This window comes from Bradysia coprophila, unplaced genomic scaffold, assembly GCF_014529535.1.
Source record: "Bradysia coprophila strain Holo2 unplaced genomic scaffold, BU_Bcop_v1 contig_297, whole genome shotgun sequence".
Lineage (NCBI taxonomy): Eukaryota > Metazoa > Arthropoda > Insecta > Diptera > Sciaridae > Bradysia > Bradysia coprophila.
The window spans coordinates 7,678,068-7,809,273 of record NW_023503555.1 but is presented as its reverse complement, the minus strand read 5'-3'; the positions used below and the strand labels follow the sequence as shown (position 1 = coordinate 7,809,273).

General features: G+C 36.6%; 15 protein-coding genes across 20 annotated transcripts; 8 read left to right on the top strand and 7 right to left on the bottom strand.

The window, feature by feature from the left end:
- Positions 1-1,407: 1,407 nt before the first annotated feature.
- LOC119079124 lies at positions 1,408-2,705 on the top strand. The gene is made up of 5 exons (XM_037186953.1): positions 1,408-1,539; positions 1,893-1,993; positions 2,060-2,200; positions 2,264-2,352; positions 2,412-2,705. Exons 2-5 carry the CDS (start codon positions 1,945-1,947, stop codon positions 2,625-2,627), a joined length of 495 nt encoding a protein of 164 aa, XP_037042848.1. The 5' UTR covers positions 1,408-1,539; positions 1,893-1,944; the 3' UTR covers positions 2,628-2,705.
- Positions 2,706-7,894: 5,189 nt separating this feature from the next.
- On the top strand, positions 7,895-13,739 carry LOC119079040 (sodium-dependent nutrient amino acid transporter 1-like). 2 transcript variants are annotated; one of them, XM_037186828.1, is made up of 11 exons: positions 7,895-8,059; positions 10,092-10,301; positions 10,366-10,513; positions 10,571-10,705; positions 10,767-10,995; positions 11,271-11,422; positions 11,487-11,605; positions 11,670-12,140; positions 12,214-12,502; positions 12,784-12,878; positions 12,947-13,739. In XM_037186828.1, the coding sequence occupies exons 2-11, from the start codon at positions 10,161-10,163 to the stop codon at positions 13,115-13,117; spliced, it is 1,950 nt and encodes a 649-aa protein (XP_037042723.1). In that variant the 5' UTR covers positions 7,895-8,059; positions 10,092-10,160; the 3' UTR covers positions 13,118-13,739. The 2 variants fall into 2 exon arrangements, with proteins under 2 accessions (XP_037042723.1, XP_037042722.1); XM_037186827.1 differs by lacking the exon at positions 7,895-8,059 and having other exon boundaries at positions 9,864-10,301.
- Positions 13,740-20,156: 6,417 nt separating this feature from the next.
- On the top strand, positions 20,157-22,152 carry LOC119079054 (venom carboxylesterase-6-like). Its single transcript, XM_037186859.1, has 4 exons — positions 20,157-20,404; positions 20,472-21,482; positions 21,542-21,816; positions 21,877-22,152. Exons 1-4 carry the CDS (start codon positions 20,201-20,203, stop codon positions 22,031-22,033), a joined length of 1,647 nt encoding a protein of 548 aa, XP_037042754.1. The 5' UTR covers positions 20,157-20,200; the 3' UTR covers positions 22,034-22,152.
- A 692-nt stretch (positions 22,153-22,844) lies between these two features.
- On the top strand, positions 22,845-25,300 carry LOC119079094 (annexin B9-like). The gene is made up of 6 exons (XM_037186911.1): positions 22,845-23,024; positions 23,967-24,288; positions 24,361-24,521; positions 24,584-24,809; positions 24,874-25,055; positions 25,155-25,300. Exons 1-6 carry the CDS (start codon positions 22,965-22,967, stop codon positions 25,206-25,208), a joined length of 1,005 nt encoding a protein of 334 aa, XP_037042806.1. The 5' UTR covers positions 22,845-22,964; the 3' UTR covers positions 25,209-25,300.
- A 2,309-nt stretch (positions 25,301-27,609) lies between these two features.
- LOC119079092 lies at positions 27,610-29,625 on the bottom strand. The gene is made up of 5 exons (XM_037186909.1): positions 29,450-29,625; positions 28,810-28,930; positions 28,555-28,741; positions 27,877-28,489; positions 27,610-27,805 (listed from the first exon to the last, which is right to left on the bottom strand). The coding sequence occupies exons 2-5, from the start codon at positions 28,927-28,929 to the stop codon at positions 27,688-27,690; spliced, it is 1,038 nt and encodes a 345-aa protein (XP_037042804.1). The 5' UTR covers position 28,930; positions 29,450-29,625; the 3' UTR covers positions 27,610-27,687.
- An 8,642-nt stretch (positions 29,626-38,267) lies between these two features.
- LOC119079011 lies at positions 38,268-40,107 on the bottom strand. The gene is made up of 5 exons (XM_037186775.1): positions 40,010-40,107; positions 39,872-39,924; positions 39,625-39,811; positions 39,023-39,116; positions 38,268-38,664 (listed from the first exon to the last, which is right to left on the bottom strand). Exons 1-5 carry the CDS (start codon positions 40,082-40,084, stop codon positions 38,525-38,527), a joined length of 549 nt encoding a protein of 182 aa, XP_037042670.1. The 5' UTR covers positions 40,085-40,107; the 3' UTR covers positions 38,268-38,524.
- Positions 40,108-45,666: 5,559 nt separating this feature from the next.
- On the top strand, positions 45,667-57,733 carry LOC119079010 (glutamate--cysteine ligase catalytic subunit-like). 2 transcript variants are annotated; one of them, XM_037186774.1, is made up of 12 exons: positions 45,667-45,880; positions 51,207-51,350; positions 51,422-51,528; positions 51,590-51,651; positions 52,645-52,888; positions 52,951-53,338; positions 53,405-53,540; positions 53,598-53,713; positions 53,778-53,975; positions 57,035-57,119; positions 57,186-57,277; positions 57,344-57,733. In XM_037186774.1, the coding sequence occupies exons 1-12, from the start codon at positions 45,878-45,880 to the stop codon at positions 57,581-57,583; spliced, it is 1,815 nt and encodes a 604-aa protein (XP_037042669.1). In that variant the 5' UTR covers positions 45,667-45,877; the 3' UTR covers positions 57,584-57,733. The 2 variants fall into 2 exon arrangements, with proteins under 2 accessions (XP_037042669.1, XP_037042668.1); XM_037186773.1 differs by lacking the exon at positions 45,667-45,880 and adding an exon at positions 47,269-47,391.
- Positions 57,734-60,335: 2,602 nt separating this feature from the next.
- On the bottom strand, positions 60,336-61,547 carry LOC119079008. The gene is made up of 2 exons (XM_037186772.1): positions 61,395-61,547; positions 60,336-61,133 (listed from the first exon to the last, which is right to left on the bottom strand). Exons 1-2 carry the CDS (start codon positions 61,429-61,431, stop codon positions 60,553-60,555), a joined length of 618 nt encoding a protein of 205 aa, XP_037042667.1. The 5' UTR covers positions 61,432-61,547; the 3' UTR covers positions 60,336-60,552.
- Positions 61,548-63,305: 1,758 nt separating this feature from the next.
- On the bottom strand, positions 63,306-76,931 carry LOC119078992 (luciferin 4-monooxygenase-like). Of its 2 annotated transcripts, XM_037186755.1 has the most exons (8): positions 76,784-76,931; positions 66,227-66,411; positions 65,946-66,153; positions 64,760-65,029; positions 64,575-64,689; positions 64,236-64,453; positions 63,975-64,171; positions 63,306-63,890 (listed from the first exon to the last, which is right to left on the bottom strand). In XM_037186755.1, the coding sequence occupies exons 2-8, from the start codon at positions 66,359-66,361 to the stop codon at positions 63,369-63,371; spliced, it is 1,665 nt and encodes a 554-aa protein (XP_037042650.1). In that variant the 5' UTR covers positions 66,362-66,411; positions 76,784-76,931; the 3' UTR covers positions 63,306-63,368. The 2 variants fall into 2 exon arrangements, with proteins under 2 accessions (XP_037042650.1, XP_037042651.1); XM_037186756.1 differs by lacking the exon at positions 76,784-76,931 and having other exon boundaries at positions 66,227-66,422.
- Positions 67,651-71,134, top strand: LOC119078988. The gene is made up of 8 exons (XM_037186744.1): positions 67,651-68,191; positions 68,514-68,667; positions 68,728-68,868; positions 69,704-69,939; positions 69,997-70,259; positions 70,325-70,559; positions 70,623-70,840; positions 70,901-71,134. Exons 1-8 carry the CDS (start codon positions 67,769-67,771, stop codon positions 71,112-71,114), a joined length of 1,884 nt encoding a protein of 627 aa, XP_037042639.1. The 5' UTR covers positions 67,651-67,768; the 3' UTR covers positions 71,115-71,134.
- On the bottom strand, positions 73,014-73,869 carry LOC119079003 (general odorant-binding protein 99a-like). The gene is made up of 2 exons (XM_037186770.1): positions 73,560-73,869; positions 73,014-73,475 (listed from the first exon to the last, which is right to left on the bottom strand). The coding sequence occupies exons 1-2, from the start codon at positions 73,596-73,598 to the stop codon at positions 73,065-73,067; spliced, it is 450 nt and encodes a 149-aa protein (XP_037042665.1). The 5' UTR covers positions 73,599-73,869; the 3' UTR covers positions 73,014-73,064.
- LOC119079000 (cytochrome b561 domain-containing protein 2-like) lies at positions 75,678-82,328 on the top strand. 2 transcript variants are annotated; one of them, XM_037186765.1, is made up of 3 exons: positions 75,678-76,095; positions 81,451-81,641; positions 81,710-82,328. In XM_037186765.1, exons 1-3 carry the CDS (start codon positions 76,005-76,007, stop codon positions 82,244-82,246), a joined length of 819 nt encoding a protein of 272 aa, XP_037042660.1. In that variant the 5' UTR covers positions 75,678-76,004; the 3' UTR covers positions 82,247-82,328. The 2 variants fall into 2 exon arrangements, with proteins under 2 accessions (XP_037042660.1, XP_037042661.1); XM_037186766.1 differs by having other exon boundaries at positions 75,740-76,095; positions 81,456-81,641.
- On the top strand, positions 78,317-79,410 carry LOC119079001 (cytochrome b561 domain-containing protein 2-like). The gene is made up of 3 exons (XM_037186768.1): positions 78,317-78,458; positions 78,532-78,728; positions 78,793-79,410. Exons 1-3 carry the CDS (start codon positions 78,425-78,427, stop codon positions 79,315-79,317), a joined length of 756 nt encoding a protein of 251 aa, XP_037042663.1. The 5' UTR covers positions 78,317-78,424; the 3' UTR covers positions 79,318-79,410.
- Positions 82,329-84,729: 2,401 nt separating the features above from the next.
- On the bottom strand, positions 84,730-87,048 carry LOC119078993 (protein aurora borealis). The gene is made up of 4 exons (XM_037186757.1): positions 86,601-87,048; positions 86,169-86,362; positions 85,717-86,057; positions 84,730-85,643 (listed from the first exon to the last, which is right to left on the bottom strand). Exons 1-4 carry the CDS (start codon positions 86,870-86,872, stop codon positions 85,077-85,079), a joined length of 1,374 nt encoding a protein of 457 aa, XP_037042652.1. The 5' UTR covers positions 86,873-87,048; the 3' UTR covers positions 84,730-85,076.
- An 8,770-nt stretch (positions 87,049-95,818) lies between these two features.
- LOC119078989 (protein abrupt) lies at positions 95,819-107,963 on the bottom strand. Of its 2 annotated transcripts, none has more exons than XM_037186745.1 (3): positions 107,063-107,963; positions 97,111-98,040; positions 95,819-97,038 (listed from the first exon to the last, which is right to left on the bottom strand). In XM_037186745.1, exons 2-3 carry the CDS (start codon positions 97,996-97,998, stop codon positions 96,052-96,054), a joined length of 1,875 nt encoding a protein of 624 aa, XP_037042640.1. In that variant the 5' UTR covers positions 97,999-98,040; positions 107,063-107,963; the 3' UTR covers positions 95,819-96,051. The 2 variants fall into 2 exon arrangements, with proteins under 2 accessions (XP_037042640.1, XP_037042641.1); XM_037186746.1 differs by having other exon boundaries at positions 95,819-97,035; positions 107,063-107,932.
- Positions 107,964-131,206: the final 23,243 nt, after the last annotated feature.

Genomic DNA, 131,206 nt, shown 5'->3' with positions numbered 1-131,206 from the left:
ATTTAATGCTAAAAAATTCAGATTTTTTTCTTAAATCTTAGAGTGGTGGAGACAGAATGTTTATTGAAATATCAATTCAATTCTAAAATGAAAAAAAAGCTTTCATATGCCGCCGCCGAACACGTTTTTTTATGTTCCGCACATTATACAATTAATAATTCAGATTCAGATTCACACGTTTTTTAAGATTAAGAGATACATCAATTCAGGCTGGAATAACGTTATTTACATCAACCAGGGCTTATACCGTATCAGTTTGCATATTTCTTAATGATAGTTGACAGAAAGTGAAAGGAAACAACAAGAAGAATCTTTTCACAACGCAGGCGAGAAAATAGTAATAATAGTGTTGTAAAAAATGTTTGTGTGTCGGGAAAGCGAAAAAAGTCGGAAATTGCATTTTCTCGCGGTTGAACAATACACCAGAAATGCAATTTCAAACTTTTCCTTCCTCGTTTAACAAATAACTATTCCATATTTGCTGTGTAATTTATCTTTTTTTCTCCTCTCAATAAAGAAGAAAATAAGAAAATTGACTTTTGTTGACGATTTGTCGAATTGATAGTGAGAAAATTGCAGCAATTTCCCTACCGTGTGGAGAAAATGGAATTTTTCTCACTTGAACTGTCACTATTAATGTTTAGGGGCACATAGCACATTACAAAATTATGCAAAAAAATAATGGCCACTCAGGGCACTCCTAAATATAAAATTCACTTCACCTTCACACTGAAAGTCCGTTGCAAATTCAAACTGATACGCACAACAACCAAATAATCAAAGGCAACGTTGAATTTGGTCAACTCGCTTTTTGGTGAAGGCCTGTGAAGTTAAAATAATTTTTTGTCCCCCCAATACGCCTCCTGAAATGGGGGATAGAACATAGGTCGTGTGAGGTGTCATATCAGAAAGGAAACATGTACTTTCGGGGCAAATAGTCTTCTATGGGGGGGCACCTACGATGAGATATGGGCAGTTGAGGTTAGAGACTGCGGAACGAATGGAGCCAGATGTTGATCGGTGGAAATAGTTTTATTAAATGAACAAAGAATTTTCACAAGAGTTTACTAAGTTGTTTCACGATTCAATTACATCGATCATGTTACTTTGATTCTCCAACAGTTGAAAGTAGGGGTAAACATTTGATAATTTCGGCAAACTTTTAACGGTTTCTGTGCATTTGAAACATATCGAAAACACCAAGAAACGATTTCCTTCAGCTCTACAGTACTACCAATTGTCATCAAAAAGCTTGCCTCAACAAAATTGTTTATCGTCTTCCCACACGAAATTAAATTTCTAAAAATTTCGTACATCAAACGAAATCAATTCTTATCTTTCATTATTCTATATCACATTTAAACTCTAAATTGTAGTTTCATTTGCCAGTCGGTATATTATACTTAACGGAACGTTTCAAAGTCTATTTCTAGTGAATTAGTTTGTAAAAAAAACTTTACGGAGCACAGAAAAACTTCCTTAAATCATCAACAGCTTGTTAAAAGAGTCACCATTCACAATGTGTTAGTGTTAGTTAGGGTTAGTGGAATCCCAGTTAATTTTGATGTGTCAATTGTCTGCAATAAATTCGGAAATTATTTTCTAATTCGATCAAATGGTAATGGTCCAGCCCCAAAATGAAAACCTTACCCAATAATTACTGAACTCTACTTTCGGATAAAAGCAACGCACTCAGAGTGCGTTGATAAAATTAATGGAACACTGAATACCAAAAATTAGCGTAGAAGGCCAATCTATACAGAGAATTTATCAGTTCGTCAGTATTTTTGACCTAAGATTTTGCAACAGATTGATCGGAATCGGAAATCTTTTACTTCATTTGTTTTTCCATACTTCATGCCACGTTTCTATGTCTTGCTCTTTTCTTTCAGAAACAAACTTTGATTAGTCTCTCCCCACGTCATCAAATCCGAAACATCCGAAATGTTTATGTTAAAGAATTTCTTCTGTTTATTGAAGCTAGAAACTGGAGGTTAGTTGGATACAACACTCGTAAAGTGAACCCACAAAGAAATGCAATTTTATCTTTACTCTTCAGGTCTGATAATTGGTACGATCCACTTACTCATCTATACTGCTTTCTTCGTATTTTGTGCTACATATCTAACCATCTACGATTGCAGCGATTTCGAAAGATTTCTGACGCTTCCCGAAAATAGAATCTGTCAATTTAACCGAGGCAAGCTCAGCAAGAATTTATTTAGCTAGTGATTGTTTACCCTAAGTTTTGATTTCCTTGCAGATTTCGTTGTATTAACTTGGCTGGTTTTGCTTACTGCGATTGTACTTGCCTATTTCTGTTACCGTAATTGCATCAAAGGGATCAGAGAGGTAAGGAGCGAACATTTTAGGCGCTGCCATACTTTGACTTAATTTTTTTTTAATTTCAGAAAGATTTCATGCTTCTCGGACCGTTTGTTTCCTACCTAGCAGTTATAACGATTCTTTCATTGTGCCATCTTTACAATTTTACTATTGGAGGTGTTCTGATAGCATTGATTCAATGCAGCATAACCGGATACATGTACATCGTCGTTAATTCGCACTATGTTCAGTTGAGAGATGGACCTGCAAGTAAACTTGTTGGTATGGACGACGATGTGTAAGCAACACATGGTCCAATAGCAATATTTAGGTGTAAGCCATAACTGTTCGTAATGTAAAGATAGAAAATATAGTTTTGATGAAACAATCCGTATAATTTGACCCAGTTCCTTTTGCGTTGAGAACGAAGACAGTAAATCGGTGGTATGTACCAGATGTCCTAAACTTTTCAAATACTTGTTGAAATGGTAAAAAAAAACTGCGACGCTTCATTCTCTTTTATACATTTCATTTTTCTAATGACATAAATATTGAATGACGAACGTAATCGATGATGTCAACAAAAAATTCTAATCTTTAGCTTCAGCCGGTTACACATTATTTTAAATTGTTTGCATTCTATTATCGACGATGGCGAACTATTAAGATGTTAAGTCTTTTTGATAAAACATTTGCAAGATACTAGGGCTGTCAACCACCTTTTTGAGCATCGTATTTGGACATGGGCAATAATTTCGGGAGGAAGCTTTAACCAAAATTTATAAGACCACTGCAGGTCTTCTATGTTATTGGAAATACTGGTTCCGAATGGGATTTTTTTCATTCTCACAATTCTCTTCAACGAGCTATCACACGGTACTTCAGCTTCAAAATTGGCCGAAAAATTGATGTTTGTATGAAAATAAGATAAGATATTACGAATTTTCAGATAATGCAAATCGTCTACGTTTGTTAGTTACTTAGTTAGTTCCTATGGGAAATGGGAAAGTGGATCCAGCAACTCCTAAACGTTTCTATAGATTTTTTTTGAAATTTCGGTTATAGGCTAATAATGGCCCAAAAATAAGAATGGAATTTTCAAAAGTTGGAAAAAATCCATATCTTGGGAGCTAGAACTCTCCAAAGTCTCCACACAAATGCCATATAAAAGCCAATTTGTATGTGTGTGTGTTTTGCATATTTTGGATGTGTTTCTTGTTGGAAATTGTGTGGATTATTAAATATTAACTTCCACCAGGTCGGTTTCCAAATTTTGGGATGACATGAGTGAGATGTTCCAAGGTTGGTTCCTAAATTTTTTGATGACAGATGATTCCTCTGGCACTACCTAACTTCCATCGGATTTTTTTATGGATTTTGGATATATTCGACATGAGTGAGATGTTCCAAGGTTGGTTCCTAAATTTTGGGATGACAGATGATTCCTCTGACTACCTAACTTCCATCGGATTTTTTGATGGATTTGGGTTATATTCAACATGAGTGAGATGTTCCAAGGTTGGTTCCTAAATTTTGGGATGACAGATGATTCCTCTGCCACTTCGTAACTTCCATCGGATTTTTTAATGGATTTGGGTTAGTTTCGACATTAATGAGGTGTTCCAAGGTTGGTTCCTAAATTTTGGGATGACCGATGATTCCTCTGGCACTATCTAACTTCCATCGGATTTTTTGATGGATTTGGGTTATATTCGACATGAGTGAGATGTTCCAAGGTTGGTTCCTAAATTTTGGGATGACAGATTATTTCTCTGACACTACCTAACTTGCACCGGATTTTTCAATGGATTTGGGTTATTTTCGATATAAGTGAGGTGTTCCAGGATTGATTTCTAGATTTTGGGATTCAGACTGATTTCTCTAGAATTTTTTAACTTCCATAAGGTTTTTTGATGTTGTCGAAAAGACTTACTTACAAAAGTGGTGCTATCAGTCCAAAAAAAACCCATGAAGGGTACAAAATAACTGATATCGCTGAAGGTGACGCATTGTGCGTCGTACGCAAAAGTTTTATCTACAAAAAATTGACCCAAAAATTTGTGAAAGAAATTTGCGTCACAAGTGGCAGATGTTGAGGAACCTATTGTTAGGAAAATGGTTAAAAAATGTACTGAAAGAATTCAAACGGAAGAAAACCGAATCATGTGTGTCGTATAACGCGAAACTAAGGTCACCATGGGAATCACAAAATCTAGGAATAACCATGAGAGCACATTCCCCATGTGGAAAATTCCATTTTGAGGTATAAAAAGTTGCTGCATATAATGTTCCTGAGTCCCTAATTTCTTTGTACATTTTTGTAGTATTGGACTTGCGACACGCTCGCTTACTATCGTGCGAGTATGAACAAAGCTCAGAGACAAATCAACTCAAGTATGAGCAGCACGAGGACATGAGACGACGCACTAATTTATCCTTAAAACTACAAAAGAGACATCTTTGTAGCTGAGTCAGGTTCAGGGGCTATTTAGTTGAATTAATTCGCTGAAATTCTCCAAATTCGTAAAAATTCGCCAAATTCGTAAAAATTCGCCAAATTCGTAAAAATTCTCCAAATTCACCGAAATTCGCCGAATTCATCAAAATTCACAAAAATTTGCCAAATTCACCGAAATTCGCCAAAATTCTCCAAAAATTTTCCCGACTTCCTAGCTTACCAAGGAGTACTTTTATATTCAATTCGACTGTATATTTGTCCTCACAAAGAAACTAAAGAAAAAACTAAAGTGAGATATTGTTCTGAGCTTTAATTTGAAGAAAATATTATTCACACACACTAATTTCCATTAATGGAACGACTTCTATTCAGTTAAAATACTAGAAAAGTAGAAAAATAGCTCTACTCGAATATTTTCAGAATAAAATCGAAAAAACTTGTACATGATTGTCTGCCGAATTTCTGATTTCACCATCGATCGAACTTCTAAAATAACAACCAAAATTTAGAAAGTCACAGTAAAGGAGAAAATGGATATATTGAACTAAGCAATAATAGTTGGAAGTGTCGAAACTTTGCAAGGTGTCAATTTTTTTTTGTTGCATTCAATGGCACTACCTAACTTCCATCGGATTTTTTGATGGATTTGGGTTATTTTGGGATGGGAGATGATTCCTCTAGCACTTCCTAACTTCAATCGGATTTTTCAATGGTTTTGGGTGATCTTCGACATGAGTGAGGTGTTCCAAGATTTGTAGATTTTGGGATTTAGACTAATTTCTCTAGAATTTTTTAATTTCATAAGGTCTTTTGATGTTGTCGAAATGACATACTTACAAAAGTAGTGATATCAGTCAAAAAAAAAACCTTTAAAGAGTAAATGTGACGCAAGTCCTTTAGCTTACTTATAAAACCACTGATATCGCTGAGGGTGACGCATTGTGCGCCGTACGCAAAAGTTTTATCAACAAACAATTGACTCAAAAAATTTGTGAAAGAAAATTTTACAATAAGAAGTTTGCGTCACGAGTGGCAGATGTTGAGGAACGTACCTATTGTTAGGAAAATGGTTGAAAAATGTAAATGGAAACTATCTATGGAAACTCATAATCAGCAGTTTTATGTTATATATTGTATTATGCTTCCAAATGGTACTGAAAGAATATAAACGAAAGAAAACCGAATCATCTGCCACTTGTGACGCAAATTTCCTGTTGTAAAATTTTCCTTCACAAATTTTTTGAGTAAATTTTTTGTTGATAAAACTTTTGCGTACGACGCTCAATGCGTCACCCTAAGCGATATCAGTTATTTTGTAAGTAAGATAAAGGACTTGCGTCACATTTACCCATTAAGGGTTTTTAGACTGATTACGACTTTATCATCTCAGGAGTCAATTCGCCAATTTCTAAGACAATTGGAAAGCCAGCTCGCTCTGATATTATTGAGTTATAGCTCATTCGATTCGTTGATCAATTCTAGCTAACACGAATATCCCATTAAAAAAAAAATAAAATTCACTTTGGGTGTAATGTGTCTGTCATGTGATGTCATACATTTTTAGCAATAACCTGAGGAAGGAGCAACCCGAAAAACAAACCCGAGAATTTTGAATTTGATTGATATAGGCCTTTTTTGTCTCAGTAGAGTACGTTTCTGTACTTAAAAGTACTTTTTCCTAACTAGTGTTGAAATATCGCGACTTCGTCTCTCATTTCCCACGTCGTTTAGGAAAAACGTTGTTCCTAACTTATGCTAAGAGGCATTTTTAGCGAATTTGACTCCAGTACACACCTCCGCTTCGAGCTGGAAATGTCTCATTCGCTAAAAAAGCATTTTAGCATGCTTTAGAAAAATAACTGATCTAAAGACCTCTGTCTTGTAGAGTTTCGTGAGGCTTTATCGTTTATCCGACATCATTTTGAGATATCGGAGATGTTTGTGAGGTTTTTATTGGACTTTTTTTTTTAGATTTTGGGGATGCTCGTGAGGTTTTTAAGAGAAATTTTTTGAGAAGAATATTGAAAATAATCGTCAACCTAAGATAGATAACTAATTTGATTTTCCGAAAATATTATTGATAAGATTATGAAAAAATATAATCCAACAATTTTTTAATTACAAAGAAAATTCGTCAAAATTCGTCAAAATTCGTCAAAATTCGCCGAAATTCACCAAATTCGCCAATTTGCCGAAATTCTCCAAATTCGTAAAAATTCGCCAAAAATTCAACTAAATAGCCCCTGGTCAGGTTACTTCTTGAAGTTTTATACTGAATACTACAACAGCACATATTCAACTACAGAGAATGTGCTTTTTACTCACAGGCAGATATGATAACAGGTGGCTCTGCGCCACACAAACTTATAATGAAGGCGAACGATGGTAATCTGTTTACAAAACTATTCTTGGAAAATTTAAGTTGATACGCAACTCCGTTCATTGTTGTTTTCCTTCGGACAATAACATCAACGAGCATGTAATAAATTACAGACCGTAATCAGGTAGGGATTTATATTATCAGCACATGATAGTAACTGAAATGATGAACAATAAATTGGAAGAATTTAAAAGAAATCCGATTGAAGAATTTCGAAATGACGGTTTTTCCGTTCGTGGTCATTTTGCGCTTTTATTTATTATGAAAATTATCGAAAAAATCTGTCTGGGGAATTTGATTTGCATAGAAAATCCTTTACCGAAAGCTTGCAATCTAATAGCTTTATACAGTCTTGTCGATTACGAACTTTCAGCCGTTGAAAGTTCAATTCACTAACGACTTTATAAATGATTGCGAACGGGCGGCAGGTCAACTGAATTAAATTCCAAATCCAGCTAGATTTTCAATCACACATTTTTGGAACATTAATTTTATTGCTCACAACAACATGGTTAGCTTAGTATATATCGTGCGGTGTTGCGATTTTTTTATCGACCAGACTGAGTACTTTGTGTAATGTGCGGACTCTGAAGAAAGTCTGATTTATGCCTAGCGATATGTCGTTATCATTTTATGGCCAATATAAAAAGATATAGAACCTGTAACAGTAAACGTGATATCCCAATCGAACGAATCCACCAAATGTGCCATTTCAATTGATTCACAGCTCTCCGTGGCTGGTGATTGTACAGTGTGTTAACTATCGATTGGCTGCGCTCATATTTTTGCCACATAGTTTGTTATCAGTTGCAGGAAAAAAAATTTTAACGAACCAAACCTAAGGGAAAGTGAGACTCGTGAGCACTTCATCTCTGTCAGATCGATGTACAGAAACGGTAAGTTGAAAAAAGATTGCTGAGAAAATGGCATTTTCGGAAAGGCTGTAAACTTTGGGGCTGAAAGTTTACAACCTTGAAGTGAACGTATCGGAGTTACTATTGACTTACTCGAACTAAAAGGTTAGTGGTACGAAATTACGAATAGATCCTGCAGTTGCAGATGTTCTATATCTGCTTGACGTGTGTCTGTACTTTATTGTTTCACAAACTATGATTCTAAGAAAATTCTATTCAAATCAAAGTACTCTGTACTCGCTGTACTCTTTTTCACACGAAATTTGCGGGTTGCGTTAATGTATATAAACCACTGAAGGTAATGCAAATCCACAAAAACACAAGAAACACTGGTTTCGTGTGAATTCGAGTGCAACGCAATGACTCTATTGACTATAGCACCTGTGATTTCGATAGCATTCTCGCAGTGTTGAAATGCTCTTTGAACAATTGAATGCTATTCACCACATCCCATTGTTAGCGCTACACCAAGCGAAATACGACGCTGAACTCAAATTCACCCGAAACTTGGTTTCCGTATTTTTTGTGATCCGTTGAAGATTCGCATTACCTTCAGTGGTTAATATACTTTGGGGTTTGGTGTAATCTTGCGGACTTGTTTTACCTTCAGCAGTTCAAATACCTCCTTTTTGGTGAAGATTCAGAAAGTGCGTAAGTTACACGTCGTGATTCCCCGTTACATAAAGTTTGGTTGTATCAGTGTATTTACGTACATTCCGACCTGTTCCATCGGATAGAATGGTGTTTGGTGTAGATTCTGGTTCCCAGAAAAGCAGTCGATATGGTTTCCAGTTTTCAAGATAAGTTTATTTTTCGTAGTACTGTGACTGATTCATGAAATGTTCTAATACCACTTGAGTCAATATATTACTATGTCTACAGTAAAATAAGGCCATCCGGTCGACTCGGGCAATATAATGAAAAATAAAAAGATTTGTTACTCTTGGCTCGGATAAATAATAGACGTTTCCATTGTAAGTCTTGATTTCCACTTACAAAAAAAGCATTCAGTTTTCTCTCCGTTTACACTTTAAACAATAGATAACGTTAGATTTTTAAACGCTGAATGCAAAGACGCTAACACTTATCCAACGTTAAATGCGAATGTATGACCGTGGAACTGTCAACTAAAAAATAATTAAATTTTGACTCGATATTAATCAAACAGAATGCCAGAGTGTTGCACAGGATCTCAGAACTACGGTGAAGTAATATAGTTTTATCACATAAGCGTGTTCAAATGTCAAAATTACTTGACTAGAAGAATAATTCAAAAATTACACTTCAGGTCTATGTTATTGTCTCGTTTTCGCTTATGTAATAAAATAGAGTGCACACTTGTCACTATCAGTCTCGGCAAGCCTCGAATCCTTCGTGACAAGTGTGTAATATATATCAAATCAGATTTGCCGAGAAAAAATTTGTTTCTACATAAATATTGATCCAGCCAGACCTGAGATCCCGTGCTACACACTGGCATTCTGTTTCTGTTTGATCAAAATCCATCGAGTCAAAATATAATTATTTTTTAGTTGACAGTTCCACTGTCATTCATTTGCATTTAACGGAGCGTTAGCGTTACCGTCTTTGCATTTGGCGTCGAAAAATCTGACATTACCTAATAGAAAAGAGGTGTGGTTTACGTAAACGGAGGCAAAACGGAGTGGCTTTTTTGTAAGTGGAAATTAAGCTTAACAAGAACAACCGTAGGTAGTTGTAAATACGGATATTGACAATAATATCATAAATGTGATTAATGGTTCAGATAAGCAAGCCCATCTATAATCTACTATAATCACGACTGCGATGTTCTGCGAAACGTTTCAATGAGGTTGTTTATAACTATCGTCGCACGAGCAAATTTACTTTTTGTTCAACAAAGTGGCAAAGACTTTTAACGCTGTGCTCTGTGCTCGTCCTGTAACTGTTGAATAAAGTTACGAAACCGTCGAAGAAATCCAACAAAATACTTCTGGGCAATGGGTGAAAAAAAAAAATCTTTTTGATTTTCAAGTATTAGCACTGTGAATCAAGGGACACCAATTCAGCTCACGGCTTGAGATTTTACACATACAAAAAAACAATGGCTCTGGGACAATCTGAAACGGGGCCTGACAAGGACACTTCATCAGTCACCGAAAATTCGACTATTTCTGTGGAAGAGTCCGGAACGGAACTCGGAGACGATTTCCAAACTACATCCAAAAATACTGAAGATTCAAAGGTTGGCTACCGGTAGCGTAAGAGTTAAATTTGATAATTTTACTTACAATTCCACTGAACAACAGAGTGACGACGTTGAAAATGGAGCCGCGGCTACTACACCGAAACGAGACAGCTGGGGAAATGGGTTAGAATTTCTCATGTCTTGCATTGCACTTTCGGTAGGGCTCGGAAACGTTTGGAGATTTCCTTTCATAGCACTGGAAAATGGCGGTAATTAGTTTACAGTGTGAATGGTGGGACAATATAATGAAATGTTTCATCACGTAGGGGGAGCTTTCGTCATTCCTTACATCATTGTTCTATTTCTGGTCGGAAGACCCATATATTACCTCGAAATGGTAGTCGGTCAGTTTTCGAGTCGCAGCAGCATTAACGTCTTTGACCTGTGTCCGCTCACTAGAGGTATATACGATTTGGTCGACGCTTTGCATTTGATTAATGATTTCAAGGATCACGACAATAGGAATCGGCTACGGTCAGATGCTAGCAACGATGTTCGTGACATCGTATTATGCATCAACCGTTGCCATAATAATACGATTCTTCGTTTCGTCCTTTTATCCAACATTACCGTGGAGCCATTGTCGAGAGGAATGGGGCGAAAGCTGTTACGATTCGGCGGCACGTCTAGATCCAGATTCTGACCATCAGTTGCCAGTTAATGGTACCACATCGGCGGAATTTTTTTTCATGTAAGTTTTAACGGATTTCATGTTCAACGTGAACCTGATATGTTTTGGAGCTGGCTTTCTTACTTTAGGTTCAGGCCTAAAAATTTCAGTTTATACTGAAACTGACCCTAAGCTACCAGACCTGAATTTAATGTGGGGTTAAGGTTACCTCAGGTTTAATCTGACCTGACGGAAATCAAGTTTTCTGATATCAGGTGCAGGTCAAGCCTGTCATGTTCCCGTTCCGAGCATTAGTTTGAAAATAACCGACGACGATGGCTTCGTTTCGATTTCAGTGAAGACGTTTTAAAGGAAAAAGAAACCATTTTTGACGGAGTCGGCACGCCTGATCTACAGCTGGCACTTTACTTGCTATTGACATGGACCATAATAACGTTAATCTTGATCAGAGGCGTCAAGAGTAGTGGCAAGGCAGCCTATTTCTTAGGTATTTGAGACGGCCCATCATTTTGACCGTTTGTTTGTTACATCTGCCTTGCATCCTGTTTCAGCTCTTTTCCCGTACCTCATCATGACAATTTTGTTTTTCCGTTCGGTCACTCTACCAGGAGCTGGCAACGGTATCCTATTTTTATTTAAACCCGAATGGCATCTACTCTACTCACCATCGGTAACATAAAAACGTTCTTTTGAATGCAAACCATTTCGCAAAACCGTTACGATTACATCAACAGGTCTGGTACGCAGCTATAACACAGGTGTTTTTCTCGCTGAGCATTTGCTATGGTGTTATAACCATGTTTGCCTCGTACAACAATTTCTCGCACAATATTTTGAGAGATGCGACGATTATCACTATGCTGGACACGTTTACCTCTCTGTTTTCGGGTATCATCATTTTCGGGATATTGGGCAATTTGGCGCACGAAAGTGGCACAACGGACATCACTGCTGTGGTGCAGGGTGGATCAGGATTGGCCTTTGTTTCGTATCCGAATGCCATATCGAAATTTGATGTTGTGCCGCAACTGTTTGCAGTGCTTTTCTTCTTTATGTTGTTTGTGCTCGGAATCGGAAGTAATGTTGGACTGGCCACTTGCCTGTTTACCGTGCTCAAAGACAGATTTCCACACTTGAAACGGTGGCAAATTGTTATACCGTTGACAATAACCGAATTTTTTATCGGCATAATGTATACGACACCGGTAAGTGTGGCATCGTTTTTTATAAGGCAGGAGAGTTTAGCGATACGAAACGCCATATTCCATAAATTTCCAGGGTGGTCAGCACTTGCTAAATTTCATCGATTTCTTCGGTGTGTCGTTCCCCGTGTTTGTTTTGGGAATTGCTCAATTGATAACATTCTGTTGGGTCTACGGTGTCGATCGATTGTGTTTCGATATTCAGTTTATGTTAGGCATTAAAACTGGTTGGTATTGGCGCATATGCTGGTCGATCGTAACGCCAGCTTTAATGATAGCGATTTTCGTCTATTTTGTGGTTGAATTGGCCCAATCACCGGATCCGATCACTTATAAGGATAGACCGTATCCGAACGCAGTTTACAGTAATTATGTTTGACTTTTTCCATAGCACTGCTCCCAGCATTAACATAGAAAATATGTGGATGTTGATGGTATCAGAATTGGCTTTGCATTTCTTTTGTTAAGACAGGAGCCTTCTTGGTGTGAGTTAAAACACACAAGGCATACAATGGTACACGCACACATACAAGTATCAAAACCTTTGACGTCTACTATAAGAGTGTTAATGCTAGAAGCAGTGCTATGGTTTCTTCTTTCAAATAAATTTATCGAAATTAATGCTCCCGGGGTAATCTTTCGACAGTCATTGGCTGGATTATATTCGTGGTCGGAGTATCACAAATACCTGGATGGGCTATTTACGCTGTTTACAAGCAGAAAGGGTCCACGTTATTAGAGGTTTGTGTAATTGACACAAAAGAGTGTCGCCAGACTGAGTGAATGAGAATTTCAATTCTATTTCGAAGAAAATACGAAATGCTGCTAAGCCTCTGTCCACTTGGGGACCAATTGATCCAGAACTCAATAAAAAGTATCACAAAGAGCTGCCCGTCGAACAGGAAGGACTAAGTATTTGGGAAAAAATTAAGAACAATGTGACCGGTGCGATGAACGTAAAAGTGGAGACCTCAACTTAATGCAATTAGGAGATTAATTTGTTTTTAGAAATTAGTTAAGATTGACCCCTTACAGTGAAAGTTAAGTAAACCACTGAAGGTACACTGGTGAAAATAAAATTCTCAAAGGTTCGAAATACGTAGTCTCACGTCTCAAAAGACAATAGAATTGAGACCATGAGACTACGTATTTCGAACCTTTGAGAATTTTATTTTCACCAGGGTGCAAGCTGCAAAAAAAAAATCAACACAGAACCCAAGTTTCGGGTGAATTCGAGTGCAGCGCAAATTCACTGTAGCTGCGATTTCAATAGAATTTATGACGTCTTGACATCCATGCTGTCATCATCATACATTCCATCAATTCATCGAAATCGTCTGCGCTACACCAGACGAAAGACGACGCTGCACTTAAATTCACCCGAAACTTGGGTTCCGCATTTCTTGTGAATTCTTGTTGTGTAGAAGATTGGCATTACCTTAAGTGATTTATATACACCTCGGTGTTTTTTTACGTTGATCAGGTTTTTGTAGCTATTAATGTACGAACCTTCCACTTCCTTGATGCTACTTCCGTTCAACTGAATCCCGACTGTGCCTTATTGGAAATTGACTGGAAAGATACGTTGGCAAAATTGAAAAATGGTTATTTATGGAACAAGAATCGTATTGAGGTATATTATCGCACTAGATGTCAAATTTCCAATCAGAGGCGAAGCCGAGGTGGTCAAAACGTCGTGTGCGATAATATACGATTCGTGTTGCATTCAAAATTTTATGCAATGAAGAAAATCGTGACTTCTGTAACACGTGGCATTTATCGCACTAGTGCGATAAAACACCTTGCAAATCCTTTATCGATAAAATACGTTCATACGATATTGATCACAGGCGGCGTAGGTTACAAATATCATCACTGAATTACATAAAATCAATTTTGCCAATGCTAAAGTGACAGCCCAATAAAGTAGGAATTTGGCATTGGCGAATATTTTTGCATACGTCATTGTGTGTAGGCGCAGTAATATGGCGAATTTATTTGTAAAAGATTTTGAAGCTGAAACTCAACGATCAACGATGTCATTTGAACAAAGATAAGCATCGTAATTCTAGTGAAAGAATGACTTATTAAATATCTTCAACGTAGAAACAAACGTCACTGTAAGAAAATAACAAAAGCACGCCGGTTTGATTGAACAGGTGTAGCGATAAGCAAAGTGTATATAAATAGATGACAAAGAACCATAATAATTGTAAATTTTTACGATCAGTTTTCAGGTCAGTAATAGCACAGTTATCTACGCAGAGAGAACCATAAAAAAGTATTGAATTTTTGACGTAATGTGATATTACAATGTTCACAAGTCGCTAATTTCTATTTCTACTGGACTTTTTTTGGGTAGCAACTTCACATTGATCCATTCCCATGGAATGTCACAGCAGTGAAGTTTTTTCAAGAAAAAATAATTCAGTGACAGCAGTTTTTTTATGAAGAAAAGTACTAAATTGTATTAGATTTTACACTTACTTTCTAAACTCCATTCTCCTCCTCATCAAAACAAAATTGCACGTACACGTACTGCGCTTTATGTGATTAATCGATTTAAATGCGTATCTGTACATTGTTGTAACACTGTTTAGAAACAAAAGCTCAAGTGTTACAGACTTTAGCATAATTCTAATATCACATTTCTAGTACATTTCGCCTGACATTTCGTTTTTGTGAACCAACTTCACTGCTATGACATTTTACAGATATTTTACCTGAAGGAAGTTGTTTCATCAGAAAATAGAGTAACTAAGAGTAAGAATTATAGTCACTTATATAATCAATCAATTTTTCACTTTTATTCTCCCTGTGTGCATAACTGAGCTGACCTATCACATATAATACCAATGCCCAGTACAAAAATATTTTTTTATGAGTCACAGAGGCAATAAATACTTCCCATTTAAGTGATAAACGACTAATCTTCGAATATATATGGAACACGATTGTGTCTGTTAATATCTTTCTTTCAAGGTTCTCGATTGATTTTTTTTAGATTAACAGAAACCAATAACTGTAAGAATCGATGGAAATTTTATTTTAATTAAATTTTATTTTTATTCATTGAAAGATTTTATAGTTTAAACCTGTCGCCTCTGAGGCATATCTGTTATCGACAACGAAATGTAGCTCAAGATGTAGTATCAAAAGTTGGAGAATTTGTTTATTGTTTTAATTCCTTCGGTGTTGATATACTTCGGTTAAGATACCCTTTAAGTTCGTAAAAATGTGTATATTTTTTAAACAATGACACATGTCTATAACTTTAGATTCGAAGTACACACAGTCAACGATTAACAGACTGTTACAGATAAACGGCAGCTCACGTTCCAACTCTGCGAATCAGACTGCGTTAGAAGCGTTGAAAATGAAGTTGTTATGCGTGAAAACGGCATCTCAATCTTCTTTCAGTCTTTAATGTAACCAAGGTTGTATAAATGACCTTGAATTTAACTAACGAACCTAACTGAATTTTTCGGTTATCATTAATAATGTTAAAAATGACTAGAACGGAAGTAAAGCAACTGGACATTTCTCCACTCAATGGACGTGATGATTTCTCTAAAGGAAATATAAAAGTTGTACTCACGTGTGGTATACTTGAATCGAGTATGGTGTGCCATGCCGATGATCTACACACACTTTCCACAAGTGTCTCGAGATAACACCATACAAATGACGTTTTCCATCCGACATGTTGTAATAATTCTGTAATCTTAATGATGTCATTATGGTTTGTATAACCGTTCAAAGTGCATCAAAAAAGAAGTGTGCAATTTGGGCTACGTGGATAACTGCCACACAACATACCGAGAAAGTTTGAATTTTTCTTTGTTGGTTAAGCAAAACTCTTCTATATCCTAGATTCAACAAATTAGTCGATCTGAAAAAGGGCAAAAGACCCGACAAAAAATGTGTTCCTTTTCCTTTTTATATAAAATTGTGTATTGACTGAATCTAACCTGACCAAGCTGACCTTGAACTAGTTGAGATGCATTGGCTTCACCCAGGGACTATTTTTGAGAAAATTTAGAGAATTTTGAGAAATTTTAATAAATTTTGAGAAATTTGAGAAATTTTCGAGAATTTTGAGAATTTTGAGAATTTTTTGAGAAATTTGAGAATTTTTTGAGAAAATCATTACATCATTACAATCATAAGTTTATAAGTTAATAGGTCGAAAGGTATTGATGGTGTACATGATTCACCAATTAACTAATTAAACTTTTGGAAGCAACCTGCACTGATATTATTAATCTCAAAAAATTGGAAGAACCAACAAAAACAACAAATTTGCATAATACTTCTTAATCCGACCTCAAAAACACAGCTCTTTAAAAGATCCAGGACATACCATAGAAAATGATGGTTCTGACTCTGTCGTATCCTGTAGCATTTCAGAATTAAAAGCTACTGCAGGGACGGAATTTTGAAAATCGTCACATTTTCTGTTTCTGTGTTTTACTTGAGTTTGTAGTTTCCTTATTTAAAAATACACTCAAAAATTCACAAAAGACAAGTAAGACACAAAACAGAAAATGTGACGGTTTTCAAGTTCATCAAGTTTATTCCTAAAGTTAAAAGAATTACAACGAGGAAAATATTATCCCTCGTTGACCCTTCCTAACTCTTGTAAGCCCAACAACTTCAAGATTTTGATGTGCTTTACATGCTGTTGTGGGTTGTCTTTAAAATCTTCGGGATTATTGATGGCCTGTAGGTTGGCTTCTATAGTTTAATTGCTCTACATGATCTACCATATCCAAATCTCTTTAACTTTCGATTTTCATACTTTTATAAGCTTATAAACTAATAACTGTCACTTTGGTTCACTTATCCTTCGTTCGACGTCATCTGAGTGAGACTTAATTCAGGTCACAGCAATCTTCAAAATTACGTAACGATGCAATGAATTTTTTCCTATTTTCACGATGCTTTGAAAATGGCTAAGTGAATTTGATGCGAATCTTTATGATAATACTGGTCTCCAGAATGCTCGTGTTATTGGTAATAATAGTACCCAGGACTGTCATCTTGATGACAATTTTCAAGGTTTCGCAGAGTCTGTGCCAATACAATGAACAGCGCCAGTTTGTCGGATCAACTCTCTTCATCACTAAACCCCTTCCAAAACATTCTCGCTTTGTTCCAAGGAAAAGAAAATGTCCTAATCTTCAAGAAAGCACCTGAATTCATTGAAGGAATTTCCTTCAAATTTGGATTAATGCTGTACATTTTCTTTTCATTTTTAGCCCCGTACGAAGTACTGGGGGCTTATAAGATTAATATGCCGTTTGTAACACGTCGAATTGGAAGCAGACAGTAAGGGCAAAGCATTTGGTTATGTTCATAGATGACGAATCCGCAATAAAAAAAATGTCCGTCCGTCCGTCCGTCCGTCCGTCCGTGACCCCTCTAGCTTGAGTAAATCACAACCTTTTTTCAAAATTCTTTTTTTCCCCGATTGGTATCGACAAAAGTAAGGTCAAGTTCGAAAATGGGCATGGTAGGGTCGGCCCTTCCAGAGCTTGGGCCCTATAGGTGTTTTTCAGTCTTTCGACGATATCTACCGAAATACGCACGCCATAGCTGCTTGTGATATATCAAATGAAAGGTATTGACGAGTAGAACAAAGTTGCTGAACATTGTTTTTGGGTAAGATGCAACGTGGGCATGTTGGGAGGGCTCAAAGGTCGTTACTCGGCCCTAAGTGTTTTTTGCACATAAATCGAGTAAATCTCATCCGATTTTGCTAGATTTAGTTTTTTATGGAAGGTAATTGAATACCGCAAAAAACGTGGCGAAAAAAGTTTCAAATTTTGGCCCTTGGACTAAGGCCGCTACTCGGCCCTAAGTGTTTTTTGCACATAAATCGAGTAAATCTCATCCGATTTTGCTAGATTTAGTTTTTTATGGAAGGTAATTGAATACCGAAAACAACGTGGCGAAAAAAGTTTCAAATTTGCTCCCTTGGACTAAGGCCGCTGCTCGGCCCTAAGTGTTTTTTGCACATAAATCGAGTAAATCTCATCCGATTTTGCCAGTTTTTGTTTCATTTGATAGATAATTGAATGCCGAATAGAATTATGGCAAAATAGTTTCAAATTTGCTCCCTTGGACTAGGGCCGCTACTCGGCCCTAAGTGTTTTTTGCACATAAATCGAGTAAATCTCATCCGATTTTGCCAGTTTTTGTTTCATTTGATAGATAATTGAATGCCGAATAGAATTATGGCAAAAAAAGTTTCAAATTTGGGCCCTTGGACTAAGGCCACTACTCGGCCCTCAGTGTTTTTTGCACATAAATCGAGTAAATCTCATCCGATTTTGCTAGTTTTTGTTTCGTTTGAGAGATAATTGAATACCGAAAACAACGTGGCGAAAAAAGTTTCAAATTTGGTCCCTTGGACTAAGGCCGCTACTCGGCCCTAAGTGTTTTTTGCACATAAATCGAGTAAATATCATCCGATTTTGCTAGTTTTTGTTTCATTTGAGATATAATTGAATACCGAACGGAATAAAGGCAAAAAATTTTGGGTTTCTAAAATAATGTCGTAAATTGTTGGTTTTATTTGAGAGGTACTTCGTACGGGCTTTCGTAATTGCGCTATGCGCAATTTAAAAAATGAATACTTTCAGTAAATTTGACCATGCCCAACTTGACTTGCATTTTGGTAACAGACGCATTAGAGGGTTGTAGACGTATTAGGGTTCCGGGCGTATTACGGCTACGGACGTATTATGGTTACGGACGAAATAGGATTACGGGTCGTACGGGGCTAAGTCGCAGCAAACGCTCCGACTGTTCTGATGCCTTGTTTTACTTTGGGACAAAATAAACTCGAAAATAAAATTCGATAAATAAAATACAACATACGTATCCAATCAGTTGTCTTTTCAGAACTTTTGAAAAATTTGAAAAATCTGAGAAATTTTTGAGAATTTTGAGAAAATTTTGAGAATTTTGAGAAATTTAAGAAATTTGAGAATTTTTTGAGAAATTTGAGAATTTTAAGAATTTTTTGAGAATTCGATTTCTCAAAATAGTCCCTGCTTCACACTATAATACGCACTATAAGTAATACTTCACGTTGACAACAGAGGGCGAAAATCAATACAGTGTTAAAAGAGCGTAAAAACAGGGGAAAAGCCAGTCAATTTAACTGATCTCGATTGGTGAAACGTCAAAATTTCAGAAATTTAATTTCTACGCTCTTTTAACAATAGACTGTTATGATCAGAGCGAGAGAATCGAAGACTAGTTAATTATAACTTGCCTTGGGGTACTTGTCAACATGTTACGTTGAGAGCGAGAGGACCGAAGACCAGTCTATTATAAGTTGTCTTAGGGTACTTGTCAAAATATTTCTTTCTCTTTCATCATAACACTATAAATAGAGCGATTTCTGACCAGTTAATTTTAACTAGCCTAAGTGGCTCACATCAAAACGAGAGGAACTATGGACAAATTTAAACTGGGCTTCAAAAGATTGTTAAAGAATTTTCTATGTTGTATTATACTCCACTCGCTGCGTATGTTCGCTGATCGCGATATGGCCTTCGAGACCAGTTAGGCTTAACTGATCCGAAATATCACTCTGTTAACAGTGTACCGAGCACCGTATTCAAAAAACATGTAACGATACGTTCATAAAATCTGTCCGTACGGGAATCTAACATCGCGGCGTCTGCTACGTTGTCAACTGATAATAAGTCATCCAAGCTCTAAATGATTGAACTTCACTCATCATTCCCTTTGTCATATCTTTTTTTCACGAAATAATTGGATTCGCGTAAATTGTGTGAACTTAACAATTGCCAACAATTTGCAACAAAATAAAATAATTTCGCAGACAAAAAGTGTATGCAACTTGCGTGTGCTCTCTGTATATACGTAATATGCTGGTAATAATAGAAAATTAATTTCTTTTATTCGCCTAACAAGTGAGTTTTACCTTGCATGCTACCGATATCGTTTAGTGCTACAGTATATAAATAAGCTAAACTTCAGATAAATGTGATCAATAGACAAGAGCGGTTTTTGACTATCGGAAAATGAATCGATTTTCCCTGGTTGGCTGTTTCATATTTCACATTTTATTGACGGTCGACGCATCGAGCGACCTAGAAGTGAAAACACCATTTGGAATTTTAAAAGGAGACGACCGTGGCTGGTTCACTGCATTCGAAGGGATACCCTATGCAGAGCCACCGATCAATGAGAGGCGATTCGAGCCTCCTGTGCCATTTCAATCGAACGTAAGATATGGATCTCTGGAAAATTGATCTCCAGAAAGGTGATTACTGTCCCAATTACATGTTACAGTGGCAAGGCGTTCGTGATGCAACCGAACCGGGAAATCCATGCTTACAGTGGAGTCATTTTCTTTTAGACCAAGACGACAAATTCCTTGGAGACGAAGATTGCTTGTTCCTGAACGTTTACAGACTGAACAATATCACAAACAATCAGATGGTTCCAGTGATTTTTCACATCCATGGCGGAGCATTCGTTTTTGGGCATGGCGACGACTGGGGCCCAAAGTTCATTACGACTCGTCAGATGATCTTAGTCAACATCAATTATCGTCTCGGTCCATTAGGATTCCTATCTTCCAGTGATGCCTTAATACCGGGAAACATGGGCATGAAGGACCAAGCAACGGCTATGAAATGGGTTAAAGACAATATTGCAGCGTTCGGTGGCGATCCCAATCGTATCACAATAACCGGTTTCTCGGCAGGTGGGGCGAGCGTTAATCTACACTATATGAGTGACTGGTCGAAAGACTTATTCCAAAACGGAATATCTCACAGTGGCAGTGCGTTGGATTGCTGGGTAATGCAGCACAATACCGAGGAGAAATTTCAGACTGTTGCGGCAATTGTTGGTTGCTCGAATTCGGATCGGGCGAAAATCGTTGATTGTCTGAAGAAAAAGCCTGCCAAAGACATTGTGCATACGGTCAAGGATCTGCAACCATTTTTGTACAATCCATATGATCCGTTTGGTGTTGTCCCCGAACCGATGAAGCAAAATGGGATTCCGTTTATCAGTGACCATCCATCGAACTACATGAAGGCTGGTAAATTACAGAAAAAGCCCTGGCTAATAACGGAAACGAAAGACGAAGGCCTGTATCCGGTGGCTGAATTCTTGCGACGCCCCGAGTATCTACCGTTCATCGATAAAAATTGGAACTTAGTTGGGCCGAACTTGTTACATTACAATCGAACGGTTCCTCTTGACAAGATGAACGATGTGTCCGACATGATTCGGAAGCACTACATTGGCAATGATCCGATTAACGAGAAATCATACAAACGCTTTTGTGACGTAATGCCGACTAATATCTCGAATCTCCACGTCCCATCACCGTCCAACTTTCTTTTCAGATATCTAGCGACAGACTATTCCATATCGGCGCTGACAAAACTGTTCGCATGGTGGGAAAACACATCCCCGTTTACATGTATTACTATACGTTTAAGAACAGCTACGCATTGGCCGAAATATTTTCCGGAAAAGTTTCCGATCTTTTAGGTGTGTCTCACGGTGACGACGTTTTGCTTGTATACTCCGCCGAGCCGGCTCTTCATGATTTACCTGAAGGCGAACGACTGATGCAGACGTACCTTTTAGACATGTATGAGAGCTACACGGCAACAGGGTAAGTTTCGTGATCTTTAAGTTCGTCATCTCTATTGATGCGATCGATTCATTTTTCAAGTGAGCCGACCTTCAAAGGAGTTCCGATGATGCGAGCTACAGACGAAAACGTTCTCGTATACACGCAGATTGACGGGCCGAATGAAGTAACAGTTAAAAAGGACGATAACTTTGGAGATCATAAATTTTGGGATATGATCGACTTTGATGAACCTTGAACTATGACAAAGATTCGGCTTTAATTGAATTGGTTTTCCGTGTAGGTTAATATAGGAGTTACATTGTAAGAACCAGGTAGTAAAATCAGGCATATTATTCAAATAAACCACTCAAAAGGTTTCCATTTTTTATTTTTTTGTTCTTAACTGATGTTGAACGAGTTCGAAAAAGGTTCTTCGACCTACTTACATAGATAGTGAACTCACTTTTAATTGAACCAAAATTGTCGAACAGACCAGATGAAGTTCGACTGAACCAAAATGCATTGAAAAATCCCCAACTGATCGGATGAAGGTCAACTGAGCCAAAATGCATTGAAAAATCACGAAATGACCAGATGCAGTTCAATTGAACCAAAATACATCGAAAAGTGTCGAACTGACCAGATGAAGTTCAACTGAACCAAAATACATTGAAACATCACGAACTGAATAAGTTGCAGTTCGAGTTAACTAACTGTCTTTTACTTCTTTAGCCGACCTGTGCGGTTTTTCTTGTTGATACATAAGAGAACGTCGATCAGAGCTCATCTCAGATTAGTCGTTTCCAAAAGATATTCATCAGTGCCGCGCTGATTCCCGAAGGGCCTTTTGATTTTTGTATGGATAAAATGCGACGAAGGGTCTTTCGAAAAATTTCTTCATATAACGCCCGAAGGGCTTTTTTGAGCCAGTCCGGCACTGATGTTCGTTAAATTTCACTTCATCTTGTTAGGTGCCTTTTTCGTGTATCAATATAAGGTGTGCACATTTTCGTATCGCATCGGTTTACTAAATTTGTTCAGGTGTTCCATTTACTGTATCCATAAGCTTAACACAGAAAATTACCGCATTTTAACATATTTGGTAATTCTTAGACAGTTGTATAAGAAGGTAACATCCAGTGAGTTGGAAGTTTTTTTTTTTCAATTATCGAAATTATTTTTAAAATATGAAGTGCACTTCGTTGGTTTTAATATTCTTTATTGCCAGAAATACAGTAAATGGTCAGGTAAAAACATATTTGTTATAAAGGCCAATGCCAATGTAAACCACCAAAAATTTAGTCCTCTTGACGAAACAGTCAGTACTGGCAATGCCACTCTGGCATGTGTGGCAATTGCGTATGTTGGAGTCAAGTAGCTATCTGCCGCGATCTACACTAATTAAACTGTTCCACTTTGTTGATGTTGATAGATTGCGCGAATATTTTTCTAGTCATCCCAGCAAAAGTTAGTGATGTCACAGAAGACCGACTTCGACTTGCCGACAGCGTCAATCAGTGACAGTACGAAGAAATATTGCTCAAATCCACACTGTATTGATATGGAAGGACCCATGACGTTTTCGCGAATATCGCCTCCGTCTAACCGCGTTTCGTCATTCGTGAACAGTCCCTGATACAAAATAAATATTAGTAAAAACCTCGCATAAGGGAAATGTGACGCAAGTCCCTGTGCTGTGCATACTTTCAAAACAACTGATATAATTTTAAGTGACGGATTCAGCGCCTGAATACAAACATTTCTTAAAGAAAATTGTACAAAAAAAATGTTTCCCAAAGTTCTGCCCGAAGCCGTGGAACACATACCTAGGAAGGTATCGGGTCGTCAAGAATTTGAGACTAAATAGATCATTGTCAATGTCGTTTGAGCTGTCAAATAAGTTGTCATTTTCACAAAGCTAACCTCAAATCGAACAAAAAAAGTATTGGATGGTGAGATGCCACACAAATTTTCATACATTTCAAGGGGCGGCTCTGTGAACGAAACATCTTTTGAGGTTAGCTTTGTGAAATTGACAACTCATTTGACACTTTTTGAGAGAAGAAACCGCTATTCGACACTGATCTATTCCCTGATATATCTAATTTTTTTAAAACACACTTTTTCCGTAAAAGTGCTTCATGAAAGGTCACTATCGATATTCAAAACGGTCAATGCCTTATCTTCAGGGTTCACCAACTGTTCGATCAGCTAATGGATTCAACCCTGTCAAAGATGCTGCAGTTCTACAGAAAGCCATGAAAGGTTTCGGCACAGACGAAACGTCTATTATCGAACTCTTTGGTAGAAGAAGCAACGAGCAACGTTTAGAAATTGAAAAGTCTTTTAAAACTGCGTATGGCAAGGACTTGGTCGACGAATTGAAATCAGAGTTGAGTGGAAAGTTCGAAGATACTATTGTGGCATTAGTGACACCATCCCTTCAGTTTTATGCAAATGAATTACACGATGCCGTTGCTGGTATGGGAACGGACGAAGAAGCAATTATTGGTATGATTAATGGGATGGGATATTGCTGGGTAGTGGGTAGTCATCCAATGAAAATTTATCTCTTTTGGTTAGAAATTCTTGTTGCTCTGTCTAATAGCGACGTCAGAACCGTTTCTCAACTGTATCAACAAACGTATGGCAATTCATTAGAGTCTGACTTGAAGGGAGACACAAGTGGACAGTTTCAAAGGCTATGCGTCTCTTTAGTTCAGGGTAATCGTAACGAAAATCCGGTAAGTTTGGTCACAACATTGGGGCAGCTTTTTTTTGACCAAATTTAGAGTTTTTGTATTAGCAAGTGGATAATAGTACTGCTGTAACCGATGCGATTGCGTTGTTTGAAGCTGGTGCCGGTCAACCGGGTTCTGATCCGGACCTTTTCAATTCCATTTTGGTTACTCGTTCCTTCCCACAACTTACCCAAATATTCAAGGAATACGAAAAAATTTCCGAACATAATATCGAGAGCGCAATCAATGAAAAATTCAGCGGATGGACAAAAGCTGGATATTCGGCTATCAGTTAGTTGAACATTGTAAAATTTCACTCTTTCCCATTTAATGTGACTCGGATTGTTTCATGCAGTTGAATGGTCCAAATCGAAAGTGAATTTCTTTGTGGACCGTCTGCAGAATGCACTGACCGGTTACTTTCCAAATCACAAGACTTTGATTCGAATTATTGTCAGTCGATCTGAAGTTGATTTAGGCGACATTGAAAGAGGGTTCTTCAACAAAACCGGAAAGAGTTTGGAGTCGTCGATCAAGGTATGTGTGATCACGATCAGTCGCTGGTAAAATTAATGAGGCATGAACATCGTCATCATCCCAAACGTGTAACAAAATTTTTCATTCGAATTCCAACAGGATGCTACATCCGGCGATTACAGAGACATATTGCTCTTGGTGGCTTCAAATTGAGCTTTTTACAATCGAATTTCAATCGAATTACGACACAAGTGTGGCGTTTAAATTGAGCTCAGTTTTGTGAGAAAATAAATAAAACTTTTGAAGTAAAATCAATTCTTTTTATTAGGATTTTTCGACTAGACTCAGGGCAAAAAAACACGAACAATTGTGCGTTGATGGGATCGACAATTATCCGGCGTTTTATATCGTTTAGCCTATGGTGAACATCGATATCCGATCGGATTACTATGGAAAACGCAACTCAGAATTTTCAGCTTATTCGTTTTCTCAACAACAAATTCAAAAATTACCATGTTTCGCGAAGTTTGCACATAAAATTGTGGTATGCGATCGCACTGCCAGTGGTCAAAATTTTGATCTTTGATAAAGTTGCAGTGAATCTCCTGGAATAAAAAGTAGCGCAAAAACCGAATGAGCAAGCGACTCAAACGTTAAATCCATTCGACAACTGACTGTGCTCTATTTAGGTTGGTCCTTGTGATGAATTTTCTATTTTTTTAAGCGTCTTCTCATCCAAAGCACCTAGCAGGGTAATAGAAAAAAATAAAGTAGTACTTTAATCGAAGTATGCGAATATTTCCATACCTTTTTTTCATAATGTCATTGCAAAATTACCATTAAGGCTGCTAATGGTATTATTGGTATCAAAAAAATACTCTATTTGACGTGTAAAAACCTCTATTATCCTGTTAGGTGCTTTGTCTCATCACATCCAAATGCTTTTGCATTGTCGCAAATGATCTTTCTCAGCATTAAAGTCTGCCTTAACCGACTCTGTAAAAATATATTTTTTTGTCGACTTCGGCAGTGAAGCAAAACAATGTGCCATCAAGCATGAGTTTCGCGATAAATCACGGCAGAGTAAAATAAGCTTTACTCTGTCATGGATAAATGCGTCATCTATGCAGAGAAACTGGAATTTGTGCTTTACAATAAACCTACATTCATAGCAAGCAATTGAGTTTCTGTTCATTTTGTGAAGTCAAAGAAAGGAGGTTTTCCACCTACTACGAAGTAGGAGGAAAGCAACATTTTCAAGACCAATGTTCGCTCGGTTTAGGACAATTTCGAGCTGAACATGTAAAATTTTAATTTAGTTTATTTCATTTCCATCGTTCCAGCCTGTTTGAAGACCAAAAACAAGTTGAAAACACTGAAAAATATGGGTCTCCTGGAGCGACAGTTTACTTCGACTAACTTTATGGCTTGCAACAGAATTTATCTGAGGTTTATTATATGTGGAACGAAAGAGGGTACGGCCAGCTACAAAACCCTATAGTCAGTTCCGCGGATAAATTCTGTTGCAAGCCAGTGGGGCTGTCCAAACATTGACCATATTTTGAGTCGTAAGTCCAGAACGGGTGGCGGCCCATACCGATGATTATACTCTTTATGAAGGTCTGTCAAAGGCCTATATTCCTACAAATTTTCAACTTTTAGAAACATGTCTATCTTGAGCTATCACAAAAAAAACTGTTTTCACCACCCCTTGACATGCTATCACTTTTCACGTGTTCACCCCGAAAATGGGAAACTAACCGAAAAAGCAAAAGATCCCTGTTTCTTAGAAGTGAAAGACGATTCAAACGAGCTATAGCTTGCCTGGATCGCCGAACCATTGTATTGATTTTCACCAAAATTGGTTCAAGTTTTGGCGATATCACTCTTAACTAAATTTCAGCCTCTGGAAAATGTTACACTTGCAACGGCCAATAATCCACCTGTTTCGAATGAAATCCAAAACACCATTGAAGACTTACGTCGCTTTGATCATAATCACAAAATGGATCAGCCGATACAGGTGTTAGCCGTATAACTATGTCGAAGACCGTCCCTACATTTACAAGTGAACAATACAACAAAATAAACGAATGGATTGTAGCAGAACCACATTGTAGCAGACAATGTCCAACAAGTCGCACTATTGATTTGGTCAAGAATAATTTTGAAATTACGATAACACAAACGCAAATGAGAAGACTGCAATCCGTTCCTGTTGTTGATCAGAACAGAGTTTCTACAAATGACAAATATAGAAGACGATTGAGAGAATTTCCAAAGTCTTCCGAATTTTTTAAGTCAACTGAAAGTTTCTGCGCGATTCAATCGATTTGAAAACAACCTTTTCAAGTAAGAAATGCTACAACAACCAGAAACCCTTATTGCTGCACTTATACGAATACTCATGCTGTTCGCTTTGTTCTACCATGGCCTCACAAATCTATGAGCAGTGGTTTCAGTCTTTTGTTCTTATGAAAGGATGAACAAGGAGTGTCAGAGGATAAAGGCAGATGAGAAAAACGTCTTCGTTGAAAAAACCTCGTCAAACTAATTTAGATTCTAATATACACATACAATCTTGAAGAGATTGGAGAAAGAACAGACATTTCGTTTCATTTGTCGTTTTTATTATAAATCTTCAGACTTTACGTCAAAAATATGCAATATCGATGAACCTTTTCGTTTTCAATCAGTGCCACGACAGTGTTGGGTCGTTGTTCTTTGTTTGCAGCTTCAATATATGGCCGTAAATTTTCAGCGCCGGTCCAATTTTAATGTCAAACCCTTTGACGATGTCACCTCGTTTTCTGCAATTGGAAAAGTAAATTAAAGTTAGAGCCGACACTCTCAACTGCATAAGGCACAAAATGGTTATTACAGTAGATAGAGCGATGGTCCATCGATCTCGTGATCTTTGAAGACGTGCGCGTGTCTCGGAAAAATATTCTTAAAATATTTGAAAACTTGTTCAATTGACCAATCGGACGCATCTATACTGCTCACATCGTCATCAGTGCCGCTCGGATGCCGTTGTGGCATTCGATTTTGCGCCGGTCGTTGAACGCGTGCAGTTTGAACCAAATCATTGGATTCGTCCTCATCCGATGACGATGTTTCGATCACTTCGTCTGCATTGAATCCGAGAAAACCGCCGCCAGACGATTTGTTATCCGCACCGGTTGGTTTCACACGCCGTTGAGCGAATGCTCGCGGCTTTTCCGTCACAGTTCGGCTCGGTGTTGACACTCGTTTCGGGTGTTTGCCGCAAATGCCGCAGCAGAATCGATTCTCTTTGATGATTTTGATTTTGTCCTCGGAGCCGTGACATTTTGCGTGAAAGTGTGCGAAGCAGTTATAGCATTTCAGAATGGGTTTCTGGGGAGAAGAGCCTTTATTGCAAACGGTGCATGATTGACAGCTGTTACATTCCCAGGACTGTTCTTCATTTTTCCCAAAGTTTTCGCAAATCGATTGCAGACAATTGAGATGAACTGGAATATTCGAAGTTTATTAAGTCAAACCGTCGACGTACTCGCGTGACTGCAATTGAACTTACTATGAGTCGAACAGCCGGCCTTACAGTTAACTAAGTTCTCCGGCTTATCATACTTTTTACAATTAAAGCAGCTGTATTGTGCGACGGGACTGTCTTTGCCAACTGCAACTCTTTTCATAGACAAACACGAATCCGTTTGTCGTCGCTTTGTTACAGCATCAGACGGATCGAACGGAACTTTTGCTTTCTGAAATGATTTTCAATGTAAAAATCCCGAACCATTCGAAGGAAATATTCGAAAATTGATCTCGTTACCTTCACTCGTCCACCCACACGCATCGCGACTGGTGGTGAATCTTCTTTTCGGAATGATTTTTTCGGTGTCAGTGGCGATTTGCGTTGATTTCGTTTTCGTTCCGTTGGTAGCGATTGCATTCTGAAACAAACGAAAAGAAATTTCAGCGGAACATCAACAGGAAGTGCATGGACGTGAGGAGAACTCTTTGAATATGCAGAAGCGTCAGTGTCGGTGAAGATTCATTTGTGACATAACACAGACAAGACGAATGCCATAGAATAAACTGCAGAACGGGTCATTCATATGAAAATGTCACGTTAGGTCTGGCGTTTTGTAATATGATTTTAACGTATACAGATCATAGCGAACCTATAGGCGTTCCTTCACTTCCTGGAAATGTCTAGATTAAGCGATTGAAAGATGTTACTCGACGTCCGGTGTCACGATCAAACAGTTGAAAACCGAAAATGTTTGGGTTAGATTTTCGATTAAAAGAGCGTCGGAGGCGTCTCTGCTTTATCCAGTTACTTCTATTTATAAGACAATTGCAAAACAATACGAACCAATCAGAACCAAGGTCCCGTATACAAAAAGAAACGTTAGTTTGGCCGCTGATTCGGTCGATGGAATTTGGCAAATGGAATCGAAGATGCTCACCTATTACTCCTTTTGTTGAATGTTCAGCGAACACTGTCTACGCAATTGATAAAATTAAAATGTTCAGAACACTTTATTACGGCTACAAACAAGCTGGAGGAATCGAATTGAACCACCAGCAAATTGAAAATGAAAATGGTGAATATGCTATTGTTTTTGTGGTGAAAGCAGTGATGACATCGAGTGTCAAAGTGTTCCATGACAAACAACGCCGAAATGACATTTTGAGCCGGTGACGCTAGTGTTCAATTTGCGCCAAAATAAACGATTTTTTTTAAATTTGAATGTTAAAATGAATAACTGTATGGCAGGAGGAAGGTTTGTTTCTCTCGTTAGGGGCTCGTTCAGGAACGAAAAATTCTTCACTCAGTGTGTTTACTTTTGCATAACTTTTTATTTCAGGATTCAAGAAACGTTACAAGGTGCTTCTGCTGAACTGTCTTACGTCCTTGATCAATAGGTGCATCTGTGAATCGCGTTATGACGACGTTTTGAAACACGCGAAGGTAATTGTGTTGTCTAAGGGGGGTGACACGACTGAAATGGGCAATTACAGACCGATTTCACTGCTCTCAGTGTTGTCAAAGCTGGTTGAGAGAATTCGTTATGAGCAATTGTATGCCAAACTTGACTCCGAGGGTTTTTTTAACATGAAGCAGTTTGGGTTCTTGAAGAAATCAAACACTCTAGCGTGCTGTTTGGATTTGTGTACGAGGTTGAGACGAAATTTAAATGAAAGACTACAAGTCGGCTGTCTTTTTGTTGACTTTAAAAAAGCGTTTGATTCGGTAAAACCATTCCATTCTTCTGAATAAACTACAATGCATGGGTCTAAGTGGTAAGTCATATGATCTCATAAAGAATTACTTGACTGGCAGAAGGCAGTTCGTTAGTGTGGCAGGCACTGAAAGCACACCAAAAGAGGTGATTTGTGGAGTCCCCCAAGGCTCTGCATTATCATCTCTTTTGTTCATTGTGTTTCTGTACGACTTGTTTAAGTTGAATTTTAAAGGAACTCTTTACCTGTACGCCGACGATACGACTTTCAAATATGCAACGCGATCACCTAACGACCTTCGGTCGATGATGCAGAGTGATCTTTGTTTACTGAATTATTGGTCATCTCAGAATTGCTTGTTTGTCAATGCATCGAAGTCTAATTACGTCTTGTTCAATCGTAACCTCGTGGAATCTTCAGAGGATTTTGAGCTGATCTGCGATGGTGAACCTCTTTCGCGGAAGAGAGTTGTGAAGTACCTAGGGCTCTACATTAATGAAAGCTTCACGTGGAATGACCACTTGACCAAAGTCATTAGGAAAATCTCACCAATCGTCGGTGTTTTCAGGCGTCTGAGGTTTCTGATACCAAGGCGAGCTCTGTTCAATTTATATTTTTCGTTCGTGCATTCGCACTTAAATTACTTGAATCCGATTTGGAATACGGCACCAGTTGGTGCATTGAATGATATGTTGCTGCTCCAGAAAAGAGCACTGCGTAATATGCACGGTTTGAATTCCAGAGATTCTGTCAAAGACTAGTTCAATGGATCGATTCTACCGATCCATCATTTCAATGCCCTTCAGACAGCGACGCTAGTTTTTTCTCTGAAGAACGACCTGATGAAGCATGATGTTGAGTTGAGAACGAATGGTGACATTCACGACCACTCGACAAGAGGAAGAGATCTCCTTCATCCTTCGTTTTCCCGAACCGGCTTTGGACGGCAGGCAATAGAAGTCCGTGGTTTTTGTTTCTTTAACAGTTTACCATCGGCATTACGTGACTCAAATAGCGTAACAGCGTTCAAGCGCGATCTGAAAAGTCATCTATTCGATATTTTCCGATCATCTCTTGACTATGTCTTCAGTTGGTGAAAGTACAGCTCCGTCGTTTCTTGCGCTTAGACGTTATTCTGCTTTGGCTAGATTTTTTTTCCCTGTTTTCTATTTAAACGAATTTCAATTTAATTTTAATTTTGATTAGATTCATTTGATTTAGATATTTTTTTTTCTTTTTTGTTTAACTAATTTCTTAGTTTTTTCGATTTATTGATTTAATTTTTGTTTGTTTTTAGCCCCGTACGAAGTACGAAGGGGCTTATAGGATTACGATGCCGTGTGTAATTGATGGAATTCGAAGCAGACGGTAAGGGCAAAGTGTTTGCCTATGTTCATAGATGACGAATCTGCAATAAAAATTTTGTCTGTCCGTCTGTCTGTCCGTCACGTCGATATCTTGAGTAAATCAAATCAGATTTCAAAAAAATAAATTTTCCCTGAAAGATAGTCGAAATAGTGAGGCTAAGTTCGAAGATGGGCATATTCGGGTCGGCCCTTCGTGAGTTAGGACCACCTAAGTGATTTAAGGTGTTTTGGTGATATTTATGGCAAAATAAACGATGGAAATGTAGATGACACGGCAAATGATAGGTATTGTCAATACCATTCCAGGAAAAAAAAGTTTTTTAAAATCGGGTGAGTGGACCGTGAGTTAGGGCCTTAGAAGTGAAATGCTACTAGGGCCCTATGTGTATTTCACATATAACTCGAGTAAATTTCATCCGTTTTCGTAATTTTTGTTTCATTTGGAAGGTAATCAAAGGCCGAATAGAATGTTCTTGAAAAAAAATTAAATTTGGGTCCCTGGACTAAGGCCACTACTAGGGCCCTATGTGTATTTTACATATAACTCGAGCAAATTTCATCCGTTTTTCGTAATTTTTGTTTCATTTGGAAGGTAATCAAAGGCCGAATAGAATGTAGTTGAAAAAATTTTTAAATTTGGGTCCTCGGACTGAGGCCGACACTAGGCACTTCAAAAAAATAAAATTTTTAGGGCGATTTGAAATTTTTGTTTCATTTGAAAGGAACGTCGTACGGGGCTTCGTAATTGCGCTATGCGCAATTTATAAGATGTACACATTACATAATAATTTTACTTTAACTACATTAACCGGCGCAATAGGCTTACGGTCAAAGTAGGGTGATAGACGCACTAGGGTCACGTACGCAATAGATATACGGGTTTGTACGGGGCTCAGTCGCAGCAAACGCTCCGACTGTTCTGATGGCTCGTTTTCGTTTTATTTTTCTATGTAATTGATTGATTTATAATGGATTTAATTTTAGTTGATTGAGAGTAGCATTTAAATGATTTAAAAGTAAACATGTACAGGCTCTGAGCCTTCAATGTTTTTTGAATGGAGAATAATAATAATAATAAAAAAAAGACGATTTTTAATTGAGCAGACTTAATACTGCTGAACTTTTAGTTTAATATTTCTACATAAAGAAATTTAACATTTGGATTATTGGAACTTGAATTTTTTTTTATAATGAAAGCAACTTGTGAAGATGTGGAGGTGTACCGAACGATAAAATCCAATTTCGCCGTAACTCTACATGGCATGTACTCCTACTTTACATTTCATTGATTGCTTTATGGGCTGGCCCGAATTGGTAAACCGACGTATTTTTGAATTAAAGAACATAATTAAGTGACGGAGACAATATTTCCCTACGAAAGTGCAAGGGGAGTACACGCAGATACAGATACGCGGGTGACACACCACACTTGATGCATGGTGAATTGCATACAAAAATTTTATCTAATAAAATGGCGGTCTGCGTGACCATCCCGTTTACAGCCTTGCGAAAGTGTCGCTCACTACAAAATAAATCGTCAATTTCACACAATCCGACGATCAAAGGCGAGCTGAAGTTGCAGCTGCAATCCTTTGGTATTTTGTCCCAAATCTAGATTAAATATCATGAAAATATTCACCAATCAGGTCAATAATCGCAGGCCGATTTTGAGTTTCTGTGTTCATGCCACCATGCCAGTTTGATCATCACTTAAAAGTCGGAATGTTTTCTGCCATTTCCAAATCTTCTGCGAAAAGATTAGTCCCAGGAACTAAGTTTAAGTCGCCTCCATATAACTACAAAATTTTCACCTAATGCACACGGGCGGGTGACAAATAACTTGAACCATAGTTTCCGAGAATAAAGATTCGCTCTACACAATGTCCCAGCCACAATATATAAACCATGGGCGAAATGGAAATTTTTGCTTAAGAGGGTAGACTAGGTGTGAAGTAGGCCATATATTGAAAAATTGGTTTTAAAATTAATGTAGACCATTTAATGAAAATCTGTTCCAGCAATTAGATGAGCAATATGTTTATCTATCTCTAAAAAATGAAAAACGATTTACAATAAGCATCAGTTGGAAGAAAACCGATTTCCAAAATATGAACGTCGCTTAAAGTTAGGCTATGCAATATTTTTTTGGAAATCGGTTTTCTTCCAACTGATGCTTATTGTAAATCGTTTTTCATTTTTTAGAGATAGATAAACATATTGCTCATCTAATTGCTGGAACAGATTTTCATTAAATGGTCTACATTAATTTTAAAACCAATTTTTCAATATATAGCCTACTTCACACCTAGTCTGCCCTCTTAATTTAATGTTTGGGAATAACATTTCCGTCCAGTTTACAGTTTGCACTTAAAAATGTACATCATCACAAACCATCGTAAATTCAAATTTTACTTCTTATATGACATTTGCTTCTTTAATGACATTTGGGTAACATTTCACGACCAAAATACATCGTGAGAAATCTAACCTCACAGTTATACCTGTCATCGTTAACTGAACGAAACTCGGTGAAAGAAATTTCGTGCCTGAACGAGCTCCTAGGGTAGATAGAATTATTGCAGCTGGGCGTGCGTGCAGTTATACGATACGACATATTTCAAAATTCAATAATTTTTGATTTTGTTCATATTATTTTATGAATAATTTCGTGCAAGCTTGCACATCAATCAATAAAAGTATAAACCAGGTATGGTCATCCTGCAGACGAACTCATTTTTCATTTAAATTTAACCAAATCTATCGGGTTCAACAAATGGCCTAAAGTAACCTCACTTAGCGTAGCGCTTCCTTAAACATTAAATGAGAATGGGACTATTTACCGCAGGCCCAAATGACGTAATGTGCGGAAATCAAAAATCAAACCAGCAAGGAAATGGAAGGAAGTACATGGAGAGAAAAACCAAATTCGACATGTTTTCGAATTTGGGAGTTGTTGTGGTTTGTACAATGAATGTACAAATCAGGTATGGGCCGATCCTTCAAAATCGATCGGTTTAGCTTGAATGCATTGGCCTACGAATTAATTACACAATAATTTCATTTAACAATTTAGATTTTTATTTCAAGAATGAAAGACTGAAATAAAAATTTTAGATTTTCATTAAACCACAGCACTGCTACTGAATAGGTTTCGTCCATCGTACGGTAAAAACGAATTTTGACAGGCCGAAAACAATCGACCGTCATCCACAGAAGCAAACATAACCGCAACTTAAACAAATTTCTTCGTTAAAACTTCAAAGTGAGGTTGTGTTGAGTTCTCTGTGGATGACGATTGACATTTTGAACGGCCTTGGAAGAAACATATAGGTTTGTTCCAAGTAACTGTAAACACGAACTTTGACAACCCGAACAACGACAATTTCATCCATAGCAACGTCGCTTACGTGATATGTCATACAAATACAGCAACGTCGCCTACGCGATTTACACACAAATATTATTGAGATTAAGGTTATGTGGATGAATTCATACAGCCTTGGAACTAACCTATTGACAAGTGTCAAATTTGGAGGCTTTAGTGATAAGAGCTACCGCTTAGGATTGTTTGTATTGTATGTCCATGATGTTCATACAACGAAAACAAGCAATCTATCTTTACCACGGCAGAGTAAAATAAACCAGGCAGGAGCGGTTCATTTTCGAAACGTCAAATAAGGGACCTAATACACTGTACGAAAATAAACTCAAATGAACACTGACATAAATTGAAAAACTTTATTCGCAAAAAATATAGTGCTACTAGATTATTCAGGTCCCTTGTCAAATGTCCACTCCTGCCTGGTTAACTTTACTCTGCCGTGATCTTTACAAAAGAAATGCAGTGAATATTGTGATTTCGTTAGCTTCCGAATGTTTTCTATGTTCATTCTAGAAGCATTTTGTGTGGAATCATGTAGAAGCAATGATAATTTGGCCACTGGGACGTAGCTTCGACAGATAGAGGTAACATCTCGGCCATTTCTATAGAAACATTATGGGAATATGTTTTACCCATGCAAAAAAACAAGTACCAGTGTTGTGCAAGAACAAATGAAGTATAAAAATTTCAAATGCTCATCTGCTACATGTGAGGTGTCTGGTTTGATGTAGAAATACCGAAATATCTATACCAAACCTCCGAACGACCAAACGTTCGTGCCATTAAGCAGACCAGCAGACACATTGATAAATTAATAGCGAAGGGATTCTTGATATTTCTATATTAGAACCAGACAGTGTTTAGCAGTGTGATCATTTTAAGTTTTTATACTTGTTTTGTTCTTGCACAACACTAATACTTGTTCCTTTCCTTGGGTAAGACCAGCATTGTGGTTGCTTCACCACCATACAGCCGCATGTCTAGTGATGAACAAAATAACATAAAAGTTTAATTTCAGTTGATTTACGATTCGCTAGATATTCACATGCAAAAAGGTATGACCTATCATCTCGCAGATCGAAACACTCTTTCTTCCGTGTCAGAATTTGCTGCCACCGGGATTGAATCCTGGGTTTCTTGGTGAAAGGCCAGCACGTTAGAACTGAGCCAACCCTTCCTTTATTGATTAGTGATCTGTTTAACATGCAAATTTTGTCTTTATCTTCCATCTTCGCACCGATAGATTGTAGATTTCTTAAATAATTTAGGCTTATTCCTTCGTATTCGGTGAAAATGATTTTTGACAAGCCGAAACGAACAAGAGCATCATTATCCACAGAGCCAAAACCTCAACGCTTTTGGAACAGACCTATCGATGTCACGCAGATGCAGATACACGGGTTACACACCACATTTCATACAAAAAATTCACCACGCCATACAAATTCAATTTTGTTGATTTGTTTGTATGTTAAAGGTGTGTTTCCGCGTATCTAATAAAATCGCGATGTGACGCAGATGCAGATACGCGGGCTACACACCACATTTCATACAAAAAATTCATCACGCCATACAAATTCAATTTTGTTGAATTTGTTTGTATGTTAAAGGTGTGTTTCCGCGTATCTAATAAAATTGCGATGTGACGCAGATGCAGATACGCGGGTTACACACCACATTTCATACAAAAAATTCACCACGCCATACAAATTCAATTTTGTTGAATTTGTTTGTATGTTAAAGGTGTGTTTCAGCGTATCTAATAAAATTGCGATGTGACGCAGATGCAGATACGCGGGCTACACACCACATTTCATACAAAAAATTCACCACGCCATACAAATTCAATTTTGTTGAATTTGTTTGTATGTTAAAGGTGTGTTTCAGCGTATCTAATAAAATTGCGATGTGACGCAGATGCAGATACGCGGGTTACACACCACATTTCATACAAAAAACTCACCACGCCATACAAATTCAATTTTGTTGAATTTGTTTGTATGTTAAAGGTGTGTTTCAGCGTATCTAATAAAATTGCGATGTGACGCAGATGCAGATACGCGGGCTACACACCACATTTCATACAAAAAATTCATCACGCCATACAAATTCAATTTTGGTGAATTTGTTTGTTTGTTAAAGGTGTGTTTCCACGTATCTAATAAAATTGCGATGTGACGCAGATGCAGATACGCGGGCTACACACCACATTTCATACAAAAAATTCACCACGCCATACAAATTCAATTTTGTTGAATTTGTTTGTATGTTAAAGGTGTGTTTCCGCGTATCTAATAAAATTGCGATGTGACGCAGATGCAGATACGCGGGCTACACACCACATTTCATACAAAAAATTCACCGCGCCATACAAATTCGATTTTGTTGAATTTGTTTGTATGTTAAAGGTGTGTTTCCGCGTATCTAATAAAATTGCGATGTGACGCAGATGCAGATACGCGGGTTACACACCACATCTCATACAAAAAATTCACCACGCCATACAAATTCAATTTTGTTGAATTTGTTTGTATGTTAAAGGTGTGTTTCAGCGTATCTAATAAAATTGCGATGTGACGCAGATGCAGATACGCGGGTTACACACCACATCTCATACAAAAAAATCACCACGCCATACAAATTCAATTTTGTTGAATTTGTTTGTATGTTAAAGGTGTGTTTCCGCGTATCTAATAAAATTGCGATGTGACCCAGATGCAGATACGCGGGTTACACACCACATTTCATACAAAAAATTCACCACGCCATACAAATTCAATTTTGGTGAATTTGTTTTTATGTTAAAGGTGTGTTTCCGCGTATCTAATAAAATTGCGATGTGCGTGACCTCCTCAAAGAATACAGCCTTGTCGAATTTCAGGTGACTTTCAAGGTTGTCTGTTTCCATAATTTTCAGCGTTAACAGTTCACGGCGAACTACATCCACTTAGATACGCCTTTATGTTCGAATGCGTTGCACAACGACGTCCATGCTTCTTTTGTTTATTGAAAACGTCTGAACAGTATTGATTTGACTTAACTATACGCGTGAAATCCAAATCATACTAATCTTTATTCTTGGTTACTTGACTCCTCAATTGCCTTTAATCTACAGAGAGATAATCTATCATATACGAACACCGTTTTTCACTTTTAGTGCTAAAAATCTAGCCATTTATTGAAATAATTTATAGATAAATAATATTAACAAAAGAAAGGGCACACTTGACAATTGGCCCAGTTTCACTGTTATTAAATCAAGTTCCTAAAGTAATTCAGAACAGAGTTTTCTTATTTAACATTTTGTCGCGATCGACTCTAGAATCCAATAGCTTGTTTTCCAAATTGCTGTTTTTTTTTTCTTTTTTTTGAGTATGTGGTAACAATTTCCTAGGTGTTACAAGAGCTTTTTTTCACTTTTTTTTGTAGGAACCGGTTACAGACTAAAAAGAACCTTGTTACGGTTCTCAGGTAACCGGTTCTGGTACCGGTTCTGCATTCCCTAAATCCAACGCACTCTTGGAGTGCGTTGGTAAATCTTGTCCAATTTATTTCTTATCTCCTTTTCGCGCGACTTCTGGTGTCTTCGTTGAAATGATTTGTGGATGACACCTACGATAATGTAGACTTAAAAAGCCGCTTTTGCGATAAGTCTTGTTGCACACGTTGCACTGATGAACCATGTTACCTGAAATCAAAATCTCAATTTATTTTCGGATCTAAATTTTTTGAGTAAGGAGATCGACTCAAAGCATGTAAACACTGAAGGTAATGCAATCTTAATTCGCCTGAAAGTAGCGATCCGTGCGTAACTGCGCATTGCATTATCTTCAGTGTTTATATACTTTGGATTCGACCAACCGCTGTGAATTCACGCAATAAGTTACTGAATTTTGGGTGAACCAAGTGATGAACAAATGAATTAAAAATAAATTTCAACGCACTCTGACGCTGCATTTGTGTTTGAGACTTAAAATTTTGAATTTTCATCGGACTTAAATCGTAATTAATGGCAAAACATTCTTTGAATTTTAATAAAAACTTACTTTCAACAGCCCTTGCACTTGTAGCGTTTCGAGCGTTTCTCTTCGAGCGTCTAGGCAACGAATTGCCTTTCTTGACGGGAAGATCACCTCGCACCTGAAATGAGAAACGAAAAATTAAACAAAAGGTTTAAGTAGCGGAACCTAAGAACGGACGAAAGTCAATTAGGGGCGCCGACTTCTAAGGACAAGTGAGGCTTGGGCACCACTACGGCATTGGTCGAAGTTTTATTGATACTGGGCACTAGCACTTTTCGACGACAAGCTACAGAAAAATGACTATGAAAAGAATCAAAAACTAATAGAACAAGACGAGCGTCACAGTTCTTCTTCTAGCATGAACTGAACATCCGCCTGAAGTAGTTGCAAAATTCGTACGCGGAAAATGTCTTTTTGCAATAACTTTGGCAACTGCATCAAAAGGCTAAGAGCCGTCTGAAGTAGTTGCGAAAGTAATCACAAATTTTGTAGAGAGAAAATATTTTTCGCAACTACTTCAAAAGGCTACACTTCACTCCAAGTAAGTTGCTGTAAGCAACTGACGTTGTGAATGGATTTGTATGACAGGCGATGCTAGAGACAAATTTTTAGAGAGAAACAATTACCTTTTTACACTTCAGTCTAAGTGATCGTCTGGAATTGATGGGATGTTTGACCTCTTTCTTCTTTCTTTGCTTCATCACTTGTTGTGCCAAACGATGTTTCTGTTCAATTTTGGCAACCGGTTGCGGCAGGTCGTACTGCTGTGCATTTTGCGTAATATTATTTTGCTGTGCTTGCAGAAGATCAGACCTGAAATTAGTTTTAAATTGAGAATCGTGAAAATATTGTAATTTCAAATTTTATGCTTACTCGCAATTGTTCCATTCAGCTTCGTTATATTTTCTTTTTCGATGCGGCAGGATCTGCGAAGACAATAACGTATGACTAATCTTATCTTTTATTTTATCATAAGAATATTGGACTGAGAAGAAAATGAGTCATGCATACCTGTTCTTTACTCGATTTCAATTCGTCTTCATTCACCACCAATTCATTATTCTGTTCAACAACGTCGATATCCATGCCAGCAAACGGTCTCCAGATATTATTTTGCTGTAAATAAAATGCCTTTTTTACTAATCTATGTCTGTGTTTGACTCTCATCACTAGAAAATCTCTTCAGATTCAATAAAATTGTGAAAAAAATTCATTCTGAACTGGGCGTCGTAAATACCTGGTTTTCTGTGACTGCTAAATCTAACTGATCAAAATTAATGTTTTTATATCGACGAATCTGGTTATATTGTCCAACATCAAGCGCATCTGTGTACGGTCTCCAGAGATTAGTTGTTGTCTCATTGCTTTGGCTTGGTGTCTGCAGCGACCTACGCAAAAATATTTTTAGAGACATTTTCTTTTTTGATATGAACAACTCGGAAGACACTTGGAAACTGACGATAATTTTGGATTTTTTGTTTAGAGCGTCGAAATATTATGTCAAAGGTGCGGTATCGGCGTCTGTCAAAGGTGTGGTATCAGCGTCTGTCAATGTTTTGTCATTTTCAAGATGGAAGTGAATAATCATCTGATTTTTCCATTGCAGTGCTGCCATTTTATTTAAAATGAAATCAGGTAAACATTTACATCGATAATTCAAATAAATATTTTTTGACATTTTGCATAGAGATGAGTGGGCCGCCCGCAAAAGCGGGCTGCCCGCAGCCCATGCCTCATGCCCATGGGCATGGGCGTAATGGGCTTCAGAGATCGTGGGCATAGGCCAGGGTGTGGGCATTTTTATAAAATTTGGGCGCCCAAACTACGATTTGTTATCGTCATCCCATCAATTCATAAGAAATATTTTTCGATAATTAGTGTAATATCGGAATTTTTTTGGATCCTGAAATTAAATTTTGTTTGAAACGGTCGTCATTAACATGGGAGTCACTAGAAGAATGTCTTTATACAAACTTATTACACATACAAGACACATTTAACACTAACTAAATCAGCGATTCTTGTAGACAAAGTTTGTGGGCTGGGCTAGTGCCCATGGGCATTTTACTTGTGGGCATTGGTCTGGGCATTGGGCATAGATTTCAAATGACGGGCATAGTGGGCATGTGGGCACAAAAATTTGCTATGCCCACTCATCTCTAATTCTGCATCCTTCCTGCTTGAAGGAAAATTACACATTAGTCGATTGGGTGTGGAAATTGAAGGGCATCGCGGCCCTTAGAGACAGCCATCTTTATTTTGCAAAATAATTTCTAGCGCACATACGAGTAGCTTTAGCGAGAATTCACGCCGTAAGTGTGCCTAAAATTTGAATTTTAAGTGAATGATTCGATGAAAAAGTAGTTACTGATGTGTGGCAAACAATTCACGCCGTAAGTGCGGCTTAAATTCAAACATCTATAATATAATCTATAATATAAAACACAAACACGGTGCACCTCATCTCACCTTGGGTCACCTCGCTGCACCTTGGGTCACCTCGCTGCACCTTGGGTCACCTCGGTGCACCTTGGGTCACCTCGGTGCACCTTGGGTCATCTCGGTGCACCTTGGGTCATCTCGGTGCACCTTGGGTCATCTCGGTGCACCTTGGGTCATCTCGGTGCACCACGGTTCACCTGGGTGCACCACACTTCACATCTGTGCAACACGCGGCACGTTGGTCCGTTACTTATGGTCAGGAGGCCAAGTCTCTGATGGTCTTATCAAAAAACGAACGCCGAGGGGTCGATGAACCAGTTCTCTAAAGGCGTTTTTAAAAAGCGGCTTTCAAAGAATCATGTTTGATGGTTCTTTTCAAAAGCGATCGCCAAAGAATCAGGAAAGCGGTCCTACGGAGTGTCTGTCAAAGCCAATAAGAAGTTTTAAATTGATAACAGAATTAATTAATCTAAGTATGGCACTATGACATTTTCAAGTATGGCACTGTAAGTTCGGCACGGTTTCTTATTGTATTTTACGACTTTACCACGGTCGCGGTCGACAGAACCTATTGGCATTGCTACTGCGGTATTCACAATTCCTGACTGTACCTGGGAATTTCAAACTCTCGGGAAATCATTTTTTTAGTAGGAGATATAACACCTGTTATGCCCGTTAAATAAATAAAATTATAATTAGTGTAATCAGTACATCCCGGCCGAAGGCCGGGTATCAGTGCTAGTAATCATATAAACGCAAAAATAAATCCATAACACAGACTTTAAAATCACTATTCCAACGATACCAACCCAATAAAAAACGAAATGTCACTCATTTGTTTGTTGATTTGTCCAATTTTTCAAAAATCATAAAATTGAATTCTGCTGGTACGTTAATTGTCTGCATTTTTCATCCAAAAAAAGGAAATTTTCGAAAGATGCCAGCAAATGAATGTGAAAAAAACAATTTGGATAGAATATGCTCAGTGAGCGAAAAATGTAAATAAAATGGATATTGACGTAATTATTCCCAAAATCATTTGATGAATTAAACCAAATTAAATGTAAACAATGGATCACGTCAACAAAAAAATTTGCAATTTTTTTTTATGCATTGGCAATCATGAAATTTTCCTGAACGTTCTGGTCAAAACCAAGGTAAATATAGTGAGGACCTCCTCACTATATTTACCTTGGTCAAAACAAACGAGGCATTCAAAACATGTTTTGGTCCTATTTTTCATGACGAAATTTTCGAAACTGTCAAATGAAGTTAGAACTTTTTCTATTCAAAATCGCGATTGCTGCATCTGTCAATGAAAACTAGTAAATAGCCTCAATACAAACAACACACACTCTACAGATAATAGCGGCAGGGTCGAAATTTTGCTTGATTTTTGCAAGTGTTTCCAGGTGGTTCCCGTGGTCCAATCGAAAAGTGATGTATGGAAGGTGCCCTTTATTTTTGATAATGAATAAGTCGTCCATACATTATTTTGTCCAAAAACTTCAAATTTAGTCGATATAATTTTGGGTCATTTTGACTCTGCCGCTATTATCCGTAGAGTGTGTGTTGTTCGTATTGAGGCTATTTAAAAACTAGGACCAAAACACGTTTTCAATGCCTCGTTTGTTTTGAGCATAATGTTTGGTCCCCTTGTAAAGCTTAAGCATAGGACTAAACAACTAATTAAAATTTGGGAAAAACACCGTACACTGGAAGTATTTCCATAAGTTCACCGGATGCAATGCAAAATACGTTTTCAAAATTGTGCATTTGGGATACCATCTAACAACTTTGTTAGACGGAGCATTTTACCCTCCACCAATTTCATGATTTCGAAACTTCCGCCACTTCGGCTCGGAGATATCACCCTTCAAAATAGTATTTTTCTTCCTGGAGTACTAAAGCTACTAAAGTCACATTCCGAACAAAACAACATACACAAATTTAATGTCGTTGTTTACATTTGTTGACCGTACAGCATTGTTCGTTCAGCGCGTAGCAATACCAATTAATGCATACGCGCGTAGCATTATCATTTAATGCATTCGTTATAACAAGAAAATCATATTTAAAATTAGTGTATGTTATTGCAGTTCATACAATAAATTGTTGGATAAATTGTTGGCTTCGCGTCGCTCCATCACTGGAAGTTTTCACCACCTGGGTCTAAAACACACCTTTTTGATCCTTGGTATGTAACATACTATTTTAGGCTTTTTAGGGCTACAATTGCGGATGTTCCAGGGTGATAAAAATTTGGCTGCTAAGAAGTTCGCGTTGCGTCATTCACAATAATTGACAAAATGACACATTTTGTATAAGGAAAATGTCACCATGACGGTTATTGTGAATGACACGGCGCGAAATTCCTCAACACCAATAATTTTACTAAACTTAAAATTGCACACTTCACCGATCCCGATGTTAGTCAGTGGTCGTATTCACTAGTTCTCAGAAACGGCGCATAAATTCTTTGGCTATAACGATGATAGTCAGCTATCACGGGCAAAAGTAGCGCATTTCACGCCATGGCATAAAAAATGTATAAAATTTTATGAAAAACCAATTTATATGAATCGTTATTCATATATGTATGGAATGACATTAAAAAACAATCAAACAGAAAACTTTAAAACTCCCAGGAGTGTGAAGTTTGCGGCCAGAGCGAAGCGAGGGCCGTAATTCGCACGAGTCGTGATATTTTATTCATGATTACTGGATTAATGGTAAGTACTTTCTTTTTGTACATAAAAGTAAGATAAGAACATCTATCGTACTTTTTTATATTGTACCAAAGTGAAAGAGTCCTCTAATCGTTCTACATTCGCATCATTTACTTCTGATTAGCTGTAGCAATAAGACTATGAAACAGAATAATAGACAACTCGTAGTGGGAATTTTGCGGCCAGAGCGGAGTGAGGGCCGTAATTCACACAAGTCCTTGTATTTAATTTATGATTTATGGTTGATTAAAAATCTTGCCGCAAATTTACAAGAAAATTGAGAACACAAAAAATACATTTCTAAAAAATTTGAACTCAAGCGAGGGTTTTCATATCAGTAATTTGTGATGTTTCGGAAGTTTAACAACGGAAACACGCCCCTCCTCAACAAAAAATAAGTTTTTCCGAAATGCACCCAAAAACAAAGAACGCACATCGATTCTGGGACCTTTTGGGAGCTCAGAACAAGGTATGGCCTCTGACTATAAGATAAAAATTAACTTCGATTTAAAATATGTCCACTCACGGAACTTTTGTGACAAAACGGTTTCAGATGGGTGTATGAAATTTCATGAAATGAAAAATTTTGTGTGGGAAAGGAGCTGGTCCGATTTTACTGAATGTTGTTCTGAGCTTTCCATAGGTCCCAGAATCGATGTGCGTTCTTAGTTTTTGGGTGCATTCCGAAAAACTTTTTTTTTTGTTGAGGAGAGGCGTGGAAAATACAATGAAATTGATTAAAAATAGTGATAAGAATAAAATTGCCAGTCAAGGGACCTGACCCGCCCAAACGGTGGGGCCTAGTTTTCATTGTAAACAATCACTCTTCAAATTTGATCGATCACATTGCTTTGCATTTTCTCAAACGAATGCTGTAACAACTCATACAAATTCCATTTCAACACTGCTTTGAGTGTTGTAATATCACATCAAACGGGTGCTGAAATAAGTCACTTACAACACTAAAATGAGTGCTGAAAAGAGTCGTATTTCAATTCTCGGTGGCACAAAACTTGGGTCTAGTGCTGAAAAAATCAACATTACAATACTTGTAACACAACATACTATTACATGCTGAGGGCTTTGAAAGAAGTGCTTGAAACATTAAAAGTACGATTTTCGACGCATGTAGCATGCAAAATACTATACGTCCACTTAAAAGAACAATTGCCGGTTCCATTGGTGGGTTTGTAGATTTATAAACGAAGACCGACACAAAATCTGTCCATTTTACTGTGGGTAACCAAAGCTCTCGATCAAAAACACATTTTGTTTAAAACCACTATACCATGTGAAGTGTGGTGCAGCTACAGTGCAGACTTTCATTTCGAGTAAAAACAAGTTTTGCATTTTTCTTTCATTTCCTAAAATTTTACCGCTTTAGCGATACTCTTCACCGTCCAACTAGACTGGCAAGACGATAAACGACTCATAAAGACTCGACTATAATGCATAAATGTACATGTCATTCGATGCAAAATCATATTGAAGGAATTAGTCTGTTATGAACATTCGGTTTAAACGATCGATGTGTTCGATAAAATCGACTGGAAATTTTGTTTATTTCGAATAAAATTTGTGCATTCGACGCGTACACGACTCAATAAAGTCGTTAAAAATTCATTTCGAATAAGTGTTTGCAAGTGTTTAGACCTCTGCGCTGTGAGCTGGGATTTAGTCATTATTCGCTGATAAACAGTCTATCAAAATGGTAAGTTGTAAACATCCACATTCGGTAAGCCTCAATATCAAACGGTGTCATCTCCAATTTCAATGGAAAGTCAAACCGTTTTTGGGTGTTGGGTTTTACCAATATAATAATTGGTCAGATTGGTTTGGTCAACTGGAGGCCAGCATTTACAACTGGTTTTATGCCCTAAATGCGAAAGTCTGTGAAAACGCTTACCATCGCATCGTTTACAAAACGTGTGTAGTGACAGCGAACATTATGCATGTCAGGTCAGCTCTTTCACATTATTTGCAAGATTATTTGTAGGAGCATTTAAACGGTATGGACTTAAGGTCTCCGTTTAGAAAATGCGCATGCGCATAGATAGAACTATCTCTCTGCGCATCCGCATTATTAAAACGGCGTGCTAAACGGAGTGACTGCGATTCCAGCTTTACTCCGAACATTGTGTCTATACTACAGTGTCCTATTTGAAGAATATGTTTGTTCTGACAATTTTCCTTGGCGTTTGTTTCAGTCAGCTGACATCTTACCTTTTTTTCAACAGAAATTTGTACCTCTGTCCAGAAAGCCAATCTACTCATATTGTCTTTTTGTCTTTGCTAGGTCATCTATGTGAAATCAGCTGTAAATCAAAAATTATTCTAATTAGTCTAATCCTGTCAGATGAAGTGAGGTTTTAAAGAGTGGTCTAATCAGACCCGTACTGCCTGCCTATCTGTTTGAATGAATATATGAATAAATAAGGTTCAATATAGGAACTTTTAGTATAGAAAAAGTCGATTTACGCATCAGGATTTGCCCAATTAGTTCATATGACCAGTCCGATTTTGGGTCTAAGAAGTAGTGCCCTTTTTCGGGAATCGAACTTCAATTCTCGAAAATCGGCACTGCTATTAAGGTGGCATTGCGTTTATGATTCAATGATTTTAGGTCTTACGAATTTGGCCACCAGAGCCCTGAATCCTTAAACACATTTTTCCTTCGCAAATGTACTGTACAAATTAACGAGGTCAGCTAAAATGTGCACAATAATTAGTTAATGAATGCTACAGCATTGCAACACGAACACCTTTCTCACACAGACGTGCACTTTTCATATATTAAATGTGGAAAAATGTAAATCAACAAAACCCATCAACATTTTTGTCATTTTCATAAAAATCAAATTCATACCGTTGATCAATAAACAATAAACACATCAGCTTATTTAGAATAATATCGAAAGAATTTCAACGTAAAATTTGCATATACGACAAATCCACAACCGAACAATATACAGACTCAAACTTGCCCGTGAATGCGATGTTTAATGAAAGAAAACCTAATTTATAACTGGACCGGGTCTTTATACCTTGAGACTACGTGGTATGCGTAGCAGAGATCACTGGTTTTTCCGATAAAAACTTAATGAATCTCGACGACCGTTTCAGTAAGAAACGGACAATCGAAAGTAACGCATCGCTTTTTGGTTCATTGCATTGCATTTTTACTTTGTGTGATTCGGAGGAAGTGCTATGGATTACATATCGGTACGGTATGCGTTTGATATTGTAAAATGAATAAAATTGTGAAAAATGTGATTTACCTCTGCACAAATTTTTTTTGGCTTGTTGCTAACTTGTTATTAATGATGTCCAGTTGAACTTACTGTAATATGTCCATACTCGTTTCTATCACTTTGCCATTACATCAGTTTTTGCATTATTTCTACCTGCAAACGATCAGTTGCATCGTTGTAAATTATATTAAAAACAAGAGAAACGATTAGAAGAGTCGATAGTAATTTGCATAGCATGCAGATGTGAAAGCAGAAAAAATCAGCTTTATGTAAAACTTATAAAAAATGTACGACCATGACACAGGCTACATTTTTTGAGACTTCATCCCTATTGTATTCACCCGTAATTCAGTGACACAAGGAATGGACTAATCTAATCAGTGAAGAGACTTGTAGCAAAGAAAGTTGATGACAAACTAATGTGGGTACCAACAAATAATCTGAGAGTGATTGACTAGGTTTCACTCTATTATAGGGTAACATGCACTGCTTACAATTTAAAAAGAGAGCGTAGTGAGTACCGACGACTGTCAATTTTTTTATAGTTTTGAGTTGGCTATTTGCATCGAAGGGTGCGACGCGTAGCGGTAAATAATTGTACATGTCAAAGTGTCATATTCACACTTCAAGCAAAAGTGATCATAGGCGACAGCTGCCAAATAGAGTACTATTTGGTATGAAATGGTTTTTTACAGTAGTGTGACAAACTGTCAAGTTTCAATACCCTGTTTAGAGTATCACTCATGCTTGAAGTGCGTTGGTACCACTAAAACTGCCATGTTTCACATAGAAATTAACGTCGCCTGGATATTTTGAAAATCGCCAATAAAAACTTGGAACTTGGAAACAGCAGTTCTTTTGTTACACTTTCAAGTCGTTGGCAGTTTCAATTAAAATTTTATTCATTGATTGATTAGTCCGACAGAATCTGCTGTTTTATATTGATGTGTTTTACGTCTTATAGACAGAGAAATACAAATGCTCAATACCGTTAGCCTTAAAATTTTCTAAAAATCCTGTACTAAAACGAATTTGCGGTCAAGACGGTTTTTGTAGACTTCACAGCACTATCTCCTTCTGGTAAAATTTACAAGAAAATCTGACGACGAAAATTTTGTACAAAGTACCAAGTGTTCCAGGGCTGGAATGGCTTGAAAAAGCCTTTCGTGTGTTCTATGAAGAAATTTTGTAAAAGCATCATGGTCCATCATTCATACAAAAAAGACCTATGTATAAATCAATAAATTATCTAAATTCGCCGTGCCAATTAACAGTTTTTTAGAACAGATGGTAAATAAAAAATTGCTGCATATATGAGTTCGAAAACTTTTGGATATTTCTCGCTCCAGATTCTAAATCCGCACAAAAAAAATCTAGGACGTCTGGATTAGGAGCTAGATCCAGTTCTAAGTTAAATAAGAATTCCATCGGTGTCAGAGATTTCGGGACTTATAATCAGGGGAAAAAATACCTATAGGTTTTCGAACTCGTAACTACACAGAGAGAAATCCTGGATTAGATTTAAATCTTTTTCGGATTACATATAGGACCAAATTTATTTTTGGATTGAAATCTAATTTTTCGAAAGATTACTTGCATTTAATCTTTCGAAAATAATCTTTCGATGGATTAGATCGAAATCTTGCAAGAGATTTAAATTTTTTTTATTTTGAAATTAAAAATTTTTTTTCAACTTATATTTGAATATCGAATCAGATTTACTTGTTTTATTTATTCTGAAATTGGGAATTTTATTTGTTTAGTTGAAATTAAATGTTTTTTTTACTTACTTTGATCAGGATTTGAACTCTTTCACCTCGGTACCTCCGTATCTCCAGTCCTGTACTTTACCACTGAGCTATTGGGTTCTTAATCTTAGCAAGATTTAATTTCGAACCGTTGTTACGGAGATTTTAATCTTTCAAAGATTAAAAAATAATCTTCTGAACGAAACCTTTGTACCGACTGAGGTAACCATCATAGTAAACGAGTTCAAATCCTAATCGAAGGCAACATTTTTTTTCTTCATTTTTTTAATTATTATATTTCATAAATCTGGATAAGCAACGATAAGGAAGTTGAGCCTGACAAAAGTATTGAAAAGTAGGAAAATATTATAATAAAACGATATTTTGCGCCCCATATTTAATTGTACAATCGATTAAGAAGTATAACAGACCAATTTGCATGGAAGAATTTATTTAATTTTGCAACGATTTTCAACTCAAATTAATATTCCTAAAGAAAAGCAAAAAAAGGTCTCAAACATTTCTGTGCTGTGGTTTTTAGTTTTACTTTGAATCGCTAACATATGACAAAAAATTACACATCTACCATCTACTAGATTCTAATCATAAACTCTAGGTACCATAACAACGTTCTTTGAAAAAAAAAAAAAAATCCGTGGCAAAATTGTCTATAGTTAACTTCACTTCTCACTGCTACTATCAATTTTAGCCATTTTAATCCGAAACGTAATCTATCGAAAGATTTAATTTTTGTAATCTTTGAAAAAAGATTGAAAGGAAATCTTTAGAAAAATTTAAAATGTTCGTAATCTTTCCAAAGATTAAACATTTAATCTGACTTTTTTCTCTGTGTGGTACGTACGTGGTGTCGAGTAGCATATATGCTTTGAATGTGCGGGTGCATCAAATAATTTTCTATATGGTTCGGAGGGCTTGGATGGTTCGGACCCGTCCGTATTTTTATAGAATTAGAAAAAAAAATATTTTAGGACCTGACCTTCAGACTTTCATTCAAATAAATTAGTTGGAGTAAATAAGCAAAATATGACTATGTCTCCCTCGCTCTAACCGAATTTCTTTGAATCGATGTCGTTTTTCAATGTTGCAAACCATTTGGACACCTTCTGAGCTGAGGTTGTCATTATGCCCAAAAAGCTTGTCAGAAAACGATAGTAAACCGAGAACCCACCTTAATAAGCCCATACTTCGAAACCTAAACTAGGTGACATGTTGTGCACCTAAGACGAAACATTTTTCTCTTACCGCATTTTGGCTTTGAGTGCAAGAAGTACGCTTTAGACATTTTACGTCCTTAGCACACTCATCAGCACACTCATCAGCTTATTGAATTTTGGATATAAAGCTATTTTGACTTCTCTGATTGTTCAAAGATCCTAGAATTATAATTTCAGATGTTTCAACAGGAGATCATACAGAGTTCCATAAAGTCACATCGGACTCAGTCCCAAGTTTTAAATAACCTAAACTTTTACACCATAATGTACTGTACACAACAACAGATATACTGACCTGAAATCGACTGTCGTCGTCGCCTAATGAATAAATTAATTTTAATTTAATTTAAATTCATTTGACCATTCCAATTGCTAAAATATGGACTGAATGCATTCGGCACATCAATGTTTCTTGATTAAAAATAATATTGAAATTGAATCCGCTTGTTACTTATGTATAGTGTACGGATGGTTACATATCCATCCACATCGACATCATTATGACACAATAAAGATGTTGTAATCGAACAGGGACGAACTGGCTACCTGAGGGCGTATTAATTAGTTTATGGACGCAAAATCTTACTCTAAAGGAATTTTAATTGATAAAACCAAGAAACGAAATCGACTTTGCCCGATTTCGGTCATATGACCAGTTCGGCCCTGTAATTGAATACCATTCGAGTAGACATAAAACATGTCCATTTGTCACGCATTTTATTGATATTCTTCTCGTAGCCGTTCGCAATGACCAATAAACACAAAAATTTAATTTTCGAATCGAAATTTCGTTCAATTTACAGATGCCCGTATCATTATGCTATCCGTACGAGGAGAGCAAAAAGCACATTCCAACATTTCGATCAAGAGCCGCCCAGCAATTGGTGACATGGTACGAACAAGTACGAGATCGCACCAAGTACAATGAATTGTTATGGGGTGACGAGGTAGATATAAATCAGTTATTTGCGCCGCACAGAATTGACTACAATCTGTAGTGCTCATTGATGAATTTCAGCTGGAATTCACAATTGTGTCGATGGATTCGACAAAGAAACAGGTTAAGCTGAGCCTAAGCGCTCATAGCATCTTGGATCGCATTCGTCGTCGACATGCCGAAGAGAAGTAACATTCCAAAATCAAAAATTTGTTATCTTTACGACCTCATTAGTTTTGGAATTTTTAGTATTTCCGATGATGACGAAGGTGTGTCTTGGTTTCCCGAGTATACCAAATACTTGATTGAAGGTGAGACATTTTATAGAGTTTTATATGTTCGATGATGATCGGATCAATGTCATTAACTTGATTTGATCGGTATTGTGAGTCTCGTTCACGTGTGCTTTTGTTGTTTATTTGTTTGTTTATTGTTGAGTGGTTCAAGGTGATATTCGTCTTTGTTGATTTAATTGATCGAGAAACAGTCAGCCTGTTTGAAACAGGACTCACCAGGTGTCCACTTCACTGTGATTTTAACATGCGATAGCTCGTTGGAAAGGTCTAGATGAATTACGATTTCTTTTCAAAAGCAGCCACGAATTGTCCAATGGACACTATGTATAGTAAGGTATCGACTCTAGAAGTCTCAATCAATTTCAAACAAAAAAATTGCATCTGTCTTGTTTGGTGTCATTGGAAAGCTGAGACCAGTAGCGATAAGGAAAACCCATTTGATGTTTTTCCCTTGTGTTTTGGATGTAACGGAACCGCTAGAAGTTCACCGAAATAGTCAAATTTTCACCCATTTCGGTGTAGATGAATTTTAAAACCAATAAGAGCCTATTTGCATCGATAGTACTTGCAATTCCCTTTTTAATGACTCCCCCACAAAACCTTTCACGTTTCCTTTACCCGGAAAAATTTCCCAAAGAAAGTGCAGCTTTGCGGTATTAGTTTACCTACCACTAACCACATCAAGGAGAATTTTTGAAAGTGATTTTGGCTTCTGATAGGAAGTTTTTCTAAAGAATCTATCTAAAGTCTTACTTACGGCAAGCCATCACTCACCACACATTCGAATCTGTTACTTCTTTTGATCCGATCACTTTTCAACAGATTGTCGGAAAATCTTTTACCTCATTTGTTTTGACATATCATCAGCCATATAAGGCTGACATGGGCGACACTTCATCGCTTATTTTTGTCGCTATTGTCGTTAACTGCCGCTGTCTTTGTGATGTCTTTCCAAACTCGCAAGAAAATTACCAAAATGAAATCAAAATTGACTTTCCCACTAAACAGGAATCCCCGCTCAGCCATACGATGCAACCCTTGAAGGATTGCTTAAAGTGGAATCGTTGATGAAATTGCGGAAATCAGCAGTCCAACCCTATTTGAGTGATAAAAACGATAAATTGGTCACTTTGACGTCATATCCTAGGTTGGGTGTAGGCGAATATAGTCGGCCGTACATTCGACCCAATCATGATGAACGAGAAGGTGACTCCATTTCGGATAGAATCCTATATCCGACCAGTCGGTTCAAGTGAGTGCTACCAGGACTACGCATTACGAAAATTCCATTTATCCCTTCTGTGACCAATGTAGCCATGGCAGTATGAACTTCACCGAACGGAGACGTTACTTCAGTCGCCTGAATGTACCCATCTATCAGGATAATGACCGAAGCCCAACGTGGTCTGATTCGATTCTAAAATTTATCGAAAGTAAAACTCCACCAACGACCGACAATTGTGTAGTGTTGGATCACAATGTGTTCGGTAATGGATGTGCTTGCTTACAAGTCACTTTCCAAAACGGTGACTTCCAAGAAGCGCTCTATTTGCACGATCATTTGGCACCAATAGCCCCATTGATGCTGGCTTTGAGTGCGGCCGGTCCGATCTTTAAAGGATATCTGTTGGAAACGGATTGTCGGTGGTATATTGCTAGTTACACATTCGACGATCGCACTCCGGACGAGCGAAAAGTGAAGGTAAAATTGCGGTGCGTGACTATGGGATGAGCCCAATTTTCTGAAATTGTTTTTTCATTCGGATAGGAGGATCAACCATCATTTATTCCGCAACGACCGCGATACGGATCGATTCCCAGATACATGTCGAATGTGCCGGAACGCTATAATGATATAAACGTCCCTTACAACGACAAGGCATATCAAACGTTTTCCGATAGTGGTAACAGAAATGGCACGATGACCATCGACAGACTGAGCTAATTCGACTTCGTTTCAGGATTCGATAAATCTGTCGGACAATTCTACTCTCACATTCTTTCGTATGAGCCATTCTACATACCGAGAATTCTAATGGAATCCGATGCTCCACGGGAAACGTACGACGAAGCGGAAGTGAGTGCACTGTTTCCCCCGTTTAGAATTTGCAATTTATTTCTAATCGTCTCGTTAAATTTAGTCGATATTGGGCAGTACATGGCTATCAGTTCGAGTTAAATTTCCACCGGTCAACAGTACGATGGGCTGGCGAGTCGAATTCCGAACTATGGAAATTCAATTGAGCGATTTTGAAAATGCCGCCTTTGCAGTTTTCATGAATTTATTGGTGCGAACGATGGTAGAAATGAAACTGAACTTTTTGGTGCCGATATCGAAGGTAATAGTTTTGAGCGACAGATTTTTCATTTAATTTGAAACAAAGTTCGTCCATAATACCTGCTCGATCAGTCTAGTGTTTGACATATTGCTATATTGCATATCACGAACAGTCTTTGGCCGATATTTTACCATGATCAAATCGACAATTATGCTGCGATTGTACTCCGATGTTTATATGCACCACTGACTAAACAACGGAAAACGCAACGTAATTGTCGCTTTCAGCAATGCAAAAGTTACAGTGTAGTTTCGACCTTAGTGATCGTAGAATCGGCTTTAGAGCAGCAGCACTGACCAAAGTAAAGATTTAAAAATTCTACCTGTATGAGGTAACTTTATCTCCAGGTAATCTATTTGCCACAGCTGTCCAAAAAATACGGCTGTGGCTCACAATTTAGTTCACCTGCAGACGAGTCTTTACCTGATCCAGGTGAAAATTTCAAAACATAGCATCAATTTTACGTTGCTGCGATTGAAAATTATGCTGAGTTTTCTATCCTAATCCGATTAACAGCATATTATAAACAACAAAACAACGGATCGCGCAGCATAATTGTCGATCTCAGCATCGCGAAATTGCTTGTGCTAGTTTCATATTCCCTAGACTGACAAAGCAGCTTATACTGAAATTAAAACACTTGCAAATCTTTAGCGGATGACAACGAATACGAAACCAACACACTTCAAGCAAAAGTGAACATAGTCGTTAGCTGCCAAATAGAACAATATATTTTATGAAGTGCGTTAACGGTACCGAAGTTTCGGGTGATTTTTAGTGCAGCTGCAGCGTCACATTTCGCTTGGTGTAGCGCTAACGATGTATTCAGAACTGAGTGAATGTGATGATTATGATAGCATGAATGTTGAAAGAGTATATCAATATTTTCTATGTTCATGCTAGGAGCAGCACTGTGCAAGTGGACGTGTTCTTTTTGAACCTTAGACCTTAACGTATCAAAATAGTTTGGAAAAACGGTATGATCAAGCAAACGGTTATTCAAACTCCTGTCGCATAGGTTTCTTCCTAGGCCCTTCAAAATGTCAATCGTCATCCACAGAGACTTTGAAGTTTTCACAAACAAATTTGTTTAAGTTACGGTTACGTTTGCTTCTGTGGATGACGGTCGGTTGTTTTCGGCCTGTCAAAATTCGTTTTTACCGTACGATGGAAGAAACCTATAGCAAATATTGGTCCAATAGAAAACTAATTACTGTTCCGGACTCATGAGGTCATGTGCTATACGCTAACACTTTATTTGGCTAAATACCTTCGAGAAAAATTTTATAATTTTTCTCTTGATATTACTGGATCTGTTGTAACGACATTATATTAGCGACATAGCGGAGCGTTTTTCTATTGATAAGGTAAAAGAATAGCAGAGCCTCAAGAAAGAAGGAAAAAGTCTACATTTTCGCACACACTTTTTTCCAAGACTTCCGTAGGCTTGCAGCACAAAAGCACTGGTTTCATTTATATGTGGAACGATAGTGGGTGAGGCCAGCTACAACACTCCATACTCAGTTCAGTGGAACATCGAAGATGCAGGGAAGGCGGACTCTCCGAACATTCACTATATTGTTAGTCATAACTCTCGTGGATGTACTCGCGCAATCCAGTGCGTATACTCTACCTGTAGGTCTTTCCAAGGCCGACATTCGTACAACATTACATCAATTTAAAATAATTTTTCCTTGAGTTATTGCCGAAAACCTGTTATCGGTACCCTCTGACTTTTGAACGCTTTTCAAAGAAAATATTTTCTTTCGAAAAAGTGAAAGATACGTTTTTCCTATAGAATCCAACGAGCTATCACTAATTAAAATGGGAGACCGATTGTTCCCAAAGTTAAAAAATCTCCTCAAGTTTTGGCGATATCACTCTTAAGTGGAGGCAACGCATTTCAAGCAAAAGTCATTATAGTAGACAGCTGTCAAAAAGAATACTATTTTGTATGAAATGGTTTTTTTACAGTGTTGTACAGTTGTACCACGGCCATACTCTGCGCGGTTTGAGTAACAATTTATTTATTGTCACTAAAATTGCCGAAAAACAAATTGTCGGATGTGAGAGATCCACAAAAGCTGTATGTGAGAGATATAGCACAAAAAACAAAACAAAGAGTTTTAACAAATGACGAAAAAGTGTATATAATGCTCGTACAATTGAAGTGATTGCTCACTTCAGTTTGTGTCGTGCTGATATGCACATAGTCATCGCAAGACAAATTACTTTCTGGTATCATCTTTTAATGGTATCGATTTCATTTAATGTTTTGCACGAAGACAATGGGGCAAAACATTAAAACCGATCGTTTCACCTTAATGTTTTGCACCATTGTAAACGGTAAAACGTTTCGTCACGAATCGTAAACGGTAACACGTTTCGTTCGCCCTTTGTTGAATAAAAGAAATTTTTTCAACAATTTTGGTCAAGTCAAAGCAATACAACACTTTGTCAATGTTGAATCTTTTACATGTTTTGTTTGATGCATCTCCTGGACTCAAATAGAGGACTGAACCGATCAAAGTTGGCTATTCTTTTTCATACAATGGCTATCAAAAAATTTACAAAAATAGTCGACAGGTGTGTTTTTGGCCTTCTAATTGAGAGATGTCAAAGTCAGCTTCGGTGCTTGACAGTGCTTTGCCTGGACTGTTTTTTAAACAACATTTTTCACTTCATTTGTTTTACCATAAATTTTACCGTGTAAGTACAATACCAACCCAGAGAACCCATTGTCATTATTGTCGAGAACAGATGACTAGCTTCTTTTACAACAATAAGCACAGGTTGTGAAATTCAAAGCGACAATTCTAAGAACAGAATTGGATCATGTCTATTCCATGGCCCGAGTTTCTTTCGAATTATTTCAACACTTCTTTAAGTCCCGATCGTAGAGATAAATATCTCTAAACTATTGACAGACGCCAAGCTTGCCAACAATATAACTAACAAAATCATCAACTTCTTTCGATCTAAATCATTTTGTTGCACAAGACCACATTGAACCTTAGCCAGACCCATTGCTTATTATACATTCTATTGTTCTCCTTTAGATTGACGAAAATATGACACGATCCCAAATCAAAGATGCTGCCCGTCAGCAAAAGTTCTGGTTCCGGAAAAATATCTTCTCCCAATGTAAGTAACTCCCCTGATTTCTCTGACGGTTTCCTTGATTGTTATTTTTTCAAATAAAAATTGCAGCTCAAACCGACGATGAGAACTCGAACGGCAATCCGGCTGACACGAGCGACGAGTACGCATCTCTATCGCTTGATCAAATATTCAACGGAGAGGTAAAATTTGACCGTCAGAAATGTTGAACAAAATCAAATAATTTTGGGTATTTACGACGATTCTAGGCGAACGGTTTTGTTGGTCTCATTCCACTAATTCATCGCTATCTCGACGGTAAAGATGTGAGTGCGGAAACCAGGTCGCAATTAAACAAATATCTGGATTTAGTTCGAGATAAAGCCAACGGAACCAGACTCACATCGGCCCAGCTGATTCGCGAATTTGTTTTGAATCATCCGAGCTATCAGAATGATTCGTACGTTAGTGAAGAGATCAATTACGATCTCATCAATCACTTTTTTTGATTAATTTTTGCTTTGCGTTAATTTTTTCGTTATTTTTTCTTTTCTTGCAATGCATATGGTTAGGTAGATTTTACTCACCACCACTAATATGTAATCGGGTTAGATTTGTTTAGATTTTCTAATTGAATAAAAATATATCCAGAAAAAAAATCCAGTCTTGTGGAGTCACACTGCCCTGAATACTGATCACAGCACTGCTACTAGCACGAACATAGAAAATATTCGGAGGCTGATGAAATCACAGTAGGCACTGCGTTTCTGTTATACAGATAGATGACTTGTTTTCGTTGTGTGAGTTGTTTTATACAATCAATCCTAATCCATCCTCGTATCACTAAAGCCTCCAAATTTGACACAAAAAAAAATCTTTTTCTAGAGCAGACACAATGAAGCGAGAACGGATCAAATGTGGTAACTATCCTCTTCACCAAGAAAATTCAGAGAGATTCTTTTGAAATCGGAAATCGGACACATTTTCCAATGGACGTTTTTTATGTGTGTCTAAAGGTACTCGACCCTACAAGCCAAAACCCCCTTCGAAAAAATTCCTCGACGCTTTCGCGGCTATTGGGAGGCGATAGAAAACCGGAAACATGCACCTTTCTTATGGCAATTTCTCCAGATACACGAAATGTACAAGGTCATAAGGGTTGTCATTAGAAAGGTAATTGCATGTACTTCCAGGGCAAACAGGTTCTTATTGGGTTTAAAATTCATCCACACTGAGATATGTGCAGTTGAAGTTTTCAACCGAAAAAAGACTGAAAACTTACACTTTTCTTACAGAAATTTCTCAAGGTACACGAAACGTTCATGGTCGTGTGGGTGTCATTAGAAAGGTAATTGCATGTATTCGACTCAATAGTACATGTGATTACCTTTCTAATGACACCCCACACGACTCTGTACGGCTCGTGTAACTGGAAAATTTTTTGAAAGAATTTGCGCAAATTTTCGGTTTTTGATGACCTCTTACCAGCCACACAAGCTTCGAAGAATTTTTTTGAAAGTGGTTTTGGCTTCTGAGCATATATAAAGAATTCCAACAGAAAATGCGTCCGATTTCGGTCTTCTGTTTTTCAGAAGAATCTCTCTCAATTACTTTTCTAATAACACCCCGCCCGACATTTTACGTTTCGTATATCTGGAGAAATTTCCATTAGAAAAGTGCAGGTTCTTCGATCCCCTATCACTAGCCACACAATCTTCGACGGATTTTTTAAAAGTGATTTTCAAAAGAATCCCTCTCCGGACAAGAACGTTCCCAGCACACCCAAGCCAGGTATTTTCATATCATCGAACAAGAAACTATCATTCGGTTACGGTATATTGTACTATGCACTGGGCTAGTTGCGAGAATTGAGCTTGCAAAATGTTACATTGTAAACAGTAACCATGCAATCTATTACTCCCGTATGTAAAGTGAGTAACTGGAATCTTAAGTAGAGTTTTCTAATCTTCAGAGTGCGGCAACGACTTGTTTGCTGTGTTAGATATTTAGTTTAGGAAAGCCTAAGATTCATTTAGCAACAGATTCACTTATTGACGGGCGGCTTCAAAAACGCAGAGATGAGTAATTGAATAAAAGTCGCATTTATCTGAGCTGGTCATTCTCTTAATAGTCCTATATAGGTAGGTTGGTACTGGAGGGACTTAAGCTTTCACACTTCAGAGTTCCGCCTAGACAGAGTATTATATTGGAGTGCATCCAGTGGCACTGTTAAACGACTTCTAACGTCTGTTGGTGTGATCTCTTCTGATGTGAAAGTACGATTTAACATTTAGCAGACAAATAAAGAAGGTTTCTCCAAAGCACCTAGTAGAGTAATAGGTGTTTTTACACGTCAAATAGAGCAGTATTTTGATACCAATAATACCATTAGCAGCCACCATTAAAGCTACTAATGGTATTATTGGTATCAAAATACTACTCTATTTAACGTGTAAAAACCTCCATTACCCTGCTAGGTGCTTTGGTTTGTCACAATCGGTCGCTTTGGCACCTGTCAGTTAATTCGTACTATAAATCAGTGTCAAATAACGGTTTTTCGCTCAAAATAGTGTCAAATGAGTTGTCAATTTCACAAAGCTAACCTCAAACAATGACAGCTACATATAAATTTTTCTAACATTGTGGTTAGCTTTGTGAAAATGACAGCTCATTTGACATCTCAAACGACATTGACAATGATCTATTGAATGAATTTAATAGGAGGCTTTCAACTATGAGTTGTTATCTAATATGAAGAAATAGTCCTGGCCACAACACTGCTCCTAGCATGAACACTAAATTAACAAGTATCAAATTTAGAGTCTTTACTGATAAGAGCTATCGCTTAGTACTGTTACTGTTCCGTACTTCAACTCATACAACGAGAACAAGTCATCTATCTTTATCAAAGAAACGCAGTGCCCAGTAGGCACTGCTTACTGTGATTGTTTCAGCCTCCAAATATTTTCTATGTTTATGCTAGAGTCAGTGCTGTGGTCCTGACAGAAAAGCGTTTGAACGATCACTGATCTCTGAAATCGATGGGGTCCCTTAAAGTCTTGATCGTTTGAACTCTCTATGGCTATGAAAACAGAAGTCTTCGAAGTTTGAGAAACGTGAGTGTCCGTCATTCGAACTTTTGAAACTTCCGTTTTTCACTATGGCTCCAGTGAATTGCTATTGGATCAGAAAATTTCGTTCGCTTGAATCTTAAAGCCTAGGTGTTGTCATGCAATGTCTCTGTACATAAAAACTGCGCTGTGACCTTTCCATCGGTTTTTTAATAAATTGGCCATAATAATGCACCGTACAAAAATCTTAAAATTAGGTCACGGCTCACAACAAATTTAACTTGAATGTTAGCTCATAAATGATACGTTCGTCTGGTAGAGTCTTACACTAATCTACAGTCCAACAAAAAGAAAAATATTCGTCATGTCTGCTTCTACGATACTCTAAGACTTACTAATAGCAATGTTCACCGTTTCGCCCACGGTCTCAATTCGCTCCGTGCGGCGGCTTCATCGGCTAACATAATTAAATTGACAAATTTATCCTTGAATTCAGCGGACCGTGGCGTGTAACGTACATACGATTTATACGTTGGATTGTTCTCAATAAAGTCAACTGCGTCGGCCAGTAAATCTAATACACTCTTCGGTTGGTTTTGTTCGATATTCATCTGCACCGGTACATCCTGTCCGCTCGTTGTTGGTTTGTTTGATTTGACAATCGGCAGCTGGTCGCTACTGCAATGCGAAGTGGAACGTTTTCGTTTACGCGGTGTTAACGGCGGAGACGGTAATGCCACCAATGGATCGTGCAACATCCCTGGCAGAATCGAATGGTATGTTTTGACTTGATGTGACCACAATGTCATTGCGATCGGATCGTTTTTGTAGAATAATTTGTCTGTCGATTGTTCCATCATCGTTTGATCAATCAACATTTCTTCAAGCATATATTCGACTTCATCTGCTGATCCGTTTTCTGCGAACGATTTGACATCTTTTACTGGCGAGGCACATTTTCTTCTACAGTTGCAACGGATAGTGATACCTGTTGGAATGGGAAAAAAAATGTTTTGAAAATTAATCAGTGGCACAGCCTCATCAAATCGACCGGATGGAATTGAAAAACATTTCAAAAACCGCGAAATTCGGTTCACAATTGAGTTCAAAATCTGTCGTCATGACATCTCTCTCTCTCTCTCTCTCTCTCTCTCTCTCTCTCTATCTTTCGTTTCAATGATCCCACATCCAACACAACGACCGCATTTTATTCTGTAAAAAGTCCAACATTTCGTAATATAATACCCACCAGCTTCAATATTGTGCACAAATAGATGGGAACACATTCTGATTGATTTATATTCGAGTTAATTGATCCGTTCGTAATGACAGGTTCTTCCGCAATGACTGATAGACGCAGACTAACATTTTGATATGGCCCATTGTCCTCGTTTTAGTTTCAAGCCGCAGAGGTGCATTTGTCGTGAAATTTGGCTCCTATCAATTACAGTATATGCTCATGTAAGTGTTTAATCTTTCTTACAGAACGAAGCTGGAAACAGCGTCATTTACGCACACATTTAAATATAGACCGACGCATTGTCGGTGGTAAATAAATGTCGAGTTAGTGAACGGTTTAATTGCAATATAATTTTGTGCAAACTAAAACGGTCGATTCACTTATTGTGCAAGGTAAATCTCTTCTATTTAGCGCTGCATAAAATCCGTTTTAGCGATGCAAGTGAACAATAAATTACGTGAACTTCGTCATCCCGTTTTATCATAACAACTGCACCGAGGCTGATGAAATAACAGTAGGCTCAAAGCACCCAGCAGGGTAATGTTGCTCCTGTAAAGATAGATGACTTGTTGAATAGCACTTCTCCTTGCATTGATGTTCGTATGTCAGACGTCAGAAAGTCTCCAAATTTTGATATATGTTTCCATGATCCACGATTCTTGTGAAAAACAGCCTTCCAAAATCGGATTCACTTTCCAGTGGACTTTCCATCATATTGCCCATCCCTAGAAGTCAAAGCCACATTTACTCTGTGTTTGTGTAGCTAGTGGTAGGTGATCAAAAACCGAAAGTATGCTCCACGTACATGAAACGTAAGAGTTTGGGTGGGATAAGTCAAAGCACAGTGCGTAAGATAAGTCATTAGACCTTCGAGGGTCCTCTTGGGTTAAAAATTCATCTACACTGAGAGCAGTTAAAAATGGATCAAGATTTGAGTATTTCGGTGAACTTCTAGCGCTTCCTCTGCATCCAGAACGCGACGAAAACATCAAATAAGGATTCTGGGTGAAAAGATAAAATCAAAAATAACATGCGAAACAGTCTAAGGTAGGCAAAAATGTCAGTTCAGCATCTTTGCCTCTCAATGTGTGAGGCTCACGTCGTAAGTAATAGGAGTTGTAGCTAATGGTTGGTGTTGTATATCTACAGTTTTTACAAAAGAATTCGTAGATCTTATTGATCCGATAACGATTAAATTAAAAATCTGTAACTCCTGTATTTTCATCTGTGGAAAAAACCTCATACTTTTCTTCGTGCATACAGTTTCCCGCAGCTCGCGATACAAAATACCGTTACCGTTAGCCTTATTTTTTAACTTGAAATGATCAATGAATTAGCGTGCAGAAAATAGCTATTTTGTTCCCTCAAATGAGGTTTCTTTGTTGTGCAGAATCTTGTAAAATGCATTTTCTCGGTCGATTGGTGTGGCAAGCAAATTTTATCACGTCACTCCAACTGTTGCCAAAATTAATTTTTTAGAGGTAGAGCTGAAGGTTCTTTTGTAAAAAGTGTTATTGTCACGAGAAAAATATTTTTGGGGTGATTAGGACACCTGAGTTGTTGATTTTGCTGATGAAGAAGGTCCAATAAATAGCGATAAAATGAGGCTCTCAAATTTTACCTCGGGAAACAGTATAAGCCTTGTTATTAAGAAGCAGCGTGTCTAAAACTTGTTTTGCCCCAGACTCGATTTTTTTATAGAGTTAAATTGATAGAAATTGGTCGAAACAATATTTTTACTGTCGGTTGACGGCAGCCGATTTAGCCTTTTTTGAAAGTATTTATGGCTACACCGAGAATCTGCACAGACCCTGAACATGGTGACTAGACTATTCATTTACACAATTCGGGAGTTGAAGTTATTCAGTGATGAGGAATACGTGAGGACTGAATAGACTCGATATCATGCAAGGAAATACATTTTGGAAGCACACAATCCCACTTTATTTTTAACGAAAAAACTCTTTTCCTCGACAAACCACGTTAAAGCTTAGATTTGGAATTCTTGTACATCTCACGCATTTCCCTTCTCAACAGTTTTCCAGTTGGATTCCGCGGAATTTCATCAATGAATCGAACGCCTCCGCGAAGCCATTTCACTTTGCTTGCGTTATCAGCTACAAATTGGACAATTTCTTCTTCGGTTATATTGGCTCCACCTTGTTTCACAACATAGGCAAATGGAAGTTCACCAGCTTTCTCGTCTGGTATCCCTATAACGCCACAATCTTTCACCTTGGGATTTGATAGGAGAAGCGCCTCGATTTCGGCAGGTGGCACCTGATTAGCATTGTACTTGATGAGCTCCTTCAAACGGTCGACAATATAAAATTGCTTGTCCTCGTCGTAATAGGCAATATCTCCCGAATGAAGCCAACCATTTTCATCGATTGTACTTTTTGTAGCAGCCGTGTCGTTAACGTAGCCCTTCATGATTCTGTCACCCTTAAAACACAGCTCTCCCCTTTCATTCGGTCCCAATGATTTACCATTTTCGTCGATGACCTTGAAACGACGATTCAAAGTTTTGTTTATTGAATGGAGTGGAATTACGGGCAGCTGCATTAATGTGTGCGCGACTTGATTTACCTTACAATAAATTCCCGGGACTGGCTCCCCGACCGATCCAGGCTTTATGGTATACGTTGCGCTCAGAGTTCCCAACGACGTCTCAGACATACCATATGCTTGCCGAATTAGTAGATCCACATCATACTTCTTAGAAAATCTTTCACGAACTTGATCTTCGATTTCTCTGCTTAGTGCAGCCGCACCACAAGTTATGCCTGCGAAATTATTGCACTTGGTACAGGCCAACTTTCATACAAAGATCTACAAATTTTCACTTACTCCGTAATGAGGACAAATCATACTGATCAACAAGTGGACTCTTTGCCAGAAAGACCATAATTGGTGGAACAACCACAATAGTCGAAATTTTGTAGTCCTGAACGCAACGCAAAAATGTCTCTTCCTCGAACTTTGGTAGAAAAACAAATGTTGCGTCGCGCGAACATGCATTCAGAACCATTGAAAAGAAGCCCATTGAATGGAACCATGGAGCGACACTGAAGGAAAATCAAAGAAAGTTTTGGAATGACATGATCATTGCATTGAAAGGGGTGTTAATGAACAGCAATTGTCCATTTCAGGCTTGTCAAAGGGAATAAAGAACAAAATCGTAATTACCTCCATACAATCATGGTGCCTCCTTGCAGCATTTTCGATAGAGTGAATATATCACGCATACCTTGAACGACGCTCATAATGTTGCCTTGTGTGATGAGAACGCCTTTGGGTACCCCTATTTCATCAATAGAAACGCAATTTTATAAAAAAAAGAAATGATAAACAAAACAAAAGTTTGGTGTTACCGGTAGTTCCAGAGCTGGAAGCGATATAGGCCACATGATCTCTACGAATCCTTCGTGAAGCGTAATCCTGTACGTTAAACGCCTTGTCCTCGTATTTGTTAATGAAGTCATCCCACAGGATTGTTCGATCGTCAAACTTCTTTTTACCGAACACAATCACTTTTTCCACAAACGTAAGGGTTTTGCAGACTGTGATTGCAAGCTTGGCTGTAACCGGTGATGTGAAAACGAACTTTGGTTTTGATAGCATAAGTGAGTGCTTCAGTTCGCCTAAAAAATTGTTTTTGAAATTATTTTTGTTAGGGAGCGTTCATATATTACGTAAGCATCGCTACGGCGGGTTTAGGTCCCAAGGCATCCCTAGAACAATGGACTATTTTTGGTAAAAATTTCCCATATTTTCTTTCCAAACACATGTTTTGACAAAATCTTGGAAAAACGTTTTCCTAAAACAACATTGTCTAGAACAAATAGGAGACCCACTCACCCAAGTGCTTAAGTAATATATGGACGCTGCCCTGTTGCTATTTTTTATTTGCAAATTTGATTTCACAATCAAAGTCGATAAGACTTGTACTTGAAATAAATATAGACCAAAACTTGTTGTAGTCAGGTGGTTCAGTGCATTTTTAAAAATCAAAAAGAATTAAGACGATGGGGCACTCGCAATGATTTACTTTCTAGTAGACTGCAGTTGACTTAATATCACAGCTATTTCAACCGTATCTAAGTTTTCTTCAGCTGTTTCATACAAACAAACTTCTTGCACATGAGACAACAGTTTTATGACAAAGACAAACTCAGAATTGTGTTTGTTTCGACAATATTGAAGTGTATAGTATATCCGAGCCGAATGCGAGGTACATAACTACACTTGCCGAAAAACAGTTACCGAAGATTGTTGTTTCCGAATTAATGAGTTAGCATGCAGCAGCAGCATCCAATGCATTTCTGATTAATTGCCTGCCCCATGCGACTATCACAAAAGAATTCATATAAAATAAACCGCAAACATTCTTCATTTAATGAATCATTTTCGAATGAGCAAACTGTCACGAAATGGTCAACTTTCGCACGGGGCAGGCAATAAAAATATTTTTTTGCCTTCGAATCCAATTATTGTTTACATTACAACAAAGCGACCCGACTACACAATAAATCAGATGATCAGCCAGTTTCGACTTACGTTCAGTGTAGGTCACACTACATGGCGCTACAGTGACGCCTAGATAAATGGCTCCAAAAACAACAGCCGGATACTCGAACCGATTCTCCGACACAATGGCAATCACATCATTCTGCTTAGCCCCAGCTCCGTGGAGTACTCTTGCCATCAAACTGGTCCGATCAAGCATATCTTTGTAGGTCCAAATTTCGTTGGTTATGCCATTTATCTTTTGAATTTTTGATTAGAAAACAATTAGACTTTCGACGAGAGTTCGATGTTCAAAAAAATCGATTATTTACAAAGCATGGTTTGTCTTCTCCCAGTCCTAAGTCCTCCAAGACCATCGCACCAAACGATGGACAATTTTCGTCCACTCTTGTTGTTACTTCGGGATCACCGCCGTAGATCACATTAGGATCGGTTTCTGTAGACATGTTTGTTTGAAGCGATGAACCAAAAATTCAACACCTTTTCGATGTGGTTGCTGGCAGAGAACTAAATGTAGTTAAATATTAGATAAGCCTTTATCTACACCGTTTTTTAAGATTGTTAATTTTCCCATCATAAATTAGATTAAAAATTTACTTCAGATTTGAAGATAGAAAAAACAAAATTTGGATGAATAATGCGGAGTGTTGTAACTGTCTTCCGTATTACTGTTGTTAGAGACGCTACTTTAAAATGAATGGGGTCAATAAGGTCAAGTGAACTACAAAGAATGGTGACATAAATAGTTCAAAAACGGCCAGGGTAAAAAGTTCGAAATCGATTGTCTCATGGTATCAACAGGAAATAGGTATCGTTCATAAATGAATAATTAAATACATACCGGGCAGGTGTCACATTAGCAAATTATAAGAAAAATGAAAAACTTCTATTAACAGACTATTGAAAACTGAGCTAAATGAACGAAATTTCATATTTCCTATAAGTCGCTAATGTGACACGTCCCGTTTCTGTATTTAACTCTTCCAACTTCGATTTATTACAACTCTCCTAAAACATAAGAATGAATATAAGATGCATTATATGATTGTCAGTAACTTATATGTATGGTCATTCCGTAAAACACTCAAGAACCTTGACTTACTATTTCACTCGACTAATTAATCAATTAGTCACTTCATGTGCGTAGCCCTCTCGTACATGAACAGTGTTGATATTTATCACAGTAGAATATTTTATTACTGTTGTGACCCCGCTACAAAAAATTGTTATGCCAGTCCACAATACAAAAACACTCCACACATTTCTAGAAAATGAAATGTTATTAAAACGGAAAGTCTGGGGCAAATCAGTCGTCGATAAGACAATGGTTTGAGACTCACATTATCACGCTACTCGATACGATCATATTTGTTCTACTACTTCTTTTTTAGCGAAATGGGGGGTTCTTACAAGAGTCGATTTAGGGACCATATAAAAAGTATGTCACGCGGTGCGTGCAGGAATTTCGATCGTGAATTTTCAGGAATTTCGAGAATTTTCTAGCATCAATTTCACGAAAATATGCCCTGGTGTCACGTGTACGAAAGAGATGCAAGATACTGTTTAAAATGTTATAGAAATAGATGGTCTATCTCACCACTCGTGACATATTTTATGGATGATCCAGAATTTTTCTCAGTATGCACTTGCGTCACTCGTTCTGCTCGTCCACCAGTTTAACGTAATATCGTGGGATAACGCGACACTATAAAATTCTAAATTCTCAAACATTAAACTAAGCACTTGACCCGGAACATTAAATGTGTAGATACAGTTTTGCTATCACATTCATTGAAGAAACATTACATTTTTAGTTCAACGAGAACCGCGAAGTGAGCTTAGTGATTAAGGAAATGATTCAATTAATTTTGGTGTTAATTACGTTCGTCACAAATTATTCGTGCTATGCTGCAACGACTAAGGTGATCGAAAACGTGTACATAGACCATTTGGTCCAACGATATCTAACGGAGGAGAAACTTACATGGACTCAAATGTTCGCAAATTACAGTAGCGATCAGAATACAAGAAACATAAATTTTATTCGAAACAAAATTCGCACTTTCGACACTGACATCGTTGATGATCCATACTTGTACTATACGATGAGTGCTGATTACATGTCGCAATTCATTGATTACATGGACTTTTACAATTTGCAAACTTACGTCGAAGGACATCTGAATAAAGACCGAGAACATTATCGAACATTCGAGGACACGTACTATGTATACAAACATACACGTCTGGATCAACTGTTTGACGAAATTCTGGAGGTATAGCTTGGAACCGTAATTGATGTTCACAGTGAAATTTAGACATGAACTTTCTTCTGCTGATTTTCAGCTGGTTTACTCATACAAACAAACACGTCTTTAGACGTGTGAAATAGCTATACGCACGCATACGTGTATGTGGTAGAACTGTATAGAGACGTATGAGCAGAGTACACGACCCCCTGAAAAACAGCTGAAGCAAATTGTTGTCTAAATTTCACTAACGTTCACTGTAATGTACAGCGAAGTTGGAAGTTAATTGAAAGTGTTGTAGTCATTCGGACGGCAGATAGAATTGAATTTTGTTTTAAACGAATTATAGAGTTATAACTCGACCTGCAGCGCATGGTCCACTGAAATGGAATCCAGCAGCCATAAAATTTTCACGCTCTTCGAAATACTATCCGCCAATTTACTCACTTCGTACATGAATAGCCAACGGTTCAACATGATTAAAGTTGTTGATAAGGGATTCGGTAAGCTGTGTGTGTTTAACAACAATGCAACCGGAAAATCATTTTAACTTAATTCTACAGATCAAGAACACGACTCGGAAATATTCAGAACGAAATTTACCGAAATGTACAATAGGATAACTAAAGCTGCTCTGGAGAGTTTGGAGAGAGCGAGTAGAATCGCTTGGATGTGTGATAGTGATGCGGACCAAGCTGATGTAGGTGGGTAAGACCAAAAGGTTGTACACTTTGGGGAGGTCTGGATAAGCGGTAAACACAGCTTTTCCAAACAAAGAAATTCACCAAAATCGAATCAGAGTGGAGTGGTGAATTTTTCGTATGTAACGTGATGTGTCTTAAAGGCTTGCGGGTCTTCATAAAATTGATTCTTGAAATTCTCACCTTGCCTGTAATTCTTGACTGAAACCCGAAAAAAACGGAAAATCTCTGAAAATTCTAGAATTGTACAACTGGTAGCAGCGGAGAATGAGGTCTTTCTCTCCATTCTTCCTCATTTAACCCCAGGAATTCAAGAAATCCCTGAAATACGAACATTTGTTGTCCCTTCCACCATTATTCGCAGTTGTAGCTACTCAGGAAGATGAGGTAATAACCGTAATAACACACTTCTTTTGTCAAGTCTATTCTCGTCAATGACTTCTACATTCACTACTGCCCGACCAAAACTCCAGAACACATACCTGGGAAGTTATCGAGCTGGGAAGATTTTCAGTTTCGATTCACTGATATTTCGAAGTTTTGGGAACAAACTTGTTCCGGAAAAGTGATTTCTCCCTAATGTCAAAAAAATATCCCATTTCCGAAGTTCCCCTCCTTCCCTTTAGCCTAGACCGTGCTTGAAGACTCCTGCATTAAAGAGTTCACAATCTCTTGTGTATAATGCTGCTATTATTAAAAAAAAGTCTCCTCTCTCACCACACCACTCATCTTCCATCGATACAGCTCAGTAAGAATATTTCAAACCGGAGTGCTTAAATCACTCAAACACGTCATGACGTCATAGTATTAGTGAAAAATAAGAGATTTTACCGTACAGGCGACTCACTGGAAATAACAAACTTTCTCCGCGGCTACATCGACAACGAAATCAATTTAAACAACGAAAAATCATGTTGGGGAACATGTTCGGACTATAAATTTGCCAGGAATTACGGTTGCTACAATGGCACGTTTTGTGACGAACAACGAAAAGTTGGCGAAGCGGACCCAGTGTGTCGTGGCACGATTGTAGATTGTTTGTTCATTGAAGACAAAATGGAAGTTTGTCCATCGGTAAGTGTTGATGGCCATGACTCCATTTCAATTTTCCATAAATTCCATTTCCGCTAGATGGTTAGCAGAAATCGTCGCTACGAATACATTAACTATGGATGCACACCACACGACCGAATGAACCAAAGCCGATGTTTGACTAATGGAAGATACTTCGGACAAAGTGGAAATTGTGTAGCAAAGCCGAGAACTTTGCAGACTTTTCGAAATGAATGGTTTATGTCGTGTAATTACTGCTTTTGCTATTGCGACGAGCAGGGCATAGATTCGGATCGATATTTCAGCCTTCGGGAAGTTGTTTCAGATGTTAGGGATAATATGTAAAGCGATGAGTTGGAGTGTATAGAGCTGTTTGCATTGAATCTTACCGTTGTTCCCATCTTAGGATCATTTCCGGCATTGCCATTATTAAACGGAACGGAATTTTCTCGTTTACCATCAGACAGTCAAAACTCGTTTCCCGAGGACGAGTGCAACAGCAAAATCCGGGAGTAAACGTTATTTTCTCAGACTTTAGACGGTCAGATGCTGGCATCGTCGAAGGAGTGGACTATCACACATTGTCCTGGCAGAATCGTTCGGTCAATTTAGACACCATCATACTACCTCGCGGATGTGTGGTAACTGAGTTTTACCGTAGATTGTCGGAATGAAGAGTGGATGTTAATGTAAATTGTACCCAGGTAACTGGAGTACGTTTCGTCGTCGAACGAGAACACATTGGCTTGCAAATTAGATCGACAAAGTTCGATTTCATCAGCGGAACACTTTTCGATGCAAACGAATGGGTTGGCAAAGATGTCTGGGACCGGAAGAATATTCATATCGATCGTCCAGAACCGAATCGGTACCATGATGTTTATGGCGCTTATCTGTCTGAACCGGACTTTCGGCCGAACTTGTTCGTTACCATTTTTTGCTTCGTTTCTCCTCACATTTTTCAACTTTTATTCTTTTAAAGATTCGTCAAATTCCGACCTTCGGATCCGGACAAGGATGCTGGCCAATCGACAGTGCCTTTTATCGACTCACAATGGATTCGACCCAAAATTTTAACGCCATTGTCCGGTATCGGCATTTATTACAAAGGAAAGCCCGGAATGGGTGGATTCATAGCACCAGCTATCGTTGTGTACGATAAGACACCACATATTGGAAATAAATTGTCTCCATAACCATGCGTTTATTGAGCAAAGAAGTGGTTTTTTTTAAAGGCGATGAAGACAGTCAATGGCTCAGTTCACCACAACACAGTGCTGCTCTTTCTAAACCATTGTCTAGCGATTCAAATGTTGTTTTCGGTCAGCCATTTTCAAAATATTTTGTTGAAAAGACTTCTCGTTATCAAATGCTTATTCGAATCCATCCGTGGAGCGAGGAACTGCCAATATCTTTCAATTTTACTGATGGAAATATTTGGAAAAGCGTCACTAGTGTTTACGATATTCCATATGACTCGTCTCGTTAAAAAAGATGGGATGTCCTTTTGGTAGGTGGAAGATTATGCTAAGTTTAAAAGTCAGAAGTTGACTGACCAAGGATTTTTTAAGGGCTGTTTATATGACTTCACTGGTGCAATTTATTTTAAGCGAACACTTTTTCGTTGTGTTTACACTATAGTCCTGGACCCCCCTTAACGGAAGAATATTTCAAAGTGATGTGGCAATGTGGACATATTAGGTTCTTGAACTTCGCACGCTCTATGTAATACGAAGAAATATGAGCTTTACCAAAGAGAGTTAGCCACTGAAGGTAATGCAAATCAGCAAAAACAAAATGAACTCAAGTTTCGGGGGATTTCGAGTGCTGCCAACAGCCAACGCACTTCCATCATCAGCAATACCAAAGCAGCTCTCTAGCAACGACATAAGGTTTACAAAATTTGGAGACAGTGTCCGCTTGCAAATTTCATTACACTTCTAACATAACGTAATTTGCAATGTGCTGTCCTAATTTTGTTAGAAAACTGCTTTAGTGGTACTCTAACAGTGTGTGTTATACAAATTTTGGGAGTGTAAAAAATTTGCAAAAATGTCCATACTCAATTTGGCGGCTGTCGCTACTATCAAGTGCTTGTAGTGCGCTGGTAGAGCGCAAGCTCACTCAATTGAAGCACCTGCGATATGAATACAGTGTAAAAGGAGATACGTTTGAAAATAGTCATTTACATAACCAGAACAATGACCGAAAGTACTTTTCCGTGTTACGAATTGAGTTTTTCATGCTTGCTGTCACCTTTAGCAGAAGGGCAGAAAGCAGAAGAAATGTCAAGTAAACTGTTGCCACTTGAGTTGAATACTTTCGGCTCCCTTAACAAGCATGCAAATTTGTATACGCATCTGTTGTGGACGGTAGGTTTAAGATGTCATTAGGCGAAAACTGCTACTTTCGCACCGCATTTCCGTCCCGCGTATGTGGTATCTTTTGTCGACGTATATTTTTGGCAATTTCGCAAGTTGTAATTCACTCGAAAAACGTAACTCGGAGAATGAGTTTTTATTAGTGAGTGTGCACGCAAACCTAGCCTTCGGCATACTCCGCATAGTCGCCGAAAAAAATCACGTTCTACTTCATACTTAAATAACTATTTTAACATTCATGCTCTCATATGCATCACTTTCCTAGCAAGCCAAACAGATTACACTAAAGTTTCGGTACCATGATTATCGATGACTTACTGAAGAAACGATGCGTTCCTGATGAAACGACGATTAGTCGAGATTTCTTCAGGAACTCGTCGTTTCTTCGGGAAGTCGTCGATACCTATTTCGTCAAAACATCAGTGCAATGCCTAACAGCGGTAGCTCACATCACTAAAGCCTCCAAATTTGACACTTATAAATTGAGTGTTCATGCTAGAAGCAGTGCTGTGGCTAAACCAAACACAATAAAACGTTCTGTCAACGCACTGTCGGTGCTATGGCTATGTACTTATATTCAACCTAGCCTTGGGTTCCGTATTTTTTATGATCTGCTGAAGATCTGCATTACCTTCAGTGGTTTATTTACTTTGAGAATTAGACGAGGACAGTAGTGCACCTTAACAATCTTAAGGAAATTCGACGCAGTGTAGTAAGTGTAGTAGAAAATGTTTATTCATTATTTACGAAAATTTAAATACATAACTATCGTAGGCCCGCTCCTGACATCCCATTTGTTCTCTTCTTTATTACATCCATAAAACATCGAAATCCTCTGAAAGCCCACACATCAGCAACATCATTATTTTCATTTCCGTCCGCACACTTTTCGATTGTTGATCGTTCGATCACAGTGTTCTTCAGATAGGGAATATCCGTGACTTGTTCCATAATCCGGTCGACATCAAAGCCACTTTTATCGTCAAAGAAATGCAAAGTGGTTAGCACACAATGGACGTAGTCACGAATTCTACGGATCGATGATTCGTCGGATAGATTCCAAAATTCACTGACTGTTAGCACCAGAGGCGGTAGATTCGATTTTCGTAGACATTTGTCGTGTGTTTGGATCATTTGTAATTTGGTCGGAGGTTGCCATACATCGTTGGCTGTAATCTGTTGGAAAATTAGCAATGTGTATAACAAGTGAATCGACGAAAATTGCGAAAATTCTGTTATATGCGAAAAGTGTTTGCTTACCATCGACGTCGCTAGTAGCAGTCCAATTAAATATTTCATTTTTCGAGTAATGACTAGTAATTAACGAGATCAAACCAAACTTAAATCAGAAAGTTATCTGAATAATATCACTGGCGAAAAAGCTTTTTATATTAAAACGCGAAAGATTCAATGTTTGTTGTTTGTTTATCGAAGACGGTTGATCAGAGGTTGAACATTGTGATGATTCCAAATGTAAAATAATGCTAACAAATGCACGTATGCAAAGAAAACGCTGACCGCGCTGACCATTGACATTTTTGTAAATTAAAATTGCCGACCGACGCATGTATTTCATAAAAGATGAATGGCATATGAGAGACAATTATGGAAGAGTTGACTTGGTAGAAGTTTAGGTTTAGGTGATAGCGGTGATACAATTGTTTTCTTTTAAATAAATTTAACGAGAACGAAGCGACGACGAGGCCTTATGTTAAGACCTTTTTCAACGCACTGCAAGCAAAAGTGGTACTCCAAATAGGGTACTGAAACTTGACAGTGCTCCATACAAAATTTTACACTGTAAAAATAGTGAGGACCAAATTTCAAACAAAAAGTACTCTATTTGGCAGCTGTCAGTAATAGTGCGTTGCCTTTTTTCGTAAATTTGTTTGAGAAAATTTATGAAAAAAAATTTTCGGGTGGGCGTGGGAAACCTTTTGAAACGTGGTGAAATCACTTTTCTGACCACTTTTGTTCCCAAAATTCCGAAAGATCAGGGATTGGTGGCTCAAATTCTTCCCACCTCTTTAAATTCCTAAGTATTTGTTGTACAGCTTTGGTCTGACAATTATACAGTTCATTGAGGAGAACAATCTTGCCAGATGGATTGGGTTTCTAGCTCATCATCCTGAGAAGCTACAACTGGAAATATGGTTCGAAGTGTCAAAAAATGTTATTTATTCAGGGATTTCTCGGATTTCTTATAGGGTATGTATTCCTGAGGTCCAAAGACGAAGGATGGCGATAAATCTCACTTGTGTAAGTCTAGGAGTTTGGGAGTTATATCGTTTTTTTTCTGGTTCTCTTCTAGACTTTCGGGATTATTGAGGTGGTAACCCATTGGTTCCTACAATTATTTCACTCCACATGGTCTACCATCATCGAAGTTCTAGAACTTAAGGATTATTTTTTACATATTTTTTGGGTTCCCTTCTGGACTGTTGGGATTATTTAAGTGGTAGTTTGTTGATTCCGACATAGAAGTTGACTCAAATGAGCGACAAATATAGGGTTTTACATAACGTGAAAAATTTGATCAAATTTAGGGATGGGAGACGTTCAAAATTATCGATAATATCGATCGGAAGAAATTATCGGTTATTGATTAATCAAATCATTATCGATAATTTGATAATTATCAAAATATCGATTTTCGATAAGTATCAAAATATCGATTTTTTGATATTAATCGGAAAATTAATGATGATTTAACAACATGTCGAAATATATCGGGTTTTTTTAAGAAAATATCGATGTATCTACATATCGATATTTTAATAATATATCAAAATACCAATTATTATCGATTATCGATATTTTTTTGATTAATTTCCGATAAAAAAATTATCGATTATCAAAATCATTATCGCCCATCCCTAATCAAATTCTTATTTTTCAGATAAAGACACAAACCCTATCTTAACTTGTCACATACAGCTATTCATCTGTTATTGATAACGACGACAAAAATAATGACAAGCTGTAGGTAATATGGTCTTTTATATGGTAAAATACATGTTAAAAAAAATGAAGTACAAGATTTGCAATCAACAGTTTAAAGACACATTGATCGATGGAAGTAATAGACCCGATACTGATAATATGCTTGCCATCTGTAACAGGTTAATAAGAGAAATGTGACGCAGGGTTCATAGTAGCGATACAAAAGCCATTCACCTTATCACTAAGCTACAAACAGCTTCCCACAATGGCAATAATAGTGACGCTATTCTCTGCGCACATTATTTATTATATTAATATCAATCTTCATTCACTCGTGCTCGTTTATCTCATAGTTTTTTCGTTCGTCTTCTTTTTGTTTTTCATTTAAATATTTGTTTATTTGTTAACATTACCATGTGACACTCTTGTCACTCTTACTCTCAGCGCTAACTCTATTAACAACTAATAATTTCTGATTTTGCCAACGAATAATGATTACGATCACCGTGTATTTAGAACAACAACATCTGCTTTATATGCCAGACATTTTTCTCATTATTCAATTTCGCGTTTGTTATCCGAGCAAGTGAATCTATAATTTTCCGATGATCTGGCATGAGTAAAAGAATTTGTTTTTTGTTCATTTAGTTTAAATTCGAATTTATGGCTTAGAGCACGAGAAATAATCTACGAAGTGCCGAGAGTATTATGGAACGTTCCTTTTAAGGAAAATTCGTTTTTTTTCTTTCTTTCATCAAAGTGATGGTTCAAAGAGATATAACTACGGAAGGTATTCCTATGCAAGTGGTCACATTGAATGGATCAACTGACAAGTCTCAAACGCGTAAATATGGTGAGTTGTTATACCAGTTGTATGTTTCTCCTTCGACATTTTGCATAATGAGTTTGTTTATTGTATACTGTGCATACAATGCTAAGTGATCATCAAAATATAAGTGGAAAATCATCATATCGTGCAAAGAACTTAAATAACTGATAGAAGAACTGATATCGACCAAAAAGTTGGAGATCAGCACCTACAGACATTTTTGAAGATTGTGAGTGATAATTCGGTATACGCAGTCTGTTTTGACTATATCTATGTTGTGTGCATTTGTAAGTAAAAAGAGTTTTAAATTTTAAAAATGTGAGCAACCTGGACAGCCAATACAGACTGCGAATACCGATTTATCTCTCCTAATATCAAAAATCTCTCAAGTTGTTGATCTCCCATTTTTTGTTCGATATCCTCCTTCTATCATCTTTTCAAGTTCTTTGATATCTCGCGTATGCAAGTGGTAGGGCCTCACAGTGATTTTAATTGAATGGTATAAACTGCGCAACTGCGAAATCGCTCGTTTATTCACTAAGTCTAAGTTATGACTTTGCTTGCTTTCTTACCAGTTAATGAAAATGTTAAAATGTTGTGTTGTTGTGTTAATGAAATATTGATCAATAAACAGAGGTTACAATTACAAAATTCATCATTTCCCTTACTCCAATTGACTCAAAATGTTTACAAAAATCTGCCGACTAAGTACCTGTGTTCTCGGTGATAACTTCTTTTGTTCGTTAAATTTGAAGATTATGATGAATAGCACTAAGCTATTCTTGACGGTCCGTACAATTTTAAGTTAGTGACCGATAATGACACTGATAAACCAACACTGCGGCGTAGTTATAATTGTGTGTTGTATTATTGTGTATAACAGCCGCTAATATATGTGTCGATTGTGTCGGCTGAATATTTAAAGTGGAAATGATAGTAGGGGGTTACCGCAACGGATGGAAAACTGAATTTAAAAGAGTCTATAAACACTAAATGTAGAGTCAAAAACACACGGACATTTGTGTTTTGAAGGGATCAACCATTAGGCTGCATTTTCCATTGCTTAGACTTTGGTGAATATCGGATTACAATGGAAAACGATTGTCGATCCCATTAAAGCAGAATTGCTAGTGTGTTTTCGGCCTAATGCAAACCTTCAGCGGACCACAGAAAATATGGGAATACACAAGTTTCGGGTGAATGTGAGTGCCAGCACCATATTTTGTTTGGTGTAGCGCTGACAATTTCTACACAATTGATGGAACTTGGTGGAAAAGATAGCATGAATGTTGGAAAATTATCTTAGCACTGCAAAAATTCTATGGAAATCGCAGGCAATGAAAGTCCAGAACAGGTATGGTCGATCGGCGAATTCGTCTTAAACGCACTCACATTTTATGTCAAAATAATATGAAAATGAGTGCGTTTAAGTACGAAAATCAAATTTTTATGTCCTCCGGGCGGACAATAGACGATACCTGTTTTACACTTTCATTGATCGCAGGTGCGATGATAAAGTGAACTTGTGCTGCACTTGAATTCACTGGAACCTTTAGTGTATTTTTGAGGGTTTGCATTGCCTTCAGTGGTTTATATACTTTGTACTTTGTACTCGACGTATTTATCAGAATTTTTCATATAAATTAAGTCTCGAATGTTGGAATAATCAAGGCTGTAAACTTAAGATAGGTCACGCAGATACGCGGGTTACACACGACATTTCTTGCTAATAATTCACCACGCCATACAAATTCGATTTCGGTGAATTTGTTTGTATGGATAAGGTGTGTTCCCGCGTATGTAATAAAATAGCGATCCCCTAAAGTTTACGGCCTTGTGTAGACTATAAGCATGTCACCCGTATTGTGATACGCATGTGACACACCAATTTTTATTCTAAGACTTCACCACGCCATACAAATTCGATTTTGTTGAATTTGCTTTGTACGGAAATGGTGTTACGAATCTGATGAAATGGCGATCCGTGTGATCTCTTAAAGTTTACAGTGTCGGTCATTATCTGCGTGATATGACCAAAGCTTACAGGGTATTTTAGTATAATGCCGCTCCGACGTTCCACACAAAATAAGAACGGGCAAATGACCGTTAAAAATCGCTTTCGGGCGCTTGGTATTTTACTGCGTTGATTACAGTAAATATTTGAAAAGATCGATTTCCTGAATGCATCTAATTATTTCAGTGCTCCGTGTCCAGCCCCTTACTACACTCAACTTTGTATGTGAATTGTCCAGAGATAATTTCAGTTTTTATTTCGCAATTTTACTGATTGTTGTTCGTATTAGTTGAAAATCAGTTGTTCCATTAAATTCGAGTGTGTAAAAGGTGAACGAAAATGTCATCTTCCGATGAAGCGAATCCTTTGTTAGGTAAACTGCCCCACGTACCTAAAATGGTATTTCCAATTTTGTCATGTGTAATCAAACAAAATATTCACTGCAGGATCGACGCGACCAACAAACTATTCGAACAATGTTAACGAGAATAGAAATCAATTTTCCTTTCGATATTGGCTGAGCGTTCTGTACAATGTGTCCGTGCATATTGCTCTGAGCGCACTGACCGCCTTCGTCACATACATATGCTTCTACAAAGGAACCGTTCTATTCTCGTGGCATCCAACTCTTATGCTGATCGGAGTTAGTGCAAAATTGGAATTTCATTTGATTAACCGCAATAAATTCTTATTCAACTTTCATTTAGTTCTTGGTACTGATGACCGAAGCGATGCTTACGTTCAATCTCATCAATTTACCCACTCGTGAACTCGGCTACCGATCGCGAGTCCTTGTCCATTGGATATTACAGGCTGTGTCCACCTGCGCAATAACAGCATCGTTTATTATCATAATGCTCAATAAGAATCGGCTCGGCAAAAATCACTTCACTTCAAATCATGGAATAGTTGGATTGACAACAATTATTTTGACGGGATTATCTGTCGTGCTTGGTGTCTTATCGAAATTCAGCTATCAATTCAGACATTATCTGCGACCACTTAATATGAAAATGATTCATTCGGCATTGGCTGTGTGCTGTTACACATTAGCAATGACAACAATATCGCTCGGTCTGTTGTCTCCGTGGTTTCTGGAGAACGTTTCGTATCGGTGGATATACAGTCTCATTGCCGTCGTTGTGTATATCGCTCAGTATACACTGCTGAAACCATTGTTCACGCTCGGTAAAAAAGTTTGGTTGAAAATAAGAAGTGAAATGAGAAGTTAAATGAAATCTATGAGAAGTTGACTGGTTTGAATGTTGAAAATGGACAATAGAAATAAAAATCAGTGTAACTATACCAATCCACTATGTGTGTCTCAGAATGCAATAGAATTTGCACCTTACTATAGCTACACATAGAGTCGCGAAAGAGACCTAAATCAAAGCAGCTCTCTGGAGAGCTGCCTTGCCTATAAAATGATTCTATTGTTCTCTCGTCAATTTTAACAGTAGAACAAAAGAAAAATTTGAATTAGATCTCTATAGTTATTCCAGGTCACAGCGACACGAAGAAGACCTAATTCAAATTTTTCTTTTGTTCTACTGAAACATGACAGAAGAGCGAAGGAAAAGTTTGAAATGCATCTCCTTCGCGTAGCTAAAGTAAAGTTACTTAAACTGATTGAATTAGGTCTCCTTCGCGACGATATGAACTGAAGCAACTCCCTACACATATAGCGTCGCGAATGAGACCTAATTCAAAATTTTCCTTTGATCTTTGAAAAGAAAAATTTCGCGTCAGTATGAGCTGGAGTAACTACAGCTACAAATAGCGAAGAGAAATCACCTAATTCAAATTTCACACATGACAGAAGAACAAAAGAAAAACAAATGAATGACGTCACGTATATGTGTAGCTACAAGCTACACTTATTGTAGCTAGTTAAAGTTGTTATTCTTGCGGCTGATTCGAATAATCTCTATAACCAGAAGTAAACAAAAGAATATAAATTAGAGCAGACGTGACTATAAATTCAAGTTATCTACTAGCGGGCATACGTGCCGTAATTGCTGCTTATCTGTAGCTAACAAAATGACTGATGGCATAAGACTGGAGGAGGTCTTACAGTAAAATTACGTCTATGACGTTACAGCGATTTTATTTCTAATAAAGAGGAGTGCACCAGCGAAACAAGCTCTAGAAACAATTTTAAACTTTTGGATTGTCGCTGATGACAGCATTTAACAGGACTCGGTCACTTGAGCATGAAACATTACTCCGTTGGTCCCGATCACCATTGGATTTCGATGCACCCACTTCTACTTTAACTAATAAAGGTGATGGAATCGGGGTGGTTGTTTCAAAGCAATGCCCTCCTTCAAAGAAATTTTGAAACTTGAGAGGGTATTGGTTCAAACACAATTCCATTCCAATCCTTTACCTATCGTTCGATCAATGCGAGAAAAAAACGTTTCCTGCGCATCCGTGACCCATTTTTGTCGAGTAATGGTGAAGGATCTGGTGATGATTGGGACTAACACTAACGAAGTGTTACCGCCTATCTGACCCACTATATATGCCACCATCAGCGAAACATACTTAAGTGTTGCCTAGTGATTTAAAACACGAACCAGAAGAAGAAAGAGTGATTTATGACCGTCACCAAGGGACAGGCAAACACAGAAATACCACTACACTCAAGTGAAAATCCTTTGCTAAGAAAATCCCCAAAAAATTCCTTTAAATTTTCCCTCGGATATCAGAGAAAATTCATGAAAATCCTTAAGACCGAAGACACACAACCAATTTTACGTTGATGAGATCGACAATTATGTGTTTTCCATTGTAATCGGATATTCACCACAGACTACAAGGAAAATCCCAGCATTAATTGTCGATATCATCAACTCAAAATTGGTCGTTTGCCTTCGGCTTATATTCGTTGAAAAGTGCTTGAAAATCCTTTCAAATTGGCAAAGAAAATGAGAGGAAAATCCTTTGAAAATTCGTAAGTGACTGGTTCAAAACCTCACCAAATCAGCCTAGTTGTTATAGTGTAGAATGCATGCAATCGAGCATTGATCGCGTGGTGTAGAGTAATGGACAAGGCCTTTTTGATTTTTATTTATTTGTGCTCAGAGAGCTCGTCCGAGTGTTCATTTCATTCATATAGCTCTCATTAACACTACTTCATGAATGAATACATTTCGCGTATTAATTAACTTGTATCAATGGCTATGAGTGAATGTGAGTGAATGTAATGGCTATGTGAATGTTTTGTGATTTTGCCACGTTAAATGTACCATTCATGCAAAGCAAAATGCATTGACGGTATACAATAAACAGCTGAGCGAATTTTTGTTGGTTGCGACTTTCTATTATGTCTTTGCTTTCTGTTGTTTATTTACAAAAATGAGTTCTGACGGTGGACATTGAGTGCGATGAAATGATGGCGAAAGGTCACGGTGATGCGGACTTAACGTGGAAAACAATGCTGTACAATTCAGCCATCCATTTGGCCATTTTCGTTTTTACCGTCTTCATCACAATTTTGAGTTTTCGCTATGGAATCACTCTGTTCAGCTACCACCCACCTCTAATGGTTGGCGTAAGTTTTACGATTTATTTTTCGCGAGATCTGATGCGATGAATTCTTTGATCATATTTTCCACACAGTTTTTCGTCTGTATGACCGAGGCGATCTTATGCTTTTCGAACGAAAACATTCTAACCAGATACCTGAACCACAAGGAACGGATGACTTTCCATTGGATCTTACAAATCGTTGGCAGTTGTCTGCTAACCGTTGCATTTACCGTCATAGTCATTTCGAAAAACACGAAAGGCAAACCGCATTTCGCTACCTGGCATGGAATCTTCGGTCTGATAGCCACAATTGGACTCGTATTGGCAATGTGCGGCGGTGTCGTTGCGAAATACAGTTTTGCCATTCGAAAAATCATTCGGCCAGTCACCGTTAAAGTGATCCATTCCATATTTGGTTGCGTTGTGTACGCGCTGATGATATTCACCGTGTTGCTGGGCGTGTATTCGAACTGGTTCAAACGGCATTCGTCGGTGACCGGAGCTATTGTGGCAAATGTGATAATTTTCTTCATTGTTCAGTACGTGCTGGTGCAGCCGATCCAATTGATTTACGGCCGAATTAAGAACATTTATTTGAGATCAAATTTGTATGCTGAACCGCAATGATGATGACGATGATGTTGTTTTGTGATATAAAAGAGAAATTACGGGAAAATTTTAGTTTTTTGAATACATCTAAATTGAGTAACTGAAACTGGGTGGTTCAAGTGTATGCTCTACCTGATCACACTCAGACTCGGGTGAAACGCAAGAGGATTTTTTGAAAAATAATTCATGAGCAAAGTTTATAAAGCACCGAAGGTAATGCAGGTCTGCAAAAGCAAACGAAAACCAAGTTTCGGATGAAGCGCAAGTTCATTGTAGCACTTGCCATTATAGCAGAATTTTATAACATTCATGCTATTCATATTCAGCAAATTCCATCAATTCTTTTGAAATCGTTGGAGCTACACGAAATGTGCAGCTGTACTCAGGGCGCAGGTTCGCATCGAACAGCCACAAATTTCGAGACATTGTATTTCGTCTCATTAGCACTCCAATTTGAAATACGGAAAGGATTTTCAGAGCCATACCAGGAAGGAAATAATCCGTAATCAAGAACCGCAAAAAGGTCCTAATTGGAAACAAGGGACTGTAGAACAAAGCATTGCTGGAATATCAGATATTAGTGATCGGATTCCAGTTTCAATTTTACAGATTTTTTACACTTTGACATGCAGCAACGAGGACCTTATCGTTTCGGTTTGGGATTCTGGCGCCCCAGTCAATACTTCCCTACTCATTCAAAATATTACCAGTGGTAGCTGATCACTGGCATCTGATATACTTGATATCGCAATTTTTCATAGAAACGTTTACGAGTCATCAACTGCATCAATCTCTCCCGAAAACATTGCCTACTGTATTCTAACAAGTGATTGGTCTTTCGATCTATTGCCTAAAGCAATCTAATCGCCAGGCCTAAAGTGTATGAAAGCAAGCAATGACAGTACCCCAATAGTTTCAGGCTAATTTGAGTGTAGCGCTTACGATTTTTTATAGAATTCCTTTTAGTGTTGAAACATTTAAGATAGATTATTTAGACCAAAACCACAGGAGCAATTACTCGTTGATGGGATCGCTAATCTGCGTTTTCTAATGTTTAGCCTGTGGTGAATATCTGATTACAATGGAAAATGCAGCACAATTGTCGGTCCCATCAACGCAAATTGCTCGTCTGTTAAAATCGGTATTTTGCTACATTGAAGTGATGAAATGGGGGACCTTAATCTCAAAGTAAATAAACGGATAAGGAAGGTGAAAATCCGCAAAAACCTACGGAACCCGAGTTGCGGGTGAATTCGAGTGCAACGTAATGTTCCTTTTATTCAGCTTTGCACCTTCGAATTTAATAGACTGTTAAGGTGAGATAGAAGGAAATATAATTTGGACCAGTTATTTTAACTTGTCTTGGGAGATATGTCAAAAATTTAAATGAACATATGCAATGACAAGTACCCCAAGGCAACTTACTTAAATTAACTGGTCTTGGGAATTCTCGCTCCTACCATAACAGTCTATAGTCAGCGAGAAACCCGAATATCAGTTAATTATAACTTACCTTGGGGTACATTCAAAATTTTGACATGTCCCCCAAGGCAAGTTAAAATAACTGGTCCAAATTATATTTCCTTCTCACTCATCATAACACTCTATAGAAACACTTTTCCAACATTCGAGCTGTCGAACTCACCCGAAAGTAGACTTCCGTAAATTATGTGATCCATTCGACTCCAACAACTTGATTATAGAGCTGCGAGTGAAATTAGACAACCAATTTATATCGCAACTATATTTCTATCTTCACCGGTACCTGCAGAATGAGAAGAACGAGAAGCCACTGCAATCAGAGAAGTAAACTCTGGATATGTCACGCAGATACTACAGACAGATACGCGGGTTCCACTATATGTTGGAAATTCATCCTTAAAGTTTACAGTCATGGTAGTCAAGTGTTCCACGGCACGTTGAATTTCTCATAAGTCCACGGTTTGAAACCTATGCCAAATTAATGTAACCGATACGAAAAACACTTGTTCTACGACAAGAAGGAGAAGAGGGGTAGCCCTAGTTTATATCTCAGCAGTGTCACATCGTAGAAAATCCAAACTGGTTGCAAAATGAAGGTGTTGGAGCCAAATGACGAATGGAATTGAAAAATAAAATTTTCGTTGGTTGGTTGAGAGTGCCTGACAGGCTGCTAAAAATTTGACCAATCTGGCATGCCCAACCAACTGAAATTTTATTTTTCAATTCCATTCGTCACTTGGCTCCAACACCTTCATTTTGCAACCAGTTTGGATTTTTTAAGATATATCACTGGTGAGACATACTCTACAGCCACCCTCGTTCTAGTGCTTATAGCGCTAGATAACAATAGTAGCAGAAAAAATGTTTTTCGTATCGGTTGACGTAACAATTTGGCATAGGTCTGAAACCGTGGACTTATGAGGGACTCAAAGTGCCGTGGAGGACTGGTGTATGACTGAAATGGAGTATAAGTAATGTGGTAACGGCTGGAGACGAATAATAAGTGCAATGAGCAAGACGTGTTTCCATCAGAAATTGTTAACTGTATTTAACTGTCGAATTACAATGTGTATCCAACAACGTCAACAATGGCAATTTACATTGATGCCATAAACGGCTCCACATTACAATTTGGTTTTAAACTAAAAATTCCCTCAATTAAAATTCGAACGAAACTTAGTGGTAAAAACAAAAAAAAAAATCTTTTTCCTATTCATTTTACACCTAACATTGAACGGGGGGGGAAATTCATTTCAAAATCATGGCACAAATTGGCTGCATAAATTTAACAAATTAAAATTCTAAAAATATTTCCATCAAATCAGTTGGCATTGCACACAATTCAGTCAAAAAATGATCAATGCAATCATCCGCTCGGACTGCCCGCGTCGACGTCCATCGTATCGCTGATGCTAGGAATTGCTACCGATTGCTTTGCCGGCCACTTATTAAACTCATCGTTCGCCTTGTCATCCGTTTCATTGAAACCGCTATCGGTTTTGCACAACACATTACCGTCCGGGATCGGTTTCACGTCCTCATCGACATCATCGTCCAAGCAGGAAAACGAATGCGACAAATTCTTCCGGCTCGAGTAGCGATGCCGACGACGACTCGGCGTACGCATGTAAGTCAGTTGCTTTTCGTCGTCCGTCATGCTGAACATCGTCAGATCCATGTCCATGGCAATGTTATTCTCTTTCGTATCGTTCAAAATGCTCACCGAATGGGACGATGTGGTTAGGTAGTTGGACAGGCTACACTCCGGTGTGCTGTTGTAAACCGACTTCATGCTTTCGCAGCTCCAATCGTTTCTGCTGGGCGTTTGAATTTTGATCGGTGTCACTATGTTGATGGGTGAAAGGGGACAGAACGGTTTGTCACTCTCGGGCATCTCGGATGTTACACCATGTTCGTCGACGCATTTACTCCTCTGGTCAAAGGGTGAAATTTTTTGCGTTTAAATTGTGTCCTCGCATAGAAGGCAAACATAAATCCATACTAACCAATTCCGGACTACATGGCGGTGGACTGAGACATTCCAGATCCAGGTCGATGTGATCATCGTACACGGAACTGGAGCTGGAGCTGCTCGATTGATTAAATAGTTTACGTCTCAATAATGCATCGCGCGCATCATGATCGATCGTTGTATCACAGTCTTTGGCAGGACTTTGTTGTTGATTCATTGTCTGAGTAAAATATGGCTTTAGGAGATCTTCGATATCTTTGGGTAAGTTCGGTGGTAGCGATAGTTCAGTCTGGCATATTCCGTCGCGTACAGTCTTCGGCTCGTCGGACAGAATAATTTTTTGATTTCGCAATGGACAGTCCACTGGACTGGGAACTGGAAAATATTTTTTTTTATTGGAGGTCGTTACGAATAGTGAAGTGGTGAAGCATCACCGTCTGCCAGTAGGTTCAAACTAGACCACTAGTGTGAAGGGTCTACACTCACCAATTATTTGATCCCGAAAGAACGAGCTTAATGTCACTTGAATCTTAGCTTCGGTTTCTGGATCAGTCGTAGATGCAAATTGTGTTTCGTGTGCTTCAAAGCTAGCCGGATTCAACGAAGAAATTTCGTCTATGGTCCATTCGAAATGTGTTGACGACATCTGAGGCGTATTTGGACGATGGAACAACGATGGACTGAAATTGCGCACAATTGTTCAGTGCAATCATATGTCAGACATTGTTGACAGTTGATGGGATTTTTCCACTATCGGCTTTGCTAATTAACGCCAGGTGAAGGTGTTTACTATAGCAATGTTTGTATACAGTATTCACCTGGTCTTAGCGCCAAAAATTCTACAAATTCCTTTCCCACAATCCCACTGTCCCATTCAACACTTTCTGTGACAATCGAAATGAATAATTCAATTTTTACCTGCATATCAACGGCAAATGTAATCGTTCTGTCAGACCCACTTCAAATGGATTTACCACTTTCGGATGCACCACTTTCGATAACCGTGACGGCGGTGTATTGAATACGTTCTTAAAAAACTTATTGCCATGAAAACTGTTTGGCGTCGATTTGCCAATTGTTGCCGGATTATATGTACAGTTCGGCGGCGTTGGAGTCTTTTGTCCGTTGACTAATCGGAATGGCGATGATACGTGAATTTGTTTTGCAGTGTCAACTGAATCGGTTTCCATGTCTCAGATGGAATGTAGATCATTCAATGTACGGTTCTGACCGAACGAAAAGTAAATAAAAATAAAATTGAGATCTGAACTTCCCGACCGTACGGATTTCCGAATTTTTACGCTAAACTAAAAATCTAAAGTGACCCAGAGTAACCCAACGTTCTGACTGGTGAGAGTGGGGAATAAAATTTTGAAATGTTGAACGTTGGAATACGTTCAGTTTTGTATCGATTCGACTGACGTCGACAACATTTTAGCTCGAATTTTAAAACTTAAGTATGCTTTCCACACAATAAAAATTACTCCGTGTGAGTGCCGTGAGAAAGCGAGCAGTCAAGTAAACAAAGCAAAAAGTTGAAAAATAGTGGTAGAATAAAGCGAAAACGTTTTGGAACATTTGAATTTACAATTATTTTTATTGGAACATTTTAATGCTGACAATATCGAAATGGCTTAACGTTCAATATTGAACATAAAAATTTTTTTCTTCCGAAATTTTTACATTAAAACCGGACAAAGTTCTATATAGTCCGTGGTGCATTGGCTTTTCATGATCAATATGATTATCTGGACGATCTCTGCGAAATTCAAGACTGTTTTGGGTGATGACTGAAGAATCTTTTTAATGCTCAAGTTTAATTTTAATCACTCTAGCTCAGTTTTTATCACTCCTTTTGAGCCATTAATGGTAAATAATAATTCTGTTCTGACCAAATTTTGAACCCATGACAATAAAGCCAATTGCTCATGAAGCAACAACTCTAACCATCACGTAATTTTCCTTACATAGGGCGCGAGAATCATATTCGTATTTTTCATGGGCGCTCGATTTCGCGTGCGAATAGCCAGTACTCGTAGGTTTAGCTATTCGCACGTGCATGCGAATATTTAAATCCAATGTGAAATGGCTATTCGAATGTATTCTACAGTGTGGAATGGCTATTCGCACACGCGCGTGCGAATAGTCAATTACAACAAGGAATGGCTATTCGCACGCGCGTGCGAATAGCATCAGCCGTTGGAGTAAATTTCTAAATAGCCTCGATACTTCTCTACTTCTCGGGTAGTGTGTGTTTGCTTGTGTTAAGTCTATTTCCGGGCCGTCTATTTCAAGGCCGTTTGAAATGCCATCCACGTCAAGAAATGCCATCCATGCTAAAAGTACCGTATCTTGAAGATGATCTATTCATTTCTAAGAGTAATTATACATAGAGAACAAAATTACGTAAAATATCCCAACATGAAATACGAAATGTTTATTGGTAGGTGTTTGCCCTTAGAATTACGAGGGCAAGGCAAATTGAACTATCAAAAGCATCAATGCATACATGTATTGGTGTAAAATTATATGAAAAGTGTATTGTGTATCTTATACAAACTGATGTTGGGACCACATTTCGTCCTACAAATTTCCTCGCTAGGTATACTCTTAGATTCATTTAGAACTAATCTGTATTTGTAGATGTTTTTTTTTTTAAAGAGCGTTGATTTCTGGATAGTTTTTAACACACAAATGTCAGAGAGATGCTAATATGACGGCTGGGACGCCGTTTCGACGGATAGAGGGAATTTGTCCATCATTTCTGAAAAAATTTGAACCGTATGCGACCAGCTGTCAAATTGAAAAAGACATAACCACAGATTTTTTTTAATACTTCCAGCATCACCAATTTTAATGAAATAAATTGCTAACATGATCCTTGTGGGATCAGAATGAACGTAAGTCCATTTATTTATAAATCAGATTCAGTATTCGTACACAATTTCCGAATTGAAAAAAGCAATTTTGGAGACCAATTTTTGAACGCGTATATCTCAGATAATACGAAAGTACCTTGCAAATAAAACCCTTTACGTTAATTTTGAAACCGATGCAAACGTATTTCCATATTCTGCTTCTCGAATCATTGTAGTCAAAAATTAATTATTTTGTAAACAACCGACCAATTTTGGAAAAAGTCAGCCATTTTTGACATTTCATTCGTTATATGAAAAAGGCTGACAAATTCCCTCTATCCGTCGAAACGGCGTCCCAGCCGTAATCTTAGCATCTCTCTGACAAATGTACTTAAAACAGATGCGGCTAAGTCTATACTCGAGTGGTGAAGTTTTGGTGCAGCACGAAGAAATTACGTGGGTTCATCGGATGGGATATCATTAATGGGCTAATTGTCGTTATTTACATCATTCATCAATCACAAAAATAATTCCGCAACATGAATTTTTACGCACTTTTTTGTTTAAATAATAGACAAAATTCAACGCTACCCAACATCGATTTGCGCCAAAAGTGTGGTGAAATCGATGACATTTCTTATGACATACCATAGTTATTGAGTTTTCGGCTATACAGACAGTTACGAATGTATTTTCTTGAACTCGAGGTATCAGCTCGTCATCAGCTGTTGAATGCAATGAAAGTATATACAAGGTATGGTCTAATGTCAAAATTTCAACGAAAATCATTGAGAGGAGAGTTTGCTTATATGAAATCGCTATTTCCTCCGGCTTGTATGGAGAGACCATGACTGGTTTGTAATTTCATTGGTTGAATGAGCGTAAAGTTCATTGTATCAGCGGTGTTTCTATCCATCTTATGATATGGTCGTCCTTCTCATAACATGATGTTTGCTAGATATATTGGTGGTTGATCCCGTTCGAAATTCGTTCCTAAAATTTAGTTCAATCTCATCAAAAGAGGAAAAATTTAAATTTTTAAGTTGAAGAAAATCAGCCTTCGGCGCTTTTTAATACGTTATGGAATAAGTAACAGAATAACAGTTTATAGGGTGATGGTCGTCTCTGCGAACTTTAGACCAATCTATTATACATAAAACGTAAATAACTATTTTGACATCGATTGCAAAGTACTTTATTAGGCTCTAGATGCGTAAGTAACACGTCTTCTCACCACTACGAAATAGAGCTGCTTTCCAGATTTGAAAATATCGGCTCATATCAAGTGAGCTCTTGCCTGGTATGGCTTACCGGCAAAGGTATTGTTGGGAGAACTAGTCCATTCGACTATTGCTTTAACTAGTTTCGCTGCTAGTACATAGATGGCGCTGTCTCGCTAGATTTGTCGCTCAGCCTACCAATGGTATTGTTAAAGATAATTACCTATTGAGCGATCTCAAAGTAGAACGTTAGGCAACGAAAACTGATTAGGTCATTATTGTTATAGTTCGGGAGTCGATAAAGATGAAAATCAACGCACTGCTCCTAGCATGAACACTACTTTGACAAACGTCGAATTTGGAGGCTTTTGTGATAAGAGCTACCGCTTAAGATTGATTGTATTGTGTGTTTGAACTCACACAACTAAAACAAGTCACCTATCTTCACGAAAGAAACGCAGTGCCTACTGTGACTTCATCAGCCTCCAAATATTTCTTATGTTCATGCTAGGAGCAGTGCGTTGTGAAAATCCATTTTTTCTCGGTAGATTGTTGAGGCAAGTAAATATTCGGTTTCGTATCTTATGCATGAGTGGAGTGAGGGAATAAGTAGGGAGTGATCGGGGTGTTTCCCACCCAGTAAAAGATTAGTTTCACATTATATTTTTCATACGTTTTATTCTAAATTTCTTGTTTTTTTGTTTACATTATTGGAATGAGCACAAAATACACACACGTTAAGACAAAAAGGCACAGTAATTTGGGTGGAATAGTTTGAAGAATTTTTTTTTGTTTTTCAAATTTTGATTTCTTTTTTTTCACATTTAACTACTTTGTTTTGAGTGTGTCGTTTTCTTTGCGTTTTAACAAAAACTGTTTTTCTTTGCACGGATTTTCTTTTTTGTTTTCTCTTTTCTCAGTTTAAAATACAATTTTCCTTTTATACTCGTTTTTAATTTCAGTCTCAAAAATAAGTTTAACCAAACGAAAAAGAATTAATTCTATTGGTCAACAAAACAAACAAAAAATATTTATTTAAAATAAATTTAAGTTTAAAAAAGGTGAAGAATAATCGAACTGTAGATGCATTAGAATTCAGACTGTAAGTGCACGCCAAAAAATGTAAAGTTTTTAACGCGGACGTTATAACAAATTAATGTTGGCAACGCTGCGTTAAAAATGTCTTTCTGCTTTTTGAAAGTAGGCGGCACTCTTTCGACATGAAGTGAACAAGCAAAACAATTTGAGATAAAGCGACGAAAATTTGAGCTGTGAATTTTCAAGCAATTTTTCTGAAAGATTTTGTAATATACAAGGAAAATTACTTGTGATTCTTGACCTTATGGCTTCTCATAGGATGAGTAAGAGTCACACGAATATACGGCTTTTTAAAATTTTCTCCCTCGTTAGGTCAAGCATCTCATACAGAGGACAGAAATCATTTTTCACCGAATTGTCCCAATTTTTCCATACTTTTCACAATTTTACCCAAATTTCGAGAAAATAGGAAAAGTATTGAACTAAAGTGGGAAAATTTATGAAAAATTGGGAAATCATTTACACAAAAATAGTCTTTGTATAGAGATACCGACGGATGGAAGTAAAATCTCAAGTATTTCCCAAATTAGTTGTCAAATTCACCGAGTGAAAATAGTTCGCTTACGGCTCTCCAAGCAACAAAAGGCGAAAAAAAAATATTTGAAAATTCACAGCAAAAATGACGCCGAAAACATTTGACAGAAGAGGAACGAAAAAGCGAGAAAGAAGAAAAGAAAATGTAAAAAAAGCGGAGGAGGAGACGGAAACTTAAAATTACAGAATCAGTCCGATTAACAATATAAATGCAAATTATGGTAACAATTGGTTTCTCTTCATTTGAAATCAAATAGAAAATAATTATTTTGTTGGTAAAAGTTAAAAAATGAACTCAATCTCAGTCTATGGTGTACAGTTTTACAAATTAAATTTACAAATTAATCAAAACGAACGAACGAACAAATATTATTCATAATAAAATCACAGTAACAGAACCTGTGTGCTATATAAAACAAAAAAATATTTTTATTACATTTATGAGAGTGTGGGTGGGATGGGGATGTTAACTATAATTTAAAAAAAAATGTATAGGTTTTTGTATCGGATCTTATCGAGTGATTGTAAAATATCCTGGAACATTCATCTTGTTGTAACAGATAAAAAATGTGCATTTTCAATAAGGCATACTAAACAGATATCTTATTGCATCTTCCCAGCGCATTTTTTTTTAATTTTTAATTTTAATTTATTTTTTTAATTGAATTCTTTTCTCTATTTAAATTTGTACACAGAATATCTGTCACATTTACTTAATAAAAAACACAAAAAACATATTCGTTTACCAGCTCTAAATTTTTGTTTAAAATTATTTTCATTTTTTTGTAAAAAACAGTGTGCAAAACATTGATCTTTTTAGTATAACAATTACATTTTGATGATTTTCTTACTACACAGAGCGTTTGAATGGAGTTTCAATTAAATTTAAATGCACTTTCGAATCAAAGTTCTTATTAATCCGCTCGGAGCCCTGAGCAAAATCTGCTAAAAATTTTGATATTCCACCAGCACCATTCGGAGTCAGGGCAGCTAGGCTACGAAGTGAGTGCTGGAGAATTATTTGGTGTTTTAATTCGTTTAGGTTTTAATTATAATAGTACAAAAAGTTAGTGACTTGGATGTAAGGGAAGCTGGTGAAGTCTCGTCCGATATTAAAAATTACGATTTTGGGAAAGTCGTCTAATTGCACATTCATGGGTGGTACATTTGGTTATACTGCTTATATTTATAGAGGGATTATCTTCTACAAGTCACAAAAAAGAAATTTCAAAAAAAAATCTGTACGAGCACACAGAACGGCTAAAAGATCATATTCGATTTAACAGTGCTTTGTATGCAAATTTTCTCTTTAAACTGTTGTGTGTGCTCACACAGACCATTCTCAAAAATTATTTTTCGTTAATTTTAGAGATGTCACTAAATGTATCTCCGTTGAATGTGCAGGGAGAAGACCTTCCAAAAATTGTAATTTACAAACTTAGGCGAGTTTCCAGCTTCGCTAACACAATGGGACTAATTTTTTGTACCATTACTATTAGAATCACAATCCCAATAAGTTCTCCAGTCCTCACTTGAGCACCCAATGGTGCCCTAACTCCTTTTGCACCCAATGGTGCGCTGACTCCTACTGCACCCAATGGTACGAGTGGAAAATCATAATATTTTTTGTACAATTTGGTTCATGACTCCGAGCTGTTTAATAATAGTCAAAAATATCAAAAGTGCATTCAAATTTTAATAAAACTCAATTCAACCGTTGTGTGTACTTGGTTGGTTTGGGTTTTCTAAAATTTTTCAAATTTTCCAAATTGCTTGACATTATTTTGCTTTGTTAATTAAATTTCGTTGAATTTTTCTCGTTTTGTTTATTCACAATTGATTTAGGAAACCGTTTGACTCCAACAGAAAAAAAACTTTCTCTACATTTTGAACAACATTTTCTTTACTATATTTTGTTTATCAGTATATTTAATTCAGTCTTAAGTGATTTTTCATTTTCTTCCATTAAACTTTTTGTTTTGCATTTAATATAATATTCACAATGACAAAATTATTTATTTTTTAGTTTTAGTTTTATCTTCTTTTCATTATTTCTTCCTCCGTCCGTCATTCGCTATTATACTTTACGTATCTCACTATTTTAAATATAATTTTTCTTTTCTTCAAATTTTTATTTATTTTCTATTTTCTATTTAATATATACCATATCAATCAGTCTTTTCATGCGCAAAAATTAATTAATTCAATAAAAATATAAAATTTTCTTTCAATAAAATGTTTTTTGTTTTTTTTTGTTTCTATCAACTAGAGTAATTTTTTGTAGTTTTTTTTTGTTTATTTTTAAATTTTTTGTGAGAACAACAATATATAATAAATCTTAGTTACATGTCTCTTACAAGTTAAAAGTGATTTTATGCTAAAATTAAAAAAAAACTTTTTCTTTTTAAATTTGCACTAAAATCTAACTCAGTTTGATGGGTTGTTGAAACACAAAAAAAAAAATTGTTTTCATTAAATATGGCTAATGGCTAGTTGAAAATTTTATTTACTTAAATTAATTAATCTAAAAAAATTAAATTAAAATTTAAAAACAATTTTCATTAATTTTAAGTGCTAAATTAAATGGCGGTGGATAAACAATTCCATTCTTCAAAATTCTACTTTGTTTTCACACACATCGTCATCGTCATTTAAATAGAATTTGCTTTTTGTCAATTGTTGTTTTCTTTTCAAACAAACTTTGACCTCTGTGATTTTAATAATTTTTTTTTGTTGTATTGCTAAAACTTTTCACTAAAATTAGTTTATACATTTATAGGCACTCGGTGGTTGGACAATGAACAAAACGAAACTTACAAGCTAAACAAAATTTTACAAATTAATATAACATTAAAAGTTGAGCAATAGAATATTATTGGTTGTTGTTATTGAGTTGACATTTATTGCATAATACATAGGTATCGTATAAAGGGAATTAATTTTATGATTAATTCGAAATTGAAGCAAATTTTAATGAAATGTGGCAAGGGAATGAAACATCTTTCGTCTTTGTAAACCTCAGAATTTCTACGGCAGAAATGAATCTGACAAACAAAATATTGATGGCATTGACTTCATCGGTATTGGGAAATGACTGAGAGTTCTAATCGTTTGCAACCGTACAAAGTCTATTTTCGAGAAAACATTTTTTTGAATTTACTCGAAATTTCAAAATCATTTTTTTAAAAATCTGAGAAAATCGAGAAATTTCAAGAAAATAGTTTCTCGAAAATAGACTCTCTGACAAAGGGTCGGCAGGGTACTTTTAAGAAAATATTTTTTCACACTTTTTTGGGGAAAATTAAGGAAAATTAAAGAAAATTTGGGAAAGCGTATTCACTACAATGGTACCTGAATAGGTGACCTTCTCTACAACGGTCAAGGTCAGTTGAAAAAACACCTGTTTCCAGAACACTTTCTGAATTTATTCAATTTGCAGAAAAAGGTTCAACCCTACAAGTGAGGTACTCCATAAATTAACAAAAACTTAACAGTTAGTCATCTGCTATCAACGACGACCAAAACAAAGCAATGAGATTTGGTTAGTGTTCTCTTAGTTATTGGTAGTTAATGTCGAAAAAGTTGAAGGAAAAGATTTTCTTGCAAATTGTTTTAACAAACGAAGTATCAGATTTCATAACTAAATCTGGTACATTGCAGATCTCCAAAGGTTCATTGAAAGCAATGGAATCACAAGAGTTCTCTGCAAAACTGTGTTACGAAAGGTGGAAGCAGAAAATCATTTTTTTTAGTATTTCAAAAGAAGAAAAAGACCAAGGAAATTAACTAAGACGAAAAATGTTTGACAAATTGTTGTTTGATTCAACGAAATTCCAAAAAAAAAACTTTTAAGAAAATTCAAAAAAAAAATTCATGCGACAACGGTAGGTAAAGTCTATCTTACCTCACCATTGTTCGCTATGAACATTTTTGTTTGTTATTGAAGCAAATCACTGTATGCAGAGCTATACTTGCTCCATTACTCAACTGTGTATACATAGACTCAATATTACAATTAATCAAAAAAAAAAAAATCTGTGAAATATATTAGATTGTAATCAATGAATTTGAATATTTTATATAAAGAAGGACAGTAAAATCACCCTGAATCATTAGGATTAAACAAAAAAAAATCATGGTGTTTGCTGTTCGAATCTATTCACTCACTTTGTTGGTTTATTTCTAAAATAAGAAAATAATTATAGAACGGGCGTGAAGTTCAATTTTATTTTTAATAATTATCAACACGATCTCGATTGGATCCACAAAAATATTTTTTGTTTTTTTTTTAATTGAAAATCGAACGAAAAATGTTCATTCGTTATTGCACTCGTGGGTTAATGTTCTACATTTTTAACGTTTTTTGTTTTCCAAGTTTTTTTTTCACAATTTTTTTTTTGAGCTAACATATTGGGACATATTCTTCAAGAAATTTAAAATTCTTTTCCGTTTTTGAGCTACTCAATTCAACGTGATCCATCACTTTAAAAAATATATTTAAAAAAAAACTTTGTTATCAATCATAACTTGTGTGTAGTACGAGGTATATTTTTACCGATGATATGGTCACATCATCAACGCATTTTAAAATTTTTCTTCTTCATAAAGAATTCAAGGAAACAAAATGATTCAAAAGAACAAAAAAACAATTCATTTTACCTAATTGTGAGGATCGTCATCAGCTATTGTTTCCCGCTTAATCAAATCGACATTATGGTGCGGTGTCACCTTTGTCATCGGCGGCACAATAACACCATACTGTTGCGGTACACTATTTTCTTTCTCCTTTTTCGCTATCGACAAGTCTTCAACCTCATCGTCGTCGGGTGTCGAACGATGTTGATTGTTGTCGCGTAGTTCACGGTCCTCGTGCTGCTCTCGTTGCTCCCGCTGTTCCCTCTGTTCCACATTGATCGGATTGTTTGGATTATTGGGACTGGACACGCGCATGTATTTCATTAACATGCTTGGACTCGGCGATCGTGCTGTACCGTGTGTACCCGGACTCGTCGATATGCCGTTAACAGCTGCGTGTGCAGCCGCTGCGAGAGCCATCGCATGTAAAGCTTCACGACCGGCAATATCACCGCCACGTTCCATGGCCTGTTGTAAAAATGTAGCGTCTAACAGAGCTGCGGCTGGATGGGATGGTGGAATGTGATGGTCACGTTCACACGATTCAATGTCTCTGTCGCCGGAATCATTATGCAGATTCGATTGAGACTGATTGTGACCATGCGAATAGTTCTGGTGGTTGTCATTTACCGAATATGGACTACTCGTGCCACAACCGCTCAGGCCGTATGGAAATGGTGCCGATGGGCTACTGCCGTTGCTGTTACTTCGCTTCATTGTACGATTCATTGGCCGGCCAGTTGTGATGCCCAATTTTTTGACTTTGTCGTAGAGTGTTCGCGATGGCACACCGTATTTGCGAGACGCTTGTAGCGCACTCATTCCATTTTTGACGCATTCTATGGCAGCAAGAATATCACCCCTTGTGTACTGTTTGTAGCGTTTCCATTCGGGCTTTTGTTGTGGGATGTAGGGCGCAATTCGTGATTCATTCTGAGTTTCCATGTTGTCTTCTTCGAAAGATTTGTCTGTGTACGGCGAGTGGGGATGGTCATCGTATTTGTGTTTCTGCTGATCATAAGAAAAATTGGTCAAATGTTAGTCGACCTGATAACAACCACGGGATTGCTTGCTATCACTTACCTTATCTGAATGATCCGTTCCATTTGAATGTGTGCTCTGCCTGCCACTTCTTTCATTGTTACTTGGTGGACCGACCAATGGCACAGACTGTGATGAATCGGCTACGTTCGGTTGAGCTAAAACGTTTCGCAATATCGGCGTATCGTTGGACATGAGCATGCTGGAGATCGACTGAAGTTTTTTCCTTTTCAACGGATTCATATCCGAACCGGATTCGTAAACGGAACTTAGCATTGCGACAGCTGCGTTTTGTAAATGCGGTGGTGGATGGAGGCCGGACGTCAGATGTGACGACATTGACCACGGATGTGAACGATCGTTTTTGATCATTGGAACTGAACTCGGGGAAAATAGATTCGAATATGGCTTATAGTTATATGGCGGTGATGAGCTACTGCTTTGAGCGGTCGCTATATTTGTTGACGTTGATATGATCGGTGATGACTGTAAATCGTTATGTTTATGATTGTTGTGTGGATAGTGTTCTGTGTCGTCCATTTTATCGAATTTATCTTTCAGATCGGTCATGTCGTACAGTCCTTTGACCTCTAACTGTTTAGCGATTGTCATTATCCGAGGTATTTGCGATTGAGTGACATTCACCTCGCCGGTGTACATGTATTCGATGAGCGCACGCATTTCAAATGGCTGCACGCCAGGAACTAAAATGCTGCAGTGATCCATTGGAACGTCCTGCAGGATCGATTGAAAATATGGTGAATTAGCTGCGAGTACCACTCGATGGGCTTTGAACTGTTCGCCACCGTCCACATAGATGGTACAGTCGACGTAACATTCTTTTTGAATTAGCACGTCCAATATTTCGACCAAATTCGATTTGTGGTTGTTCCATCGTAGGCAATATGTTTGTCCTTCAGGTCCACCCATTTTGTGTCGTTTGTTTTTTCGTTGTTGTGTGTCGTTAATAAGCTGGAAAGACAATGAAATGAGGCCATTAGTATTAAAGGTAAGTCGGGTGGGTAATGATCGGGGAGTGTATTTTAGTTGAAAATTGCTTTATTACTTAAGCCTATCTTCGCGAATTTATGAAAATTCAAGAAAATTCTTGAAGTTTCTTAAAGTTCTTGGAAAATCTAGAAATTCTAAAAATTCCAGAAAATTCTTGGAAATTTCTAAAAATTCTTAGAATTTACTGAAAACTAATGGAATTTACTGAAAATTATTGAAATTTTTCTGAATTCCTGAAAATTTGGAAAATTTGTTGAAATTTTGTCCTGCTCAAGTCTCTTGATTAGCTAATAAAATCCTGCAGAGCCCGGACCTCATATACATCGAAAACAAAATGTTAAACTCAATGCACTCCTTCCAAACAAAACGGTTGTGGTTTTCTAAATAAATAATCAACCAGAACGCCGAACAGACAGGAATTTAAGGAAACCGATACATACTCATCGATTAGACGTAACCATTATAATGCTGCCCATATAAGTGGAGACAATTTCGTTCAATAAATTTTTTAAACATTTCTGTATCATACCCCTCCGTATACCTGGACGCAATAATGCAAAAGAATTCATGATGGATGGATATAAATACACGGCGGTCGTGCAACGATAATAGAGACATGAAACGTTTTAATGTCACTCCACGGTTGTTGGTTGAATTTGGATATGATTAAATAATGAAATGGCATGGCTTGTAATGTGTTTGCGAAATATGTTAGAACATTACAACCACAACGATTCAATTTTTAATTTATATCTACATTCAACCATCAGCTCATAACCATGTTTCATAATATAGAGTTCTATAAGCGCGCACACACAGAGACCTGGGATCGGTATAATAATTATTATTCTTGACCAAACAACAATTTTTTTTTAATATTTCACTTTATTTCTCCTCAATTTTTTTTTCGTTTTAAATAAAAAGAATGGGATCATGGGTCACGCATATACAAACACTGCATTAAGCCACGCAACCATGTGCTTATTAAATCGCAAAATATACCAACGGCTGAAGGAAAATTTAAGGTTTTTTTTTTCTTTCACTCTCTTTTACTATTTGCCACCTCAATTATGCAAAGTTTTTGTTTTTCCGATAGTTCAGTCCACTATTGGATGGATTTATGTAGTAGAGTAACCGTCATAATACACTGTTCGCTCTAACACGTTTCGTTTATTTGAAATTCAATTATGGGATCGATGCTAATTTCTGAGTAAAATTTTCAGTGGGGTGATAGTCAGGGACTATTTTTGGAGAAAACATTTTCCATAACTTTCATAACTTTCCTAGATTTTCCAAAATTTTTGTAGGTTTTTCCATATTTTCCTACATTTGACTAGATTTCCTAAATTTCAATAGATTTTCCCACATTTTCCAAATTCTTACCACATTTTCCTTAATTTTAAAAAAGAAAATTTTGGAAAATTTTTGAAAATGTTTTCTGAAAAATAGTCCATGTGGATAGTATTGGGGGTTATTCATTGTGACATCCCACACATTCTAACTTTTCACTCCCCCCAACTTATACTTAGCACTTAGCGTGCAACGTTCGACTTCACCTCTCTCTCCATGCGAAAGCACATCATTTTTGAATGGTCCCTTGTTCAAACAAAAAAGCAAAAAGAAAGAAAATTTAATGAGCGATGCAAAGAAAATTTTGTTTTATGTTTTTCGTGCCCACGACCGACCATATTATATGATTGTGATATCGAAGAGTATGTAAGAATGTAACAGGTGGTTGGCTCTGTATTGCGTAATTTGTTGTGTTGAGTTTAAAGCAATGTCATCGGTAGGAAACATCTTTGCTGTTCTCTTAAAAATTAAATTTTCGAATTGAAACTCATTTTCTGATTGTTAGCAACTCCTACTAGTTCTATGAAATGTCTGGTTCGCTTTTCAATCGCAGTTGTGTAACAAACAGTACAAATTCATCACAACACACTGATAAAAGTGTACTGTAGTGAATTCCAATGAAATGTTTCGTAGTTTAACTAACTTTGCTAAATTCGATAGAGATTCCTGGAATTCCATTTGTAGATTTCTCAGTGTTTGCAGTACACGGAAATATGAAATTGTTTACGGAGGAATAAAGACTCATAAACATTCATGGGATCTAAATGAATTAGCACAAACATATTTTGCTTAAATTACCAAATCAACTAATGACAGTTGGCGACTGTTTAAGCAAGAGAACAAGCGAATGAAGCGTTACTGATAATCATCTGTTATCAACAGCAGCGACTAGAATAAGCGATGATGTACGATCTGGCCTTATAAAGCAAAATTGAGAGTTGAACAAATGAAGTACAAGATTTTATGTTAAACCTGGGCGATACATACTTTAAACAGATGAAGTAACAGATTTGACAATTTTAGAGCGATACGCTTGCTGTTTCTAAAATGTTAGACATAAAAATCAACAAAAAAAATCCAACTGACCGCACACGTGTTGTGTAAACTTATTTATTCTGTGAATGTTGTCCCCTGATGCAATTGGAAAATGCCGATGTTTGGGGAATAGAAGTCTGATTGAAACGTTCCATTACAATGCTGTAAGTATTCCATTTATTTGATCAATATTTTAGTTTGGAAAAATGTCAACTTTTCTCATCGGTTTTTCATTTTTTCATTTTTAATCCATAAAAAATCAGAAAAACCGGAAATGTAAAAACGTGTAATTTTGTTAAACTTTCCGATGATTGCACGTGTGCACACTGGGGACACAAATCGGTAAATATTTTATTGGAATTTCGAATCGACTGTTGTACGAATATATCAACAATTGTACGGAAGACAACAGAAAACAAAACATTTTTTATTGAAATTATTAGCTATACCGACGTCCGTCGTCAGTTACATAGTTCAATTATTTAATGAATGTAATTTAATTAACATTTGATTGCTTCGGCCGGTTGGCTGGCTGCTTGCATATACCATCCATTTATGCAGTATAGCCCTCAAGTAAGTCAACTAACTTTTTACACTCTGTGTCAATATAGAGGAAAATGGGAACAGAAAATGTAATAAATAATTGCATATCGAAATGGGTGGTTTAGAAACGGTAACAGCACCCGTAAATATTTAATAAATTTTCGTACGAAAGAGAGTGAGTGAGAGAGAGAAAGACAGAAGAGTCGAAAAATAAACTTTTTTGCTGTTTGCCAATTGCTGCAAACGGATCGACATTTTCTAAATATTTTTATTATTTATTAACAAATCGATTGGTGGCATGTGTGCTATATATGCACCCACCGAACGTGTGTACATGCACATCGACATCGGGGACATGCAATTTATATGGCATTATATAGGGCCCATCAAGCTCTCCACTTACAACGAAACGGACTGAGTAACATCCATTTTCGTTTTAACAATTTAACAACATTACTGGGATATAAATTAATGAACACTGTTACCTGCACGGTTCTATATATATAAATATATGCACACATGCAGCAGGCATACACACGCCGTAATCGAATGCAATTTACCTACATTTCAAGGCGATCTATTAAACATTAATCTTTGCATTATTGATTAATGGGGATTGAAGGACAATTTGCATTTGAATTTACCGAGCACAGAATTGAGGAGACCTTATGCAAATTTTTCCTTATAAATATATCGAAGAATTGGTTGGAAGAAAAAGGATTGATTTTCTTTGGGCTTTCGAATTGTACGATTTTTTCTGTGTTGTTGTTTGCATATTTTAAGCGAGGGAACATCGATATGGGAACGTGAATTTATCTCACAATATTTATAGAGGACGAGATGGGTGATGCTATTAAAAAAAGGGATATGATACACAATAATATGCAAATATATGGTGGCATCTTTCCATTTGTGAATAGAAATAATAAAAAAATATATTTTCAACGCACAACAATCAATTTTAATGTTATGCTAAGTGTGAGAACAGAAAATTATATTTGCATGACATGCATCGTCTGATAAAATTTAAATTTCGTGTTTGGTTTGGCTGTAATCATTTTTATAAGGTTCGTCTATTCACTCATCGAAATAAATTTTTTCCCATTTTTTTCGTTCCTAGTTTTTTCCACCGGCATTAACAATCTGTCTCTATGATAATAATTTTTCGCTTCGACGATTCTTTTCGCCATATTATAAGGTTTTATAATTTCTCTCTCTCTCTCGCAAAGCAAACTTCCTGTCGATGGCAACCAGAAGGTCGGACGCACAGTGGAACCGAAAAATGAATGCAAACGAAAAGAGCAATTTTTTTTGATTGTGCGAGGGTGCAATAAATAGGCAAACAATGACGAGAAGTTCAGAAGAAGAAAAAAAACGTAAAACCAGTCAAATTGAAAGTCAACTTTGTGTCGGTTACAAAAATAAAAAAAAAAATTTTGTTGCAATAAATGGGGGGTACGGTGAACCAAATCTAACAATGTGTGGTGCAGGTTCTTCAATGAAAAATGTGCGTACAATTCTTTTGTTATACTCGATGTTATATTTCGATCAGAACGGTTTGGGTGTATATTCGGAAAGAAAAGTCGTTTATAATGTTGGTCGGGTGTTGGTGTATATATAGTTTCTAATTCGCCACTTGATCATAGAAATAGAAAGTTTTTTGTGTGCGATTATTTCGGGACTTACTACCTGTATGTACGTGAATCTTTGCTGAATTACGATTTTTCTTTTATTTTCCTATTGTACATAGCATAACGAAAGCAGATTATCGCTGATTTATAATGAAGCACGGCAAAAAATGGCACACACAAAAAAAAGCCACGAGAGAGAATTATGAAGAATTTTTCGCTTTGTACGTATTTTTACCGAATCAATATAATTCATAGAACCGAGTTAATTAGCACGAAACCATTTTTTTCTACTTTAGATGTTTTAACCACCTCACGCCCATCCACCCCCGACACGATATGTTTTTTTTTGTTTTATAATTATTCATAAAAAAATGCAATGTTTTCGTTCGGCGAGCGTTGAAAGTTGTTCGTCGGTCATCAGAAAAGTAAGCAAAAATGTAAATAAAACAAAGAATTTCTCATAAAAATGAATGTGGCATCGGTTAAATACCACTTGGGCTATTGATCTCCGGTGGTGGCTTTGAAAAAAAAATCACGGATTTATGAACATGAACGTGCGGGGGTTGGCTTGAAGATAAAAAGAAATTAAATTTCTTTTTCATGCAAACAATTCAAGATTCCGAACATGCAGTGGATATTGTAGGGAACCAATCAGAAAAAAACTGTGGCAAACAGTGGACGTATGCTAAACTCATCATCAGCAATTCGTAACTCGTTGCTTCGGATTGCGAGACCATTTTTGTTTTGATCTTTTCTGTAAAAGTGAGAAACTACTTATCTCGTTAGACCAAATATTATAACGTCCTATCGTCCTAACGTCGAATCACGTTCAAACACATCACGTTCAAAAACTGCATCTGTTATCCACAACGGCGAAGAAAATGAACAATTAGTTCTGATGTAGTGTCCTCTTAACTATTGCAAAATGTATGTTCAAACAAATGAAGTACCAGATTTTTGTTATCAAAATTTAAGAAAATATTTAAATAAATGAAGTAACAGATTCGACACGCCTGCCGTTTGTGCTTACGTGTTGATTCTTCAATAATGTTCTTATCTCGTCTCAATTTAGTTTGATTGAAACGAAAATTACTGAGAAAATTTAGTAAAACTTGAGAAAAGAAGAGAAATGTTTTCACAAAAATAGTCCCCGCAAAGACAGAGAGAAAGCAAGTGAAAAAAGATAAAATTGAAAGTCACTAACGATCCTGGTCTTATATACGATCTAAAAATGTTAAAATTTTAACTCTAATTACAACAATGATTACAGGCTTCTCATCTCTTATGATAAGAGTCTTATCTAAGTTAAACTCAAGGGGCGCTAGAGTCTAGACAGACAGTTGAAATTTACGTTCGTTTTCTTTAACGATTTAATGAGTATGAGCTAGTACTTCGAATTAGTATCGATCGGTCCATTGAATAATATGCGCTCTAGGTTACACAACACACTAGATCCGAAGAGTATCATGTGCTAATCTCTGTGCTTCGTATCATTGAAAGAAAGCAGTTCAAATGAACAACACGACAGACCTACCACAACAAATTCATAGGTTCATCGTGGCAGTTAAATCAAACGGTTAAAATTCAATTCTCATTTACCGGAATCAAATTTCAGCCGGCTACATTGACGAGAATTGTATAATTGAACGAAATTATAACGCGGAAATTCTGTTGCACATTGATCATGTGAAAATCAATACATTGTTACTAAGGGAGTGGTTTCATTTTGACTGGTGACTCTAGAAAAAAGTAATAATTTTACCCTCCAAAAAAAACGTTACATGCCAAATTTACGTTTGTGGTGCAAGGGTAGATTCATAAAAAAAACAAATGAAAACCCAGAATAAAAATGCGACTCACTTTTTCAAACACGGTAGTTTGGCATGGGGTACGATTTTTATAAAAATATATAAAAGGAGGGTCGTGTCTCGTTGCGAAAAGTTCGGGTGCTCATTTTATATCTATTTTGAAATGCCGGCAAATTGGAATAGGAAAAAAAGTGTTCTACGATCGAAATGATTCAATCGAATTTTAGCATATCGACTGGAAAGGATGTGTCTTCTACATACATTTTCATACCGAAAAAAAAAGTTTCCCCTAAAAGTTAAAATGCAATTCAAAAATGGCGGCAGAACAACAACTGCTCATTAGTGCGTCTCTAGTTCAGAGTTATGTTGCTTCTGAAATCCATTAAGAAAATTTTTGAGTTTGAATGTTGTACGAACGTTTTTTTGGCATATGGGATGTAAGATGAAAGATGGGTAAGGGAAGGGTGCACATTTAAATAGAAAAATTTTTGGGAATTATTGCCAACTCCATCAGAGACAGTAGATCCCAAATATCAATTAAAATGTAAATTTTATACAGAAATGACCCGGTCAATTGCTTTAAATCTAGTTAATTGAATGACGGCTTTTCATTGGAGCAAGGCTTTGTGAAGAAAAATGTGTACGCATCTTCCTGCACGTAGCTTTGTAAACCCACACATATGACCACTGAGTGTTAGCTGATTCATAATACACATTTTTTATCATTCTCGACTTGTTTACCAAAATAAATGGACGGCGCTTCAATTTCGACTATAAGTTATACTTCCACGACGTGATGTAAGCATTGCGTTCTTAGAAAAATCGATCAATTGTTTATTTGTTACAACAATAATTTGCTTAATCGTTTACAAGACAACGCCAGCGATTAGAGAAAAAATAATAATCTCGGAACGTTGCTTGCTAAAAACTGGTAGATTAGTTTTTATCGAGCTGGTTCTACAATTTGGCAATAATGGTATTACAGTGTCGAAAAACTGCCGAATCGGAAAATCAACTCCAATAAATAAACGTTTGCCGATTAGAGTGATTCGTAGAAATGGAAGCTTTGGAATGTCGTATTATGTTCGCATTGGGCAATAGAAATATTTGAGGCTAGACTGGATGCTTGCAATTTTTAAAATATGTAAGAGAGATAGAAAGAGATTCTGTTATATTTCACAGACGATGAATCTATTACTTCTATTGATACAACAGATTAAGGCAAAATCTACTACTTTATCCAATTTAACATAAAATATGCTACATAAGACCGGTTAAAAGCCAGAACGTATTGTTTATTAAGATTCATCTCGTCGCTGTCTATAACAGATGAATAGTGAATTTTACAATATTTCGCGCATTTGGCGATCGTCCTGTTTCAGTTTTCTTTTGTTTTTCGATTTTGTCGGTGGTTTCTGTTAATTTCTCTTGCTTGTTCATTTTCTAATTTAGTTTCTGATTTTGATTGGTTGTGTTATCTCTCTCAAAAAAGGGTTCTTGTGCTGAATTTTTGATGCAGTTTATGATAGTCCCACAAGTGCCAAGTAAAAGTTAATTAAGCAACGAGTTGTAAATCACTGGGGTAATTGGTTGTTTGAAGATCGAATACACTTCGAAAATAGTTAATTAGTGGTAAAGATTTTGGGCGGTAAGGAATTTTTGCCAAAAAATCCATTGTTGTGAGGAACTATGATTTTACTCGGATTCCATCTTACTGAAACCAATTTGTGTAGAAGAAAGGCAAAATTGCCGATAATTAACTTGCAGAAATCTTAGTTCGGCGACATAATCTGATAGGAAAGGTAACGAAATTCAGAAACGCCAAACGTATTGCGATAAAGGAATCGTATAATGCTTGATCTGCTTAATCGAAAATCTTGTACTTCATTAGATTTAACAAAAAAATTTGCAATATAAAGACAACATTAACCGGAACCCTTCGCTAATTTTTGCCGTCGTTGTGAATATCAGATGACCAGTCGCTTCTAATCAAGAACCCATTTCAATAATTGCGGATTCCGCAAATGATTTGCAAAATAACGAACAAACACAATATGATTGGAAGTCCCTACATCGACAAATGTAGTACCTTTCGTAATGTTAATTCCGATGTATATTCGGAAAAGAATCTAAGAACTCGATTATGTTTATTAACAACATATGGAATTGCGTATGTCACACGTTGATATGTTCCGAATTCGCGAATATTTTCAACAAAATTCTGACGAATTGTCTTACAATTAAATGTTGCTTTGCTGAATAATGTCGTCGAGTGAATGGCAAAATATCGAAACCGAAAATTGATTAGATTGCGGAACCCCACAATAATTCCGGTGAAATACCAAACAATGCATAAATAAGAAATATTTTTTGTTGGTTCCATCTTATCAATGGAAACACTCGAGAGACGAAAAAACAAACATTGTCTCCACACATTACCGGTAATAATGTTATCAATTGCCATTGCAAAACATAAATTGAATGAGACTGGACTTTGATACCAGAAGAAAAAAAATTCCGAAAATATTTTATTTTGCAAAAGAAGGGGGAGACGGGAAAGATAGAAATGATCTCAACTAAAATATTTTCTAAAAAAAATTTGTTGCTCGAACTTACTTGTAAATATCATCAAAATAGTAATTAAAAGCCGCAGAAGTTTTCACGTTGCCAATGGTTGAGCAAAAAATCCAATATGATTCATAACACACGATTCATTGATTTGATTTGAACAGTTCAAGTTTTTTTCATCCAAAAAAAAATTTTACAACTCAATTTAATGGACAAATGTCTTTGATAGTATGTATATGCACCACTTAAAAGTCTGTTCTTGTTCGAATAAAAATATCACTGTCGGTATTTCCGGTTGTTTTGGTTGTTTGTTAGAAAACCAACGTAAGAATTGAAACGAAGAATTTTGAGGGGCGAAAAAAAATAATTTTGAATTTTGCACTGACCGCACACACAGCTAAGCCGAAATATAAATAATCCAAAAATAATAAAATTAAAAAAAAAACTCAAAACGAAATTAAAATCAAAATAAATTGAAAAAATTTCTTTCTTATTTTGTTTGATCTTTCGTTTTATAATAGTGTTCTGTGTTGAGGCTGTGTGGCGTATTATTGTCCCGAAATTACACTTTCCGATTCAATTGATTAATGTTGCGAAAAAATCTGCTTTTCCGTTGATTTTTCCAATTTTTCTTTTAAACTCACAATTTGTCTCTTGTTTTGATTTTCTTCTCTTAAAAAATTAATTTAAATTTTCGTTGTTTTTTTTGTTGTTCTCTCTTTTCAATGGGCAAAAAAATAAATGTTCAACTCATCATAAGCTCTCTGTTCTAAGTCACATAAAACAATATTTTCTTGTTATCCTCCTATAACCCAAAAATACATCAGACCAAAACTATCTATCTATATTAACACATTGCAGTTTTTCACGTTTTTCTGTCCACACTCAACAAAACTTCTTTCTAAACTGTCTGCCTGTTTTCAAATTTCCACAACAGTCAGTAACACCACAAAAATAATAGAAAAAAAAAACATTTCATATAAAACTGTACACAGAAAACGACGCAATCACCAACTATATACGCTATCTATACAATATTGTGTGTATATAGAACGTTCATACCGAAAGCGCTTAATACACACAGAGAATATATCCACACGATGACTTAATATTTGCGTAAGTGAGACAGAGTGAAAACATGTGAAGTTAAGATGCGTATTTTTCATGTTTGTGCGTTTTTATTATTACGTGTCTGCTATATACGGATGGAGAGGAACACACGCACAATTTCTCATTTATCAATGTATTTACAAGTGGATTGACTTTTCAAATTCACTCTTCTCCATGTAATCGCAAGTCGCGAAGTGTATAAAATATACAGAGCACAAGGTTCACAGTCGAAGCACATTTTTCTTCTCTTGTGCGTACGATTTTATGCATATGTGAAGGTGATGTGTGTGATTTTCATCAAATTAAATTTTCCCCTTTTTTTCTGCTGGTGGACTATATTGAATGGGGAAATGATGAGTGGCTCGTATATTTTTTATGGTGAGTGGTGGGAGTGCAATATAATCGCAATCTGTTTTTATGAATACAATAATGAAGAAAAAAACCAAACAATTTATCGGATGGTGGGGGGATATTTTTGAAGTGAATTATGAAAGGTGGAGGGGATTCGATTTCAGTTTTTTTTAATTTTTTTTTTTTCGTTCATGTATTTTTATAGCGAATTGTTATCGTTTTCTCGTTCTAACATTTTGCTACGGGAAAAAAAATAAGTTAGTGATATGTGTTGCGTGATATTGAGTATGATCAGATCAGCTCACATCGTATATATACCATAATCAAATACATAGAGAACTAGGTGCATAACCTATACCTACAATGAATACAAGATTTTTGAATGCCAGACAAAAATTCATTGTGCGTGATGTTGATGAGCAATGTTTGTTATGAATAAATTTCTAAACAAAAAAAAAAAGAAGAATTCAACGACGATTATAACATGCACTGCATAATGCAATTCCATTTTTACATTTTTGAATATATTTTGTTGTCGGGTCAGACCGATTTTTTGTTTACTTGCACCAAGTTAGTTTACACGGTTTGATGATATCGCCAAAAATCACAAAATTGAACATTTTTGATATATTTTTACATGTACATAGAATAAGTTACATAAAATCTATTTTGATGCGTCTGTCAGACTATCCGTTTTCTGGTCAACGTTTTCGGATTTTCACATTGTACCTTAGACAAAGATTGTAATAATTCGTCTAAGCATTGTACGACGTAACGATTCAAACAGAACATGTTCTGTGTAGGCTTACCGTTTTAGAAACGGCAAAACACACACCACCATACAATCATCAAATCTATTACTTCTTTTGTTTATATCAGCATCGATCAGTGTTTGTTGTAAAATCTTGTACCTCATGCGTTTTAACAATCGTTCTGCTATAAAGTAAAACTACAGCCGTAGGTAATCGTTAATTTTAGTGTCGTTGTCGATAGCAGATGGACAACTGATCCGTAAAAAAATTTGATGGAGTGGGGTCCGGAGCTAATGTTTTTTTGTTAGAAAGAAATATTAGGATGTCAGGATAGTGGCTCAAAACCGAAAGATTGTATTTTCGTTGAGCAGCAAGAGAACTTAATAAAAAATTAGTTTCTTCTAGAAAAATGTATTTTTGCGGAAAACACAGGAGTAAAAAATGGTCAAAGTCAAACTTTTAGAGATTCTTACGAAACTTTCTCCACTTTTCAGGTGATCTGCATATGAAACCTTAAATTATAAAGTTCTAAAAAAGAAAAATGGAAAATTGGCGGACTTGTGGTGTTTCTCTGCAGTTTCCAAAAATATTTTGTTTTCTTCGTTTATGTACAGAATTTAAAGATTCGGGTTTTCCAGTTAAAATGTTCGCTTGATAAGTTAAGAAAAATACTCAAAGCAGAGAATTTTCTTCACAAACCCAAAAATTTTGACATATATAGTCATTTTTTGGACCAATCCTGTACTTTACACACACTTTTCGAATTTGACAATGTTCGGAATTCAAAATCCTACATTTTTCCCGAAGAAATGATTTTTCATCTTTTCGGGCTCTCTTGATATTCAACGAAAAGTGTGAAAAAACAAGATCTTTTTAGCTTTGAGGCGCCATGATCATTTACTCAGTCTGTTACCCTAAGTTTTCATCGGGCTACTAAACTCCAACAAAAGAACTCTTTAACATCCTTCTGGCATCACTTTGGACACATGTCCTTCAGTGACCACTGTGACATGCCACTAATTTTGAATTACTTAGGCCCAGGGGCATTTGGGCAAGAAATATCCTACACTTCACAAAAGACATTATGGATCAGTTTAAATCAGGGCCAACCACATAAAATGTAAAATTTATTGTCTAGATCCTGTAATAAGTCTGTACAACCAGTCCGATTTTTCTATATGTTGTATAAACAAGACATGTCCCTTTAGGGAGTTATAAGAAAAATTAAATTTCATTAATTTAGTCCCGTTTTAAATAGGCTAACAATGTCAATGGAAGTTATTTTGGTAAATTAAAACAAATAACTTGGTGGACTGTTCGAAAGAGATCTAAATCAATTAAATTTCATTTTTCTTATAATTCGCTAAAGTGACACGTTCAGTTTATTTATTTAAGTATTCAAATACAACATAGAAGTGAATAAAGTATAGTATGTCTAGTCTGAGAAAGACACATGATTCGAGCCGAGCCTCACACCAAAGACCAATCTTCACAAATCTTTACAAGAATTTACACATTTCAAATGCATTTCGTGCTAGTGAATTTTACAAAGATTTGTTATCGATACATGTTCTGCAATACGTGCATAAAGTCCTTTACAGAATGACCATTTTTGGCGCCAAACAAATCATTCTACAAATCTTTGTATCGATTTCAGGTGAATGTGCAAAAATGTGAGAGACAGAAAAAGAATAAAAAATCGTCGCAGGATATTTGCCTTTAACATTCAATCGGTTTCGCTTCACTTTTCAAAATAAATTCCATTCCATTGCCTAAAGTTCTAATAACAACAACAACAACAAAGAAATCCTTCACAAAACAAGGTGCCTACATTAAAAATCCATTCACAAAATGTGTTAATAATCTGGAATTATTACATATAATCACATTAACTCACCAATATCCCGCCCCTGCATTTCATATCATGTCTATATGGAATCGAGGTGCTCGGAAATGTGCACAGCTCTCTCTCAGCGAACAAAGACTACCTGCTCTCAAACCTTATTGAATCTCCTTATTGAAAACCAGGATCAGAACGAAAACAATGAACACGAAAAAAATTGCAAAAACTGTTTTTTTTCTACCCTCATCCCATTGTTCGATTTTATTGCATTTGAGGTAAATGCCATTTGACAATGGGGAATGTATAAGTTCGAATTGGGTATTGTGTTCAGTGCAACAAAAATATTGCACAAAGTTTTTTTATTTTCATTTTATTTGTGTGTTAAACGAAAATCTCATTCTTATTACGGTATTTATGAATTGGCCCATAGAAAAAAAAGGATTGCACATACACAGTTAGGCTGGAAAAAAAGGGTAAAGGGATATTCAATTTCTATTTATATTACATCATACCGAAAGGGTTTCTTTTCCTTAGTTTTTATTGCAAAGTTTATGAAAATTTATTTATTTCGTACGAATCGTAAGGATATTGCGCATATTTAGCTCGAACCCTTTTTTTTGCTGCCTCTCTCTCTGACTGTATGTATTATACAACAATTTTGCGTAAATCCTTTGAAGTATTTCCATGCAATAAAATTGTCGTTTATGTTCGAAGATTTTACACATTTTTTCGTCCGTTTTTGGTTGGTTTTTTGCCTATAAAATGAATATATTGCAACCCTTTTGGCAAATTTTTTCCTAATATTTCGCTTCATTTTTTTGAAAAAAAGAGAAGAGTTTAAAGGAATAAGCCGCCTCGTTAACTTCCGCAAGAAAAAACCAACACGATGTTAAATGTTAAAATATGCGCAACCAAATAGACTTATCTATTAGGATAAATACTTCTACGGTTTGTTGTATAATTCATGTAGACAAAGGGGAAAATAACTTAGATAAAATTGTGGCCCATTATTTTACCACTTTGTCCATGTCAATATTTACTGGAAGCCAACCGATAAAAATATAATAATTTTAGTTGGTGCGATTTTTCCAAAACTGTCCCACTTTTACCCTCGCTTTTACCCAATATTTTCCAATTTAAAAAAAATCGGGAAAATTTTGGGGAAAACAAGGAAATTGACCTGTTATAGACGGCGAGCCACTAGTACAATGATCAATCTGTGACTTCTAATCATCAAATGTTTTCAACAGATTTTTGCAAAATCTTCTACTTCACTTGTTCAAACATAAGTTTTGCTATATTAGAATGCATTAGTCAAAGCTAATCATTTACTGTTGTCGTCGTTGTAGATAACAGATGAATAGCCGTTCGTAACAGGTTAAGAGAAAAATTGAGAGAGATAGCCCCGAAGAAGAAGGACATTGTCAAAACTGCAAGATTACCGCGATTTGGCCATTAAGTCTGTTGCTTCTTTCGTTTAAAGTATCTAGTGTTTGATACAAAATCTTTTACTTCATTCGTTGCAATTAGGCCCGGAATGGACATACTGTTAACTCGGAAGATTCCCAAAGGACGTTTTGAACTTTGTATGAACATTTTTAACTTTTAAGCTTTTACAAATGAGTTGCATGTTGCCCCCAAAGGGCTTTTTCGAGCCAGTCCAGTTATAGTTGTAACAGATGAACTTCTATATAAAGGAACAGTAGCCAGAGCTCACCACTTATTTTTTGTCGTGATTGTCGATATCACATAGCTATATCCTCCCAAAGAACTTCGTTTCCACTAAACGTTTCCTCACACATCAGATCAGGGTCGTATGAGTCAATTCATAATTCGCAGTCTGATACGAAAATGCTGAACATAATTTTGTAAACATTGCATTTAAGAGTCATGAGTGTATCTGTAGAGTATTTACCTAACTTTGTTTCACCCATGACTTATGGCAGCATGAGGCTATGAAATAGGGTTCACTACGGGCCTATTGTAAGTTAAGATATTATAAATGTATGTATACGCTTTCATCCTATAGTGCATATGAGTCCCTCATAAGCAACGGTTCGAAACTATCTTATTCTGTTACAGTAGGTAGATAGATTCGAGTGACAGTGGCCTTCAACCGTTTAGAAGCGAAACCACATATAAAACATCATATCCAACCCCCCAAGTCTCACTTCTTCTAATACTGGAATCACTCAGTTTTCATTAGAAAGTCGTTTAGGCGATTTCCATCTAAAGATGGCAGACCAACATCACGGAGTTCATAATACCCAAATTTAGCTGTTACGCTACCGGCAAATTGGTGATAATGCCAAAGTGTTAGTACAACAGATGAACAACGAAAACCAAAAATTTTATTAAACGTTCAGTCGTGTCACACAGGTCATATTTTCAACTGAAATTAAATTATTGAAGTGCCATGATTTACTCGAGATGATGAGGCAGTATGACAAGTTTAGCATTTTTATCGACATGAACCAATTTAGCGCTCTGTGGATGAACTGAATCAAAAACTATTAGTTTAATTGCAACAACGGGTGGAGAGGACTGTAATAGCATAGCGTAATAATTATTGTTAAAAGAAGATGATAGAAAACTGATTTGTTTGTCCCATAAAAAAAATCCTGTGAAAAATCGTTGCACTTAGTTGTATTTCATTTAACTCCCCACCCCATGGTGCGATGCATTGTAAATGTTCTTCGAAGCAACAGCATGATAATCATTCATGGCAGAAATTCTTTTTTTTACGATCCATTGATTATAGCGAGCAGGTTGGTTAGGACGATTTCTTGGATTGAAGAGGCAGCTCTTTAAAAAATACGTTTCCGTTTGACCACACTATGCCACCCCATTGTAACCGGCTAACGAAATTCGTTTGCTTAAACGTTTTCCTAACTTAATTTCCTTGCTAACCAACATTATTTTTAACCACCCAACATATTCATGAATATCTGATCCCCATTGAACTAATGTCCTGTGTATTTATACTATACACGGTTAAAAGCCTGTGCAATAAAAGAACACATTGTCATATCTGTGAACTAAAGGGTAAATTTAATAAATTTATGGAAATTTGTTTTGATATCTCCTTCGGAATTGGAAACTTATCACGTAGAACTATAAAAACGGCCACATTATAATAGCCCCCCTCTCTCCAGCGATATTTATTTTTATCAGAATTTATTGCTTAATGAAATTGGATAACCAAAACCGCATAAATATTTAAGCTAAAAGAACAATCGTATACCGGCCATTCGGGCCAAAATTCACTATTGGTTTTTGTTTAAAAATAAATTTCTTTTCTTTTTTGGTGAAAACAAATATGTTATGCGGATATCCAATGCGATAAATCATGTAAATCGACAAAGTGGCTAAAGTCGGTCCCAATATTTACGCACATATCAGCAGAAAATTTATATGCATTATAACTAGGTGGAATGTGCGCCTGGTGTAGTAGATATTATATGTTTTGATGGGGACATGATAATTGTATCGTGCTCGCAGGTTAGTTAGCCAGCGTGACGCCAGTCCAGTGCAACAAAAATAAAATAAAGAGTTCATTGAGGAGACCAAACTTTTCAAACGGAATAGGATGGAAGTGACAAAGAATGTTGATATTTCAGAGATTTTTTGTAGGAAGAAATTTCCTGAGGACAAATGGGGATGAATGACGTCAAAAGGTAAAAATTTGAGTTTTACCGTTCTTTTTAGGTTAACTTCTGGACTTTTTAAGATTATTGAAGTAACAGGTTGGATCCTACAATTCCATCACTCCCCATGGTCCTGGGATCTTTGCAATTCTACAAATTCAAGATTTTGTGGGATTTTTCATGTATTTCTTTTGGGTTGCTTCTGGACTGTTGGGGTAACAGAATCCCTTCTCTTCTCATGGTCCACCATCTTTCCAGTTCTAGAACTTCAGAATTTTGTGGGATTTTTCATGTTTTTCGTGCTCCCTTTGAGACTTTTGGGATTATTGAGGTGGTACCAGGTTAGTTAACACACTTCGTTTTTTTTTTTTTTAACTGATAGGTTTTTTTTATTCAATAAACCAGAATACATTGTATTTGACAAGGAAAGGTGGTCAGGCTTAGCCGTCATTCCGACCTGTAAAACCTTGTATCTTTTTAAAGTACAGATAACAAATTACAAATAAAAAATTTCTTCCAAAGGCTTTTCTGCGGAGATGGTTCCCATTATGCAACTGGCGTTGTATCGTTGTATGGCCATAGAAATTTTTTGTATCAGATATGATTTTGATTTTTTATCTCCGCTAATCTCTTGTAATTTTGATCCACACACTTCGTTCACTTCAAATGATCTACCATATTTTCAGTTCTAGATCTTTAGGATTTTGTGGGATTTTTCATGTTTTTTGGGTTCCCTTCTGGACTTTTGGAATTATTGAGATGGTACTATGAAGCTTCTTCAAAAACAAATTTATTTCAGATTCTGCCTTCCAATACATCGAGGAATCATTTTTGTTAGTAAACTTTCGAGATTTGGAAGTTAGAAAGTCCACAGAGCCATACTGTAAGAAAACCTTTTTTCATTAACAGTCAACCCCAAAACTTACAGAAGAACTGCTATCAGTAAAAAAAACTTTAAAACCTTAAAAGACAAGTGACGCAAGTCCTTGTGTCTGAACTTACAAAACGTCCTACCATATAACCTTTTCATAATAAATAGATTCATCCCTAATAATATCAGACATTTTGTAAGTTAAGCCTAAGGACTTGCGTCACCTTCACCCTTTAAGGTTGTTTTTTTTTTGCTTGTTAGAAATATCTCCACACCGCTCTCTCTCTGTGTTACGCGTATAACTACACATTGTTTATATCGAATTAATTAGTCTCCACATTCCTCACAATAAATAATAAAATGTGTCTCTCACTCTCTAACAAAAATTGCCTCGCTAAGTGCATGAATAATCAAAATATGCAATAGAATATGTACATAATAAATTTGAATTAGAGCTCACTTATTGATTTATATATTACAACGAGTTGTGTGTATTTTATACGACCGTCACGGTAAAAACAAAGAGTGATATTGTTGTTACCAGTGTTGCAAGTAAAACAGACCATAATTCCTGTTCCTAACACCCCGGCCTCGTCGATGCAAATATTATGAATACATGGCTGTTCGTTATAGGAAATTTATATGATTTGCAACCGATTCGAAGGTTCATTACAGTCGTTTATTGCTATAGTAATGAAAGTTTGATTGATTTGAGTCCGAGAGCCACTAAATTATTCATTAATTGCTTGATGGATTTTTTATATTCCTCATTCGAAGGAATTCAGAATTATTATCGATGGTGTGTAACGAGACTGAGTGGGTTGATTAGCATTTTGGCAGGGTATAGAGGAATTTCAGTTGTGTTGGTTTTAAATATATTTGAATAATTAAATGCAGAAAAGGGACGTGTTCAATTGGTGAATCGTAAGAAAAATGAAATTTCATTGATTTAGCTTCACAGGCTGAGGGGATGTGGATGATAAAATCAATGAAATTTCATTTTTCCTATAATTCGCTAATTTGAGATGTCCCTTTTCTGTTTCAAAGAAGTAGTAGATTTGATGACAACAACGTCCAGCCTTTGTAAAAGGTTTGGAATTTTGACATTAAATCGAGCCATCGAGGGGCAAATAAACATAGAAAATTCTGTTGCACTCAAAATTCCTTAAATTCCTTAAAAATCCTTAAAATTTTAAGAAAAGGCCTGAAGTTTAAATCTAAGGAAAACGCGTGTAAAAATGATTCCGATTCCTTTAAAGTTGACAAATATTCTTTAGAATCCTTTTGCACTCGAAATTCACTATTTTCCAAGGTTCTGAAAGAACAGGTTAAGACACTTTCGAGTTGATCACTAAGGCGGTGGAATCAAAATTATCCTGTAGCGCCAACTAGGTTTGGAAATGTTTGACGATTTCAACTTTAAAAAAAATTATTGTTATCAAGTTTACTTTTCAAACAATATTCATGTCTAAATTGTCAAGATTTGTGTTACACCCGCCTTCGTTAGTGTTTTAACCTGTTCTTTGAGAACCTTGCAATTATCTGCCAATAATCTGGGTTTCAGGGGGTTTTAAAATATGGTTTTTTCATGTTGCATATATTGAAGTATCAGATACTGTCCAAGGTTTTTAATTTGTGCAAGGTGAAGTCCTTTTTACAAGCAATCTACGTAACCTTCCTATAAAAAACTTGAATTTGACAACAACGGATGGCAACGTGTAAAAAACAAAAATCAAAACCCACTGAAAACCGGTGGCGATCCACTTTGCAAGTATTGGCCATGAACAAATTCCTTAATCTATAGCGAGTCATGATTCTCGCGATAATATCCTCGACGTTTGATTAGATTACAATGCAGAACGATCTTGATTATAAACGTTGAATAAAATGCAAAGATTTCAAACACTAAGTCTCATGAATGGCTGAAAGGAACGTGGTCGAAATAATTATTTATGAATTGTTGTTAACAGTAAGGAACCTTTCTACGATACTTCTACGAAAATGACAATCAGAAGAGAAATAAAACGTAAGCGAGCCATCTACTCATCCCGTAATTTTACCACTTGAAAACAAATCTGGAAAAGCGACAGAAACTGAGAACATTTTATAAAAGAGATACATTTCCAGTTCACGTGTCCGATACAGTCAAGAGTTGAGGGCCATTTACCATACAACGATGCCACACACCATCAATTTTACCAGTATCGTGTCAATGGAATGGGGGGACAGGTTTTTAATACACTGAATTACACGACGATGTGTTGAATGGGGTGAGTGGGTGGTGTATGTGTTGTGTTTTTTTCTGTTATATTATACCTTTCCAATATTACGGTGCTGGTGAATGTTTTGCCACATTTTTGTTGTCAAAAAGTAATTCTTCTTTCCACATATAATTTACTTTTCGTAAAAATGTAATGGCACACACACACAATTTTCGTTAATTTTCCATCACGCAATATTAGAATTTGGAATTGGTTTATTTTGTCCATCGGTTCGTTTTGAATTAAATATTTGAAAGAATTTTTTTTTTTGGACATACGAGTATAAATTGGAGTGTATGCTTAGATTTATCTATCGTACACTGTTAAGATATATTTTACGGGAATTAAATAAATAATTTCACTGGAAATTTATCAACAATTTTATTTTCGGTATGTTTGATAGCACGCGATTAGAGATTGAACGGATTGTTTAGGTATACTCTAATCAGTAAGATATGCAACTGTTTTTATTTCGAGCATATCGATATACTGTAAATGGGAAAAACAAACTTTATTACGTTGATCGAGTAGAAACTTTCAGTTATCACAATTTCAAATCACTAATGCCAATGTGAATGACTTACAATCGGTCATAAGGTTTCAGCCCTTACATTTTGATTTTTCAATGGGTTAAATTAGTGCAATCTATTACTTCATCATCGTTAGTAATTTTCAATCATAGAGTATTACGAATCATAGAGTCACAGTTACGAATCCTGTGATTAAATGGTATTGGACGATTATAACTGTTTTCCAGTTATCCGATCGAAATCCTGCAGTTAGGGATCATTCATCGAGTATATGACGCGTCTCCATCTCCATCTATTACATTTTTATTCTTATCTTGCATCTCTTTCACACTTGACATACTTTATGAACGATCCCTTGAGCATAGACGAACTATGTATGCCACAGAAGATCCGAGTTGTATTGAACATAGGTTATGGAAAAAAAATCATTTTCGGTATGATACAGTCGATCAGTAGGCCGTCACCTTTCAAATGCAAATATTTTCGATTTTTCCAAAGGCCTTCAAAAATGGGCTCAAACGCACTCATTTCAATAATATTTTGACATAAATTATGAATACGTTTAAGATGAACCTTTCCTATCGGCTATACATGTTCTGTACTTTCTTTGGTAAAAAGGACTTTCGTTTGTACCTTCACTTTTATAAATGAACAGTTAAATCTACAAACTGGACGTGCCACTCTAGTAAATTATAAGAAAAATAGGCTGGCGATAGTTTTTTTATAGGTTAAGATAAGAACACCGTAAATCAATTAAAAATTTCCAACTGTATCTAGATTGGGAGAATCTAGATGTTTTTGATATTACTTCTATCCTACAGTTATAGCATCTGCAATAGATTAAGTCTAGAACGGGTCTTCAGGGAATATAATGTAGCAACTCGTAAAAATAGAATATCAAAACCCATCCTGACCGGTGGCGACTCCGCTACTCGCTTGACGAACGAATAATACGAAAACAATCTCCTTACTCTATTATAGACATTAAAATTTTCAGCATCATGCCAGAGAAACGACAAAATCGGAAGGAACTGAAAACGAGTTGAGAGATTCGGATTTCATAAGGGTGTTATCATTTGTTATCGACAGCTACAGCAAAAACAAGCAATTCCTCTAACAACAGTCGTCTATTTATAGCACAAAATTTATGTTAAAACAAAATGAAGTAAAAGATTTCGTAAACAAATTTTTGGAATCACTTAGAATAAAAGAAGTAACAGATTCGGTTGCTGCTAACGAAAAGTAAATGGAGGTAAAACTAAAGCTCCCAATGAAATATCAAAATTCGGTTAAACTCCATTTTTAGAGTGTACGCACCATCCATTCAATAACTAAAAATACTTTTGATTGCCCTCCTAAAATCCCATATGGCAATGTTCATTTCATACATTATTCGTGTGGTATGACACAGAAAGCAATATTGCCACGCATTTTATTCAATTTCGCCGATCGATTTCACATTAAAAGGGCTTCCAAAAAGGAATATGATGAAGTGAAACAGAGAGTCAGTAGAAAAAACCTCGCATATCCCATTTTCGTTATTGTTTGACCTTATGATTATTTGATATGTCCGGTTGATAGAATAAAGGTAAAGGTAAAAGTTTGTTTTTCTGTTTATTTACCCATGTACGCATAATTAGTAAAAAATAAAAAAAAACCGCGGGGTTGGGAAAAGCCATATATCGAGAAATTTCGTCGTTTTTGTTGTTGTTGTTGTTGTGTACAAGCTTATGCATTATTCAAATTAATATTACGTGGGACTATTCGATACGTAACTGTTAATACTTTGGAAATACATTTTCAATTTCCATTACAATCATGGAATTATACCTTCCAGAGATGTCAATCCAAAATTGTTCCCATTTTAATACGCATACGCTTTGCATAATGATTGAATTGCACATTAATCGTTGAAAGTTAAAATTCTATCGCTGTTTAGACGTTTAGAGGAATAACCAGTCCTTTTCTGTTTAATTGAAATAATTACGTATCTGCTGTGTTTTGGGGGAAATTAATTACAAAGGACAACTCTTTCCTGTTACGTTTCCGTCACGAATGCTACGAGTTAACCCATAAATTTTTGATTTTGTGGAAAGAAAATGAAAGAAAGTTTAAAGTGGAGGCGAGCTAAATTTGGTATTTTGTGGTACACCCACAAAGAAGTTTGATCTAATTGATGGTTTGACCTTCCACAGCAAAGGCAAGCATTTTCAGCAGTTTCACTCTTCGGATCTATTACTTCATTATTTGATCTAAGTATGTAAGTTTAAGGTTCTTTAAATCTTGTACCTCATTTCGGAAACATGTTTTATTGCTATCTATACACGCCCGTATAAGTCAGATCTTGTCGTTTATTCTTGAAGTCGTTATGGATAACAGATGGTATCCAGCCGTCCCTTACTGATATAAACTGATATAAGACAGAAACTTATATTACTGTTTTTAATAACGACAAGGACTGCCGAAACAGACGGTACGTACTGACAGCCTTTTAGAAAAATGAATATTGAGTTAATGAAGTGATAGACTCTCGCGTGCGTCGCGTCCTTGATTGAAACTTTTTATTTTACTAAATGTGAGTGAGGGTTGCAGCCCGAGACCAGGAAAAATATAAAATATTATTTGTTAGTAAAGCGTAGCCGACGCCAATAAACACATGAAAACGTGATTTTGTACTCTTATCCTGAGTTTTTGAATACATTTTATCTGCTTTCAGCTCCCTAGGGGTCGATAGTGGCTCATTAGATCACTTGCGGAAACAAGAGAATTGTTTCAGGAACTAACAATACGCAAAATTCATGATAAAACTTGGGATAACAATGAAAAATCACGTTTTTGTGTTATTGTTGACCTCGGCTTCGCCCTTGGATTAATAAACTTTACACGAAAGATGGATTTTTCAACCTTCTATTGCTTGCTCTGGGCTCTGTCTTTCTCGAGTAATTTAAGATTAACGATTTCGTTTACCCTGCCTTTAGGTCAGACTAGCTTGAAAAAAACCCCTCGGGGCTACACATAGCTCATCTCTAAGCAGCCAAAAACAAAAAATTTCATACAAAAATCAAAAAGTCCCATTGTGAATCGCCCGAAGTCACCTTATGGCTAGTCCAGGCCTGGTTAAAGGTAGATTCATCAATACCTATTGTCGAATACTAAATTCGGATTTGCACAACTGGGTACACGAATCTCGAACAAAATAATCGAACCCAATGCAGCAAGAATTGCAGATCGAATGACACTCGATACATTCTCATAGACTCGAAAATGGAATGTTTTTTTCTCTGATTTATTTGCGGACCACACCTTCACAGATTCCTCAATCCGACAATGCAGATCATTATTCAAGTGTATAATTTTCTGATTATAATTCGTTTTGAATATACTCAGATGTAGCATATAAATGGCGCGGCGTTTACATATACATTCGAATGTTAATATTAGGGTCAATTGCAAGTAGCGGATGGTTGCATAAATCATTGAAATCTGGAATGGAGCGACGAAAACAACGCAAACCTTTAACACAAAACATAAATTTCGTTCCGATAATAAATATCTTTTCCGAAACTTTTCAATATAACCGGTGCGTTCGTTTAATGAAAATTATTTTTTTTTATCAAGACTTGACATCGATTTCGATTGCTAAACATTTTTTTTTGTCGAATCTCTTGGTATATATATACGTATCTATGCAATGGAATACAATATCTATCGAGAAGCATATTTCATTCACCTTTCTCTTCATTACTTTATTTAAGTAAAAAACTCGTACCTTTGGAAAGATAGAAGAAAAAAAAACCTTTAAAAATACGTTAAAATGCACACACAGCACACACTCAACATGGTTAATATGAAACGCGTGGCTAAAAATATTTATTTTGCCAGATAACGCGAGTAATTTTTTTGAACGGTTTTCGGTCACTGCACTTTTAAATAAACTCTGATAAAAATAGGTTTTTACTATTTGAATTGAATGTTATTTTTCATAAAATATATTTTCGGTCGCGTTATGAGTTAATATTTGAATTCAACATTCGAAGATTTGGTGAATTTTTCGGTAATTTTTTTGTCTACTATTTACCAAGAGAAAGAGAGAGATAGATAGAGCGAAAACAAATGAAGTGAATAACAAATCCAGTTATGGCTCCTGTTGGAATGATTGAAGTTTACAGGATCAATGACCAGGCCAGTCCTGATAGCCTTTCACCAGACATTATATTATCTTCACAATTGTCGAATCTGTAACGTATTTTGGTCTAACAAAACAGATTCATCGAAAATCTTTTACTTCATTAGTTTTGACATCGATTTCATAGTGTACATAAAGCCAATAAACCAAGGGTTCGATGCTTATTTTAGTCTTCGTCTTTAACATATGTTCATCACTACCTCAACAATATCGCGAACTAGAGGCTAGAAGAATTACAATTTATTGAGAATTGCACTCTTCATGAACGTAGCTGTAAGAGAAAAGTCGCTGCACATGAACTTATCCTTTTCGTCTAAAGCTTACAAGTCTTTCCCTATCAACTATAGAATTTATGCCCATGAATTACGTTAGAGTGGAAAATGCTTGCTTTTGTCTCAATTCCGTGACTTTAATTTATCTTATAGACCAAAATTTATGTATGTTAAAGCCTTAAAGCCAGTGAAGTAACAGAGTCGATGAGTTGATTCTTTTTGAAAAAAATTGTTTCTCTAAACTTTTTCCAAAATTTACCCAATTTAATCTCAATGGATTGAAAAAAGCTTAGAGAAATTTGTGGCAAACTTTAGCGAGACTTGTTGTTCCTGAAACTTATCTTTGATCCTCCGATTTATTCCGAATTGTCTCCATGTGCTATTTCGTCATTTAGAATAGTTTTGGACGACTCGGACCCATTATTGTTATTAAATTGGTTATCGATGAATCGAATCTCACGTCGTAATACATTTTGCTAACAAAAAGCTGCCGTAATTGCATACACACACGTGTTTGTAATTATACGACATTAAAGTAATATCGATTGGCATATTACAATTTCACTATCTGTTGTTGATTTTCAATATTTACTGCCAAGTAATGATACGTATGGACGTTCGCAAGTTTCATTGAGTGGAATAATTTACTAATTCTCGGAACAGACATTGCTGTGAGTTTTGAGTTTATGTTTAGGCTTTGTAAATGGTTGGAAAATATTGTATTAACAAACGGGAAATTTGACCTTCATTCGCATAGCCTCTACAGTTAACATAAACCTTTAGAAGTTTCTAGGGACTACCTCTGGGAAAACATTTTCTAGAATCTTTCTAAATTTTCCTAAGTCTTTTTCAAATTTTCACAAAATTTCTTTTGGAAGGAAGGAAAGAAAATAATGAAAAATCTAGGAAAATTCAAGAAAATGTGGGAAAATTGAAGAAATAGTTGACATAGAAATTGAAGTGTTTGTGAAGCAACCCTAGCCATGCCAAGAACAGAACTATTCAGTATTACTGGACCAAGTAAAAACATCCTTTGTTCCCCCTTTTTATTGATTGATTGATGAAAAATGGTGATGGATTCATGACTAGACTCTTGCTAGACTCATGAAAATTGCTTCGACGTAAAATGTGCTGTCCGAAATTTTTTCAAAATACATATCCAAACCGCTCAGGCCCGGACTGGCCATACTGGGCGATCGGACGATTCCCGAAGGGCCTTTTGCTTTAGTCGGGTGAAGTCCCGGCAGGGCTTTTTTAAATTTCAGCCATTTACTGTTCAAACAAATGAACCACTTTTTGGCGAACATATTTCCAATCGAAATTTTTCTACTTTGGCCTTTCCGTTAATTCTTTATTCTATTTCTAATCAAAATTTTCTTACTGAGACATTTCTCTCGATTTTTTCTTTGTTTTCCAATCGAAATTTTTCTTCTGAGGCCTTTCTGTTATTTTTTTTCGATTTCCAATCGAAACTTTTTAACTGAGGCCCTTTTCTAAATTTTTTCTTCGATTTCCAATCGAAATTTTCCTAGTGAGGCCTTTCTCTTCATTTTTTTTCGATTTAAAAATAAAAAAAAAAAATCAACAGAAAGGCAGTAGGAAAAGTTCGATTGGCAATCAAAGAATAAATTGAGAAAAAGGCTCGGAAAGAGGGCTCAGTAGAAAAATTTCGATTGGAAATCGAAGAAAAATTAACATAAAGGCCTCAGTGGAAACATTGTGATTCACTTACACTGTGTAAGTTACACAATATTAATCAGTCATACGAACCGATGGCCTAATTGGAAAAAGTCGCCCGAACGGAAGGGGCTTTTAACTTTTTCCCCCGAAGGGCCTTTTTGAGCCAGTCCGGGCCTGAAACCACTTCTAATTGTTCTGAGTATTCTAAGTGTTCTAAGATCAGTTAAGAGCTTCCGAGCGTACGCTGAAATTGTAGCCTACATTTCTGCGTTTCGAAATTTTTGATCGCTGATATCTTTTTACGAGAGCCCTTTTTGAAAAATGTACGACCACATTTTCGAGTAAAAATATGTCAGCTTTCAATAAAAAATAAAATTGTCTGTGAAAGTTCCATGTGCTTTGAGAAAACTGTACCGATGCCCCAAATTTGCATCAAAGGTACACTTTTCCCAAAGCACATGGAACTTTCACAGACAATTTTATTTTTTATTCAAAGCTGCCATGTTTTTACTCGAAAATGTGGTCGTACATTTTTCAAAAAGGGCTCTCGTAAAAAGATATCAGCGATCAAAAATTTCGAAACGCAGAAATGTAGCTCTTAACGAACAAGTAGAAGTGGTTCGGACGTGTATTTGGAAACAATTTCCGAAAGCACATTTTTCGTTGTAGCAATCTTCATGAGAATTTTAACCTAACGATTTCAGGTGAATTGATAGAATGTGTTGGATATGATTGCTCGAATGCCAATATTGGAGAAGTAATTCAGAAAAAAAAGAATTCTTTTGGAAACGTGTCGGTGATACAAATCGTTGCATCCAAGAAAATATGAGGTCTTGAAGAACAATTGATTTATGATAAATTCGCAGAAGTGATTCTGAGGGATTCTTTTGAAAAACAGAATCTTGAAATCGGACACATTTTTCATTGGACTTTTTTATATGTGCCTAGATTGGTATTGGTCCTTAGAACCTAAAACCATTTTCAAAAAAATTCTTCGAAGCTTGTGTGGCTGGTGGGAGGTGATCGAAAACTTAAAACATCCACTTTTCTTACAAAATTTTCTCCAGTTACACGAACCGTACAGGGTCGTGTGGGGTGTCATTAGAAAGGTAATTGCATGTACTTCTGGAGCAAATAGGGTCTTATTGGGTTTAAAATTCATCCACACTGAGACATGTGCAGTTGAAGTTTTCAACCGAAAAAAGACTGAAAACTCATACTTTTCTTACAGAAATTTCTCGAGGTACACGAAACGTACATGGTCGTGTGGGGTGTCATATGAAAGATAATTGTATGTACTTTCAGGAGAAGTAGAGCTTACGGAAGTTTGGTAGCATCTTCGATGCAATATAAGCACTTAAACATTTCAACTTCACATATTTCATCGTAGATGCTACCAAACTTCCGTAAGCTCTACTTCTTCTGAAAGTACATGCAAATACCTTTCATATGACACCTCACACGACCATGTACGTTTCGTGTACCTCGAGAAATTTCTGTAAGAAAAGTATGAGTTTTCAGTCTTTTTTCGGTTGAAAACTTCAACTGCACATGTCTCAGTGTGGATGAATGTTAAACCCAATAAGACCATATTTGCCCCAGAAGTACATGCAATTACCTTTCTAATGACAACCCACACGACCCTGTACGGTTCGTGTAACTGGAGAAAATTTTGTAAGAAAAGTGGATGTTTTAAGTTTTCGATCACCTCCCACCAGCCACATAAGCTTCGAAGAATTTTTTTGAAAATGGTTTTAGGTTCTAGGGACCAATACCAATCTAGGCACATATAAAAAAGTCCAATGAAAAATGCGTCCGATTTCAAGATTCTGTTTTTCAAAAGAATCTCTCTTCTTCATTTTTCGACTTTGCGTGCACCTGTCATTAAATGCCGTCCCGCAAGTCTTGTACCCATCCCCATTCTTGTATTGCGTAATTTATGAACGACCCCTTAATAATCTTGGATCGGTTTGAATTTATTCAGGTACTGGATTGATCTTGTTCCTTTGAAATAGCCCATTTTCAGTACGTACACCCTGAGAAATTCGCTAAGGACAGTTTCGGTAACGTGTTGGTGACACAAACAGTAAAACATAAAATGAAACTAATGTTCGGTTCAAATAATTTGTTTCTTTTTTTTCGAACAATTTACGAACATAAAACTTTTATTAATCACCCGTAGTGGTTATCTATGCATTTCTGAATTTATACTGTTCAATTATCCGTCAACTGCATTCGCTATTATTATTGTCGACAATATGCAATTTCTAAATTGCATTCAACGAAGTTAAAGCCAATTTTTATCGTCATTTATGTTGGTCAATTTAAGTCCATTTCACCATTTTATTAGCCAGCCAGCCAGCGGTTTTTTTTATTGTCACAAGTTAATAGTTAATGAAACTGATATATAGAACAACCGCCCCAGATAATAAAAAGGTGTGTGAGTGAGTGTTCGTATATCTATATATCCATCTGTATCTCTACCTGCCCAGAATGAATTGTAAATATACTTGCTTGTGTGTATTGATTGCGCCCTTAAAATATATCGAAAGTGAACAAAATTACAAAATTATAGTTGACAACATTTGTATTGAAAAGGGAGTTTGCTTGTGACGACTGAAAATTCACCGTAATATGTCGCCTGAAACACAGCCCAGCCATTACAGTTCTTCGATATAAATTTATAAATTATTTAATTGGCTTCCAATTTGATTGTTTCAACTAACTTTATAAGTGAAAGGTTACACACGTCTCCTCTCTTCACGGGTATCATTTAAAATCAAAAGGTAAAATTGAGTGGCAAAGGATCGATAAACAGACGACATTTTTGCAAGCAGAATAGGAATAGTATTTGCGCTGATGACCCTAGGGATGCAAGAACATTGAAAATTCTTTCATATTCTTTAAAGAGTAAAGGGCTGATTTTTCAAAATTCGGAGAGAAGACTCGTAGAAATGGTAACACTTGGAGCAGTTCAGGTAACCCTGGATGTGAACCTGAAATTCAAGTCGACCTGAAAATCTCTGACGTGACCTGAACTGAATTTATCTGAAATCAGAAAACCGATAAATGTTTAGGTAAATCAGGTCAGGTATACTTGAAAAATGCCAGATACAACTGACATCTGACCTGATTTACCTGAACTGTCACTGATTTTCAGATTTCAGGCAAATTCAGGTTCAGCTTCAGATAATCTGTCCGTCAGGTATCACGCCAACGTGACCCGTTCCGAGTCTTAAGAAGTGGAAAAACCATTAAGAGAATCCTTAGGTTAGCCAAGAAAATTGTATGAAATTCAAAGAAATTCTCAAATCGTTTTCGTGCAGTAAGTCGTCGGATACTGAATCTTACTATTATGTGCCTCTCGTTTCATCAGCAGAGTTTTTAAAAATGCACAGAAAATCATTTAAAGTTGATACAAGTGGTCCCGATGTGACGAATCATCGTGGTATTTGTTGCAGAATTTCAAGAGTCAGAAACAACTAATAATTACATTCATTAGAGATTATCCAGTCAGTAAGTTGCACCAATTTTCACCCGAGCTAATGCACCGCACTGGACTCAGCGGACTGAGTAAAGTGGGTTGTTGCCTTAACTTTTCACTGACTGCAAGTATATCATAAATATCATATCTCTTTCTTGTTTCGATCTAAGTATTTTCTTCACAGATTGAGAGACAATCTTTTACTTCATTTGTTGAACTATATAAACTGCTTTGCTATATATGGCAATCGATACTACTTTTAAGGTATTGTGTTAGTCTGGTCCTATCATTGTGGAATCAAGTTATATTGCATTAAAATCCATTTAATCGCGAAAACCACGTGAGCCGAATCAAAATCTAAATCTGACTATGAAGTCACAGTTTGCTCTAAATTAATTTGTCGAATCTATTACTTCATTCAATATAAATATTTTCAAGATGTTGATACGAATCTTGTACTTCATTCGTTTTAACATCAATTTTACTATATCAGACCTGCTCAGCTGGAGCTTCTTTGTGTCGTCGTTATTGATAACAGATGAACCTGATTGGTATTATTATGCGTTTGCACCTTCTTATTTTATGTGTGTTATTGTATGTTTCACATAATGCCTAAGATCTGCGCTTATGAGTCATATACCTGACAATTGCCAGGACATTTTTCGTGAAATGAAAGGTTTACTTAAAATTACTGTTTCCGTGTACTATTTTCGTTGTCTATCTGATCGGTACAATATACCTTGCTGACCCTGACTACACCGAAACTGCTATGCCATCAGTGCAATAAATTGTACAGTTTCGAATGTAATTTCGTTATCATCTGGTAATGGCTGTAATTAGTCGCAATTTGAATTGTTAAAATATTCAAAACATGTGCAGTGTGCACACGATATTCCATATAACGAATCTTGTATTTTTAGTTGGGGAAAAATGCAAATACAATTTGCATTTTCGTTATCTGCGGTTTCATTTCAAGTTTTAATGGGGAACCGGACACTTTTGGTATTTTTTTTTCGTCTTTCGATTAGCCAGTCATGTGACACATGTGACAGGCAAATGCACAATTTGTCTTATAAAAAATTTAGTATGTTGTGATACGCTTGCCGTTGATACAGACGTCAGTGTGCTGAAAATACTCACATAGGTAAAGCGGCGCTTGGATGGTGGTTGTACCTCTCAGCAGTTTTACTGTCGGATCTATTACTTCATTTGACTGAAGTATTTTTCAAAGCATTCATTTCAAATCTTGTACTTGATTTCTCTGAACATGCATCATTGCTATATGACACCGCATTAGGCAGAGCTTGACTCTGGTAATTGACAAATGAGGAAATGCTAGAAATTGACTGGGATTTAAGATAAATTCATAGAAATTGAAAGTAATTAAGAGGAAATACGGATCAAAAGGATCAGCCAATGCACAAAAAAACTTGTTCTTCTCACTCGCTGCACGTACGCGAATTGTGATTACACTCGACCTTAATTATAGCGTCATTATGACTTGACAATAATATGGTTTAGCATTTGGTGTCTTGTGCTAAATTGGCTAATGTTAGGAACCAATACAATATACTATCGTATGACACAAACGGACTAAATCGCTCGATTGATGTCTCGGTGCGTGAATGGATCTCGAGCTTAAATTCTCGAATCATTCATTTTACCTCGGTAAGTGAATGACCTCTGGCTGAATCCCTCGGATCAGTCACAACATCTCTACCTACTATAATCACACGGTCATCGTCCTTGTGTCTTTTATCTCTTCATTTATTCGTCACAAAAAATTACAAATCATTGAACGATATAGAAAATCTCGTCAAATCTGTTGGTATCTTGAGGGATAGTGCCGAGAATCGATGCAGCGTTTCCATGTTGATTCGCGATACTGATCCTTTGAATCATTGTGTTATAATACACTATTATTAGTTCCATCTTAGTCATGGGTCAATTCTGAGTCTGACCGTGAAAAATAAAATATTTTGCAAATCGCTACACCCTAATACACCTCTTAGACTTATGAATTATGTAAAGCAGAAAGTGTGGTGAATGAATTACCCGAGAACAAAAAAGAAAAAAAAAATTCTACGAAGTCACCCGCCACCAGTCCAGTGATAACCAGAGCTGTTTGATAAGCACTTATTTCTGCGTACATGTAACGAAGGTCAGCAAATGCAACTTTATCAATGAATTTTTATATAAATAGAAATAATAGCAAAACGAAATGCATTACCAGAATAAATTGACCTTGCCCCGGCGATTTTTCAATTATTCATATACGACCAATGTTTAAAAACTTAAAAAAAAATTGATTCAAATCGATAACGCATATTAATACACAATACGAATGGCCTTTGTTCGACAACAATGAGATAGATACCGGTACCAAGTTATGATCTGGGATTTCGTGCATTTTGTGGTGTTTCCCCAGATGAATATAGCGACTCTTGAAGCAAAATTCGTATACGAGTCTTCTTAATGCGATGAATGATTCAAACATTTGCTCATTATAGGAAACAAGTTTTTCTGTCGAAATCGGTCGAATTTCTATTATCAATTTTTTTTTTGCCTTATCAGCCAGACAAAATTACAAACGCAAAACTTGCCAAAACATCGATCGTTGCTAAAAATACGCCAGCATCGTAATAAATTCAGTTTGTAAATTTCAAATTTTATAAACAGATATCGTGTTTCGTTATATTTACACGAAAACAACATTTTATTAAACCGAAAATAATTTACATCGACAATACCTGATTTCATACGACCAAATTCAAGTAATTCTAAATGTAACATCCATAATAATATGAGCATGACCTTGACCATCACCTATATGCTAAATAAAAAACAAGTTTGCGGATATCTTAAATGTGCGTTGAACAAAACAGCAAAAAAATAAATTCCGATTGTACGAAAGCTATGTAGTGCGAAATGGTTCTATATATCAAAGTCACACAATCACACACATTTCCGCCCGTCCCCGTTGTTTTGTGCGAATTTTCTTACACATCAAAATTCTTTGCTGGTATAATTTTACGCGAAACATTTTTTTGCTTTTGCTAAATTCTGTGAATGTGTGTTCGAATTTAATGACCTGCGCAACATTTACCCCGTTCAACTCATTCGGCTTTGCCCGAATTCGTTGTGTATGTAAACCGCGAAAATCCCTGACCAATCTCAACAAAAATTCTGTCTTTCCTCGCCTTTT

Excerpts from the sequence above, each read along its gene's own strand:
- LOC119079124 (XM_037186953.1), top strand. The coding sequence starts at position 1,945 with ATGTTTATGTTAAAGAATTTCTTCTGTTTATTGAAGCTAGAAACTGGA. Across the intron at positions 2,201-2,263 it reads AATCTGTCAATTTAACCGAG|ATTTCGTTGTATTAACTTGG; the intron begins GCAAGCTCAGCA and ends ATTTCCTTGCAG. Across the intron at positions 2,353-2,411 it reads GCATCAAAGGGATCAGAGAG|AAAGATTTCATGCTTCTCGG; the intron begins GTAAGGAGCGAA and ends TTTTAATTTCAG.
- LOC119079040 (XM_037186828.1), top strand. The coding sequence starts at position 10,161 with ATGGCTCTGGGACAATCTGAAACGGGGCCTGACAAGGACACTTCATCA. Across the intron at positions 10,706-10,766 it reads CCTGTGTCCGCTCACTAGAG|GAATCGGCTACGGTCAGATG; the intron begins GTATATACGATT and ends TCACGACAATAG. Across the intron at positions 11,606-11,669 it reads ATCTACTCTACTCACCATCG|GTCTGGTACGCAGCTATAAC; the intron begins GTAACATAAAAA and ends TTACATCAACAG.
- LOC119079054 (XM_037186859.1), top strand. The coding sequence starts at position 20,201 with ATGAATCGATTTTCCCTGGTTGGCTGTTTCATATTTCACATTTTATTG. Across the intron at positions 20,405-20,471 it reads CTGTGCCATTTCAATCGAAC|TGGCAAGGCGTTCGTGATGC; the intron begins GTAAGATATGGA and ends TACATGTTACAG. Across the intron at positions 21,483-21,541 it reads CATACAAACGCTTTTGTGAC|ATATCTAGCGACAGACTATT; the intron begins GTAATGCCGACT and ends CTTTCTTTTCAG.
- LOC119079094 (XM_037186911.1), top strand. The coding sequence starts at position 22,965 with ATGAAGTGCACTTCGTTGGTTTTAATATTCTTTATTGCCAGAAATACA. Across the intron at positions 24,289-24,360 it reads GGACGAAGAAGCAATTATTG|AAATTCTTGTTGCTCTGTCT; the intron begins GTATGATTAATG and ends TCTTTTGGTTAG. Across the intron at positions 24,522-24,583 it reads GTAATCGTAACGAAAATCCG|CAAGTGGATAATAGTACTGC; the intron begins GTAAGTTTGGTC and ends TTTTTGTATTAG.
- LOC119079092 (XM_037186909.1), bottom strand. The coding sequence starts at position 28,929 with ATGCAATCGCTACCAACGGAACGAAAACGAAATCAACGCAAATCGCCA. Across the intron at positions 28,742-28,809 it reads GTGTGGGTGGACGAGTGAAG|AAAGCAAAAGTTCCGTTCGA; the intron begins GTAACGAGATCA and ends AAATCATTTCAG. Across the intron at positions 27,806-27,876 it reads GGACCATCGCTCTATCTACT|AAAACGAGGTGACATCGTCA; the intron begins GTAATAACCATT and ends TTCCAATTGCAG.
- LOC119079011 (XM_037186775.1), bottom strand. The coding sequence starts at position 40,084 with ATGGATATCGACGTTGTTGAACAGAATAATGAATTGGTGGTGAATGAA. Across the intron at positions 39,925-40,009 it reads TGAAATCGAGTAAAGAACAG|ATCCTGCCGCATCGAAAAAG; the intron begins GTATGCATGACT and ends TTGTCTTCGCAG. Across the intron at positions 39,812-39,871 it reads GCTGAATGGAACAATTGCGA|GTCTGATCTTCTGCAAGCAC; the intron begins GTAAGCATAAAA and ends AACTAATTTCAG.
- LOC119079010 (XM_037186773.1), top strand. Across the intron at positions 52,889-52,950 it reads TATCCGACCAGTCGGTTCAA|CCATGGCAGTATGAACTTCA; the intron begins GTGAGTGCTACC and ends TGACCAATGTAG. Across the intron at positions 53,714-53,777 it reads AAACGTACGACGAAGCGGAA|TCGATATTGGGCAGTACATG; the intron begins GTGAGTGCACTG and ends CGTTAAATTTAG.
- LOC119079008 (XM_037186772.1), bottom strand. The coding sequence starts at position 61,431 with ATGTGTTCCCATCTATTTGTGCACAATATTGAAGCTG. Across the intron at positions 61,134-61,394 it reads TGTGCACAATATTGAAGCTG|GTATCACTATCCGTTGCAAC; the intron begins GTGGGTATTATA and ends CCATTCCAACAG.
- LOC119078992 (XM_037186755.1), bottom strand. The coding sequence starts at position 66,361 with ATGTCTACAGAAACCGATCCTAATGTGATCTACGGCGGTGATCCCGAA. Across the intron at positions 64,172-64,235 it reads TGATTTGTCCTCATTACGGA|GCATAACTTGTGGTGCGGCT; the intron begins GTAAGTGAAAAT and ends ATAATTTCGCAG. Across the intron at positions 63,891-63,974 it reads TCCCGGGAATTTATTGTAAG|GTCATCGACGAAAATGGTAA; the intron begins GTAAATCAAGTC and ends CGTCGTTTCAAG.
- LOC119078988 (XM_037186744.1), top strand. The coding sequence starts at position 67,769 with ATGATTCAATTAATTTTGGTGTTAATTACGTTCGTCACAAATTATTCG. Across the intron at positions 68,192-68,513 it reads TGTTTGACGAAATTCTGGAG|AGTTATAACTCGACCTGCAG; the intron begins GTATAGCTTGGA and ends AACGAATTATAG. Across the intron at positions 69,940-69,996 it reads AAATGGAAGTTTGTCCATCG|ATGGTTAGCAGAAATCGTCG; the intron begins GTAAGTGTTGAT and ends CATTTCCGCTAG.
- LOC119079003 (XM_037186770.1), bottom strand. The coding sequence starts at position 73,598 with ATGAAATATTTAATTGGACTGCTACTAGCGACGTCGATG. Across the intron at positions 73,476-73,559 it reads TGCTACTAGCGACGTCGATG|ATTACAGCCAACGATGTATG; the intron begins GTAAGCAAACAC and ends ATTTTCCAACAG.
- LOC119079000 (XM_037186765.1), top strand. The coding sequence starts at position 76,005 with ATGGTTCAAAGAGATATAACTACGGAAGGTATTCCTATGCAAGTGGTC. Across the intron at positions 76,096-81,450 it reads GTCTCAAACGCGTAAATATG|TTCTGACGGTGGACATTGAG; the intron begins GTGAGTTGTTAT and ends TACAAAAATGAG. Across the intron at positions 81,642-81,709 it reads ACCCACCTCTAATGGTTGGC|TTTTTCGTCTGTATGACCGA; the intron begins GTAAGTTTTACG and ends TTTTCCACACAG.
- LOC119079001 (XM_037186768.1), top strand. The coding sequence starts at position 78,425 with ATGTCATCTTCCGATGAAGCGAATCCTTTGTTAG. Across the intron at positions 78,459-78,531 it reads TGAAGCGAATCCTTTGTTAG|GATCGACGCGACCAACAAAC; the intron begins GTAAACTGCCCC and ends TATTCACTGCAG. Across the intron at positions 78,729-78,792 it reads CAACTCTTATGCTGATCGGA|TTCTTGGTACTGATGACCGA; the intron begins GTTAGTGCAAAA and ends ACTTTCATTTAG.
- LOC119078993 (XM_037186757.1), bottom strand. The coding sequence starts at position 86,872 with ATGGAAACCGATTCAGTTGACACTGCAAAACAAATTCACGTATCATCG. Across the intron at positions 86,363-86,600 it reads CATTTGCCGTTGATATGCAG|TCCATCGTTGTTCCATCGTC; the intron begins GTAAAAATTGAA and ends GCGCAATTTCAG. Across the intron at positions 85,644-85,716 it reads CGCCATGTAGTCCGGAATTG|AGGAGTAAATGCGTCGACGA; the intron begins GTTAGTATGGAT and ends CCCTTTGACCAG.
- LOC119078989 (XM_037186745.1), bottom strand. The coding sequence starts at position 97,998 with ATGGGTGGACCTGAAGGACAAACATATTGCCTACGATGGAACAACCAC. Across the intron at positions 97,039-97,110 it reads GAACGGATCATTCAGATAAG|CAGAAACACAAATACGATGA; the intron begins GTAAGTGATAGC and ends TCTTATGATCAG.